Genomic DNA, 105,100 nt, shown 5'->3' on the forward strand with positions numbered 1-105,100 from the left:
GTAAACACTAAATGAAGTCCTATGAAGAAAATTCAAAGTTATGGATATTTTTAAGAAGCTTTACACTTATCAGAAGATACTCAAGATAAGATATTTTGTTGATTATGTACTTCCAGCTTATACTATTTATAATTATAATATGAATTTTCTTATCTTATATACATTTGAATCATAATCAGTACATAGATAGTTACAGCTAAAGATAGGTTTTGGTCTTGTGGAACCCTAATTATGGACATGTATAGAACTATAATGATCTTGCATTTGTAAATCTCTTAGTTACACCTAAAGAAAGGTTTTGGTACCTGTGGAACCCTAATTGTGGACATGTTTTTAAACTGTAATGATATTGCATCTATAAATCCCTTTTAAGGAAGTAGCATTTTAACTATAATGTAGATAAATACATCATTTTTTTACACATATACCTTTAAACTGGAATGATTACATTTGATCTATTTTAAATTTGTTGTGTATATCAGATAGATATAAAAGACCACACAATTTGGTTATTGAACATTTCATTTCACTCTTGATAGTATATATTTACATTATTTTTGTAATTTATAAGTTTACACAATTAGATATATAGAATATTATTCTTTATAAGGATTAAAAGACATGCAATTTTATATTGAATATTTATTTTTATTCCACTCAGTAAGTATAAATTAACTATACAATTAGATTTATTATAATATTCTACACTTCCTTTTGCAAATATAAGTTTACTTACACATATACCTTCTAAACTGGAATGGTTACATTTGATCTATTTTAATTTGTTGAGTATATCAGATCCAAAGTAAAGTGAAGGGTTACACAATTAGATATATTGAATTCCTTATTCTTATAAATATAAGAACCAAAAGATCACACAATTAGGTTATTGAATATTTTATTCCATTCTTGATTGTATATATCTACATCCTTCCTTTTGCAATTTATAAGAGCAAAAGATTATCCAATTTTATATTAAATATTATTATTCCACTCAATTCCCTTTGAAGCTGAAATGGTTACATTAAATTGAACATAGACTATGATTACTGTATTGTATGGGTTGAATCATTAATAAAAAAATAACACTATATCTACTGTTCTGGCAAATTTTTTTAATTTAATCATATTTATTTACAGATTCTATGCACATAAAATCTCAATAGTGATAGTAATCATTAAAACTTACACTAAAGAATTAAAACTTAAAATCAGCCATCACACCTTTATAGTATTATAAGTATACTGTAGTTATCGGGTATAGGCTTCTTTTTTTTTACCCCACTCCTTTTTTTAAGCAACTTTTTTTGAAATGTTGCGCTTACAAATGTACGTGCTGCTTGCCAACAAACGTGTGAAGGGCTCCTTATTTTTCTTCTCGTAATTAACCGGTATGACAAAATACCAGAGTTTTACAAAAATCTTCAAATAAAAATTTGAACATTTTTTTCGCCCAAAATTTTGAGGAAAAAATTTTTGAAGATCAATTTTTTGCGAAGATTTTTTCGCTAAAAAAAATTTTGAGCTTGCTCAAAGAAGATTTTTGAGCAAAATAAAAAATATTTTTTGTAAAAAAATCTTCTATAATTTTGAGAAAATATTTTAGAATTTTATAATAAAATAAAATCTTTTGTAAGGAAATCTTTATTAAAACATTTTTGAAATTTTGATCTTAAATTTTTTTGGTAAATTCTTTAATAAAATTTTTGATATATATTTTTTTTTTTATTTTATGTTAATGAAAATATTTTTTTTGAATAGGTTGTAAATGTGAGAATCGGTCATAATACCGACTGCATTTTTTTTGATATTTGGAATAAGTAATAATGATTATTTTAAATATTTTATGTCATAATTTTAATGTTTTATATTTAATGTAAACTATAAAAGTGACAATTGTAATAATACTCATCTCAGAACCTTTAAAAATAATTATAATTAAAAAAGGCTAGTTGAGCATGTTTTGAGATGGTTTCAGTGATTGTAAAGCAAATAAAGGTGACAATTGTCATAATACTTATTTCACATATTTAATTGAAAATAGAGAAAAATGATTATTTGAAACATGAATTAATATTTAATGTGTAAACTATAAAAGTGACAATTGTCATAATATTCATATCAGAACCTATAAAAATAATTTTAGGTATAAAATAGGCAAGAAAAAATTTTTTGAGCATGTTTCGAGATGGTTTTAATGATTTTAAAAATTGTCACAATCGTTATTTTTGAACTTTTTAAAGCAAGTAGATAAAAATTTATTAAATATAAAATTAAATGAGGATGTACCATAGAAAAGTGACAATTGTCATAATCGTTATTTTTGAACTTTTTTGAAGCAACAGAGTAAAATAATAAATTGTAAACATGTTAAATTTAAATGTGGATGTACCATAGAAAAGTGACAATTGTCAATCGTTATTTTTAATCTTTTTTGAATTTTTTGAAGCAAAAGGGTAAAATTATATATTGTAAACATGTTAAATTAAAATTTCAGTGAATATGTACCATAGAAAAGTGACAATTGTCATAATCGTTATTTTTAATCTTTTTTGATTTTTTTTTGAAGAAATTATATATTGTAAACTTATTAAATTAAAATTTCACTGAAGATCTACCATAGAAAAGTGAAAATTGTCTTAATCATCATTTTTAATCCCTTTTAAATTTTTTTGAACTTACAGGATAAAATAATAAATTGTAAACTTGTTAAATTTAAATGTGGATGTACCATAGATAAGTGACAATTGTCATAATCGTTATTTTTAATCTTTTTTGAATTTTTTTGAAGCAAATGGGTAAAATAATAAATTATAAACATGTTAAATTAAAATTTAAATGAGGATGTACTATAGAAATGTGACAATTGTCATAAACGTTTATTTTAATCTTTTTTGAATTTTTTTTAAGCAAAAGGGTAAAATTATATATTGTAAACATGTTAAATTAAAATTTCAGTGGAGATCTACCATAGAAAAGTGACAATTGTCATAATCGTTATTTTTAATCTTTTTTGATTTATTTTGAAGCAAAAATATAAAATTATATATTGTAAACATGTTAAATTAAAATTTAAATGAGGATGTACCATAGAAAAATGACAATTGTCATAATCGTTATGATCATTTTAGAATTTATTTGCTGAAACGAGCAGGTTTTTAGCTGAAGCCCGTCCATGGGCGGCCTAGCTTAATAATTTTAAAAAGTGCGAGCGAATCGGTTACAAAATTTTAACAATTAGCGGGCTAATAAATTTTAACTTTAGTTTATTATTTAAAATCTATTAGGTAAACATTAAAAAGAATCTATAAATATAATTCCCAGGAAATAAAATTCCCATTTTTTAAGATATTAAAAATTAGTTAAATAGTCACTATCTCCGGTCTCTTAGATCTTTCTACATCTACATGTTGGTATATATTAACATTATATTGTTTATTATATTATATATAATCTTTTAGATTTTTCTCATAAGAAGAACCATCTTATTCTCAAAATATTTCAAATTCAGTTTTATTTGGTATAACAAATAATTCTTTACCCAATCAAATAAATTCTTCTACAATAACAATTAAGAAAAAGTTCTATAATCTCATATCAGATATGACAACATTTGTCATTGGGTGGATGCCTGCTAAACATGGCAAAGATGAAAGTTATGCATAAATGCATACCCCAGAACAAAATGTTATATATATTTATGAAAATTAGAAAAATTTTTGAATTCAATTTTATAAAAAAAAAATTATATAATACTTTTTTTCAATCTGGTGCCGCCTCGCTGGCGCCAGCAAATTTCATTTTTTTGAGATATTTTATTTTCTTTAATTCATAAGGCAAAACATTAAATAAAAATAAATAAAGGAGGGAGAGAGAGACAATGGGAAAAACGAACATTTAACATGATTTTTTATAAATATAAATAAAAAAAACATTAAATAAATGTATCCCACCCAAATTTATAAATGGGGGTTTTATTTGTTGGCCTCAATAAAACAATTATTTTATTCATTTTTTTATTTTATATAACATTATTAATTCCTGATTTTTTATTTCAAAATATAATAAACAAGTGAAAATAAAAATAAAAAACAAGAAAGTTAAAATTAAAAATTACAAATTTTTTTTTATATATAATGCAAAATAAAAAAAATCTCAAAGATATTCTAAGGAGCATTTTTTAATCGATTCTTATACTTGATGATATTTTAATTATAAAGCTTAATCGTACATTGTTAAATAATGTGATATTTTAAATCATTATTTACATAACCTATTTCATAAAGTTATTGTTTACATTGAAATTTTAATAAAATAAAAATTCATATATATGACTGATTTAGATGATAACAATATAAATAGATTTTTTGTATGAATAGTATAATCAGAGGGGGGCGTATTTTACTAGATATATCCAAATAGTATAAGATCTAAAATTGATTTAAAAGATTAAAGAAAAAATATTTTTAAATTTGTTGTTCCCAAAAATATGATGTTTATATTGATGCATCTTTCTAGTTCAAATCCATTCCGGTTGGCTCAAAAAATTTAACATATATGATACTATTATCATCTGCCCAGAGGTTTAAGTGTTTCCCAACAACATCATATTAACCTAATTTAAAAATAATGGATATGAGTAATATGATAATTTCAAAATATATATATTAAAATAATTTCAAAAGGGAGTTGAGAATTAGATATGTCACTTATCTATGGTACATATTCACTGAAATTTTAATTTAACATGTTTACAATTTATTATTTTACCCTGTAAGTTCAAAAAAATTAAATAAAAAATAAAAACTGATAATTGTCACTTTTCTATGGTAGATCTCCACTGAAATTTTAATTTAACATGTTTACAATATATAATTTTACCCTTTTGCTTAAAAAAAATTCAAAAAAGATTAAAATAAACGTTTATGACAATTGTCACATTTCTATGGTACATCCTCATTTAAATTTTAATTTAACATGTTTATAATTTATTATTTTACCCTTTTGCTTCAAAAAAATTCAAAAAAGATTAAAAATGGCCATTATGACAATTGTCACTTATCTATGGTACATCCACATTTAAATTTAACAAGTTTACAATATAATATTATACTCTGTAAGTTCAAAAAAATTTAAAAGGGGATTAAAAATGACGATTAAGACAATTTTCACTTTTCTATGGTAGATCTTCAGTGAAATTTTAATTTAATAAGTTTACAATATATAATTTCTTCAAAAAAAATCAGAAAAGATTAAAAATAACGATTATGACAATTGTCACTTTTCTATGTTACATATTCACTGAAATTTTAATTTAACAGGTTTACAATATATATTTTTACCTATTCGCTTTAAAAAAAGTTCAAAGATAACAATTATGATAATTGTCACATTTCTATGGTACATCTTCACTGAAATTTTAATTTAACATGTTTACAATATATAATTTTACCCTTTTGCTTCAAAAAAATTCAAAAAAGATTAAAAATAACGATTATGACAATTGTCACTTTTCTATGGTACATCCACATTTAAATTTCAATTTAACATGTTTACAATTTATTATTTTATCCTTTTGCTTCAAAAAAATTCAAAAAAGATTAAAAATAACGATTATGACAATTGTCACTTATCTATGGTACATCCACATTTAAATTTAACAAGTTTACAATTTATTATTTTATCCTGTAAGTTCAAAAAAATTTAAAAGGGATTAAAAATGATGATTAAGACAATTTTCACTTTTCTATGGTAGATCTTCAGTGAAATTTTAATTTAATAAGTTTACAATATATAATTCTTCAAAAAAAATCAAAAAAGATTAAAAATAACGATTATGACAATTGTCACTTTTCTATGGTACATATTCACTGAAATTTTAATTTAACAGGTTTACAATATATATTTTTACCTATTTGCTTTAAAAAAATTTAAAAAAGTTCAAAAATAACAATTATGATAATTGTCACTTTTCTATGGTAGATCTCCACTGAAATTTTAATTTAACATGTTTACAATATATAATTTTACCCTTTTGCTTAAAAAAAATTCAAAAAAGATTAAAATAAACGTTTATGACAATTGTCACATTTCTATGGTACATCCTCATTTAAATTTTAATTTAACATGTTTATAATTTATTATTTTACCCTTTTGCTTCAAAAAAATTCAAAAAAGATTAAAAATAACGATTATGACAATTGTCACTTATCTATGGTACATCCACATTTTAAATTTAACAAGTTTACAATTTATTATTTTATCCTGTAAGTTCAAAAAAATTTAAAAGGGATTAAAAATGATGATTAAGACAATTTTCACTTTTCTATGGTAGATCTTCAGTGAAATTTTAATTTAATAAGTTTACAATATATAATTTCTTCTAAAAAAATCAAAAAAGATTAAAAATAACGATTATGACAATTGTCACTTTTCTATGGTACATATTCACTTAAATTTTAATTTAACATGTTTACAATATATAATTTTACCCTTTTGCTTCAAAAAAATTCAAAAAAGATTAAAAATAACGATTATGACAATTGTCACTTTTCTATGGTACATCCACATTTAAATTTCAATTCAACATGTGTTACAATTTATTATTTTACTCTGTTGCTTCAAAAAATTCAAAAAGTTCAAAAATAACGATTATGACAATTGTCACTTTTCTATGGTACATCCTCATTTAATTTTATATTTAATAAATTTTTATCTACTTGCTTTAAAAAAGTTCAAAAATAACGATTGTGATAATTTTTACAATCATTTAATCATTTTTCTCTATTTTCAATTAAAACATATGTGAAATAAGTATTATGACAATTGTCACCTTTATATGCTTTTTACAATCACTGAAACCATCTCAAAACATGCTCAACTAGCCTTTTTTAATTATAATTATTTTTAAAGGTTCTGAGATGAGTATTATGACAATTGTCACTTTTATAGTTTACATTAAATATAAAACATTAAAATTATGACATAAAATTTTTAAAATAATCATTATTACTTATTCCAAATATTAAAAAAAATGCATTCGGTATTATGACCGATTCTCACATTTACAACCTATTCAAAAAAAATATTTTCATTAACATAAAATAAAAAAAATATATATATCAAAAATTTTATTTTTAAAGAATTTACCAAAAAAATTTAAGATCAAAATTTCAAAAATGTTTTAATAAAGATTTCCTTACAAAAGATTTTATTTATAATTCTAAAATATTTTCTCAAAATTATAGAAGATTTTTTTACAAAAAATACTTTTAATTTTGCTCAAAAATCTTCTTTGAGCAAGCTCAAAATTTTTTTTAGCGAAAAAATCTTCGCATTTTTTGATCTTCAAAAGAGCAACGATCTGTGAAGATTTTTGAATTTTGAGCAAATGTTAAACCCTGCTAAATACTTCGTTGATAAACTGCGTTGCTAAGCAATAAATCATAAACAATCATAATTTGATTATATAATATCTTTTAAAAAAAATTTTTGAAAAACTTTTTTTTTTATTTTACATAAATCAATTTTTAATTAAGTAAAAAATTGATATTAAATATCAAATAATTTAAAATTCTATTTTTACATAATATTATTGGAAAAAAAATATATTTACTAGCTTATTACAACTAAAATTTTATTTTTCAATTACAAAATTTAACAAATTTATATCTATAAGAGGGCGTTAAATGCATAAATGTGAAAATAAATTATAAGGAGCCGAGAATAAATATTGGATAGCGTTTTTTTGTATTTGGGTGTAAATACATGTGAAAAACTTAAAAAATTTAAAAAATATAGGTTTCTTTGACATTTAATTAATGAGTAGGTTTAGAATCAAAAAATAAGAGAAATTTTGTAAGGAACATATTGCTGGCGTTATTGATCAAAATCTCTTCATTTTTGGCTTATACGTGTATATTTAGGTGTTAAACATTATCCCTAAAAATATTTTGAAAATATTATGATTTGATCGAATGCCGAGCTAAAAACCGACCACTTACTAAATATTCGATGACCAAATTTGGTATTAATATTATTTGGAAATGGATCATTTTTGGTTTATTTATCTATATATACGTGTAAATCATTATCCCAAAAATATTTTATATTGTGATTTGACCGATAACCGATTTGAAACCGAAATACTGCGTTGCTGGCGCTTTCCATGTCTTCATTTTTGGTTTATAGGTGAACAATATGGTGTTATAAATTATCCTAAATAATTTTTTGAAAATATTAAGATTTAATCGAATGGCGAGCTCAAAACGGACCACTTACTTAATATTCGATCTACAAATTTGGTAGTAATATTATTTGGAAAATGTTCATTTTTGGTTAATTTATCTATAAATACGTGCAAATCCTTATCCCAAAAAATATTTTAAAAATATCGTGATTTGACCGATAACCGATTTGAAACCGAAATACTGCGTTGCTGGCGCTCTCTATGGAAAATTCTTCTTTTTTGGTTTATAGGTGAACAATATGGTGTTATAAATTATCCTAAATAATTTTTTGAAAATATTAAGATTTGACCGAATGGCGAGCTCAAAACCGACCACTTACTCAAATATTCGATCTACCAAATTTGGTAATAATATTATTTGGAAAATGTTCATTTTTGGTTAATTTATCTATAAATACGTGCAAATCTTTATCCCAAAAAATATTTTAAAAATATCGTGATTTGACCGATAACCGATTTGAAACCGAAATACTGCTTTGCTGGTGCTCTCCATGGAAAAATTTTCTTTTTTGGTTTATAAGTGAACAATAAGGTGATAAGCATTATCCTAAATAATTTTTTGAAAATATTAAGATTTGACCGAATGGCGAGCTCAAAACCGACCAAACTAGCGCTCCAAAATTATTATATATACTGTATCTCCCAATATTTAACAAATTTTAAGCTTTTCATCCCGGCGTTATAAAAAATATATGATTAATTTCAAAAAAAAATCTTGGTTATTTACAGAGTTGGGCAGTACCGCGAATACTTGTATCTAAGATACAAGATCTCTTTGTATCTTGTACTCAGTATCTTTTTGACATTTTTAATAAGATATTAGTATCTGTATCTAAGATCTTTTATTCTGAAGAATCTTGTATCTTTTTCATTTTCATTTCCTTGACAAAAGATAGAGATACAGATTCTTTTTAATATTCATGCTTAAAATTTTACACATCACAGTTTACATTTTATTTTCCTCGAGAATCTTGTCCGAAACCGGCTTGGCCCGAACGGGCTTCGGCAGGGCCTATTTTTTTTTAAAAAATAAATCTGGTTTGGGCTGGGTCGGGCTTAATATTTTTTAAGAAAATTCGGGTCGGGTTGGGTCGGGCCTTAGAATTATAATGATGTCTAAATTTATCAATTTTATGTTAAATTTTTTATGTAAAATAAAAGTATTTGATTTTATTTAAAGAAACTAGACGCCATATAACATATATCATTTATTTTGAGTGTTTATAAAATATTTCTATATTTAAATAAATTCAGGCAGGGCCGGGCCGGTAAATTTTTTAAAATAATTTGGAATTCGGGTCTGGCCGGACAAAATTTTAAGGAAAATTTCGGGCCGGGCCTGAAAAATTAGGTCCGATGCAGATCACTAACTCATATTAAGGTAGATAGATAAAAAATAACAACACTAAAAGCTAAGATTATGTTTATATATATAAATGTTACTCGATAGAATATCATTACCATTAATGTAATATTTTTTAATTTGTAGGATGATTAACACTCATGGTAGTGAAGAAGAAAGTAGTGAATGGAATTAAGTTCCCGTAAATCAAATCCCAATCTTAAAATTTTATATTGATATTTTTTAAAAATAAAAGTTAAAAAAGATAATAAAGATGCTAATTGTAAAAACCTTACTATATAAAAAATGATAAAGGTTTAAACCAAATTTTGTTAACATATTAAAGTATATTATTCTTAGGCGTAACCAGGGGGGTGGGACAAGGGGAAATCCCCCCCCCTTCAAAAATTTATCACTTTTTGTTAATATCATTTTAAGCTAATAAAAAATATCCCCCTTAAGTCCTCCCCCCACTCCCTGACCCCCCAAAATGTATGCATATATCTTAAACAATAATTTGAAAGAAAGAATGTAAAAGTTGATATTTTTTTATAAAACTATTCATCATAATTTATACATTTTTGGTAAAAAGCATTTATATATAAAAAAAGTGAACCAAAAATGTTTTTTAAGAAATGGTATATAAGCCAAAGATAAGTCTTAAGACAAAAGTGAAATGTATTATAATTATTAATAATTAGTGCTGTAAACGTTACTACAAAAAAGAAACGCGTTATAGTTACTCGTTACATCTAAAAAAAGGAACGCGTCACCGTTACTCGTTACCTTTTCAAAAAAGGAACGCGCGTTACCGACTTTTCAAAAAAGTAAATGGCTCGTTACTTAAAAAAATTAAATATAATATTTATTTTTTTCCGACAATATATAATAAAATAAAATTATACAAAAAGAATGTATAAGATCGTTTTATAAAAAAAATATTCATATATTTAATTATATTATAAATAATACAAAAATAATATATTATAAGATAACAACTTTATGTAACAATTTTTTATTAATTTATAGCAACAATTGATTTCAAAATTTTGATCAGACAAACAAGAGCGCTTAGTGCTCATAGCTGGTTAAATAATGATGTTATATATAGTATTTTAATAATAAATAAAATCTATAATGAAATTCTCTGTAAAATTTTGTTATTGGATAAATCCTGGCTACGCCACTCTTTCATATTTATTTATTATATAAACAAACATATTTGTATATTCTTTGTTACATTTTCCAACATATTTTTATAAATCCCATAAGTGTTATTTCCATTTCCTACACTTTTTCTTTCTATTTCATTATAATTATTTACCTTATTTTTATTAATATTTTCCTTCAATTGATCCAACTGATTTTGATGCAACTCCTCCAAATGTTTTTATTTCCCTATCAAACATTCATCCTGCTGTACAATCTCTTGCATAATGACCAATATTACGACATTTAAACACGTCTTCCACATTTCTTTTTTCATAAATATTATTCCCTTCATTTTTTCTATATTCCACCGCTGGAAATGCTTTGCAATTTTCCTGTTGATTTTTATAACACTTATCCTGATTATGCCCTAACTTTCCATAATTTTCACACGCCGCTGCACTTTTTTGTTTTTCATTTAATAACTTGTATACCGGAACGTAACATTCCTCAGCATTATGTCCCTTTTTTCCACATTTTTTACAAACTACTAAAAACATTCTTTGATTCCCCTTCATTAAATTCTCTGCTTTTATGACCATATTTTCCACAATTATAACATGTTCTATTTTGACCCGTTCCACTATTATACATTTGATTTGCCTCATTCAATTTTTTAATTTCCCATTTCATCTCTTCAACTCTTTTAAGTAATTCTTTTTTTTCTTTTTCTTTACTTTCCCTTTCCAAATTTTCTTTCTCAATTTTCTTTTTTTTTATATTTTCAATCTCTATTTCTTTTATTACTATATCCTTTATCATATTTATTATCTCAATTTCATTATTTTCACTACCTATATTTATATTTTCCGTATCAATTTCATTTCTTTCTTTTTCAGAATCTCTAATAATCTCTGTTTTATTAACATTAATTCCAAATTTTCTTTTTTTTATAATCTCCAAAATATATTTTTCTTTTTAGTAACGTTTTACGTTGCCTTTACTCAAAAAAGAAACGCGTTACCTTCACTCGTTACCTCTAGAAGAAGGTAACGAATGCCATTGCTTTTTTGACGTTGCTTCACAACAGTATTAATAAAAGATCCATCAAATTACTAAATAATATAATATATCAAATATTATTTTTTATAAAGTGAATAATTTTAATTTATTTATCTTAATAAAAGTAAAATATAATTATAAAACTATTGTTAAAATTAAATAAAAAAATTAAAGCACAATACAAACAGTGGAATATTATATGTCGTAGATTTACAGTATATCTAATTTTATCAATTATCATATGAAAATCAAGTAATTTTTACCAATTTAGAGAATTATAAATTTTACAGAAAACTACAAAATATTGATAAGGACATCAGAAAATATCTTTTAAGCACATTGTGGGATGAATAATATAAAGATTAATTTTTAATATCATATTTTATTTCTGTAAAATATTGATAAGGAAATCCGAAAATATCTTTTAAAGACATTGTGGGATGAATAATATGAATATTAATTTTTAATATCATATTTTATTTAAAATAAATAGATGGCGTTAAATAATTTAATGCAATGCAAATAGTTGCTATATTTATTATCAAGAGCATTGATTAGTAAAATTTGTTAAAATATTAACTATAATATATTCTCTAACTGTCAAATATGTCTGTAAAAGTTGAAATTTACCAAGTATTTTGTAACTAATTCTATATAATAGAGGAATATCAACCCTATGTTATAAATAATTTTCTTATACTTATTTGGAAAAAATTATTACAATGCTTTTATAATAATGTCAGTTGTTAACGCTCTTTTTTAAAAATAGCTAGCTTCCGCTCCTACCTTCTTAAAAGGAGCTAGCTCCCGCTCCCGCAAATACATTTTTAAAAGGAGCTAGATCCCGCTCTAAGTAATGGGGTGCCAATCCATAACCGCTCCTTTGATTTTCATTTTTTTAGAAGGTAAACAAAATCATATTTTTTTTATCCAAAAGCTTTATTTATATTAAATGATCTATCAAAATATTTATAATCTTTTATTAGCTTTTAAAAGTAATAAATTTTCTAAATTAGAATCTAACATCCACGCCTCTTCCCTAAGACCTGTTTTGCAATACTAAATAGGCACTCCACAGGAGCACTAGAGGGAAGCGGGGTATTGTATTTTATAAAGATATTTAATTCAGAGAATTTATCAAAATAATAATTTTGGTATCATTATTTAAAAAATATTTGTTTAATATATTATCCTGATGATCAATTTCATGGAATCCAAAAAAATCTTCCAAATCAATTTGTATTTAAAAGAAAGATTTTTTACTTTTAGATGCTTTTTTAGATTTGAAGCTGCTCACTTTTGAACACAAAAGACATTTTGCCCTTAAATTTGTTTGATCATTTGGATCAACATCTTTTAGGAGTTTAAAATATTTTTTGTATGATGGAAATGGAAATTCGATTTCTTCATCTATGATCTTAATCCATAATATCTAAAACTATTTTTTATTATATATCTATAAAATGAATATTAATATGACTTACAAGATTTTCCAAAAAATTTTCAATATAAAAAGGAAAACTTGATGTTTAATATTTAAAATGATTAGATGAAAAACCAATATAAAACTCGACTAAACATTTAATAATGGATAAATTTAAATTAAATAAAATTTCATTTTTATTGAATTTTAATTAATAAATATCATTAATATATAATTTAATATATACATTAAATTTAAAGGAGCGGTGGAGCGGCGCTCCTCCACTTAAGCCCTAAAAGGACCTAGCTCTCGTTCCCGCTCCTCAATTTTTTGAAAAAATGTAGAGCCGCTCCAGGAGTACCACTACTGTAGCGCCGCTCCTTAACAACCCTGATTAACGTATATACAAGTATTTATTATATTTTGTATAAACTAATATAAATAAATTTCATATTTGTTCCAGGCTTATTTTTTTATTAAAATTAATCTCCTATTTTGTAAAAATATTTTATGACTATATATGGGTAACCGGCCGAAGGCAGGACAATAGCGGGCCAAAGGTCTTCCCAAAATGGGATCTGGGTGGCGAAGCCTCCAGTACTAATTCCCCCTCCTTAGGAAATACTGGCCACGCCTATGATATTATTTATGTGTGGTTAAAAGTAGCATGCCTTATCTTAAAAATTCAATTTTACAATATTGTCTACCTTTATTAAAAGCTGCTCAAGATGAGAAAGAAAGAATTTTCCTGTGATATGAATATAATGAGGCTTTATTAGCATCAATATCAAAACTTATGGATTTAGTCAGATGATAAAAAAACTACTTTCAAAATATATTAATAAAAGAAGCTCTAAATAAAGTACTAGGTATATAAACAAGCTCAAACTATAACACCAATAGATTTAACATCTAATAAAAAATGATGATTATTTTTCTTTTGGTGAAACAAATGTTGCTGAGTTCAATAATATAAATAACATTGAACTGGTGGTTTAAATTATATTAAAGGAAGTTCGAAATATATTATAAATGCTTAATTATTATTCTTCCATTTAGGAAATATTTTATAAGTATAATAAATGAAATACCTATATCAGCTCCAAATGAAAGGTTATTTAGTTTTGGCACAATATTAAGTACGCCGAAACGGCAAGAAAGACTAATGATAAATTATTTGAAAAATTTGATTATTTAATAAAATAATGAATCTATTTTAAATACTCTTTTGCAAATTAATATTTCAACTCCCATTAAAAATACTAGTCTCCCTTCCCTATCTATGCTATGAATGGGCTATTACTAATATTAAAATGCCTGATTATTATAATTAACTCATCATTAAATATTTTATTAATTATTATTAATAATCATTCTTATTATATGCGTGTGTTATGTTCTTTAAAAATAAAGAATAAAAACTATATTTATAAACTATTCTAATTTAAATTTAAAAGTATCTTGTATTAAGATACTCTAATTAGTCAAAAGATACAAGTATCTTTTATCTTGTATCTTTTTGATATTTTGAAAAAAGATATTAGAACCTGTATCTAAGATTCATTTTTTCACAAGAATCTGTATCTAGATTCTTTTTCGGGAGGACCTGCCCAACTCTGGTTATTTGTAATGTCAACAAGTAAGATATTATAAGTAGCGTAGCCAATGATGCACATATACATGCACACTTTATAATATATGACAAAATCCGTGTAAATTTCTTGTAACGTAACAGATTTATATTTATAAAAATTTCGGCAGCACTTTCATGTATTAGGTAATAACACATATTTTTTGTAACAATTTTAAATTTGATAAAATTTGGGCAGCACTTCCGAGCAACTGATTTATATAATAAAAATTTGGGTGTTGTCTAATAGGTCTATATATGCAAAAATTTGGGCAGCACTTCCTTGTAATTGGTCTTTGACAAAAATTTGGGTAGTACTTCTATGTAACTGGTCTTATTTAGTCAACACTTTCGTCTAACCGATTTTTTAATTAAAACTTCCGATCCCCGGGTAAGCCAATGCTTCAACTTAACTAATATATCAAAGTAAACGTCCGCCACAGGGTAATTAATTCTTCAAATTAAACTTTCGCCACACGGGGTATTCCAATTTAACACACGGGTATAACCTAACTAATTTCTTAAAGTATACGTCCGATACAAGGGTAATTAATTCTTTAAATTAAACTTCCGCCACACAGGTAAACAAATAGCTTATACAAACGGTCTTGGCCACCACTATAAAGTTTAACCAAGAATCGGTAGTTACTAACTAGAGAAAAATGAAAATCTGTTACTTTCTTTTATTTTGGGGTTCACTTTATTTTTTTAACGAAATAAATATAATGTTTTTTTTATACTTGATTTTCTTTCATTTTTTTTTTCTTGAAAAATATCAAACACAAAACAAAATTTTTTTTTTAAAAAAAACTCACTTTTATTTATTGAATTCTCCAATATTTATTATAAAAAATAATGATAATTAGTTACGCATAAAAAAATTATAATAAACAATTATTTTTCTATAATTTTAAAAATAAATAAATTAATAATTAAAATTGCAACAATGTAAAATTAATAAAACAAATTAAATTAACATCTAAAATTACGACTAAATATAATTGACAAAACTGGTTATGAAAAGGAATATGGAAAACAGCATAAAATAGATTTAGATATAGCTTTAGAAAAATTCTTATTTAATCATCGAAACACTCCAAACGCTACAATCAATATGATACCGAGCAAATTAATATTTTGGGAACAATTAGAACCAGATGGAACTTAATTATACCACTAGAAGATAAAGATAATCAATTAAATCGGGAAATATCATCAAATATAAATATCTCGATTGTTAATAAAATTTGGTATAAAGCTTTCAAGGAAAATATATGGGACATAGGAATCGTGACATATAAAGATGGGAATAATCATACAAAATAAACACTGTTAACAACATTATAAGAAGACATTTCGATCAGCTAAAAAAAGAGATAGACGAATATCATTTCAAATAAAAATATTGCAAAAGATGTGAAAGAGATAAATTAAGAAATTCTACACCGAGTGCACAAGTTTTCATAAGGGGGAGAAGGGATGAACAAATGCAAAATCAACAATAAGTTCAAATCAAAATTATTATCTAAGATCTAGAATTTTTTAATTATAAATGAATGTAAAAAAAAATAAATAATAACATATAAAACGCGAAAATATAGAACTCACATAATTCATATAAAATATACATGTAAGAATTTTTTTGGAAATTGGCGAAATATTGAAAATCTGATGAACGATATCAATCGACGAATGATGGAAAATTGGAACGATAACAACCAAGCTTAACAAACTACTAAAAGGCAACAATCCAACCAACAAACAGAACGATTTGTGATGGACAAAAGGGGATGAGGAAAAAAAGATGGGAAATTTTTTTTTATTTATACAACTGAACATTCAAAAGATAAAATTTTTTGTACATTGGTTATTTTTTATACATCTAAACATTCAAAGATTAAATTATATTTAATTTTTTTTATATTTTAGTTTTACATACTTATTTTGTTTTAAAAAGTATTATTATTTAAGATTCTTAAAACTAAAAAAAAAAATTTTAATAAAATAAAACAAAATTATATTTTTTTTTTGCATAAACAATTTCTTTAACATTATGTTTTATTATGCATATAATTTTGTATATATAGTCACTATTAGATGTGTCTTTCTAATTGATATTAACACATATATATAATATGTAATATAATTTACTTAAAATCTTTACAAAATTTTAATTAAAACTTCTTGTGTGGCCCATTAGTTCCAATTTTACTTGAATATAATATTTTACTTCAAATCTGCACAGCATTGTAATAAAATTTCATGCTACCCATAAGAATTGAATTTACTTGAATACTGTTCAGTTGAATTAGAAGAGAATGATTTGAAGAAAAAATGTGCATACTTTATTTGCATAGGTTGGAAAACTAAAAATCACCTATATAATTTAATTTACTTGAATACTATTGAGTTAAATTTAGAGTTGAATGATTTGAAGATATACTGTGCATACAAAACATATGATAATACATTTGTTTTTATTATATAATTTAATTTATTTGAATACTATTGAGTTAAATTTAGAATTGAATGTTTTGAAGAAATAATGTACATACAAAATTTATGATAAAACATTCATTTTTATCTTTTTACTGTTTTTTTGATATTTTTAAATAACTTATTTACTTTTTTTTAAAAATTATTATTTGATATTAATGGTTAAAATAAATAAATGCATACCGATGACATGCTTTACAGATAAGCGAGGACATAAAATTATTTTTTAATATTACTATAACCCCCATTGTTTCTGACTTAATCGGGGCTTTTGGACAGAGAGCAAATAATTTTTTCAAGGCACTCGGTCAAAAAAATGCGCTTAATTTCCATCTTTTCATTAATTTTAGCTTGTTATTCTTATCATCTAATCATTCGCTTGAACATCATCTTCACACTAGCTTGTTCATCTCGTTATTTATTATCATTTTTATCAATGTTTGTAATTATATATATTATGATCAATATATCTCAAATAAAATAATGATAATGGAATAAATAATTTATCAGAATCATTCATAAGAATAAGAATCATAATTTGGAATGTAGAATAATAGAATATTTGGATTTGTTTCATTTTATATAATAATAATTTTTTTTTATTTATTATTTAATTATTTTTATTTTTAAATTTTACTCCTTTATTTTTCAATTTAAACACTTTTTTTATATAAATTTTGATATATTTTGTTATATAAAGCAGATTTTTTTTAGTTCAAAAAAAATGTAAAAAATTTAAAATATATATTGTATAAAATTTAATAATTTATTTAAATAAATGATTTTTATATAAACCAATCTTCTAAAATACTTTATGGTGGCAGCTAAGTGAACAAGTTCAAGTTCAAGATTTGAAAATTCAAAGTTAAGTTCAAAATTCAAAGTCAAGTTCTAAAGCGAGAATATGACCTACGACATAGAAAATGATTGTTATAAATAAATAAAATTTTGTAAAAAAAAATATATGTATAAAATTTTGAAAGAGAAATGGGATGATCAATACAAACAGCAAATCAACAAGCAATGTTCAACTAACGACGTTTCAACAATGATGTTCAACCAACGATGTTTCATGATGTTCGATAATCGATTCAACAAACGATAATCAGATGGTCAAACAAACAATCTAAAGATATACGAACAAATGACTAATGGAGCAATTGAGAAACAAATGACTGATGTGACGATAAGATTCACATGCAAGAAAAACCTGAGTGGAGATAATTTTTTAAAGGGTGGAATGTTAATATGACCGATTAATACTAACCTTTAAATTGTTTTTATTTATGTTGATATAAATTGATTTTTTTTATAAATTGATAGATTGATTTTTTTTATATAAATTTTGATATATTTTGTTATATAAAGCAGATTTTTTTTAGTTCAAAAAAAATGTAAAAAATTTAAAATATATATTGTATAAAATTTAATAATTTATTTAAATAAATGATTTTTATATAAACCAATCTTCTAAAATACTTTATGGTGGCAGCTCCGTTACATATTCGAGGAAATCGTAAATAAATAAATAAATATGAAACAGATTCCCAATAATAATGTTAATATAAATATTGAATTTCCAATATACGCAAGCAATGGTAATCTTTTTTTGAGTAGATTCGAAGATATCTTCAAGGACACTCAGATCTCGGACATCGAAAAAGCAGGTTCCTTTACAAGAAGACTACCAGATGAGGTATATATCAAGCTTAAATCGATATAATCACCTACAGACTTCATCAATCCATCAATATTGATTGAAAAATTCAGGTTATTACACCTGAGGAAATCTACAAGTTCCAACTTATTATTATTTAATGCAGCTGTACAAGGTAAAAACGAAAGTTACATCGATTGGGTAAGTAGATTATGCATTTTAAAAAAATGAATGTTTGCTAAGTGATAGTAGAGTTATTGAAAAAGTAAAAATTTCGTCTATCAGCAAAAATATTAGGCAGAAAATTAAGTTAAAAGAAAACATTACATTAGAAGAAGTTCTTACTTTAAGAGATGATTTTGAAGAGTTAGAATTGAAAAAAAATATAATTGCTAAAGTTGAAAATATTTCTTTAAACGAAAAAACAGAAGATGATACAACCGTGAAACATGTAGAAAGGCAAAGAGGCAGGAAAACAGAAGAAAATAAACAATTGGTGAGATATGGAGACCATGATGAACGACAAAATTTACAATCTAATTACGATAACAGACAACGATGGACAGCAAGAGGTCATGACTTTCAAAGAAATATTTATCAAGGAAATAGTTATAACCTCAGATATCAAGGAAATAATTACAACCCTAGATATCAGAATTATAACGCGAATTATTATAACAACGTCAGAGCAAACTATCCAGGATCGTACAATAATTCTTCGAAATTTCATAATAGAGCTAGTTATAATAAAAATGACTATAATAATAATAGATTTAATAATGATTATAATTACAGATATAACAGACATTATAACGATTCAAGATGTATTCAAAGATATAACGATAATCATAATATTGGAAATCGAGGAACAAATCAAATGTGCAATTGTAAATATCATAACAACGACAATAATCAATCACGATATACAAATAAAGTACACACTGTAAATATAGAAGAGATAAAAGAAGACGATAATGATAAACTAGAAAGAAAAGAATATAATTTATACAATTTAGACATAAACAATATGGATACCGATTATAATTACACAGCTAACGATGCTTATAAGGTCACGGTATATTTTACTTTAGTATATTGGTTTATATAGAAATCGTTTATTTAAATAAATTATTAAATTTTATACAATATTTATTTTAATCTTTTGAACTATAAAAATCTACTTTATATAACAAAATATATTAAAATTTATATATAAAAAAAATCAATCTATCAATTTATATCAACATAAAAAAAAACAATTTAAAGGTTAGTATTAATCGGTCATATTAACATTCCACCCTTTGAAAAATGATCTCCACTCAGGTTTTTCTTGCATGTGAATCTTATCGTCACTTCAGTCATTTGTTTCTCAATTGCTCCATTAGTCATTTGTTTGTATATCTTTAGATTGTTTGTTTGACCATCTGATTATCGTTTGTTGAATCGATTATCGAACATCATGAAACATCGTTGGTTGAACATTATTGTTGAAACGTTGTTAGTTGAACATTGCTTGTTGTTTAGCCTCAGTCATATCTTTTCATTAATTTTTGCTTGTTATCCTTATCATCTAATCATTCGCTTGAACATCATCTTCACACTAGCTTGTTCATCTCGTTATTTATTATCATTTTTATCAATGTTTGTAAATATATATTATGATCAATATATCTCAAATAAAATAATTTTGGAATAATTGAAATGATAATGGAATAAATAATTTACAGAATCATTCATAAGAATAAGAATCATAATAGAATATTTGGAATTGTTTCATTTTATATAATAATAACTTTTTTTATTTATTATTTAATTATTTTTATTTTTAAATTTTACTCCTTTATTTTTCAATTTAAACACTATCATAATTTCTCTTTAACTTGTTCTTTATAAAAAAATTTCTCTTTCTCCTTACATTTTCAACATATTATCTCCATATCGTACTTCTAATCTCTCTTTCAACATCGCGACATTTAATCACCCTTGTTTTAATTTTCTTTTCCAAAGTTTTTTTAAATTTTTTATTAATTATAAAAAATTTTATTTTATTATTTTCTTCAATTTTTATTTCATTATTGTTTTTAATAACTATTATTTCTCCAATTGTTATCAAATGATTTATTTCTTCTAATTTATAAGAATTAATTTCTTTTTTAACATTTGGTATTAAGTTACATAATTCAATTTTATTCAAGTTTTTTTATTATGATATTTATAATTATAATTTTCATACTTTTTATTGTAATATGTACCTTCATAATTTTAACTATCTACTTTTCTATTTTCCTCGATTATATTTATTATTACATTGCTCGATTAATTCTTGTATGGTATTATCATAATCATCCTCGACAATATTCACGAATTTATCTAGTATATTCCCAAAAACTGTTATCCAAGTCCTTCCTAACAATGCATTCTTATCAATCTGGACTACATAAGCAGTTAAGATTTGACTTTTGTCCTCGAATTTTGCCTTGACTTTGGTAGTTCCTAATACATTTATTGTGTTTCCATCATATCCAGTTAATTTAATATCTGATTTATTTAAGATTTTTACTCCAATCTTTTTCGCGATATGAATCGGTAGAATACTAAACTTCGATCCGGTATCAATCTGCATCAAAATAGGCATGTCGTTCAAATATACCGTGACCTTATAAGCATCGTTAGCTGTGTAATTATTATCGGTATCCATATTGTTTATGTCTAAATTGTATAAATTATATTCTTTTCTTTCTAGTTTATCATTATCGTCTTCTTTTATCTTTTCTATATTTACAGTGTTTACTTTATTTGTATATCGTGATTGATTATTGTCGTTGTTATGATATTTACAATTGCACATTTGATTTGTTCCTCGATTTCCAATATTATGATTATCGTTATATCTTTGAATACATCTTGAATCGTTATAATGTCTGTTATATCTGTAATTATAATCATTATTAAATCTATTATTATTATAGTCATTTTTATTATAACTAGCTCTATTATGAAATTTCGAAGAATTATTGTACGATCCTGGATAGTTTGCTCTGACGTTGTTATAATAATTCGCGTTATAATTCTGATATCTAGGGTTGTAATTATTTCCTTGATATCTGGGGTTATAACTATTTCCTTGATAAATATTTCTTTGAAAGTCATGACCTCTTGCTGTCCATCGTTGTCTGTTATCGTAATTAGATTGTAAATTTTGTCGTTCATCATGGTCTCCATATCTCACCAATTGTTTATTTTCTTCTGTTTTCCTGCCTCTTTGCCTTTCTACATGTTTCACGGTTGTATCATCTTCTGTTTTTTCGTTTAAAGAAATATTTTCAACTTTAGCAATTATATTTTTTTTCAATTCTAACTCTTCAAAATCATCTCTTAAAGTAAGAACTTCTTCTAATGTAATGTTTTCTTTTAACGTAATTTTCTGCCTAATATTTTTGCTGATTGACGAAATTTTTACTTTTTCAATAACTCTACTATCACTTAGCAAACATTCATTTTTTAAAATACATAATCTACTTACCCAATCGATGTAACTTTCGTTTTTACCTTGTACAGCTGCATTAAATAATAATAAGATGGAACTTGTAGATTTCCTCGAGTGTAATAACCTGAATTTTTCAATCAATATCGATGGATTGATGAAGTCGGTAGGTGAACATATCGATTTAAGCTTGATATATACCTCATCTGGTAGTCTTCTTGTAAAGGAACCTGCTTTTTCGATGTCCGAGATCGTCCTTGAAGATATCTTCGAATCTACTCAAAAAAAGATCGCCATTGCCTGCGTATATTGGAAATTAAATATTTATATTAACATTATTATTGGGAATCTGTTTCATATTTATTTACGATTTCCTCGAATATGTAGCGGAGCTGCCACCATAAAGTACTTTAGAAGATTGGTTTATATAGAAATTGTTTATTTAAATAAATTATTAAATTTAAACAATATATATTTTAAAATTTTACATTCTCTTTTGAACTAAAAAAATCTATTTTATATAACAAAATATATCAAAATTTATATATAAAAAAAATCAATTTATAAAAAAAAATCAATTTATATCAACATAAAAAAAACAATTTAAAGGTTAGTATTAAACGGTCATATTATCAGAGTGATCATCAGGTAGGTTGTTATCTTTGCTACGAATTTCAATGCAAATTTATAGGCCGTGACTGCTACTAACGCCGTGATATTTAGTAAAAATACTAAATATCACACCCTCGTTTATTAAATATGTGTTTAATTTAATTCTTCCATTTTTTATAATAATTTTTATTTACTTGAGAAAAACTACCAATGTAATATTTTATATTAATAATCTAAATATTTTTATGTAACAATGAAGAGGATAAACTAAGCCATATTTTCAAATATTTTTATCATTCATAAAATAATTTCAGCTGAATTCTATTAAAAATAATAGCCCAGTGTAATTCTGATATTTCAAATAAAACTATGATATAAATTTAGGAAGCTTGGAAGGATTAGGAAATAACTAATATAAAGTAATTATACCAAGAAGACCTACTTATTAACATAAGTTTATAAAATTAGAGTTAAGTATGCACAACGCAATCTCTATAGCAAACAATCCAAATTGAAAAACTAAAAAAAATATGAATATGGGTTTATAAATGCAATAAATACATTTTGATTATGCTTATTAATTGTAAAAAATAATTTGAACCCAAGTTTTTTTTAAAACACCCTAATATTTAATTAAAGAATATTAATTTATGAAATTTTAATTGCCATATATTAATCTCAAAGACTCTAGTTTTTTTAATAAATAAAAATTACAATTTTTTACATTATCTGGTTACTGATTTTAAGCCTCTACTTCTAAGGCATTAATTTGCATTTTTTGTTCAAATTAGATATTTACATTTAATAAATATGACCAATAGTCAAAACTGATAATTAACCTTCTAAAATTTAATAATATATTATTCTAACTATTTTTCTTTACTTTTCATAAAATAATTTAAAATGATAAATACAAAAAAAAACTTAATCTTTATAGCATGGAGGGGGGTATGTATGAGGCTAATTGTATAAAAATTGTTATTACTTATTTTTTGTATGGATCTTTTATCTTATATTTGTAAGTAAAGTATATATCTCAAAATAATTTAATTTTGTTTGATTATTCAGCACTTATAATGGTTATTTGGAACTTGGGAGGGATTACATAGACCCCACATAATCTTGCCCATTATGTGGGTTTTTTTTATACCTAATTTGAAGAGTTAAACAATAAAAAAATTTTAAAACTGTTATTGAAATGGATTGATAATAATTTATTTACATGTTAAAAATAGGCTTCAACAAATATACCTTTATGCACAAATACAATTAGTTGACTAGATAATACTTTTTATTAAAATATAAAAAATTATAAATAAATTGATAATTATTTACATGATAAAAATAAACTATAATGATAATTTAAATTTCTTATATAGATACAACCAATAAATTTATTTATATCGGGAATAATAAATAATGGATAAAATAAAAGCCATTTATGATTTAAAAAAACAAAGATATTAGTTTGAAGCAATGTTGCAGCACAGGAAATCTCAATATCTGTTGCCCATGTACCATTGTAACCCATTTTGTTCTTCACAATGTAATCCATTGTGCTATCCCCTATGAACCCGCTAAAGAAGTTGATGTGCTTTTTTTGAAGCATAAAAGAAATCAGAATAGTCCTGATCATTTCATGATAATGCTCAGCATTGCTGATTTCCTTGCTAAGACATCTATAATAATATTTAGAATAGATTCTATAAGTGTTATTAAAAAAAATACCTGAAAAAGCAATTTCCATCACTTATAATTGGATCAATATCATCAGGATCCGCCAAGCTTAATAAATAATGATTTTGAGTACTTTGTGACACAATCAAATTCAGGCCTAATTTATCAGAATGATATTTTTCCCATTCTGTTCTTGTTGGCTGGAAAACAAATGGAATTTTGACAGGTTGATAATTATGAACAAGTTTATTCACTAAAATAAATTTAAAATGTATAGTAGTGTATATTACAACTAACCAAATGCAAAGGACTCTAAAAATTTAAACATCTCTATACCTCACATTGATGTCAACAGACTTTAATAGATTAAAAAATAGTTCATTGCATAACTTAATATAGAATTAAAGTTTCTCATAATGAAGTAAGATATTTGTAAAATATATTATAAAATCTATTAACTAAGCCAGAAATTAGCTTATAAAATTGATAACATTTGGACTGAATTCAACTGACAAAGTATATAGAATAGCATAAAATATCTTTATATCATGTTTAATTATTAGATTTATAAAAAGTTTACCTTTATACTTTCTAATTCTGTGCCTTCCATAGCAGAAAATTTATGTAAGTAGAGAAGTGGAATCAAAATATATTTTGCTCTAACCAGAATACCTATTATTTATATTATAATTTATATAAAATAAATCTGTATATTCTATAAAACAAAACAATAATGCTGAATGCTGGGTTCAGAGAATATTTAATTAATATATAAAAAATAAATTGTTTATTTACCTTTATTTCTTATTCTGTACTTTCCATATCAGTAAATTTATAGTAGAGAAGTATCAAAAATAGCTTAGAAAATAAAATCCATTTTTTTTATAAAATGGAGGATTTTAATTATCGCGGTAACATGGTGTTAAACAAATTTAATAAACGAGGGTGTGATATTTAGTTTTTTCACTAAATATCACGGGCGTTAGTAGCAGTCATTATCGAAATTTATAGGTCTCATAGTATATCAATCCACGATGCCATAACCTAGATGCACCTCCTCATGCTCATTTTTAGTTACATTATATTATTTTATTACCTTTTTTTTAAATATATATTTAATTTATATATAGCGTATATCTTTTATTTTGAATTTTAAATCGAAATAAAAAATTATCACTAAAATAAATATTTACAAATTTCGAAATTTTTTTTAACATCTAGCAATCAATATCATAATCGGTCATATTTATGTGAAGCACATTATCACTATTATGTGAAATGAATAATTCCAAAATCTCAAAATATAAATACAGTATGCGTATGCCCCCTGAAGTAAGTATATTTTAATTTCATATCTAAATTGATAAGATATAGTTAGAAGAGGGGAATATTGAATACAAGGTAAATAGTTATTTAAAGAATGATATTTAAAATTTACTTTAGCTAAAACTCATTAATCCAACCAATGCCAGATTAGAAAATTTAATTACACAAATGAAATGGAGGTTAAGAGAAGGAAATGGAGAGGCTATATATGAATTGGGTGTGGAAGATCAAGGATATTTTGCAGGTTCCCTTAAATTTTTAAAATAAATTGAAATATTTTAAAATAAGGTCTGAGTAAAAAAGATTTAGAATTATCAAAGATTACTCTAAAAAGGATGGCTCAAAAGTTAGGAGCAACTATGCAAATTCTTAGGGAAAAGGAGGTCATTTCATATAATTCTATCAATGATTTGGATCAAATAGATGACCAAAAGTTTATATGTGAAGTATTAGTCAGAAAAATATCAGAAGATCATACAGTACTATTAAAAAATTACTCTTAACTATCAAATTTAATAAATGCAAATTTTTATGTTTATGCAACACGCTTATTAACAGGGTTGGGTACACTTAGTTACGTATAATGTTTAAATTAACATTAAAAAAGTTTAATTATGTTACTATTATTTGAATCATGTAATGGTTACAAAAGCTCATTAAATAATTAACATTAGATAGGGTTACCAGATTCTGATTAGTTTTTGATGTAGTTTAAATAAGGCATTAAAATAAATTTAAAAAATTGTAATTGAAGTATCATTTATTCTTATTGCATTATTAACATCAGAGACATGTATAGGTGCCATTATGACCTGACCCAGATTTTTTTTAAATATATTTATTTTTAGGGATGTACTGATACCACTTTTTGGAGGACAACCTGATCTGATTTTAAATGGATATCGGCCAATAACCAATCCAATATCATATCTAATTTTGTATTCTGTAAAGATACCAATGGTTTTAATTTTTAATATACTTTTCATTAGTATAACATCTATAATCAAGCTATACCATAACATATGTCATTTAAATATATTATAATGATCAGTTATAGTTAATATTCAATTTAATTGCAATTCAAAAAGTATATAAAATATTTTTATTGATAAATTACCAATCTATATAATAAGTAATAACATTAATCTATTTACATAATAAGTAATAAATAAATATAATATGAAATTTGAAATAAATATTTAAAATTAATATATCAAAGATTTCTTTTTAGAAATATTGTTTCCAATTTATCAGATGTCAGCCTGCAACAATGGCAACTGTCAATATCACAAGCTTTATTAAAAACAGATTCTGAAGAGATTATCGCACACTTTTATAAACAGAATGCGTAAAAAATAACAATATGGCAGAATGTTTATTAATTAATTATTATTATTTAAAAAAATAAACATAAAAATAGATTTCGATTTTATGGGTAAATTTTTTAAAAAATTTTATAACATTTTATTTTTGTTAAAACCGCCATTTTTTATCGGATCGGAAAATTTTATAATATTGGCCGATAACCGATATTTTAAAGTGGATTAAATATCGGCTTCGATTCGATAAAAAATATTTATACATCCCTATTGATTAAAAAAAATTTTTTAAAAGATATATGGCCCTACCTCTGTGTTTTTTATAAAAATTTCAGGCCCAACCCTGGTATTTTTTTAAAAAAATTTATAGGCTCTGCTAGGGTATATTTGGAAAAAGTAAATAATGGCCTGACCCACATACCTGGGCTTACGGCCAGGCCTGTAGTCTCTGATTAAAAATAAATAATTAAAATTGGATTAAATTCATATACGACTCTCCAACCTCCCAATCCAGATATTCAGAAATCTTTAACCCAACAAATCAAAGACGCAACTATACATCCCCCCACCCTCACAACCATAATATTTCCTCATGAACCCAAAAAACTTTCCAGCCTCCAATTAAAGGCAAAGTAAATTTCTAATAAAATAAACAACCTAAACATCAAATCCGCTCTTCGCTTACTAGCATTTGATGATTCATTTGCAACTAGTAACGAGAAATTTTCAACAAACTCCCTTCGCCCAATATTTTTCCTACTGGTTTTACCCCCCACCGAGGTGCGCAAATCTATTCTATCCTTCCATCACCACTCTTCTCACGGTTATGATGGGCTTTGTCCCATCTTCAAGGATCTTACATCCCCCTCATAGACAGCCAGATCCCAATTTTACAAAATTTAACAACATTCTGTAATAAAATAGCACATGGACTTGTTTCCGAATCCATCAGACCACTCTTATTCGGTACTAAACTTATCGCATTCGAAAAGCCCAATAAAGACATCCGCTCAATAGCAATCGGGCCCGTATTCCGCCGTCTTGTCGCTAAACTAATATCTTCCAAAATTAAGGACAACACAGCCTTAATTTTAGCACCTCACCTAGGTATCGGTATCCAAGATGGTTGCGAAATAGCTACACACGCTACTCGTATCCATCTCCAAACCAACCCAAGTAACGAAATCCTCGTTAAAATGCTTTTAACTCCATTCGCCGCTCTCACTTTCTCCTACAAATGTACCACTCACTTCCCACCTTTTCTCAATTCTTCAATTCCTGTTATTCCATGCCATCTCACCTCTAATTCAACAACTATTTTATCATCAGAAGGGATCCAACAAGGCGATCCTTTGGGTTCGATTTTCTGCATTATAATTAACGAAATGGTCAAAAACATTTTTTCCAACTGCACACTGGGTACATTGACGACGGAATACTCTGCATTCTCTCTAACGAGGTTGCTAAGTCACTCGCCATCATCAAAATACATTCCCATGCTATCGGACTCTCACTCAACTAAGAAAAAACCGAGATTTGCCCATTTCATTGCTCCATCCCATTCACCCACATCTTCCACACAACCGAACTCTCATCCCTCACTCATCTCGGCTCTCCAGTCAGTGGTCTGGAATCCATAAATGACTTCTTCACTAAGCATCATCCAGCTTACTTCATTTCAAAAACATCTCGTTTCTCCCTCCTCATCAAGCTTTTTTTCTCCTCAAAAACTTTTACTACATTCCTAAAATTCTTTATGCCCTTCGATCCACCTCAATTTTCAAATTCCCCGACTCTTTAAAATCATTCGAAATCTCCGTCAAATCTCTTGCTGAAGAGATCCTTAATCTCCGCTTTACCCAAAATTCATGGTTACAAGCATCACTTCCATACAAACTAGGGGATATCGGCTTACGCTCACCTCTAACTCTTTCCATTAGTGGTTCATAGCCTCCCGTCTTTCATCGGACTCACACATTAGCCATCTTTCTAACTTCTCTGACCCCTTGTTTGCTGAAGCCCAGACCATTTGGGACAATTCCGTTGTCCCAAATACTCCACGACCCTCCTCATGTTCACAGAGAGATTGGGATATTCCATTCAACAAAGGCTCTGTATCTTACCTAAATTCGAGCCTTCACGATGACGATCTCACAGTTTTCACCATTTGAACCAAGGATCCGGTTACGATGGAAACCATACCCTCTAACAACCTTGACTTGTTGCTCTCCGCTGACGAGCTAAGATTTGCTATTGGACTACGGCTCTATTGCGAAATTGTTCTACCGTACCAATGTAAACATTGCGAAATTGTTCTACCGTACCAATGTAAACATTGCGAAACCAGTGTCGATAGCAAGGGTAGACATTGTCTCCATTGCCGCTTTTGTCGAGGCCGTTTTTCACGGCACACCAAATGCAACGACATTATACTACGCGCCATCAAATTAGTAGGCATTCCATCTAGACTTGAACCAACCGGAATTTTCAGAAAAGACGGAAACGTCCTGATGGAATGTCTTTGATTCCCTTATCAAGGGTCAGCTCCTGGTTTGGGATTTCACTTGCATTGGCCCATATGCACCATCTAACCACAACGTCGATGTCCTCGCTCTCGCATAATCTCGAAAAATCATCAAGTACCGTTCCTTAGACTCTTCTTTCTTATTCATACCTATCGCCTGCTCCATTCTCACTACCTTCGGTAGCAAAGCTCAACGTTTTTTTAATGAATTAGGCGAACGGATTCGCGAAAAAACTGATCAGTCTAAGTAATCCTTCTAACGTCAAAAGCTTGCTACCGCCATTATTCGCTCTAACTATCAAAGTTTTATATCTTCCATTGAACCTTCCATATTCCAAGCTTCCTTTTTTTATCCCCTAAACTCTATTTCTACATTTTTCACCTTTATTAATTTTACCTTTAAAAAAATTAATTATTTGCTATTACGTTTTGACAACATATTATATCAATAAATATAAAAAAACCAAATCATTTTTTTTATTCCATATTTTTCACATGCAGATATTTTTCATATTACATTTGGCCTTTTCCCTAAAATTTTATATAAATGTTGGTATAAAATGAGTTAAAATTGTATTTTGCATATAATTGCTTTTGTAGATTCCACGGATAATCTATTCCTCTCATATATCTATTAACTATTGAATAAAGAAAAGATTAATGATAGCATTGGGCTTGTATTGCAAAAATGAAGCATGCATAATTAACAGTTCACTGTGTTGTTCAAGGATTGGAATATCAGAGAATATTTTCCCCATATTTGGTGTAGAGGAATTTTTTTGTATTCATTACACCTCATTTTAAGGTTGAAAAATTCGTCAAACATTTCCTTAAAAGTGAATTTATGAAGGACAAGATTAGATTCCTAGGACATGACTTAGCCACTGAGTTAAAACATCTAAATGCTGATAAAATCAAAGCAATAACCAACATGCCCAAAAAATCAAAAGAGTGCCACATTTTTGGGCATGACTAACACAAATTTTTAACAACTTTGCCAAACTAACTGATTCATTTTATAAAATTGTGAGCAAGACACAAATGGGTGTGGGACAAAGGACATAAAAAAGTTTTGACGAATTGAAACTGCTCATCAGCTAACCTCCTATGTTAAGCTTTTTCAACCCTGACCTACCTATTAGCATTATGGCAGACACATCCAAAACGAAGATTAGAGCTGTGCTGTTTCACATAGAAGGAGGTGGTAAGGAAAGACCCATAAAGCCAAATTCATTATAAAACATAGAGCAAGAAGCTTTAATAATGATCTTTGCCATCAAAAGATTCCACGAATACCTCATAAGATCATAATAGTAATGGATCACATCACTGATATACATATTTAATAAGGATTAAAGGGTAACACCTCAATGTAGATGAGATTCCAAAAATGGAATATTGCCATGAGAGCTCCCCATTATAAGATAGTTCACAGAGTGGGCAAACTCAACATGGTCCTGATTATGTCTAGACTTCCGTTACTGTATGACAACGAATCTATGCACTAGGCCTATTCAAAAATAATTCGAATATTCGATTCGAATCTAATCGAATAATTACGAATACGAATAATAAATTATTTGTTTTATCCGAATACGAATAATCATTTATTTTATTCGAATAAAACGAATTATTCGTAATATTTAATAAATTGTTTAATAAATCTAACATTTATCATTTCTATATGTTGACCTCCCAATCTGACAGGTAATGTGTTTGTGTTTATAAAAATTCTAGCACAAATTTAAAAATTTCTAGTGAAAATTTAAATTTTTATTTGCCACATTTTTTGAATCTCATAATAAATTATATTAAAAATTACATAAACCAGTGGTATATAAAAATATATTACATCTCTACAATAATTATTGTTAGCTAGCCTAATTATGTTAGAGGAGAATGCTTCTGATGAAATTATGCTTGATGTTGAAGATGAGAAAATTTCCTCACAAAAGAAAGCAATCATATGGGATCAATATCAAATCCATAAAGACGGTGAAAAGGCTGCTTGCAATCATTGCAAGAGTATTATAAAATGTAAAGGCAAAACAACATCCCCTCTTATTAATCATTATAATAGGTTTCATTCACATCTTAGTAAAAAATAATAATAAAATTGACATTTTTTTAAAGTCTACACAAAATTCTTCAGAAAAAAATTAATTTTAAGGATAATTTATTAAAATTATTGATAAATAATAATATACCTTTTAAAATTATTAATTCAAATGATTTTAAAAATTTTATAAGTGATCTTGATTGTTCTGTAAAATCAATATGCTCCAATACTCTTAAATTGCACATGTATAATATATTTGCAGAAAAAGAACAGTTAATAAAGGAAAAATATATAAAAATAAAAGTCAGATTAATTTTTATCTCATTTGGACTAGCAACACAGGTTCCTTTTTTAGGGCTAACAGCCCATTTTATTGATGATAATTTTAAAATAAATAACATAATTTTGGATGTCAGTCGAATAAATGAAACACATTCAGATGAAAATATATTTAAAGCCTTTGTTAAAATAATTAAAAATTATAATTTAGAGAAATATAACTTTAGATAATGCAACTAATAATAAAACATTTATTGATACATTTTCTATAAAATATCCATTAATAAAAATAGGGCACATCCGATGCTTTTCCCATGTAATTAATTTAATATCCAAAAAAAATTTTAAAATTTTAGATCCTTCAATTCTAAAACTAAGAAACATTATTAGAATGATTCGTATGTGGTGGAAGGCAAATGCATATCGGATCCCCATACTCTCGAAAATGGTAAGGGATTATCTTTCTATACAAGGAACTTCAACTTTTTGTGAAAGGCTTTTCTCAGTTGGAACTAATTTATTGTCAAAAAACCGCATGTCAAATAAGGAAGAAAATAAAAGAAAAACTCTTTGCCTTAAAAATTGGCTTAAATTATAAATTAAATTAATAATATACATTTTAATTTTGTTTATAACTTGATTATATATTATTTATTATCAGATTATTGATTACATATTATTATAATTTTTTCTGTTTAAAATCAAATTTGTAATAAAAAAATTTGTCAATATATTTGAGTATGATTTATTTTATTAAAAAAATTAATTCGAATCTAATACAAATAGTAGATTTTATTATTCGTACGAATTCAAGTAAATTATTCGATTCGAATTCGTTTTTGAATAGGCCTACTATGCACAATATGGAAGATGGAGAAATGAAAGATAACTTGTGGCATGCCTATAAAATTTGAGGTATAGTATTAGAGTCAAAATGACAAAGAAATAATGGAGGCCATAAATGACATTAAAAAAGGTTAACTCATCAGAAATTAAACATACAGATTTATGGAAAACACATTTGCATATAAAAATTGTCTTTATAATGAGACCATACCTTTTAATATGAGGAAATCAGTTACATTCGCGACATTTAGGAGCACAGGAAACAAAATTGTAGGCCAGAAATTATATGTGGTAGCCTGGCATAAATGCAGACATAGACAATGAAATAAAAAATTACGACTCATGGAATATTTGGGCTGATAATCCAAAAAACATATAACATGTATGGGTTGCTACAAAGAAACCCTTCTTCAAAAAAATTGGCTGGTAATAGTCGAGCTTACAGCAAGTTTCCTAATATAAAATCGATGAAATCTATTACATCTGAAACAACCATTATAGAATTAATTCGAACAATAAGTTTGTCCGGGATACCCGAGCAAATTATGACTGAAAATGGTACAAACTTTACCAGCAAGTTATTTGAAAAGTTTTATAGTAATTTTGGCATAAAATACTTATTCACGTCAGCATACGCCCAACAATATAGAGAAAAAATGTGGATATTGCCTTGGAAAGTTTTTATTCAACTATCGAAACACGCTCAACAGGCATTCCGCCAATCAAACTCTTATTCCCACAACGACGAGAATTAGATGAGACCCACTGAAGCAACAAGATGCGAATGACAACATACTGGAAAAATTATATCGCTCCACAGAACTTTAAATGTTGGCAATAAAGTCTGGCATAAAACGTTGGAAGAAAACAGACGCAGTGTTGTTACCTAGAGAGAAAGGTATTTTTTTTATACAAAGTAGAGACGATAATGGCATTATAATAAGGCATCTTAATCTGATCAAGAGTAGATCATCAAATAATAATTTAGCAACTGAAGATAGTAATCAAACTCCGACTACGACCGAAGAATGTTGGGAAGAAAGTTAATCGCCGTAGCTTTTTTTAGAAGGGGGAGAGTTGATAACCACAAATTTCAAATACAACGCTGCACAATCCAAGACCTATTAGAGTCAAGACGTTGCCCAGACATTTTCAGAAGTGATGTATATATGTGATGCAGGATACTGGCATCACCTAGAGATGTACATGACATTTTCAATAAACATTTCTTTTTACGACCAAGGAGAACGTTATGAGGGGTTTCTCAGAGAGGAGATTGTTAAAATATTGATATATTTTGTTAAAATTAGTTCGTATATATGTATCTTAAAGATATACTTTCGTTTTATTATTTTAAAATTGTAACGCATTTATTAATACTTTAATATTTTGATATATATAGAGAACTACAGAAATACCATTTGCACGGCCCGGCCCTGTTTAAAAAATTTCTTTGGCCTGGCCCGTGTAGGGCTTAGGACCGGGTCTGCAGGTATATATAGTTTTAAAAAAATTGTTTAAAAATGAGGATTAAAAATATAAAAATAAAATTGATTTCAAAAAGGCATAGTTAAAAAATAAAATTTCTTATTGATGATTTAAAAAAATAAAATAAATTATCTCTAAGTAGAGTATCATGACATTTTTTATCATGGTACCAATATTTTCAGCATATACAATAAAGTTAAAGGGATGTATACCCGTCGCTCATCCATTTCATCTCAAAAAGGAGGTAGCTTCCGCTCCCGAGTTGTAGAAAATAGCGGCTCTCAGTATCTATGAAAAAATGTAACAGTGCTTTTTATTTAACACTGACATTTGAAATAAATATTAAAAATTAATATATCGATGATTTCTTTATAAAAATACCAATATTTCTAATTTATCAGAGGTTAGCCTGCAGCAATGGGGACTGTAAATATCACCATCTTCACTAAAAACAGATTCTGGATCGCACACTTTTATAAACAGCATGCGCAAAAAAATAACAATATGTCAAAATGTTTATTAATTATTATTATTAAAAAAATAAACATAAAATGGATTTCATTATTTATAAAAAATATGGGTTTTTGATATAACTTTTTTTAAAAATTTTTATAACATTTTATTTTGATATTTCACCCATTTTAAAATATCTTTCAGCCAATATTATAAAATTTTCCAATCTGATAAAAAAATGGCACTCGATAAAAAATATCGGTGCATCCCTATTAAAAACTATGATTAATTTAGACTTTCGTAGGTTGATAACGTGATTTTATGTTCTTCTGATAATGCTCCTTGAAGCATATAACATTTTTCCTTTGTAAATTGAGGAAAATTATCTCCTAATTGATTTATTATTCAATTCAGGCTTGTTTTTTTTTACATTTTGCAATTCTTTAGCTAACTGTATATAAGTGAATAAAATTGTCAGCAGTTATGTTATATCTACAATTTTTGTTAAGTTATAAGTTTCATAACAATTGTTGGAAGACTTTTACAAGCATCACGAAAATTATCTTTTCCTAAATACAGAATTCGATTGCAGATATATTTATTTTCGCTTGGACGAGAAGAAAATTTTTATTACATCAGGCTTATTTTCCATATAAATAAATTTACATCCTTTATATGGAAATAGTATTTTGTGATGAGCAAATATGATTTCATGCATTGTTCAATAAATTAATTCCATATTTTAAAAATAAGATAAAATTTATCAAAATTCTTTGCGCCTCTTTTGGTTTTATATCAAATAGTTATTTTATTTTTGTTAAAACGATTTTTGAACATTTTATAAATAATTAATTTCCCGTTATTTGCCTCTGCAATTTCCCCGAGACTTTAATTCCCAAGAATTTTACATCACTAGGAAGAACCATCATTTTAATTTTATCTAGATCATCCGACGGAAATATAAATAGTTGAAAATAAATAAATGTCACAATAGAAAACAAAATTAATTAAATAGAAACAAGTTAATAATTTAATGTATAATTTAATTTATTAAACAAAGATTATCATTTAAGATAGATAAACAACTCGTTTTTCAAATATTTGCTAACAAAAACAAGTGCTCAGCGGAGGAAGGCAAATTTGTATTGCAACAAATAAATATTTCTTTTATTATCTGATATCTATGCAGTAATTGATTTCAAATTATAAATTTTAAAGATACAGGATTACTTCAATTTCAATGCCAATACTAAAATTGTTATCTTATGCTCAAATAATAACTTTTTCAATGGAAAGAAAATAGAAAATGAAATTACGATCCCACAATGTGAAATTTTAAAATGAAGAAAACCTATTCCCTCTTTTTATTGTAATTTTTCCCATTTTAAACGTTTATTACATTTTTTTTATATCGTAAAAAAATACTTTATTCTTTAACGAAAAATAATGTTTAACCCTTTGTTACATTTCCAAAATAGGAGAATTATAATTACATTATGTGATATAACACTACTTGGTAACGCTATTTTTAACTTTTTGCCCAACCCTGCCTATTGCAATATATGAAAATAGAATATTTATATTTTCTAAATAGTTTACAGACCTTAGGGTTGCAGTACTAGGTAATCATTTTAGTGGAAAAACCACACTTCTTGGTGTTTTGACAAGAGGTGAGCTAGATGATGGAATGGGCAAAGCAAGATTAGGGTTATTTAGACATGCACATGAAATTGAGACTGGTCGTACTTCATGCATTAGTATAGATATCTTAGGGTTTGATAATTCCGGAAATGTAAAAATCGAAATGATTATATTAATGCTTTATACCATTTTTTTTCATATTATAGTTGATAAATTATGTGGGCCCACGCACAGTTGAAGAAATATATGAAACATCTACAAAACTAATTACCTTTCTTGACTTAGCAGGATTCCACAAATATCAGAAAACGACCATTTTTGGTTTAACAAATTATTCACCTGATTACGTTATGCTATTGATAGATTCAACTAAAGGACTAGGTTTCTAAATGTTTTAAATGTTTATCTTATGCTTTTCAGTTGGAACATCTAAGGAACATTTAGGATTAGCACTGGCCTTAAATTTGCCAATTTTCATTTTGATAACAAAAATCGATATTAAAGAGCAAGCTAACAGCGATGAATGTATTTATAACATGCCAGTTAATTTATTCGATTTATTAAATGCTTTAGACAACAATTTAAAAAATCTGACTGGAAGTACAAATAATTTAGTTGCAGTATTACAAGCTTTAAAAAGTGTTAATAAATTACCTTTTATGGTAAAAGATTTCAATCATGCTCGTATGGCAGCTAAAAATATGTCTCAAGGAAACGTTGTACCAGTACTTGAAATATCATGCATTACAGGGTGCAATCTAGCTCTTTTGAAAATATTTTTACAGTTATTACCACCATATATTTCAACGCAATCCAAGAATTGTTTATATCCATTTGATCCTAAGTCAATTTGCAAAAATAATATATATAGTATTGAACTTTTGGGGATACAAGGCGGAAAAAGTAAAAAAAAATATATGTAATAGTGCTTAGAGACCTAAAATCGATTTTTTTGGCCCAAGCCCACACATCTGGTAGGAATTTTTTGTAGATCAAGGCCCTGTTTCCTGTACAAAATTTAAAAAGCTTATGGAGGATATCTCAAACTTAAAATATTAATTTTATTCTCTATTTTAATGTTAGTTAAATTTAAATATTTGCAATAAACTTAATAATTTAAATCTATTTTATTTATCACAAAATATGATATCAAAATTAGTAAATATTACATACCTCCTGATTTTTTAAACCTTTTAGATTTATTTCGTTTATAATTGTGTAATTAATCATGCAAAAAGGAAGAATAAGAGAGAAACAATTAATATTTTATAAGCCATGGACTGGGCCTATATTTTATTGATCTACGCAGGAATAACTTTTTCAAGTTGAGTGTTAATTTTTTTGTGATGTACTATATGGTTAATTCCATATCAATTTATTAGACGATTCCAACCCTCTTGAATTTTAATGAAACTTGAAATATGCAGTGTACCATTTAAGAGTAATAATTTCCCCATAATTTAGATATTAATTTAACCAATGAGCAGAGGTAGTGTTACTCATTTTGAGCAGATTTTTAAAAACGGTCAATTCATTATTTTCGCCAGGAATATATTGCCTAAGCCTCGAGATTTCGCTAATAGATGTCTAGACTTTTGTGACATCTATAAGCAAAATTTTCAGGCGTGCGCAGCATTTTTTTATATAAAATACTGAGTTAGCCGTTTTTAATCAGATCAAATCGAGCCTTTTCACAACACTAAGCAAAGATATGAAAATAGTCCTAAATAGAAGATTTAATCCGGTATATGTCTGCCGTTAACCAAAACATAAAACCCTGCATCGGGTCTATTTTTTCAGTCCAACCCGATTCGAGAAAGATATTTGTCGGGCTGATCCGAGTTCATTTCAAATTTATTATTGGACTTTTAAAAGGAGTACGATGTTTTAACTAAATCAAAAAAAATATAGGCGTTAAAGGATAATGAACAATTTTATGGTTATTTCTGAAAACAATATTCATTAAAATAATAAATTTTTGTCAAGGTTCGATTTGATTCGAAATAAATTTTAATCAAGGAAGAAAATATCTGTCCGATTTGATCCGATCCGAATTAAGAAATTTATTTGTTTTAAATTTTTAAAGGCATTACATCACAAAATATATATTGATTATCTAGAATTGGAAAGCAAAAAAAGAAAAGTAGATCAAAACGAGATTAACGACAAATTGAAGTCTGAAAGATTAGTTGATGATTTATTTATGAAAATAGACGGTGACATAAATTCTATAAAAATTTGTCATAATGAGGAATTAGCTGAATTTTTAGTAATATATATTTTCTAGTGTTGTTAAAGTAACTAGTTATATTTTTCCAAAACAAATATAGTTATATTTGGAATGTCACACCAAAATAACGAGTTACCTTTTAAAATATGTAAATATTTGTATATATATATATATATATCTCTTTCATTATCTTTATATGTATGATGATTTTCCAAATTTATCATATATGAGGCATTTAAGCCCTCCTATGCAACGTTTGTCTAGTCTAAAAACTTTATTTTTATTGAAAAGCAAGCACACATTTTAGACACCAATTTCTTTGAAAAATAAATTTATAATTTGTTATTTATATATTTTTTCCCTGTAAGTAAATATGCTATGATATTTATTTCAGTGCTGATAAATATTACATTGTGGTATATAATGCAATTGTTATTTTTCATTCTTTCGGTCTCGTGCAAATATAAAACCACCTTTCGATCTTTATATCTTCTAAATGAGTTGATAATATGAAATGAAACCATCACGAAAATATATTAAAATAATTTCTTTTCCATATCTGTGTGGAGGAAGTATTTTACTTATATTTTTTGTTCATATTTAAAAATACTTTTATTTAAAAAATTTAATTGTAAAATATATTTATTCATTTTTTTATTTTTTAAAACTAACCAACCACTACCACTTTTCAACAATATTTATTTTTTAAATAATTCATTTATTTTACCAACTCATTTCACAATAATTTTAGATTGTTTTTATATATGTAAGGGTAAATTAATAAAAATATTTTTGATTTTATGGATATAAATGTGGATTTATAAGAATGGAGAAAGCCATTAGATAATATTAGAATTTTTTTTTATGTTTAAAATTTTGATATTTATATAAATGAATAAAATTGGCCATTTGATATTATTTTAGATCCAAGGAAAGGGGAAAAGTATTAGTTCATCATATAGTTGGCTTAATATTTGAAATTTAGGATTATGATTGATAGGGAAGAAGTGTATCTGAGATGAAGTTAAAGGGAAATAATAGTGAATATATTTTGGATGTAATAAAAAGAAAAAAAAACATTGGATTGACTTACTCCTTGTAACATTCCATCCAATCAACTACAATGATTCTGCGCGATCAACTACAATGATGCTGGATTACTTTTACAAGCTTAAGATAGAATGATCACGAAATGATGCAATGTATTAATCAAGCTATGACCGAGTCGGTCAAAATTAAATGGTAATCAACAGCTTAATGAAAATTATGTATGGTTAAGAAAAAAATGGAACTCCTGGAACATAAGAAAGAAAATTTAATGAAAATAAATATTAATAATTTTAATATTTCTTTTTACTTTGATTACATATATATGCTTAAATTGTATTTCTTTACTCAGTTTGATTTCTCAAGAAAGGTGGGCGTGTTGTATCTGTTAATATGTAATTGACAGATATAGACTTTTCAATATACTTTTTCAATAAAAAAATGATTATTGTTTTTAGATCATTTGATTTTTTTGTTTATGAAAAAGATTATAAAATGTTATGAAGAGAATACTATTATGATTGCGTTTGTTTTGACAATAAAGAAAATATACAATTGGGAATTAAAGATTATTATATAATGTTTGGATTATATATAAGTAATTCCATGACAAATCGACCAGCGATTCGACAGACCATCTCAAAAATGAATGAAACTTGGCATGTTAGTTATTTATGTTGTAATGTTAATAAAATCAAAATTTTAGAATGCTAGCTCAACCAGATCCAAAGATATACGCCTTCAAAGTCGAAAATCGCGAAGTGCATGATTTCATTAAATCTTGTTATTTTAAAAAATACTTAAGATAGAGTTACAAATTATATATCGTTTTATAGCCCTTAAAATTTTACGTTGGAAAATATAAAAAAAATTAAAATTTTTTAAGTGTTTTTTTATTTCCGGTAAAAATAAAAATTTAACATTGTTAGGAAGGGATTTTTTTTGGGTGTTAATATTCACTAAAAATGTTTATTACCTTTATATTAAACGATTTAATAAAAAATCTCGATAGCCATTTTTGTTTTTTGAATTTTATTTGAATTTTTATTAAAAAATGTAATATAGATGGCGTTATATTAAAATATTTTTATGATATATAATTTTTAATAAAATATGAATAGTATAGTGATTTAAATTAAAAAATCAATTGAGTATAACCAAGAATGATGTCCTGGGGCGATATGTAAGCAGGCAGCCCATACAGATATTATTTTATTGACGCTATATTGTAAAATAGACATATTTTAAAATTTTATATTCAAACTATTATAATTTCGCGCTTATTAATAGAAATTTATAAGGTAATAATTTGTAGATATATTCTTTCATTGTTGTGGATCTACTATCGTTATTATTTGAAATTCCTATCATCGATACCAATCAATCATCATATATTTCAAAACTTAAACATTTTTTACAACCAAATAAATTTATGATAATTTTTGATTTTTCTGAAAATTATGCATTTATAATCTAAGACACTGTTTAATAATGTTATTGCAGTAATGATAAAATTCTTGACTAATCAATTCAGCAAAAAGCCAAACAAATATATATTACTGCTCTGATGCATTAGCTGCACAATATAAAAACAGATATCATGAATCAGATTTTGGTGTAGCAGCTGAATGGCATTTTTCAGCTACATCCCATGGAAAAGGAATATGTGACGGCCTTGGCGGAACATCAAAAAGATAAGCAGCACGTTCAAGCCTTCATCGCATCAATTCTGGACACATTTTAACGCCAGTTGATTTATATCAATTGCAAAACAACATGCCATCAGTAAATTTTACATATATAACCAACAAACAATACAATTTACAAGATATTAAACTACTAGAAAGAATCAATTTGGTTCGTTCCATTCCAGGAACTTGGGAAATACATGCTGTATTTCTTTTGAGTTTAAGTAAACTTAAATCAGAAATATATTCATATGCAGAGGACTTTTAAATTAATAATATAGCCGATAATTTGTCTTTTGTTTGTCTTTTTGCCGATATTAAAGGATTCGTAACATTGTTTATGACGATTTTTGGTGGTTAGCCATAGTGTTAAAAAAGAATGAAATTACTGAGGAGATATTTATTTCCTTTTTACATTCCCATGGACCATCACCATCCTTCTTTTACCCCACAATTGCGGAAAAGATTTGATTACCCATTAATCAAATAATAACAGTAGATCCTATTACAGTGACAGGACATACCTACAAATTATCGTCTCAAGAAATTCTATTAATAAGCACAAAATGGGATAAGATTAAAACAAGAGGTATTTATTTTTATATTGTTTGTGTATAAAATTTTAAAATATGTTTACTTTACAATATAGCGTCCTAATAAAATCATATCTGTATGGGCTGCCTGCTTACATATCGCCCCGGGACATCATTCTTGGTTATACTCAATTGATTTTTTAATTTTAATCACAATACTATTCATATTTTTATTAAAAATTATAAATTATAAAAAAAATTAATATAACGCCATCTATGTTGCATTTTTTTATTTATATAAATAATAAAAATTTAAATAAAATTAAAAAAACAAAAATGGCTGTCGAGATTTTTTATTAAATCGTTTAATATAAAGGTAATAAACATTTTTAGTAAATATTAACACCCAAAACAAATCCCTTCCTAACAATGTTAATTTTTTATTTTTACCGGAAATGAGAAAACATTTGAAATTTTTTTTTATATTTTCCAACGTAAAATTTTAAGGGCTATAAAAAGATATATAATTTGTAACTCTATTTTAAGTAATTTTTAAAATAACAAGATTTAACGAAATCACGCACTTCGCGATTTTCGACTTTGAAGGCGTATATCTTTGGATCTGGTTGAGCTAGCACTCTAAAATTTTGATTTTATTAACATTTACAACATAAATAACTAACATGCCATGTTTCATTCATTTTTGAAATGGTCGGCCGAAAATCTCGTTTTTTTGGTCGATTTGACGCGGAATCACCGATATATAATAGTTATAATATATGGATTGGATGATAATCTAGACATCTAAAGAATCTTCTTTATACAACCCATTCATTGATTCCAAAGATGATTATGATTTATTAAATTGAAAGAGATAACTATGACAATTCGGAACAAGATGCGTAATCAATCTTTTACAACTCATAAAAACAATCTTGTCCAAAAAATACTATTTACAACCTGCATTAGAATTCGGCAAGATCTCGGGCCCAATATCATATTTGAAAACTGACCCATTATATCAATCAAATATATATAAAGAATTATTAATATGCCCTCCCCCCTTAAAAAAATTAAATATTATACAGAAATAATTTTTTTTTTATATATCTTCATATACTATTTGGAATAAAAACTATGGCGAAATACAAATATATTGGAATTTTAAACAAGAATTCTATGACAATTTCATTTTATTCATAAGAACGTAAAACCCTTTATTTGGCGTTAGGGCCACATCCATATAAATGACAATATCTTAGAACCATCAAGAAATTATGCAAAATTAGGCTATTAAATGTTAATATTCAGACAGGAACCTCCCGAAGGTGTATCTTCTTTATCATAAATAAGAACAAGATGACCGTGCAAATCATGCAACTTACCATTATGTTTAAACAAATAAGAAACTGTTTCGAAAATTTCCTTAAAGTATCAATTATGAATTTGAAACCACTAGATATATTTTAGATTAAAGAATTTTTTTATGTTTATACAAGAAAATTAATAGGGTTAAATTTCTATAATTTTTAAATTTTAAATAGCAAAATTATTATAATTAAAAAAAATTATAATCTATAAAGTAACTAGCTTTTAATTTTTTTTATGACCAGTGACTTTTTAATTATAACTAGTTACCTCTTTAAGGATGTAACTAGTCACTTTTAGCAACACTATTTTAAAAGTCCTATAAATATTAGGAGCTATTTTATTAAACATTTCTTGAATTTTTTTTAAATATCGTAATAAAGATAGATGAAGTATTTAGCGTAGACGGTGTTAAGGGAATAGTCGTTAGTGGTATTATGAGTAAAGGAATAGTACAAGAAGGTAAACTGTTTCTCGTAGGGCCTTTTAAATCCACCAACTCAAATGCATATCCTAGCAACAATAATGCTTTTAAAGAAGTTTTACTTGTTAGTATAAGGAGATGTCGAATGATCAAAAAAACGATAAAAGCCGGTGATTGTGGCACTTTGGCACTACAATTCATTAAGTATAATGAAAGTTATGAAAAAAGAGTGGATACAAAACCTAATCAGAATGCCCCGGTTACTAAGAATAATCTCGTTGACAATAACAGCATCATTGAAAAAGGCTTAAACGATTTCCAAATCTATGATTCGACATCTCATGATATTAATATAAAGAAGGTGATTGAATATTTTTTAAAAATTATATTTTTCGTTATTAACTTTTTTTAAATTATTCTAATATAATTTATAATATGAAGGGCATGGTTTTAGTTCATCCGGATATCAAGCCAATAGCCAGCTTCGAATTTGAAGCTCAAATTTGTATTTTATATCACGCTACCGCGATCACAATCGGTTTCCAGATATCCATATACGTTCGTAATATAAGGCAGACTGCAATTATTATATCTTTAGATAAAGTTATTAAAATCCAAAATAAAAATAAAATATTTATATTTTTTTAGGCTGAATTTTAACTTAATCGATTATACTAATAAAACTATTAATTCTTACAATTATAATCGTAATTTTTTTGGTAAAATATCTTAATTTTTTTTAAAAACACATAAAAAATAATATATTAAAAAGAACATTAAAAAATTTCATAACATTTAAAAAAAACTAAATAACTTTGCTTCTTTATGATAAGGTTTTAACTTTCTATTAATATTACATGAGCACTATTTAGAAAAATCAGTACGTTAGTTAAGTGTAAAAATCTATATTAAACAAACATCATATTTAAATGGCTAGTTTTATTTAATATAAAAGGGGGGGGGGGGCTAATAATATATTTTTGACTCTTAATTATGTTGATTTAGGACCATAAAATGTACAATACGAGAATTAAAACATAATATTAAAATATCTATATTTTCTCGCTCAAGGATTATCTCAAAACGGGACAGTCCGGTATTGCCGTATTTCGTTTTATTAGACATCCTGAATATCTGAAAATTGGGTCAAAACTAATTTTCAGGGAAGCATCTACTAGAGGTATTGGGCTTATAACGCGGATAATAACTCCCGGCGTATGATATTAAAGAAATAACTATAATATTAGTAAAATATGCTTCGTCATCATTTTGCAATTCTAGTCAAAATTTTTATTTTATTTTTTTTAATTGTAAATTATATTATTTAATATATTGTGATCGAAAATAGTTTTTTAAAATTTTTTTAATTGTAAATTATATTATTTAATATATTGTGATCGAAAATAGTTTTTTTAAAATAATATATAGATATGGATAACATAATATTTTGCTCTTATGGTATATTCTATACTGCGTGAAAATAAATATAGTAGTAGTTGTAATATTCTCTGCTATATAAAAACTTTAAATAATTATAAAAACAAAAAAAATTAATGGAAAATTTATTATTTAAATTATATGTAACCATCATAATGTTGCCTAAAAGGTTTGGAAATATATTTAAGAAACATAGCTTTGAAAAGGAAGGGTAAGCAAATATTACCTTCTTCATCAACGTTTAATGTCGGTTCTATTCATATACCCGATTATCAAAATCCACCATTTTATTAAAAATTATGATAATCATTGAATTTAATAATAGAATATGATATGCCTTCCCCCCCCCCTCCAAAAAATAAATAAATAAAGTATTAAGATACAAGATTTAATCTAAAATATAATATCTGTAATCAAGAAGTGATCGTTTTCGTATAATGTTATTTTTCCTTCAACTTTCCTATCTTTTTAATGCTATGTAGACTATACACCTATAATGTTAAATTTTCGAATTCGCATTAGGGCGAAATATGCAAACAGAAAAAAATATTATTTTTTTTGCATCAACCAGATTCGAACCCGGGCCTTCCCGACCCAATGGTCAGCCCTCTAAAATTTGTAAGATTTTTATATATAAATCTATAATTTTTTAAAGTTATCAATATTTATTTTTAGTCAACAGTTATTATTTTATTGGCTCTATTCTCTCATATTATTGGTTTAATTTTATTTCATTTTTATTGGATAAAGAACTTATGTAAAATATTATTGATGGGAATTTGCGTAATAAATAAAACAAACAATTATGTTTAAAATCATTTATATTTTTAATAAATCACCCATTTTGTTTACATTAAATTTTAAAATTGACAAATTTGATGCTACTAGAGGGTAGGGCTGGGAACCAATATTAAAAACCCAATATAAACAAAATATTGTATTGGTATTGGTATTGGGTCTAAAATATTGGTATTGGTTTAAACAATATTTTCTATTTCTTGTATTGGTATTGGTTTATATTGGTATTGGTTTAAATTCAAATTACTAATTAAAAGAATAGAAATAGTGATTATAAAACTCTTAATTTCTAGTTTTAAATAAACATGGAAAAAAAAATGAAGCATTACCATAAAAACAGGGCTAAGAACCAACTCCCAAAATTTTACTAAGTCCAAATTCTTTTTTCAAACTAATATATTTTTGAAATCAACAAACCAATCAAATAATAAACGTATATTTTGAAACTTTTTATTTAGCACAAAGAATATAGCAAAATGAATACACTAAAAATGTAACATAATTTTCTATTTATATAAAATATAGTGCAAAAGATTGTAATATAAAGAAAAAATTTTATGTATTTAAGAAGAATCCTTCATGCGCATCCAACTTTTTAAGCACAGGCAAGCTTGGATAGTATGCTCATCTAGTGAACAACGTTGATCTGTTATAATATACCTTCCTTCTGAAAAAGCCCTTTCAGAGCTAGATGAAGAAGCTGGAATTGCAAGATAATCTCTGGCAATTTTTGATAATATTGGATATCTATTTTTATTTAATTTCCACCAGTCTAATGGATTTGTATCATTACAAATTGTGGCTTCATCCACATATTTGCTTATTTCTAAGTTATTATTGTTGTGACTAGGTTTAACCTGATATATTTTGTCAAAAAAGGATAATTTTTTGTTATTTTGTGTTTCATTTGTAGGTTCAGCTGAATTGTAATTATTTGTTTTATAAATATTATATTCCAATAAGAGTTTCTACACTATTATGCTTTAATAAGTGACTTGATAGTTTAAACCTTGGGTCAATCATTGTTGAAATAATATATAGGTGTTTATTAAAATTATAGTATTTATTAAGTTTTGTCAAGGCAGCTAATGAAGCTGTCTTTAAAATAGCATTAGGATTATTATTATAACTCAACGTGCTCAAAAATACTGGAATATAAAGGAATGATTGTTGAAACTGATGGAGTATTAGCACATGAGGCCCTCTCTGTAGCAAAATTAAATGGTTCTAAAAATTCTCGGTATATTTCAATATTATTCCAAGCTAAGGCACTAATATAATATTCTTCATTAGTATTTTGTTAATGATTGGTATATATTGTGAGATAAGGTTTGAGAAATATAGCCCTTTCGAGCATTTGGTACGTTGAATTCCAACGTGTTGGTATATCCAAAATAGGGTGAGGAAATTTTAAATTTGGATTTTTTTCAAGATATATTTTTTCAAGTTTATTAAATTTAGATATAGAAAGTTTAAAAATTTTTTAAAAATTTCTTATTTTTTTTAAAGTTGGATTTAGAGGTTCCAATGCAGCCATGATAGACAAATGGATAATATGGCAAAAACATTTGCACACATTATCAAAATTGTCTTTTAGTTTTAAAATTTTTAAAAATGCTAAATTATTACTAGCATTATCTAATGTAATACAAAAAAATCAATTTCAAATTTTACTTTTAATACAGAATTAAAAATATTATAAATATTAATAGCATTATGTGCTGATTTAAAAAGGAATAAAATCTAAAAATGATTAATTAATTTAAAATCAGTATCAATATAATGAATGGTTATGCCCATAAAGGGTATTTTATTTGGAGAGGACCAAATGTCCATTGTTAAAGAAAATTTAGAAGTAATTTTAGAAAGTACAGATTTTAAATTGATAAAAGAACTATGATAATGTTTCATAATTTCTTTTTTAAGTGTTTTTCTAGAAATTAATGTTAATGAGGGGTTGCAAAAGCTTATTAAATTTTTAAATGACTCATTTTCAACCATTGAAAAGGCTAAATTATTTTGAATAAAAAAGTCCATAATTAAATTATTTAAATTAGCTTTATTATTTACATTATTAATTAAAAATGATTTTATGGTGTTAATTTTTTTACTGCATTATTTATTTGTTCACATTTCTTATATAAAGTTGGGTGGATGGATTAAGATGTGTCCATAATCCTGAGGTTCCAAAATTGGGAATAGATAATTTTTTTTTACATTTATTACAAATAGCCTTTTTTTTGTTATCACAACTAGTATAAAATTCCCAGATTTTTGCTGTATTTCGTCTTTTATTAGATATCGTTGATTCTTCTTGTTCATTATCGATATTATTATTAGTATCAACATCATTATCTATATTTATTAACTCGATTTGGTTTTCATTCATTATAATATCCTAAATGAATAAATAGATAAAATTGATAGATATCATATAGAAAACTTACTTCCATAATAAAAATAAACTATATTTATAAATAACACCAATATTGATATCACAGGAATATTTGGAAGAAATAACAGATGTAATATGTTTATGAATGAAAGTAAAAAATACCACGATATAATTATCCACGATATAATTATCCACGATATAATTATCCACGATATAATTATCCACGATATAATTATCCACGATAAAACCAAATAATTTTATGTATTTATCTATTTTAAATTTTTAATATTGGTATTGGTATTGGTATTGGTTAAAATTGTATTTAAACAATATTTCAAAACCAATATATTTAGGTAATTGGTATTGGTATTGGTTGTAAAAACAATACCAATATATAATTATATATTGGTTTATATTGGTATTGGTATTGTAAACCAATATTATATTGGTATTGGTCCCACCCCTACTAGAGGGTAGCTGTGGGATCGGTAGTTTTAATGAAATCGGTTCAGAGTTTTTCTTTTTTTTATAACTTTGGTTAAGAAGTTCTTCCTTTTTTTTTAAATTGGGTTTTTTCTTAATTTATTACTTATACCTTAAATATTACGTTATATTAAATTTCTTTAAAAACCAAATTTCTATTTTCAAAAACAAAATTGGTTAAATATTTTTTTTTACAAAAGCCGAAAAATTTTCAATATATTAAAAAAAAACTAATATTAATAATTATTTTTTTATAATGCTATATATATACTTCCAATTATGACAATATAAATTATTATTATTTATTATTTTCCACAAATGCTGATTTAAAAATAAACAACTATTTTTAAAAAAAAAATAAACCAAAAAAAATGACTATTTTATTTAACAAAAATACATTAAAAATCTAAATTACATTCGCTGCCTACAGCAGCTCCACCCTTCAAAAGTAATTCTCTTCCTCCCTTTCCGCCTCCGACAGAATATAATCCAAGAAATCTCCAAATGTTCCTGGCCACTCTGCGCCGTTTGCAGCGTCATCCAGCATTCCAAGCTCCTCGGAACCCATTGTCCAGTCATCATCCAATACATTCCATCCCTCGTGTCCTCTTAGGCGCTCCTCCGGTAGTAACCCTCCCTCTGCCAATTCCCTTAATGCCTCTGTCTCATTTACTTCCTCTTGTTCTCACTCCAATGGACCCTCAGGCTCGCTCCTTTTGGATCAATTTCCGCCACTCCTCCCGCACCTATGCTGCATTCCACCGTCGCTTGAGATCCGGGTTCCCCCAATTCCGCCGCATTCCAATCCTCGCTCCGAACGCCAGGATTCGGGTACTCCCATCATCATTCGCTCCATCATTCCAATATCTATCTGCCCTCGCCTTGGATACGACCGACGAACGGAGAAATTGTGTTTTCGAAGATTTTGAAGTAGATTTCATAGTAACGCCTCGGCAGACGACGTTGCCTGGATTCTCACCGAGGAGAGCGTTAGGACCACATTGGCTGGGAGAATTAAGAAATGTGCGGAGAATTGAATTAGATGATCCTAGAGGGGCTTGCAGAGATGGGCGCCAGTGCTACGGATGTGGGGAGTGGGGGCATATTCGTCGGTCGTGTCCAAGGCGGGGGCAGACATATATTGGAATAATGATGGGAGTAACAGAATCCTGGCGTTCGGAGCGAGGAGGGAAGGATTTGAATGCGGCGGAATTGGGGGAACCCGGATCTCAAGCGACGGTGGAATGCAGCTAGGTGCGGGAGGAGTGGCGGAAATTGATCAAGAAAGGAACGAGCCTGATGATCCATTGGAGCGAGAACAAGAGGAAATAAGTGAGACAGAGGCATTAAGGGAATTGGCAAAGGGAGGGTTACTACCGGAGGAGCGCCTAAGAGGACAGGAGGGATGGAATGTATTGGATGAAGACTGGACAATGGATTCCGAGGAGCTCGGAACGCTGGATGACGCGGCAAACGGCGCAGAGTGGCCAGGAACATTTGGAGATTTGGATTATATTTTGTCGGAGGGAGAAAGGGAGGAAGAGAATTACTTTTGAAGGGTGGAGCTGCTGTAGACAGTGACTATAATATGGATTTTTAATGTATTTTTGTTATATAAAATAGTCATCCTTCTTGGTTTGTTATTTTTTTTTAAAATATAGTTTATTTTTAAATCAGCATTTGTGAAAAATAATAATAATTTATATTGTCATAATTGGAAGTATATAGCATTATAAAAAAATAATAATTATTATTAGTATTCGTTTTGTTTTTTTTAATATATTGAAAATTTTTCGGCTTTTGTAAAAAAAAAATATTTAAACAATTTTGTTTTTGTTTTCGAAAATAGAAATAAAGAAATTTAATATTGCGTAATATTTAAGGTATAAGAAAAAACCGATTTAAAAAAAAGGAAGAACTTCTTAACCAAAGTTATAAAAAAAAGGAGAATAAAAACTCACCGATTTCATTAAAACTACCGATCCCACATCTACCTACTAGTAGCGCCAAATTTGTCAGATATATATATAATTCCAATTATAACAATATAAATTATTATTATTTTCCACAAATGCTTATTTAAAAATAAACTATATTTAAAAAATAAAATAACTAACAAAAAAAAATGACTATTTTATATAACAAAAATACATTCACTGCCCACAGCAAAAATAATGGCCGTTTACCTTAAAAATACAGATCAACTAAGCTACTGCACATAAGAAAGTAAGAATATATTTTACTAACTATGATTTTTAAATTTAAATTTAGCAAATGGATCAACTAAAAAAATACAATTATAGAAGAATCGATATCATCAACATAGAAAATAATAAAAAAATATTGACATAATAAAGTAAAAGTTAAGAAACAATAAAAAAATGATTATTGTTACCTTAATTTTTTTTAGCTCAAATAAAAAAAGAATGATGCTACTAAACCTTACCTGTCATTATTGCAGGAAAAAAAGAACAAGTTAATAAGATAAATTGTTATATTATTTTTTTAGCAACAAATAAAAAAGAAGAAGATATTACCAAACCTTACATAAGTCAAACAATGTCTTAATTTAATATTTAGAATAATTAACCTTATGAAAAAAATATTTATCTTTACATAATATTGACTAATAAATCATTTATTATTTGGAGGGATGGTGGTTTGTTTAAATTTCTGTAAATGTATACTGTTCATATTCTTCACATAATATTAGTTAAAATTTAATTAGGCTGTTGTAGATATTTTATTTTTAATATTCTATAGGTGTTTCTCATTCAATTTTTGACTTCTAATCACCGTCCATAACCATCATTTCAATTCATCGACCATATTAGTCTACGGGATAGTAACAGCTTGTAGTAAAAATCTCGCCTTTAAAACCGCGTCTTTTCTTTCTAGAGCCTTCAGTCTCATTTTACCTCAAATAAATACTCTTATTCCACATTTAACGATATGATATTCCGCTTATATCAATATGATAATCCGCATTTACCTAAACACTTTTCTGGAATTTTGTTCAGCGGTCTATTTCTTTAATTTATCCTTTTAATATTTTCAAAAAGGTTAAAACAAATCCCTCCTATAAATGGAGATCAACTTTACAGTCCACTCCATCCTAGTTCATTTGTTATTTTTATTTCGCTATATTTATTCTTTCAAATATTTCACCATATTGATTCTTTCAAATATTTCACCATATTGATTCTTTCAAATATTTCACCATATTGATTCTTTCATATATTTCTTACATAATATATCACAACTATTAGTTTTTCCTTAAATTGTATTAATCCCAATGACATATAATAATACCTAGACTGACAATTCATTCCTAAAAGCAGGGATTCGAACCGAACCCGAACCCGGAGAAGTGAACCCGGGTTTTTAGAAAAAAACTCTGAACCCGAACCGAACCTGAACCCCATTTATAAAATTTCCAAAACCCCGAACCGAACCCAAGAATTTTATTTGAACCCGGGTTCAATCGGGTTCAGTGTATTATTTAAAATCATATATTAATATATGTAAATACAAATATTATATTTTCAAATTTCCAATTAAATGAAGTCTTAATAAATTTTAAACAACTTAATTCATTTATACCATTTTTAAATTTATTCTCGATTCCTATTGGAGTGTTAAAAAATTTTAAACAATTGAATTAATTTACGCCCATTTATTTTTAAATTTTTATCTTATTATTCTTAAAGATTATTAATTAGAAGAAAATGGTTAACAAATCAAAGTAAAAATTATTATATTGTTAATTTAAAAAATTCTAAACATCTAACTTAAAAATTGTTAAATGTAGGGCAGTTTTTGTGAACTTATTAAAATGATTTTAAAATTTATATATGGTAATCATTTATTTTTGGTTCAGTTTAATTTTTACAAGATGTTAATGAAGTGCATATTATAAATGAAATTAAATTTATAAATATCTCTTTTTTAATTCTGAAATCATTGCTATTTAAAAAAATTGTTCTCTTTTTATAGATTTAAGATTAAAGATAAAGTCATATTTGATAAGCATTTTACCCTTAATACAATATAAAAAAAATCAATATGTTCATATTGCAAAGTAAAAATGTCTGGTAATCACTTGTCAAATTTAGAAAGACACCTGGAAAGAAATCACAACAATGAATATTTAAATTATTTAAATGAAAAAACCAAATATCAGGAATTGTTATTGGCAAAAAAACCTAAAATTAATATAGAAACCTTTTTTCCAAAAAAGCATATAAGTATAAATATATCATCTAATGATTTGATGAGTTCTATACTAGAACTTGTTACTGTAAATGGCCGGCCTTTATCAATTATTGAAGATTCGGGATTTCAAAGAATTATAAATCCACTCCTTGCTGGGCTCAATTTAGTTATAAACAAAGATAATTTATCCAGAACTATTAATAAAACAGCCCAATCAATTAGAGACAAAATATCGAGAGAGGTAGAAGGAAAATTAATAAGTTTAAAAGTTGATGCAGTTCAACGACTAGATAGGTCAATTCTTGGTGTAAATATTCAATTTATATCAAAGTCCATTATAAATTTGAGGACTCTTGGAATTGTAGAGCTGAAAGAGAGATGTACAGAAGAATATATAAAAGAGAATATATTTAAAACTTTACTAAAATTTAAAATTAATATTCAACAAATATACACAATTACTTCTGATAATGGTTGTAATTTTTTAAGAGCTATAAAGCTCCTGCAATCTGAAACTGATTATGATATAAGGAGTGAATCAGCAGATGAGGAAAATATGGATGTAAATGTATATAAATATGATATTGGTGATATACAAAATACTTTTTTATCAACTATTATATCCTATCCGATTTATAGTGTACGGTGTGCAGCTCACACACTTCAGCTGGCACTTCATGATGCTATAAAATTATCACCTATTGTGGAAACCATTGCAAAAGCTAGGAGCCTAAATTTAAAATTAAGACATCCCACTTACCAAAAGTTATTAAAAAATATGAAACTCCCTAAGCCTGTGTTAGATTGCCACAGATGGCATTCAACCCATGATATGTTAGAAAGGCTGATTTTACTAAAACCCAATATCGAAGATTTTTTTACAGAGCAATCTGATTATTTATTGACTGAAGATTGGAAAGAGATAATAACGATTGTTGAAATTTTAAAACCGCTAAAAATCGCAACCAAACAATTCCAATCTGAACAGTTAACACTGACAGATTTTTATGCAGCATGGTTAAGATGCTGCATCGAACTGGAAAAAATATCCAAACCATTTTGCTCAATTACTATATTCTTGTCTTAAGAACAGAGAAGAAAGGTTTATAAAGAACGAAATTCTCTTAGCTGCCATATACCTGGACCCAAGATACAAGGTTAATTAAAAGCTTAGTAAATTAATTATTTTAGATTTATATTAAAATTGTTATTTTATGAAATATTTAAATATAAACAATATAAATCCTTAAATATTACAGGTATTACTTAGTGATGATGATAAGATTTGTGCGAAAAAACATCTTGTCAATTTATGGAGACGAATTAAAAGCTTAACAACGCCGATTTTATCTGATGATATTAGTTCCGATGAAGTTATTGAACAAGAAGATGATTTAGAGAAATTGATACAACTTAAAGAAAGGCAGGAGAAAATATTTAAAAGAGGGCCAACGATTGCTGAGAAAAGTATTGGAACAATAATTACTGGATTTAGCGATTATAAAAGATTAGATAAGAAGGAAAATATTTTGCATTTTTGGGAGTCTGCTAAGCTGGAACACCCTGAATTATATATTTTATCTAAAATCTTATTTGCTGTTCCTGCAACCCAAGTTAATTTTTCATATTTTCACATATAAATACATTTAACATAGGTTAGCGTTGAAAGATCTTTTTCACATTTGAAATTCATTCTTTCACCACATAGATCGAGGATGAGTGAACAACTCTTGGAAGATATTATGCTAATACGTCTAAATAAAATTTTTAAAATTGATACATGACTATATGCTTTGTATTTTTAACTATATTTGCCTATAAATAAAATAAAAAATTTATTTTTTATATCAAATTTATGTCTAATTTTTTATTATGATTTAAATATATAATTTTTTTTATCAACTCAAAAATTCTTGAACCCGAACCGAACCCGAACCAAACCCGGGTTCAAAAATATTTCCCTAAACCGAACCCGAACCGAACCCACCTTTTTTTTTATACCCCGAACCGAACCCGAACCGAACCCTGGCAAAAATTTTGTCGGGTTCGCATCCCTGCCTAAAAGTATATATCAATGCAAATCAGTTGGAGACGCCATTAACGCCATGTTGATTACATTCATGGTAAAATTTGTAATATAAAAAATATGTAAAACTAAGGCAATGACTTCAAAACAATTATTCAAAAGCCATTCTTATATTTCGAAATATTCTGGATATTTATGAATTTTTTATTATAAATCTTACATATTTTGATAAAAATTATATATTATCTAATAAAGTTGCTTTTAGTTATTTGTTTTTATGATACTTTGCTACCCTCTTTAATATTATGAACTTTATAAGATAATAAAACTAAATCATCAAGAATTTTGATTCATCATGATTAAATTACTAAAGACCATCTAGCTTTAACATCCAAACTTAAATTTTTATAGATAAAATGTTCTCTCAATAAAATAAAATTTTGTTGTCTTCTATCTTATAGTAGTACTATTATTTTGCATACATAAAATAAATGCTTATCTTCAGATATATTCTTAATAATATAACTATTTGTTTATTTTGTGCATATTAGGTGGGATGATAAAATACGCCCCCCCCCCCCGAAAACTACGCGCCCTCTGTCAAAGAAGCTTAATTTAAATTATAATATAGAATCGTATTTAGCTTCATAAGATGAGTTTAAAAATGTTTTTATTGAAAAAAATGATAACATAGTAAAACTTTTAAAAAATTATTTTTTTACATGACTAAAATATACGCCCCCTATTAAAGAAGCTTAATTTATAAAAAATAACCACAGAATCATATAGAGCTTATTAAATGGTTAAAAATGTTAATATTATATTTAATTTTTTTTTTAACTTAGTGGTCTTTTAAAAAAACACTTCTTTTTTTTACTAAACAACGCGCCCCCTTTCAAACAAGCTTGAGTCATAAAAAAATAAAAGCATAATCGTATTAAGCTCATTAAAAGGAATCAAAAAATGCTAATATTAAGATTATAACTTAGTTAGATTTTGAAAAAACACTTTTTTTCAATTTTTTTTGACTAAACTACGCGCCCCCTAAGCACCCACGGTAAATATACATTATTTTTTTAAAGAATGAATACAGAATCATGTTTAGCTTTTCAAGGAGATTCATAAAATAGTATTATTCATTTTTTTTTATAATTTTAATTTTCGAAAATTTTTTTTTTGACTAAACTACGCGCCCCCGGTGAATATGCATTATTTTTTAAAAAATAAAAGTATAATCATATTAAGTTCATTGAAAGGAGTTAGAAAATGTTAATATTAAGTTTATAACTTATTGGGATTTTGAAAAAACACCTTTTTTCAATTTTTTTTCACTACTCGGTAAATATACATTATTTTTAAAAAAATGAATACAGAATCATGTTTAGCTTTTCAAGGAGATTCAGAAAATGTTACTATTCATAAAACATTTTTACTTTTATTACGATATCCTATTCCTCTGTATAATCTTATCTCTTGGTATTTATTTTCCCAATTAGTTTTATATTATTTATTATTTTTATTATGTTTTTATCATTACTTGTTTGTAATATCTATGTTTATTATTAATAATAAATATCAATATTAAAAATACAGTCACAATATAAATCTAATAATATTTTATAAGATATAATAAATATTCCTAACAAAATATAATATCAACATTTAAAAATATATGGATATAATATAAGTCTAATAATATTACAATTAAATAAATTAATCTTATTTCAGTCCTCACAATACACAAATTTATTTATTGGCCATTAAATAAAATTGTTTTGTAGATTTTCTATTCAATTAAATGTGCGAATAACGTTCAATTATTAATGTTATAAGAATTTGATAATTGGTGAATAGGGCTGATTAAGCATAATTTCACAAAAATATTTGTTTTTTTCTTTAGAAGAAATAAATGATGCAATCCTTTTGAAAATAATTTTTTTTTATTAACAATGATTCTTTAAAAACACGGAATGCACTTTCAAAAAGTTGGTATAATATTAATATACTTTTAGAAGGAATTATTAACCCCTGATTGTTTTTTGTTTTTATCAAATTATAAGCATGTGATTTTGATTATTTATCATAGCTGCAGATATAACATATTACTTTTTTTCCAGTCTATATAGGTGAGTGAACCATGTATTTATTAAAATATTTACTTATACTAAGAATTTAAATATTTGGTAGTAAGACAAATTATCATTGTGGTAATCAACATGGTGTAATGGCGTCTCCAGCTGATTTTAATTGATACATGCTTAAAAATTCATTTTAATGAATGAATTGTCAGTCTAGATAATATATGTCATTGATTAATCCTTTAAAATATCAACCTCCTTTGGAAATGTTTCCATTGCAAAATTAACGGATTTCTCAATTTACTAGTCAGTTTATTCTTTTTTTACATATTTCTAATCTCCTGAAAATTTTTCATAACTACCGCGTTTTCCATGATTTTACCCTCCCCTCATATCATTGTTTTATAATTAATTTTTTATATTCTAGCATTCTTCCGGCTTTAATTCTGTTGGACATTTGTTTTTAACTAAATCCTCTTCCAAATCATTATGTGTAATATTATCTTTTATAACATAAATTTTTTTATTATTATTAAGTTTATAATCAAGATAATCTCCTGCTTATTTGAAATCTCATACCCTATAGATATGATAATATAATATAAATTTCAAATTTGATATTCTTTTTCCCGTAATTTATACTTGTATTTTCAAATTTATGATTTTGCTATTGCTTTTATCATTCACCCTTCCATATGACACAACAAAATTATCTCGATTTTATTTACAAGCCACCCAACCATAGGATTCAACAGAATTATTTTCATTATTATTTTTACAATTCACTCTTCTAATTCTATTCTTATTTCTATACCGGGATTTTATTTGAAAAATAATAATTATGTCTTTTCGCTATCATAAAGCCAATACTGATCTTAGCAACATGTCCAACCGTTCTATATTAAAAGCACCTCATTAAATCATTACAATTTTCCATAACATTTGCCAACGCTTGTTTTTCCGCTATTAACACTTTTACTTGAAAGTTAATTGGTTCATTTATTTTTAGTCATTATTAATTCGCATTTTTAATTATAATGGTATACCCTTCATAAATTTTTAAAGACTAACTTAAATTATTTTAGCTCTACTACCAACTATCAAAATATTGTGAATATCAATTAAAAACCCTCTCAATTACAATGAATGAATCATTATTTGGCATGAATGTGAGTTTGCTGAGAATATCTAGGATAACAGAAAATTTTATTTGGAAAATAATGTCTATAATTGTTTGCAAAATATAGATCTGGTCGATAATCAGCAATATTATTGTATTATAATAGGTCTATAATAAAAGTATTAATTTTTACAGCAATATATTTGCCCTATTTCATCTAAAAATTTAATAGATAACACCTAATAACCTCTTCCCTCCTTAAAAAATGAATGCATTCTGTTACTAGTCCCTTCCCCGTTTATGTAGATGATGTTATCATCCAATGAATTTTCCAAAATTAAATTGAATATTATATGATCGATGATCGCCTAATTTTTTTGTTCATTCTATAGATTTATTGTCGATTTACCGATTTTATATAATAATTTATGCATTTTTTTCCATTTTTATTATAGTTCCATTTTCATTCTATCGGATTTTATTTTTATCATAATTTCTATACTTTTCATTTTTGCTTTTCCATATTCCATTTTTACTTTGACTTTTTCTCATCGCCACTTTAGCATATGGAGTAATAGATAAAATATATTGACTTCCTTTTATTAGGCGATATTTATAATTAGATTAATGTTTCACAAAAGTTATAAAAAATTAATTAAAATAGAACATTCTATTCTATTTAATAAATTGTATCTGTACTGTAACAACTTATAGATTGGCGATTCATAAATTAAATATATTTAAAAATACAAATTTTTATGGTTTACGCATATATTAAATGACATTAATATGTATTAATATAATGATAGATTAAACAATTAGTTGAAGTGAAAACCACAAAATTGTGATACACTCTATGAATGTACACTTCTAATTAATAAGTCACATCACCATTATTTATTACTTTAAAAAATTATACTAATTCGAATAATTCGTTTTATTCAAATTTAAATAATTATTTTCTATTCAATTAGGATTATTCGATGCAAAATAATACTAAATTCGTTTTTAAATAGGCCTATGCCCGTCGTAATGTATTAAATACCTACGTTTTACTGATTTAACCTAAACCTTAATTATGGTTCGGTTTGATCATATGTGAGAATATGTTATTAAACAGAGTGAGATGTTTGTATCTTTTAAAGAAACCTGAATACTTATTAAATATTAAAAATAATATTAACCTATCATCTGCTTCCGTTTTATATGGATCTAATAAAATAGAATTATTTATAAATGATCAAAGAGTGTTGGCTGAACCAGGCATGACTATTTTACAAGTTAAACAACATTGTCAGTTTTATAAATATGAAAATATTTATTTCAGAGTTAAATAAATTTTGAAAATTTTTTTTGCCCAATATTTTGAGAAAAATATTTTTGAAAATCACAAAATTGAAGATTATTTTTAAAGGTGAAGATATATTTTTAAAATATTTGTGACTTCATTATATGATTTTGAATCCCTAAAAATCCAAAAGATTTACTTATAAAAGATTTTATCTAAAAACGATGGGCCAAGATAAAGAGTCAATTTTTTTAATTTTATCAAAGATTTTTTTAATTTCAAGATATTTTCAAACTGATTATTTTTTAGCATAATATTTTATTTATAAATAGGCATGTTCTCTTATTGATATTGAAATCCCTAGATATTGTTTTCATGAGAGATTAAGTATAGCAGGAAACTGTAGGATGTGCTTAGTTGAGGTTGAAAAATCAATCAAACCAGTTGCCTCCTGTGCTATGCCAGTGATGAAAGGCATGCGAGTTAAAACAGATAAAAGATCTACAATAACCCAAAAAGCTCGTGAGGGTGTTACAGAATTTTTATTAGTCAACCATCCTTTAGATTGCCCTATTTGTGATCAAGCAGGTGAATGTGATTTGCAAGATCAGGTTATATAGTCTTTTATTTTAATATATTTTTATTTTTCAGAAAGCTTTTTAATGTTATATGAAATTTATATTAAATCTCATCAATGATCCATTTAAACAAAGCTTACCAATAAAATGTATTGAACATTGTGATTGGATTAATATATATATATTTGGTTAATAATTGTTAAATACATAATAATAAATGGCTGTTATTTGTTCCTCCAGTGGTTTATTTGATATTAATATTTAAAAATGTTTTTTTGTCCATTATAATAATAATATGGCAGTATCTTAAGCAGTGGGTAGCCAGGTTATCTGGGGGGGGGGGGGGGTTACAATTTTTTTTTGGAGCTTTGTTCCTGATTTTAAATTTGCTCATAGGCCTACAAAAAAACGAATCGAATAATTGCGCTATTCGTATTCGTACGAATAATAAATTCAATATTCGTAAAAATTTTTATAAAGCTTATAAAAATTATAAACAGATATAATGTTTTAAGATGACATTTTTAAGGATTCTCTCAACAACAATTTACAGAAAATAAACGAAATAAAACCAAATGATTTCATATAACGTTATTCAAACAAATTGGCAAAAAACGTCCAATTTATAGATTAGAATTGCTTATAAAAAATATTTAAATTATTTCTTCAATCTAATATACAAATTTTATTAAAATATTCTGAAAATATACAATAATTTCATTTTATAAACATCAAAATATAATACACAAAAAATATAATTATAGTATATCTGAATTTGTTAATAACCAATTTTTTAAACATAACATCTTTCTTATAGTATCCTCTTTCAGAGACATCATATTCTTAAGTTCCTGGCAGATAAATAACTAAATTTTGACTAGTTCTTATTCTTTGATTAGGAAAATTCTTTTCCCATTTAGTAACCTTATTTTTTATCAAATTTTAAAGTAAATCATCTAATTCAGATAGTGTATCATAATCACTATCATAAAATCTTCATCACTATTAATTACATTACCATAATCACTAACAATAATATTTTGAAGTTTTAATTGCAGTGGCTTAGCCAGGAATCTTAACACCAAAAATGATTAAATAAAGAGAAAGTATCAAAATAAAATAATTATATTTTTGTTTACTTTGGGTTTGGGGCTTTTCCTTTTCTTCCATTAAAATTTGACAGCAATTAATATAAGTTATGGATTTGATAAAGATAATAGGAAATAAAATCGTTTTAGGCCTATTTGCCCATTTAGTTGGGTCCCATATGGAAAATTTATTAGGTATTTTAGATTTATGTAATATCTTTATTCATCTCTGTTTAAGTTGACTGAACAATTGAAAGCATTTCTAAATTCTAGGCATAGATTTCGTGCTTACACAGTAGTGTATCCTTTGTAAAGGAAAAAATGAATTAGCAGCAGAATTTTAGCCATTACAATTATTTGTTATGAAAATTTTGTCAATGTCAATGCTTAATTGTACATTATTTTAACCCATAAATTTACATCATGCCAGAATGGAAAATATAAAGGAACTAAATATCTATTTAGTGCTAATATTTAATGTCTGGGATTTTTTCAATCATGCATATTGATTTTAAAAATACATAGTGTAATTTACTTTAATCAATTATATTACGTTAAAATTGTTTTAAACAATAAAAAAAGAGCCTTTTATTGTAATAAAATGTTCATATATAGGTTTCATCTATCGTTTTTAATACATTATTTGATATTTTTGAAAAAAAGAAGCTTTTTTATCTCTTAATTGTCAATTTAGGTTGCCATATAAAAACTATTCGATCGTAATATATTTTTGTAAAAAAAAAATTTTTTTGGGGGGAGGGGGGCTTCACTTCCAAGTTCCCTTTTGGCTTCTAGCCGGGTTTTAAAAGGTAAACAATTCCTAGCCTAAAAAAATACTGATTTATTTTTGAGATATTATATTAATAAAAATAAAGGGGGATTTTTAGTATTAAAATTTTTTTAAATGAAGATTGTATTTATCATTTTAAAATTTATACAAATTATCTAATATGTTATGGTCGCTAATTATATAAAATCCAGTCTTTTTATTGTTATCAGACAAAACATAACAAATTTAAAAACGGGATAGAATAGAAAGAAGTAATTGATTTTTTAAATTTTTCTTTTTTTAGCAAAATACTTTATTTTTTTTATATAAAAATTTGAAAAAATTTTTAGAATATGGCAAATTTTATGGAAGTTTTTGGTATATTTCGGTAATTTTAAAAATGCTATAGAATTGTTGTAGTATAGTTGAGTGTGGTAGATTTCGACCTTAAAATGTTGTTATCTACTAGTCAATGTGGTAGACCTGGCAACCCTGGTTATATATATAAAATTAATATTTAAATCTTTAAAATCAATAATTAATTATCGATAAAAAGTAAAAATGGTCGAATTTTTTATCTTATCCCTATTTAAAATAATACTATTGCCAACAAGCTAAAATTTTGTTTTTAATCTAATACTTATATGACATGCCTACCAATTTTTATTAAAATTGGAAGGGATTGGTAGAAAATAAATTATTTTCTTGCTCATTTCAGAACGGAGAATATATATAATGTGTTACTTATTAATTCTTCACTTAATTTTGCCAATTACAAAAAAGTAATCTATTTATAAGCTAAATAATTATCATATCACTAGCTTGAAGTCAGCCAAACATCTGGAAACATTAACTCTGAAACTTATATTAATAATCACTCATTTTCGGAAAAATATAAAGTTGCCAAGATTGGCAATACGCTAGAAAGAAAATTATAAAATCACCAAATATCTGGGTGTGTCATTATATAATGATTGATTAGTATTTAGTACTTAGTAATTCATCGTTTTTTTCAGTCAATAAACTTTTTGAACAAACTTATCGTTTTCATAGTATATTGCAACTAAGTAACTTCTAAAAGAGTTATAAAACTAAATAAATCATTTTGGGAAAAGTTATTAAATAAAATATATTTGTTTAGGTTTAGGAATAAAAGTTATTAAATGTGAGCTACGATAATATTTTGAATGAATATATCCAAATTCATAATTATTTATAAGAAATGTATTTATTAAGGATTGTTTCTTATTTTCACATTAAATTTTAAACAAAAGAATTGAAGAGTTTTTTTATATTTGGTTTATCTATTTTAAGTTTAACTGAACCAGCCAGATCTAAATAAAAAAGATCTGGGCTGAGTTACTGGGTCCCTCTAGTTTTAATATTTTTTTATATTTATTTCTTAGACAATGGCTTTTGGTAGTGACAGAAGCAGGTTTGTTGATATGATGTATTCCGGGAAAAGAGCTGTTGAAGATAAAAATATTGGTCCTTTAATTAAAACAATAATGACACGCTGCATTCATTGCACTAAATGCATAAGGTTTCCAAAATAATTTAATTTATCGTGACTAATTTAATATTAAATTTTTCTATTATATATTAATCCTGGAACGCACTATTAATTTAATTGTTACTTTTATGAATTTGAGAATATTTTAAAATGTCAAACATCATAAAATTTATTTAACTTCTTCAAATTTTTATAATTAGTACATTATTATATATATTTTTTATAATTAAAACTAGATTTGCATCCGAAATAGCTGGCGTAGATGATTTGGGAACCACTGGTCGAGGATCTGATATGCAAGTTGGCACATTCGTTGAAAAAATGTTCTACTCCGAGTTATCAGGAAATGTTATTGATCTGTGCCCTGTTGGAGCACTCACATCTAAACCATATACTTTTACAGGTAATTTTATTTACTACTTGTAAATTAATTGATAAGAACTAATTTTGGTTTTTAAATACTAATTTTATTAAGATTACATTTCTAATTAATAACCTCCATGTTTAACTAAAAACTAACCAAAACATCAGCGTAACCAAGGGGAAATGGAACGGTAAATTTCCCATTTTTCGTAAATATCATTTTACGCTAATAAAAAATATTTTTAGCACTCTTTTCGCTTAGAGGTCGATCTAATCCGGCCCGTGTTAAAAGGTTTTTTTGGTCTGGCCTCCAATTATTTTGTTATTTTATTTATTATTATTTTGACGTTTTAATAATTTTATTAAACTATATATAAAATAACATATGTAGAAATGAAATATTAAAACCATGTTAAAAATATTAAAAAAATAACATATTGTCGGTCTGGAAGAATGCTTCACTTGCAAAATTGGTAAAGGGAAACACTATTTTAAAGTTATAATTAAAAAATTGAGAGTAAATTTAAAATTTTGTGAGAATTTTATTTGATAAAATAAAATGAAAGTTGAGCAAAATAAACACTTTAATGTTGTTAATAGATTTATGGCGGGGGTCCGCGAGAAAATTTTCAGTGCAAAAGATCGTAGGTATTCGATTCGATGGGCTGGCCACAATCGATGCAAATGGAGGGTATAACTGCATTACCGCAGAGGCGAAGAGCTATGGATATGCATAGTTGTTCGCCAGTCATGAGGAGAGCTAAGTGAAAAAGTTAATATCCGATCCACTCTCTCAGCGGGCCTTTCAAATTAAAACGCCATAACGATGGTATATCCCTTATTCCCTGGACTAACGGTTTCCCGCTGACCAGGGACTACACTTGTATCGATTTTGCAACGAAGTCTAACCTTTCATTTTTTTGCCATCGAAAAGGCAGAAATCCTTAAAAAAACAAATATTCTGACCTCACAAACACACTGTTCCTACCAATCGTTACCAATACCTTAGGCATGTTTGAAAATGAGGCCTTTAATTTTATTGAAACGATAGGAAAAAAAGGAGACAGATTACAGGCGACCCCAACGAAGGATTCCACCTTCATCAGCAGATTTTGAGAGAAATCAGCCGTGCCAGTCCAATTTTCTATTCACTTCGTTAGCCTTTTTTAAGTTCTTTTAAATTGTTTTTTATTTAAAATTTATATATGGTGAATTCCATATCAAATCAACCAAAAAAAGTTAATTTTCAACCCGACTCCCTCAGAATTTTTTTTAAATTTTGTATATTGTAATATATGCTATAGCTAAGAAAAAAATGGAATTTTACTTCATTACATCACTTACTATCTAAGATATATAGGTTTAAAAAGCGGAAAAATGGTACATTTTTGACAAAATGCACTTCATTAACTTTCATATATCTTAAGAATAAATTAAGTTAGAGCAATAATTTAATTTTATAAATAGCTTAATAATGGGTTTTTAATATGACATATTAATAAATGTGTTAGACACACGATTATTATCCAAAACCGGAAGTACAAAACCGGAAATGGCCATAGAAAAGAAAGGTATTTTTTTCCTGTAGATGTATACAATACTGCTTTATATTTATACTAAATCCTAAACTGGGATGAACGTTAGTCTAGGAATTATGATCCTTTTTATGGCGAAAATTGATCAAATTTAACATAAATACTATCATATTTAAATTTAATTAATACTTAAGTAATAATTTTAACTAAAATTTATGTCTAAATGAAAGGCTCTCACTTTATTATTTAAAAAAAATAAGAGAGGAGCGGGGGGGGGGGAGTAATGTGTTTTATTTAACACTATTTTAAAGCTCATTAAAATTTAATTTATATGTTGGCGAATTCTTAGTTATTACTAACTTAAGAAAATTATGCATTTATAGTGCAGAGTCATGCACAAGGATTCATTGGACTAATAATCAAGCCACTTGATTTATTACTTTTAAGACCACTTAATTAAACAAGTAAATTTTGCTGTTATACACAACACATGTGCATTTTGTTTATTTCAAACAAAATCGATCTTTCCTTTTAGATGAGATTTAACAGAGTTGCCAAAATTCATTATTTTTCTGATGGGGGAGTTACCCAATATAAAAATTGGAAAAACTTAACTTACTTCTACAATCATAAAAATGATTTTGGGATAAAGGCAGATGGCAATTATATGCAACCATTGATAAGAGTTCCTGCGACAGTTTCGGGAGCGTTATTATTAGCAGTTCGAGTAAGCTTGTAAATTTCATATAATCATATATTAACGACAAAGGATTTGTATAACTATTCAAGAAATAATATCAGAAAGATAAATTATACATTTGTGAGCAATATCTATATAAAAAATCATCTTGAAAGCAGGTTTTTGACAGCAAATTCTGGAACACAAAATTTTTATCATCCCACATTAGAATTGTTTCAAGTATCATTTTTATTATTAACTTTTTATGCAGAAATATGGCATTATTTCAGATACAAAAGATTACCAGATAGAACAACACTTAGCCGGAGTGGATTAGATGTGTATTTATCAATGAAAGCATCCACATGTCAGAAAATTAATATAGGTCCAAAATTTTGTGCTATAGCTTTTAATATGGACCGACAAATATAGACGGCGAAATTATATTACCTTTACATTTCACGTCTAATAATATTATAAATTTCAAAAACATACAGCTGAAACTATTATTTCCGAAATAGAAAAAGTTGAAAATGAATTTGATTTAGGGTCCGAGAAAATTTAAATGGTTACGGATGCAGGACCAATGCTAGTCTAGGATAATATGATCATCATTTATGTTTGGGGCATATATTACATAATCTAGTGACAGTCGATGGAATAAAAATAATAAAATAGAAAATCACAAAAAAGTTAAATAAATTATAGTTGCCTTAAGAAAACAGCGGATTTTGAAAAAAACAATATCGAAAATGGGATATGTTTGAATCGATATCATTTACATAGGATATTTTAGATTTGTATGATAATGATTCTTTTTATGAAGTTCGTTTTGGGTTTGGTGATGATAGTGCAAATCAAAAATCATATGAGAAAAATAATGAAACCTTAAAATTAAATGTGCATACACGTTGGCATAGTTATTTAAAAATGCTGGAAAGTGTGAGTGGCAATATCAAAAATCCTATAAATATTCTATTTAATAGAATGGAGAAACCAAATCTCAAATTATTTAACTCCGATTGGGATGGTGCATGAACTTTTAAATTTTCTTAAAACCTTCAAAAAACTGTTGAATTTTTATCCGCTCAATAAGGATTTACTATAAATTTATCCTTATTATTTCGTAGTGAAATTAAAAATCATTTAATAATAAAAGAATATGATAATCCTTCCATAACATCCCTTAAATAAAATATGCTTACTAAATTTGATCATAGATTTCTAATAACGTATCTTCAGGTAGTATTTTGAAATACATAAATTAGTTTTTTTTAAATATTATTTCTCTTTGTTTTATTTTTTTAATTAGGTTTGAGCACTATAAATATAGTAAATGAATATTTAAAGGAAAATAATATTACTTCGGTGCAATTTTTATGTCAACGCGCTACCTCTCTGTTTCCTTACACAGACGAATTAACCTAATGTGAAACGACATAAGTAGCTTCAGGATTCGATTATCTTACCTCATTGGCTACCAAACATTCATTTATTTATAATCTGGAACAACAAGACTATTTAACTAGTTTTAAAAAAGAATTATTTTCGGCATAATTTAGATATAAAAGATGTCTTAGATTTTTGGAAGATAAGAGCATTGGATCTTCCTAAACTTCCATTATTAGCTATAAAGGTCTCGTGCGTTGCAACTACGAGTATACCCCAAGCGTGTATTTGCCATAGTTGGGCTCACTCTGAACTCTAAAGGATCATCATTATGTCTTATAAATCTAAATAAAATAATATTTATACATGATAATTATAACCTAATAAAATCGTTAAATTATAGTTATAAACATAATAAAGCATAAATTTTATTTTAAGTCTTTCCAATGAATTTATAATTTTGATTAAAAAATTTAAGTTATAAAAATATTTGACGCCGTCACGCCGCTGCCATTTTGGCGGCCTCTGATTCGTCGCCGCCAGCCAATCGTTTTAAGAAAAGTTGATGAATAGGGCAAACACATATTGAATGTGTACCACTGCCAATTCTCGAGACGAAGATCACAAATTTAGAGAATCCAATTTAATATTTGAATGAATACCTTTAAATTTAAGATATAGCTCTCGTAAATTAATTAAATAATCTTTTTTGGATTTGAATCTTTTCACAATTTTTTATTATAGGAACAAAATCCCTTTTCCCAGGCATCGATCTACTTTATTCATCATTGCTATAAAAAGTTTTGACAATAGCAACGGTGGCGGCATTTATTGTCTTACCGGATTTAGGATTTGGTGTTGAAAAAAAACCCTTTAAACCTTTTAATTTTAACGCCATATGATATGAAATATTAAATTCTTTTACAATTTTTATTACTGTCCAATTTGATGGTAATAATGTTAATAATCTATGTTTATTTGTAATCGACAACTGTGGGAAATTGATTTTTAAGATCTAGAATTTCACCGAATTTTTCATTATTTGATGAAAATAATAGTATAATTTTAGTCGTTAAGCCATTTTTTACCTAGATATTTCTTTTCACATAAGCGTTTTTAATGTAAGATTCCCCTATTGATTGTAGGAATATATTAATGTTAATAGCCTCTTGATTTATTATATAAGGGGGGTAATATATACATTGTCATTTGAAGTATAAGGAATATTTTCTAATTTTTGTCGGTATGAAGAGCATATTAACATATCTAAATTGATTGGTAATTTTTTTTGCGTCTTCCAGGATAGAATCCTCCTTAGATTCATGCTATAATAATCATGTCTTTGTAGATTAAATGGGTTGCAACTATTTCAACGTTTGGTATGTCCATCTGTGATCTAGAATAAAATTTTAATTGTCTGCACCTAGAATATATGTTTTTGCACTCTGCAAATTTCGAATGTTATTGGTAGACTGACGATGAAATAATAAGCTGCAGACGGGCTGAATTATTTAAAATTTAATAAAATATTATTTTTTAGTGCAGCTTCCTTAAGAATAATATTTTTCAACCATTAGAATAAAATAAATGTTTAAAACGATCTCTCTTTCTGCATAATATTTTTAACTTGCCGTTTTCCATTAATTAGATCTCTACTTTCTACTATAGCGAATGTCTTATTAGCTCGTTTTTCAATTTTTGGTAAAAATGTATATTTTGGAAGAGTCGATAGCGTCGCCAAGTTTTGACATCGTATATATATTTATAAAAGGTGCCTAAATAAAAAGCAAAATTTCGGAAACAAACTCCCTTTTTTGCTTAAAAACACAGTAAAGCAATATAAAAAAAAGACATATATATTCATAGAAATAATAAGCTGAATAAAAAATTATGCCAATATTTAATTGATAATTTTTTTTATAAAATATGGAAATGGTGCACAACAGATGATTTTAAAATATGATATCATAGATAGTGCATATAGAGTAAAAATTACGAAAATATCTCAAAATTAGAGTACTCCTATGTGGCCAAAATTAATAATTTAAGATTTAGTTTTTATTCAAATATTTAGTAGAAATTAATCAATTACTGTGTTACAAGGTTTGTTGATAACCTTGAGAAAAAAATCGGCATAATTATATGAAGGGCGGGCCTCCATATAATTCACGTTCGCTCACTTTGGGCAGGTCTATGACCAACGTGCTTAATATGATATGAAAGTCCACTCCAAACTCAAATATCTTAAAAATGTCAAGTGAAGCACTCCAATTCTAGATCGACGATATATTAAATATAAAAAAAGAAGTTAAAAATAGTCATCCTCTTCTGATGACCGCTACGAATTTTTAAATAATCTAAAATTGTAACATGAAATTTTTAAGCTGATTTTTTTTATTTGGGGACCTCGAGAGGATTGATGTTTTAGGACACTTTTGGCTGATTAGTTTTGTTAAGGATTCAAATATAGAATACGAGTTTATTAATGTTTCGAAATAAAAAAATTAAACAATTTTTCTCCATTTTTATTATATTTTTCTATTATATACAATACATATATGTTTGAAAAACAATCTCGATTAAAATTAAGTCATACTTAAGGCAAAGTAACAATGAATTTACACAATTAATAATTGAACGTATAATAACATAATTATATTATCCACTAGTATTTAAGATAAATATGGTGATATAAATAATAATAATGGCTTAGGTTTATCAACACCTCAACATATTCCCTTTTTTTAAAGACTTCATTTTATACCCAGGAAATCACGTCTCTTACCTACTTTGCTAGACCATCTAATCCCAGTATTCTTTGGAATTTCCTTTCCTTCTCGTTCCCTAGTATTTTCTTTTCTCCTTTCCTTTAATTGATATACGTGTCTCCTCTGTTCCATCTCTATGCGTACCATGTATGTTACGGGTCCTTTTTTTCAACTTCTGGAGCCTCCCCTCTATTCCACATTCGTATTATACCACTGTGCCCATACTAAATCATCTTTCTTGGCTTCCGTAACCCACTGTTTATCGAAACAGCTGGACGGCTCGGCCTAACTCATCCCAACTCACTCTTATTTTGCGTTTGAATATCATCTCATCTGGCATTTAATCCAAGTTTAGTGTCGTTTTGTCTTATCTATCTTTTCGCTTGGCCGTTAGAAGCCGGGTGATACTGCGACATAAATACTTGCTCTATTCCTCTCTACCAGAACACTTGTAATTCATTGGACCTGAATTGAGCCTCATTGTCCGAAATCAAGATTTCAGGATTTCCGATTACTACTTTTGCCGTTGTTTTTTCCATTCTTTGAAATAATAACCTGTATGGGCCCATGGTGTCCATATCTAGCTTATTCCAGGTTTTTTATTGGTTCCTAATTGTTTAGTGGAACTTTCTTTGGCGCTACTAATTCCGTGGAATTTTTTATAAACCTGCTATAATAATTAGTTAAACCGAGAAAAGGTCGGACCTCTCCTTTTGCATTTAAAAGTTTGCATTTTACATCTACTTCTATCTTATCTTTATTCATACTTATTCCTTTTTTTTACTTATCGCATGACCTAAAAGCATAGTGACTCTCTTTCAAACTTGCTCTTCTCCCAGTTTGCTTTTAATCCCTATTCATCTATTCTGTTTCTTACTCTTTTTAAACATTCGTTGTGCTCTAATTTTTCTTTCCCCATGATAATTATATCGTCTATATATATAATGACTCCTTCCATGCTCCCAAATACTTGATCCATGACCTTTTGAAATATAGCTATGGAACATTTTAGTCCAAACGGAATTCTTTTCACTCGATATAATCTTCGGATCTTAATTCAGAATTCGATACGAACATTCTTTCCGGATTTGTTTAATTTCATCACTATTTTTTACACACCTATTGATTTTTTTCTAATTTTAGAAATATATCTTAGACAAGTACATTTGATAGTTATCAAATGTACTTGTCTATTATACATTTTAAAATTAGAAAAAAAATTACGTGTTTAAAAAATAGCGGTAAAATTAAACAAATCCGGCCAGAAAGTTCGTATTTAATTCTGAACTAGGATGGTATAGCCGGAAATAATCTTCGGGTGATCAACATGATAACTCATTATAATCCTATTTTTTTATATTTCTAAGCCTTAGATCGCCCCGATTAAAATTTTTTTAACCCTAAGCTAAGTTCCCTGCAGGGCTTTTATTCAGGGGTTCCAACCGAACCCTGAAAAGAAAATCGGAATTTTGGGGAAAAAATTTTAAACCTAAACCAAACCTGAACCCGTTTATAAAATTTTCAAAACCCCCAACCGAACCCGGGAATTTTATTTGAATCCGGGTTCAAACGGGTTCAATGTATTGTTTAAATTAATATAAGATATTTGCATAATTGTAAATATAAATATTAATAATTTACTTGACATTTTATAATATTTTCAAATTTCCAATTAAGTGAAATGTTAATAAATTTTAAACAACTTAATTCATTTACTCCATTTTTAAATTTATTTTCAAAGATTCCTATTGGATTGTTAATAAATTTTAAACAATTAAATTTATTTACGCCATTTATTTTTAATTATTAACTTATTCTCAAGGATTATTAATTAGAGGAAAATAAGAGTGAACAAATTAAAGTAAAAATTATTATAATGGATATTGTTAATTTAAAGAAATACGTCTAAATAAAATTTTTTAAATCTATACATGACTATGCTTTGTATTTTTAACTATATTTTGCCTATAAATAAAATAAAAAATTTATTTTTTATACCAAATTTATGTATAGTTTTTTAATTATGAATTAAATATAGAATATTTATTTTTATCAATTTAAAAAATCTTAAACCCTAGCTGAAACCGAAACCAAACCCGGGTTCAAAAATATCCCTGAACCGAACCCACCTATTTTTTAATTTTAAACTTAACCCTAACCGAACCTGGGCAAAAATTTTGCCGGATTTGCATCCTGCTTTTATCTAATCTCAGAAAATGCCATTGAATTTTGCTGTTTCTATATTTTTGGTAAATAATTTTTATTTGAACTATTTGGAATAACATTATTCATCTGAAATCCCGAATCTGAACCCCGGGTTTTGTGCTCAGAGCAGGCCTGACACAAATTGGGTCTTAAATTTACGATCAAGCAAATTAACAACACTACGCCAGCTCATCTAGCAAAGCGACTCATTCATTAGCCTTATTATATCAATATATATTCTTGATTTTTTTGATCTGCCACAGATTTCATTCCATTATTGATAGCATAAATAACGATTGCACTGAGTAAAGATACAACACATAGATTTATGAATTTTTTAAAAATAATTTTCGCTAACTTTCATTTATATTAAATATGATATTTTAAAATCTTCTATCAAATTATAAAAAATTAGAATGATAATATTAATCAAATGACGATACATGGTTAAATTAAAGTTTTAAATTGTTTATTGTTATTAATCTTAGGTAATATGTTTTCATTTTTATATGGATATCTATTATATCATGTTTCAGCAAGACCATGGGAAACACGTAAGACAGAAAGCATAGACGTTATGGATGGTGTGGGAAGCAATATAGTTATTAGTACCAGGTCTGGCGATGTTATGCGAATATTGCCGAAAGTTAACGATGATATTAACGAGGAATGGATATCTGACAAGACTAGGTTTTAAAAAATATTTTGAATATTTAAAATAATCTTTAAATAAAAAATAAATTATTAAAAAACATTAGTTAACAATAACGGCTTAGGGAGATTCAGATCTTACTTCTTATCACTCCATAGTTCTATGCAGTTTTTAGGCTACTTTTTAAAAACAATTTTACAAATAAATTTGTTTTATTTTATATTTGTTTTATCACTTCAATACTTCGAAACTTTTTCTGCGAAATGTATCATCGCGAATCAATTACAGCGAATGCATTACCGCGAAAATATCATCACGTATGCATTACAGCTAATGTATACTGCAAATGCGTTAGTTTGAATTTATTGCCTTGAAAATAATATCGAGAATTTATTACAGCGAAATTGATACTGCGAATGATTTTAGCAAATCTTATAATTAATACATTATCGCGAATGCAATAGTGATTTATTTTGACAAGTGGTTAATTAAAATATAAAATATTCCTTTTATTACTACTACCAAATAAAATTATATTAAAATTAACATATCAAATATAAAATAAAATAAAACATTATTTTATAAAAACGGAGGTGGGACTACAAAAAATATAGGCGATAAGATAAGAACCCTTACATCAGAACCAAAAGAATACTATTTTTTAAAACAAAATCTACAAAAAACTATTTTAAAATATAAAATTAAAATTCCTTTATTACTTCTTAATTTTTTAATTAAAAATTTTTTATTTTTTTAATATTTTGTAAAGTATAATTTTGTTACCTTTTGGGAGTGCCGGGCACATAATATTATATTATTCTACTGGATCTTCTTTTTTTTATAGAAATTCTCTAAACTCTACTGCTATATTATAAATCATTTAGCAAGTTCAAACCATTTTCAAAAAACTAAATTAATGTTTTATGCTATTTATGAAATTTCATATTTTATTAAAAAATATAAGGAATTTAATATCGTTATCAATTTATAAAATTAAACAAATATCAATTATATCAAATTAAAAAAATATTTTATATGGAAAACACTAAAAAGAACTGAAAAAGGTACATATCACCCTAGAGGAGTGAATCCTTAAACAATTGATCACGTGTTAATTAAAAATACTAATATTTGACAAAAATATTTATAGCCCTCATTTGTTTTTATTTATTCAAAAATGGGCTAGACGTGTTTTCATTATGTTGATTTTTTTTCTTAATTATAAATATCTAGTTGATTTGATAGCTTGACAAGAATGACGCGGAATTAGAATTTTCTTCAATATTTCATGATAGATAAATAAAAAATTAAGCCTATCTTATTAGGTGTAAATCAGAAATTTATATTTATTTTGATAAATGTTGATTCAGAAATTTTTATAAAATGTGATAATGTAGTACCTTAAATTTGAATAAATATTTCTGGTACATATTTTGAATGTATTTTTTTCATTTACATCGGTTTCATAATATGTGGAAAAATTGTATTTATGTGCACAATAAAAAAAAATTTTCATCTCATTTTTATACATATAAGGAAATTTTTTGATTAATCCATTATCACATATAGGAGAAAATTTTCACCTGTTATTAGGATTTAAAAAGTCCGATTTAGGCCCATTTTAAAAAACGGATCAATTAAGATTTTAGCCAAATAAGCTTGGAAATTTTGCTTGTAGTACGCAAGAAGGTTTTAACCTCTATTATCGATGCTTGCAAATTATTTTGGCTAAAATCTTAATCGGGTGGTTTTTAGAAATCTGAGTCTTTTTAACATTACCAGTCATCTTGCCGCGCTATTTGCTCGTATTTTATAAAAAATATTGAAAAATTTTGGATTTAACTTTCATCTAAATAATGGTAAATTTCTGATTTACACATCATAAGATAGGCTAATTTTTGATTTATCTATCATCAAATAAAGGAGAAATTTGTGATTCACCAGTCATCAAATAAATAATGATTTCCCATCCTTTTTGATGGGTTAACTATTACCTTTTTTATCAACCTCCTTCCTTTTCACTTATGATTTATAAAAAAAATTTAATTTATTTTTTTGCATTAATTTAGAATTTTAACGTCAAATGTTACTTATATATATAATCCATTTTTTAATTTATATTTTTCTTGAAATATCGTATATTGAAGTTGGAGAAAATGATTGATAATAAAACATTTTTATTTACTTTTCATAATAAATTTTTTTGGAAATTTATTTTATACATAAATGATATTTATATAAGATTTTAGTCATATGGTCAATATTTAAGGTTAGAAATCTCTTAGATCAGTGTTGTCCCAGTCTAAAATTTCCCAAATATAAGGAAGTATAATGTATCAATATATCCCATTTTTGGTAAAAGACTTATTTTCGATGAAATAAATTTTATATCCTAAAAAAGGGATATTCTATCCTCCCAACTGAAAAATGAAATCAATTAATTTTTTGTAAAATAGTTTACATATTTAAATATTTTATCTTTCATAAAACAATACAATTATTTTCTTGCTGACAACCGTGATAATCAATTTAGTCTCCTTGGCCCATCATTGTCTTGATGTGCAGGACCCAATTCACATGTTTCACCTCTCTATTAGTTAGTAGCACTTTTAAATATAATGTAAATCTACAAATCAACGACAATAATAAACACCATAGTAAAATTATAAAAATTTTATCCAAAATATAAGGTTTTATAAAAGATAAAAATAAATGATTAAATCTAAGCATAAAAATATCTCATGATATTCCATTAAAAATGTTCATTCGCTTATTTTGATATAGAATGTCAGCTGTTAATTAATTTTAATATATTGGGTGATAGTATAATAGTTTTGCAAATACTTCTATGATTTTTATATAATTTTTCCTTAATTTGGAAATCTAAGATTTTATAGATAAAAAAATTAACAACGTTCAATTTTATAAATCATCGATAAAAAAGGTAAAATGAATGAATGTTTTTATTGTTTACTATTCAATATCATTTGACATTACAAAATAATATTGTATTTTGCAATATTCCACATTGCGCTAGTGGCGAATGTACTTATTTTATACTTTAACTTTATATGTAGATATTTTATTTAATCGTCTAGATCTTAGAATGATATTTATAATAATAATTTTATTAAATAAAGTTTAAGCCAACTTGCGGATTGAATATTATTAAAAATATTTATTTTATTTTTTTAAATATAATCACATAAAAATATTTAAACCATGTATTAATAGATTAAATGAAATATAATTATTAATTTATATTAATTACATTATTATTGAATATATCTAGTAATTTAATTTTTTATAACTTGTTGATTTGATAAGAAAATCAACATCAGCTCAATTGAGGTTAGAAAAAATATTTACCTACCATTTGCAGTCAGAGTTGGGCAGGTCCTTTTGAAAAAGAATCTAGATACAGATACAGATTCTTTGTGAAAAATACTTGTATTTTTTACTTAATTAGAGTATCTTAAATACGAGATACTTTTAAATTATAATTACCAATTAATTTAGAATAGCTTATAAAATACAGTTTTTACTATTTATTTGTGAAGAACATAATATACACATATAATAAGAATGAATATTTACAATATTTAGTAAAACTATAATGATGAGTTAATTATAATAATCAGGCATTTTAATATTAGTATTAGCCCATCCTTAGCACAGAATGAGAAGGGAGATTCGTATTTTTAATTGGAGTTGAAATATTAATTTGCAGCATATTTAAAATACATTCATTATAATCAAATTTTTCAAATAATTTATCATTAGACCTTTGCCGTTTCGGCGTACTTAATATTGTACCAAAACTAAATAACCTTAATTGGAGTTGATGAAGATATTGCAGTATTATATGTATAAATATAATATATTTCGACTTAATATAATTTAAAACCTCCAGCTCAATGCTATATGAATTATAACTCAGCACCATTTGTTTCACCAAAAGAAAAATAATAATCATTTTTTTATTAGATGTTAATCCTATTGATTTTGTATTGAGCTTGATTATATACTATGGTACTATATTTAGGGCTTCTTTTATTAATATATTTTGAAATTATTTTTTTTATTATCCGACTCAATACATAAGTTCTTAAAATATGGATGTGAAATTTATGTCAAAAAAGCCACATTATATTCAAATCATAGGAAAATATTTTCATAAAATCTTTTGCCCATACTATCTTGGGCAGCTTTTAATAAATGTAGACAGTATTGTAAACTTGAATTTTTAAGATAATCTATGCCCCTTTTAATTACACATAAATAATATACTTTAATATGTTTAAACCCTTTATCATTTATTTGTTTATACAGGTTTTACATCTAGCCTGTAAATTGTCTTTTTTGACTTTTATTTTAAAAATATTTCCATATAAAATTTTAAGATTGGGATATTATTCAGGGGAACTTATTTCTATAAATTAAATTTCCGTGAGTGTTAATCATCCTACAAATTAAAAATATTTACATAAAATTGGTAATGATATTCAATCGAGTTACATTTATATATAAAATATAATCTATACTTTCGTTTAGGTGTTGTTATTTTTTATCTTTCTACCTTAAGATGAGTAAATTTTCCAGGTAATTTTGGCTATCAATATATTAAAATATGGCGAAAAAAAATAAGGAAATTAATACAAGATTCTTGAAGAAAATAAAATATATACTGTGATATGTAAAATTTTAAACATGAATATTAAAAAGAATCTTTATCTTTTGTCAAGAAAATGAAAATGAAAAATGATTTTTTCAGAATTAAGGATCTTAGATACAGATATTATCTTATTAGAAATATCAAAAAGATACAGTGTACAAGATACAAAAAGATCTTGTATCTTAGATACAAGAATTCGCGGTACTGCCCAACTCTGTTTGCAGTTTAGTCTAAGCGAAGAAAACAAATCAGAGATATTAACATCATGTCTATTAATTGAAACTTTTATATGTATTTGTAAGAGTATTCAACGAACAAGATAGGAGAAGACTATATTAAATGCATATACGGTTAAGAAAGGTCATTTTTTTATATATTGATAATAAATTACTGAAAATGATTAAAATAATGATGTTTATATTTAGGCAACTAGTGCTTTGCAAATTTAATTTATTTAAGCCCGAGTCCGACCCAAAATTTTTATTTATTTTGAGGCTCGAGCCCAGCCAAATTTTTAATTTAGGGCTGATCTTGTTCTGTCCTGAATTTAAGGGAAAAATATAATTAAATGCATATATAAACAATTAAATAATATAAAATTTCTTTGCCATGATCCTAAAGAAAACATTCTATTTTATTGAATCTTTTTTATATATTTTGAGTCAAAAAAAATAAATAGCCAGAGCCCACGTTTCAAGAAAATGTTTTTAGACCCAAGTCCTTCTTTAAAACCATTTTCAGGTTCCAACTAAGTCTGTTTAAAGGCCGACATATATATATGTCTAATTTTCACCAAATTGCATTCCCTATATTTCAATTAAGGCAATTCATTTGCGATAATACATTCGCTCTAATATTTTCGCAATAATGCATTCGTGATAACGCTATATTACAAAATATTCGCGCTAATGCATTCGCTGTAATATATTCACCCAAATTCTTTCTATAATTCATTCTCGGAAATTCTTTTTCGAGGTAATGCATTTCTTGCCAAATTTTCGCAGTATTGACATGTTATTTTTAATATAATCCGGTTGCATAAAAAATGATTGTCAAATAGACCTGGGTCATCACTGAACCAAAATAAGATGGCTTGGTTACGGGTGAAAGTGCAAAAAAACGAATATAATAAATTTAAAAAAATCAAGCGCTAGGGTTGAGCGATCGTTTAGTAAGGCAAATCAAAACTAATAATTTATAATATAGGATTTGGATGGTTTATAAATTTTGTTTGTATAGTATTTATATATTATTTTCTAAATAATTTAAATGTTATTTATATGAAAAAAAATATTATCATATCTAAAATAAAAAATATTAGCTAATTATACTCTTTTTTTAAAAAAAATTATATTTTTCAGAGTAACGATGGTAACATTTATTTTATTTTTTTAAGATTTGCTTATGATGGACTTAAATATCAAAGATTGGTGAGCCCGATGATCAAAAAGAATGATATTTTTGAAAATTGCGAATGGGAAAAGGCCTTAAATTTATTAAGCGAAAAAATATGTCAAACCACAGGTTCCCTCTTTTAATGCTCAATATAGTAGTCTATCACTCTTAAATATTTATTTTTTTATAATAGCTTAAAATTCACATAAATAAACCTTCGCGCCAATAAAATTATCGATAGCCTGCGGAACATCGTTTTTTTAGCCATCATCATGGGCGGCATGAATTGGCGCACCTTTTTAAATTTAATATAATATATATTAATTAAATGATTCATTTGCAAATTGTTAGACAAATTTAAAGAAATAGAATTAATAATTAAAAATAAACAGAAATACTGATTTAGCAGTGCCCTACTTTTAAAAGTAGCACGCTATAGCTATTTACCAAAAAGGTAGTGGGCGACCACTACATTGCTTACTAAAAAATAGCTAGTTGAAAAGTAGCTTGGCTACTTTCAAAAATAAGACAACTATATATGAAAAAATATAATAAATTTTAAAAAATATAAATTAGACAACTATATATGAAAAAATATTTTAAAAAATAAATTTTATATAATTAATAAATTTTAAGGATAATTTTCAGTATAGAATATATTAAGTAATTTCTCATATTTTACTTTCGATTATATTTGTTAGGCTTTATTATAGATTTCATAGTTACTTTTGAATATATTTGATTTTCATAATAAAATATTTGTACCATCATTTTTGATTATCTAGCCTAGTATATTATATTTAATGCTGATAAAATTTATATATATTATAAGAAATTTTTTAGTTATAGAATATATAAAGTAATTTTTTCATATTTTTATTTTATTTTAGATTGTATTTAATTTTTATAATAAAATTATATTAATTTTTAAATTACTCAATTCTGATCTTAGATGTCTAGATTATATTCAGTTGGTTATAGTCATTTTTACAAACAAAAAGCTCAAAATTAAAAAGGCTATATTGCAGTTTGCAAATACTATAATTTAGATTACAATTTTCTTAATTCAACATAATGACAATATGTATGAAACTCAAATTTAAACCCAGCAAATAATATTGTTGATGGTGATGATAGGTCACTTCCTCTAATAACTTTAATTCAGCTAATAATAATAATGATATTAAAAATGAAATAATATCCAAAAAATCCATAAATTGCAAACGGAACAATATGATGAAACACATTGAAAGCATATCACGTGAGGAGCAAATTAAACCAGAAATTGAATTTGCAACAGCCATATTCACGTCAAACAATTCATTTTCTATAACTCAATGTGTATATTAGAAAAAATTATTTCAATTTTTAAAACCGGCATTCAAAATTCCTTCAAGATATTTATTTCATAAAAATCTGTTAAACAGTAAATATATTAAGATTAATGAATATATAAACCGAAAGATTGGATAAAAATAAACTCATTAGTGATGGGTGGACCAATTTAAGAAGGGAGTTCAATTTATTATAGCAATCCAAGCTCTGTGTTCTATCGGGGACTATTATGCATACAGATGAATTATATCCAACGATAGGAAATACCAAAATACAATAATAACAGATAATTTTTGCAAAGAATTAAAGTATCATAAAATATGTAAAATCTAATAACATTCTTTTATTGGCATTTAAGAAAAAATAACTCCTCAGAGATAAAAATTCCTTAAAGATATCTAGCCCAACTCGTTGAGCAAATATATTTGATGATAAATAGCCTTTTAAAAAAATAGAGATATTTTACAGAAAATGGCATTACATAAAGAATTTAGTCTTCCTTTGGAAATATTCTTACGAAATCTCGAAATTGGATTTTAAAAAAAATTGTTAAGGTCAAGGAAACTGGTGTTTTAAGGGTAAATCTGCATTTTAGGGGAAAAGCAAAAGAACTTCTGCAAATTACAAATTTTTGAACATGGAATCGCTTTCATCTCAAAAGAAGATAGCGAAGAAATTTTTAAAATTATGTCATATTTGTTTAGACAATATATTAATAGACTATATATATTTTCAATAAACCATGAAAAAAAATCAATATTGTTTGACCTGTAAAATATTTTTTAAGGAAATTCCCCGTTTTTTCCCCAAATTTCCCTGGAAATTTACTTATTTATAGTACCCCGGGACAAATATACCAAAATTATTCAGATATTTTTCTATCCACGAAATTATTGGCATGAACATTCTAAAAAAATGAAAATACTATTAAAATAAAAAAATAAATAATATTAAGGTGTTTCTTAAGATACAATTGTTAGTTTTATTAGAGGACAGATTCCCTGCATTTTAAACACCTACATTTATGTCAACTTTTATTTTTTAATTAATTTCTTATTTTCAAATTTTGGAGAAGTATCAAGATTATTATCGTCTTGCAGTGTAATTTCATTAATACTATCTACATCTGACTCTCGTAAATTTGCTTCTTCTCGTAAATATAATTTTAAGCTAATAAAAATTTTCCCTTAAACGCCCATCTCCCTCTCCTCTAAAAATGTATGCAATATATCACTATAAAGAAGAATTTGAAAAAATTAGTTAAAGTTAATAACATTTTAAAATAACGACTAAAACAAATTTTTAGAAAAAAAAAGCTTTTTTTAAAAAAAGATAAATAAAAACAAAGTTATTCTTATAAAATATAATATTAAAGGCCTACAATAAGTTATCATAAAGATCTCCTACAAAATTTATGGGGGTAACCCTACCTAATAGTGCCCACCCCATTAGCAAATCCTGGCTACGCCTATGGTTTGGATTTATAATACAAATCTTGGAAATATAAATTGCAATTTTAAAATTAAAATTAAATATAAAAATTATAATATATATTAATTATGAAATTATATATTAATTTTCATGTTTATAGTTATATTCATTATATTTTATAATGTAGTGCGCTAACTCTATATCTATTTTTATAGTTATATTATATTTTTTAAAAGTAGTGCGCTAACTCAATAGCTATTTGAGTTATAGCTAAAAAAGATAGCACGCTATATGACAACTCTGATATTTAGATCTTTGTTGAAATTAAGGCCAATCATAAATTTAAATCAATTTTTTAATTTTATAGTAAAAATAATTATATTCAAATAACCGCTAGGGATGACCTCCTTAAATTAAACCTCAACTAAGTCATAAAAAGCTTTTTCAATGGGTTGCTACTTAAAACAAATAATTTTGTTGGAATTATTTTTTTGTTTATATTGCCTTATGTAATAATATTAAAATTATTTATAGATTTATTAAATAACAATGCAACAATATTTATTTTAAAAATATTTGTTAATATTATATCGAAAACCTGACTTACTTTGCAATTACAATAGTGAGGTTGAGGATGCATTATTTTTTTATTATATTTAAATTTATTATTAATAAATATTATTAAAATAATATCTAAAAAAATGTAAATTTGTTTTTAACGAGCGTGCCCCGTCGATATCAAAATCGCAGGCGTGATATCCACAAATGTCAATTTCTGGGGTGGGGGGCTTAAAAAGAATGGTTACCGCCTACGCCCATTTAGCGCATGGGTCTAATTATAAATGATATAAATATAATATTAATTGAAATATAGGCTCCAAAATGATGGCTGTGGTTGGGAATATGGCTGACGCAGAATCCATGGCAGCTTTAAAAGAATTTTTTAATCGCCTAGGATCACACAATGTCTACACAGAGAGTTTATTTCCGCCAATATTTAAAAGTTATTTTTCTTTTATCACGCATTTTTGGGATAATTTTTTAAAGCTTTTATAAATATACTAGTATAGATGAGAATTTTCTTCTTACTTTTATGATAGTTGTTACCTGTTATTTGAAAATAATATCCAATTTTTATTCTTTTTACCCCTGCCCCCCCCCTTAAGGACAAGTTCTATCCATTAAAACTAATTATAAATACTATGGTTTGAGTAAAAATAAATTTAAAGCTTTACTTGATAATACCAATCTTATTTGTTAAATATTACTGATCACTACCTATAAAAAAAATCCCAGGCAAAGTAAAGCCATAATAATTTTGAAAAATTCTTCCAAGCCCAATGAAAGATCATAATAATTTTGGTAGTTGAGAACTGAAATAAAATATTTAAATAATCATTATGAATTTAAAAATACAATCAAAATCAGATTTTCATGGGCCTTAGTTTTTTGATCAGGCCGAGCCCAGACCTGCAAAAATTATGTTTTAGGCCTAGTTAATAATAAAAAAAATTCTCAAGCGTCCAAGCTCATAATAATTTTGAAATATTTTCCCCAAGCCCAGCCCAATATAATTTATAAAAATAGTTTCCAAGCCCAGCCCAACCCATAATAATTTTATAAAAAAATTTTCTCAAGCCTGGCCAACCCTTAGTATTTTTCAAAATTTTTTCCCAAACCTGAGGTAAATCTCTAAAAACCATATCTATTTTTTATTCTATTTTAACCCAGCTCATCCCTACTTTAGACCAAGGCCAACCTATTAAGACTAAGAGTGAATTCTATTTTTTTGAATGAAAATATATTTAATTTACCTGAGGGCCATATAAATATTCTGTGTTAAATATTACACCTATGCCTAATGTTAAAAAAATTCCCAAGCCAGGTACACGTACTTGGGAAAATTTTCTCAAACCCGCCAAAGACAATAATAATTTTGATAGTTGAGAACTGAAATGAAATATATAAAAAGTCATTAAAAATACAATCAGAATATGAATGCATGGGCCTTGGTTTTTGATCAGGCCTGGCCATGTCTTCAAAAGAAATTTTCAGGCCAATTTCTAGCCCATATTTAAAATTAAAAAATTTTTAGGAATCTAAGACTATATTAATTTTAAATTATGTTTCCCAAGCTACGTCCAAGTCCATGTTAATTGTGAAAAATATTTCCCAAGCCCAGGAAAACCCAGAATAATTTATTTTTTCCTTGGATCCAGAAAAATAGGTCTGATGTAAGGGGTTTATAAGAATTAAATCTGTCTAATATGTACATATTTCTTTTGCCATTTTATATTATTGGGAAAATTTTTCAAAATTATCATCAAATGAAGGAAAAATATCTGATCATTCTACTGGTTACTCCTGGTATTTATATGAAATTCATGAATAGATATTAAAGTACCATGCTGAAAATATGTTGATCCTAATTTAAATTTTAAACAAACCACCACCCTTCCAAATGATTTATTATACAAAATTTAAATTTAAGACTCTTATTTTCTGGAAGTTCAATATAATATTCGGAGGAATAATAAGAATCAGGTTTATTTTATCAAAGAATCCCATTATATATTATAATAAATTCATGAACCAAGTTTATTTTATTAAAGAATCAAATTTATTTTTCACTAAAAATACAAAAAAATTCGTTGTTTATAATTTAATTTAAATTATCACTGAAGGTAACAAAATAACCTTTCGAAATAAATTTAATTTGTATATGACATTAACAATTAGAATTTGTATAGTTCAATTTCATTAACAGAAAAACGAAAAACAATTTAGAATTTATATGTCATTACCAAAACAAACAAAAAACAGATAGTTTAAAGGAGAATAAAAAAACAATTACAACTACTTAACAAAGACTTTGTTATTAAATTACAATAGAAAAAATAAAAAGATATTCTAAGTTAACAAATAATAGGAGGTTAACTTTAATCATAGTCAAATTGTATATAAGTAAAACAAAAAGGTTATACATTTAATCAAAAATGTTATAATAAGTTATGAAAAACATACATTCTACAAATAAATTATGAAGTTATGAGAACAAAACTATGGAATGCATGTAGAAAGGCCAAATCAGAAAAGATAAGAGAGATGCAAATATTTACTTATGCATAAAAATTACCTAATTAAAAGATATATAGTTAAATATCAATGTGGAATGAATCCTTCTGGTTTTAAAAAACTCTCATCTAGCAAAAATAAATTTTTAGATTATAAATTACAAATACAAATGAATAAAAATTTAGTTTAAAATTTTTTTTAATTGTGCACATAAATTAAAATTACTAAATATATACTTCATTAACATATTTTATAAAAATAATGGGAAATTTTAGAATAACCCCAAATAAATATAAATTTTTAAATAACACCTCATAAGATAGGAAAATTTCTGATTCATCCCTCATCAAATAAAGATCCCCAATATACTGGTAAATTTTAAATTATACATAAATTCAAGAATTAAAATAGTATTTAAAATCTCTTATTCCTCTTGAATTGGTACTTGATGCATAATATTCAGGAATAGGTATAATATTAGGTGTATATTCAATGCATTTAATTATCTTTTGCAGGAATCTAAAATTATAATTAAATTAATTTAACTTCCATTGCCTATGAGTTATTTAAAATCCTCAAAAAAACTTTTTTAATATATATGTATTTATGTAAAATTGTATAGTGTATTATTAATATATATCTATAATATATTAGTTAGTTCTAGTATTATTTACACAAATTTTTTATAGTATCAATTTGTAATATACTAAATATCTGTTTAGAATTAAAATAAAATAAAATATGTAGTATTGTTGTTAAACGGCTCGTTTTGAGCTGATTTTAAAAATAACTAACTCACTTATTTATCCAGAAAAATATTATGCAAGCCTGAAAATTTTGCTCATAGAAGGAGCAAAGGTCTAGACATATAGTATCGAGATTTCGAGGCTTAGTCAATATTTTTCTAGCGAAAATATTGAGTTAGCCGTTTTTAAAAATCGGTTCAGAACGAGTCGTTTAACGACATTAGCTAATATGCTTGCTTATTAAATTATAATACTCGCCTATAAATATGATAAAATACCAAATAGATTTTTTTTTGTATATACCAGGTCGAATTTAATTTTTTTAAATTCCGAGCCGGGCCTAAAAATTTTTTTTAAACCAGCCGGGCAGGGCCCCAAAAATTTTTTTTAAATATTCGGGCCAGGCTTAAAATTTTTAAACCCGGGCCGGGCTGTAAAAAATTTTTGAAAAAAAAATCCGGGCCGGGCAGAAAATTTTTATCCGGGCCAGGCCGTGCAAATGGTACCTCTGCAGGTCTCTGATATATATATGATGATGTATAAGATGGTAATGGAAGATGAATGAATGTTTGATATGATATGATTCTAAGGTGATTTTTATTGGACGTATATTTTTTAAAAGAATATTAAAAATTTTAAAATATAAGAATACCTATTTAATAGTTTGAATTTTAAAGTAGCTACAAACTTTGAATCGTATCTTCTATTTGATTAATTTTGCCAGATTAAGAAAAAAAAAACTTATTTTGCCAGATTAAGAAAAAAAAATCTTTCCTTGGATTCGAACCTAAGTCCATCAGATTTGTAAGCGACGTTCTTGCCGATTGGGCCACATACACTTTATATATTATAAATTGTGAAAGTGTGACAAACTTTTTTATATATTATAGATAAAAATCATGTGAATAAATCTATTTAAGATAATCGAGCCTCTTACATAATGAATAACGGGATAGCATCGATCGAAGATGCGGACTTGATAATGATAATCGGATGTAATCCCCGTCTTGAAGCTCCATTGGTTAACGCTAGAATCAGGAAGGCTTGGCTACACAACGAAGCTGACGTGGCTTATTTAGGCGATCCAGTTTATATAATTTTTTTAAATCTATCTTTTATTGATATCAATATAATGCTAGTTATAGAATAATGGATCCTAAATGTATTTGAGTAACAATTTTAAAATAATTATTTAGTGTAAGGCGTATGTCAATTATATTATTGCTTTATAATTTATAAATTTATTTAAAACGATTCAGGTTAACTTATCTTATGATTACATTCATTTGGGGAAAAGTTTGAAAGATTTTATCAACCTAACATCAAATAAAGCAAATATTTCTTTTCGACAAAAAATTGCAAAATCAAAAAAGCCTATGTTAATATTAGGCTATACAATGTTAAAGGTTTGGTTTTTTGCATTTTGAATTTTAACTTTATAAATTTTTTAATAGAAGACCGAAGGAGAAAATATTCTTAAACTTGGCCTTAAGTTTAGTCACGAACTTCAAAATAATATTAAAAAAGATGCTACAGTAAATTATAATTGGAAAGTTTTCAACGTTCTTCATACTACTGCTAATTTGGTAATGTTGTCGAATCTTATTAATTTGAAATAATTCATAACCATGATTAATTTCATAAAATAAATGCATGTTTTATTAAACCTGTGCGCCGATAAAACTATAAGTTAAAGATTAAATTGGGTCCGATGTCAATTCAAATTTTAGCCACTTTCATTTGGTGGATTATTTATATAAATTTTTCCAAATTGCTTAAAATTGAATTATTTTTTTTAATGAAGATCTAATAATATTAATTTAAGAAAAAATATACAGAAATACCGATAAATTTTTAAATTCATATTGAAAACAAATTTGAAATCTTTTCCTTCTAAAAATTAAGGGTATATCTCGTGGTCGCGGGTAGCAGATATTGCGAATAACATGACCTTTTTGTTACAATTCATTCGAAATCAAATTATAAATTTCTGATGAATGTTTATTAACTAAATTTGTTAGTTTTTTATCTCATCTTGGCTTTCATTATCAATATTTACTAATTTAAATTTAAAAAATTGATGTATATAATAAAATTTAACAGTGTACATTTTTCTTTCATAAATACCTTGCAAATGGATTTCAGAATATGTGACAATAATATTAATATTTGTTTGTCATGATTTATGAAATAATTTTATTATCTCATAAGGAATTTCCAAATGAAGTATTATTTTAATACTAATCATAACAATTAGAGATATGCATCGTCTTTTTGGCCCGAGTACATTTTCAGCCCGGCAAGTTTTTTAAGATCTAGGTGTGGCCTATAACCCGAATTTTTACAAATCATGGTCAATTTCTCACGTATTTTATCCTCTATTTTAATGGTATAAATTATTTATTTATTCAGCATCAACCTTGATAATTTATGGATGATTATCTATTTATTATAATTATGATATTCGAAGGGAGCATAACCAGGAATTTTTTACGGGGGTGGATGATAATTTTTTTGGAACATTAAAAATTTATTAGAACCAATCTTCAGCGTTTAAGCCCCTTTCTCTTTGTACTCATCCTACTAAACCGAGGACATAGAGATTAGCACCATGGTCAATGTTATATGCAGACATCGATTCGAGGAACCGATATGATGGCAATCCATTGGGCTGGTTGTGCAATTAGGTTGGAGAAATATGCCTTCCGCCTTAAATTTTTAAAGACAGTATATCTAGGAACAACCGTTTCAGGTCGGTGTCAAGAAACTATGCATTTTCCACCATACCCAAAAGTTGATCTTTTTAGCTTGGGTCTACAATACATCAAGATGGAGGTAGTTATGACGAGGTCTACTATAGGATATAGAAGGCTTGGATAAAATGGAGAAGCAAATCGGGGGTACTTTGTGACAGGAAGATGCTACTGTAGCAGGCCTGTCAAACTATATTTAGACTGGTCCTGTTACATGTATGTGAGGGCATTTCTAGCTCCCGAGAAGAAGGTATTGAACGAATCTGATAATTTAAAAGTTAATCAAAGTATCGTTCATATATTTTATTTAAAATTTAACCTTCTTTGCAATTGCACCAATATTTTAATAATTTATTCTGTATTGGAGATTAAATCTCGGTATATATTAAGTAAAGCTAGTTCATTCAATCGATTTTAACATGTCGTATTTTTGAGATAGGTTTTTATTCTCCGCAATGAAGAAAAGGTCCTATCATTTGTGCTTGTAATAATTGTATTGTTGCCAAAATAGTAATTTAATATATTTAGAGAAAACCCCAAAATTTAATTTAAAGTTTGCAATGCCATTGCTTTTATTGGAGGATTATCTACTAAAATATCTTTCATACTAATATTTTAATTAAATTATTTGGCCTTCAAATACATTTATATCTTCTGAATAAAATTTTGCTATTTATTTAATTTTTTTCAAAATCAATATTTAATATATACTCAGAAAAATTAATAGAGTATTTGTAAATTGGATATTTGATGAATAACAAATCGTTCATTGATTTAAGTCAAAAAATATCCAAAAGTGGGAAAAACGGTTATTTTATAGTATACCTCAACGATTTGTTTTTCTAGGTGCGAGTTGATTCTTGCGAATTCAAAATCATATAATTTCGCTTTTGTTTCAACAATCACATAATTCTTGGGTTATTATCTCTTTTTCTAAGTTATAATATAATAATATTCGTGATTCTCATAGCCTCACCTAATCCATTTCATTTTTTTGAAAATATTGGATAAAATTTTGTGTAATTAAATAATTTATTAATACATTCCAATGCGAAAAACATCAGCTATTGAATCTAAAAATTTATCCGCTTTAGTTGAAATTCCGATATTTTTTTAAGGGTACTAAAAATAGACCCTTTTAGATCCAAAAATATTGTAACATCTTGATGTTGAAGGCTCCATCTTGTCTGACATACCTATTTGCAGCTTCCTTCTTTGTCGCGCAAAAAGTCTTATAAATACTTTTATTTAGCAAATTCCGTCTCTTTGGATATTTGAACATGTTATACAACCTTTTATTTATTTTCAACTCCTCCCCCGCTCGATACACGCCGGATATTCAATCGAAAAAGAAAGAATATGAAGAAAATTTAATACTAATATTTTCTCAGCCCACGCCTCTATGAGTCATTTCTTGACAAATAAACTAAAAAGGCGATACTTTTGACCATTATAACTGAAAATGAATGAAACTACATATGATCTAACTTAAATAATTTTAATATTTTTAAAGCTTTAGCTCAAATGGATCCTAAATATGGGGTCTCAAAGTCCAATACAGTTGCGCTCTCGTTTTTAATCTCAAATTACTAAATAAATATTTGGTTCAATTTATCATTTTATAACTCTCTTTTTAAGAAATAATAAAAATATTTTTACAATGTCGACGTATTTCCGGTAAATGATTTATTTTGAGCTAGCCCCACTTTGGGACGATGAAACTCACTAGATATATTAAATAAGAATTAGAATAGAGGAAATAAGAATTTAAATGTTATTTGGTTTTTATAATTTTTGCATTAAACAAATATGGCGTTTTCTTTTTAAATATTATTTTATATTAAATAAGGTTAAATATAACAGAATGCATGCAGAGATATTTATTTTATCCTCGATGTCGCCCTGATTTAAAAAAAGTCTTTATTATTAAGCCCGGTTAGACCCAGATTTTAAAAATTAATATTTTTGGTCCTATCCTCTCAAGGAATATTATTGATGTTTAAATTGAAAAAGGCTGAAAAAGAAGGTTTTTTAAAAATTTATAATAAGCGCTCTACTTTTATCATCATCCAAAATATAGACAATTGTAGCTGTAACTTGTATCAAGTCTACACATAATAGATAGACAAAAAATAAATGTACATATAATGATTATTTATAATATAAAATGCCTATTTTTTTATAAAAAAATTACATTAAAATTATTTCTTAATGCGCCCCTCTGCTTTTGGTTTTTTTATTCTTAAAATACATATCTGGTGAGGTTTATCGTCTAGCTAGTTCAAAAAATCCTTTTTATTTTACCGGAAATACATCGGCACTGTAAATATTTTTATATTTTCATTAAGAGGATAATTAAAGCTACAAAATGATATATAATCTATATATTTGAACCAAATATTTATAGAGTCATTTAAAAGCAGAAATTACGCCTGCGTTCTGAGAACTCATAACTTCATATCCTTTAGTTCTAGAGCATTAAAATTTTGATTTATATAAATTTTACATTTTTAACTAACATAAGTTTCATTAATTTTTAAAAAAGGTCATACAAATCGTTAGTCAATTTGACGAATCACCCATATTCTATTGTTGATGTTAGGGCGGGCCTCGCAGGATTCTAACAATATTAAAAATTATTTATGGAATATTTATTAAATACAGATATACTAACACAAAATCCATTTTAGAATAAAATAATTAAAAAATAAAAGTTTAAATATATAATCTTATTTAATTTTTTGGCCTGACTGTATCAATCGACGGCGTTCGGCATGCTCAAAAATAAACTGATCGGCGTACAGGATTACGTTAAGTTTTTTTATTCAGTGATTATAATAACCTTAAATTTGTAAAGGTAGGAGCTTTAGACTTAGGCATAGAAACGAGAGATTGTGTTAAGGCCTTCAATGAATTCGTACCCGAATTAATTTACTTAGTCGGAACCGATGACAATACTCATTTATTACGAAGTATACAGCAATATAAAGAGACCGGTGGCCAAACATTCGTCGTTTATCAAGGACATCACGGAGATCGGGCCGCTTCGCTGGCCGACATTATATTACCTGGTAAATTTTTAAAAAAATAAAATACACAAAAATATTTGAATTATTTTTAAAAATGATAAACTTTCAATTAAAAAATAAATCCTATTTTTGGAAAAAATATTTTAATTTCAATTATAAAAATGAGGCATTTTTTTTCTTTTTCTTAGCACAATTAATAGATTTAGTTATTTCTTCTTATTCCTTAAATCTATATTTATTCAAATAGGCCTAAAGAAAATTTATAATTTTTTCACTATCATTAAAGGGGCAGCTTATACCGAAAAATACGGTACGTATGTTAATACTGAAGGTCGTTCTCAATACACTCAGCAAGCGGTTAGTGTCCCAGGAAAAGCCAGGGAAGATTGGAAAATCATTAGGGCTCTGTCACAATTTGTTAACGAGATGAAAACTGTTACTACGCTAAGAAGTTTGGATCCACTTGTTTTACCTAATCTTAACGTTTTAACCTACTTAAAAGATAACTTTAAAGATATTAGCCATGATGAGAGCCTTGCCAACACTAATTTCAGGTTATATATTAATACTTATATTAGAATTATCACAATTGAACAAAGATTTATCTGGAAGGACTACGTTCATCATTTGAAGGCTTATATATGTATAAATTAGATTTATATGAAAATTTATCAAACCTTATATTTAAATTTTAAAATACATCAGAAAATATTAGAATAAAGATAGATAGAAGGAAATAAGAAAAAAAGCAATATTCATTATTTATCTTGTTTATACAAAATAATCTATTATATATTTTCTTAAAAATTAGTTCTGACTTTAAGCCAAAATATACACTTCCTTACGATGATCTTTTAAAGGCCAGACATTTAATGAATAAAATTGCCCATTCACAGCATCTCACAAATTACGGGGTTTTAAATGCAAAATTTTACGATGACAATTATAACAGACTTATGAGTCACGTTGCTATGCTGAATATTGAGGATATTGTTAAAAATGTAAAATAAACAATATTTCTATTTATTAAGTATTTTATTGCCAACTGTTATTTTGCTTTTTATAAGGAATATTGCAAATATTAGAATCGGTACCAGAATGGCGCCGGATCTTAATTATGGTTATTAATATAATCGGACTATTTTTTTATATTTCGCACTTGTTTAATTGCTTTGTTTAAAATTTTAATATGAAATTAATGCACTAGCACAAAAAGGCCGAATCTTATTTTTAAATTTGTTTTCGATAAATTTTTAACGTTATACAGGGTTTCTCATTCTAAAACGAAAAATGTCCGATCGATAAAGGAAAAGATTCAATCTATAAGGAAAAGATTCGATCGATAAGAGAAAGGTATTAAGGGTCAATCGAAGAAGGAAAGGATGTAAAAAGGGAAAAGTCCCATATGAAAAAAAAATTTCTATGAAAATATAATTCGTTATTTATCTTATTTTTTTGGATATAAAATTTAGTATTTTCATTATTTTTCTTGAATGATCTTATTGTTTCTTCATTTTGATCAATCTTTTCTTTTATTGTCCTGGATCTATTTCTCAATATATTTTTTCCCTGTCATTTTGTCATTATCTATTTCCCTATTTTCATCTTTGAATTTTTTAACAATTTCTCTATTTATTTTCATTTTTTTAAAATATCTCTTTATTTCTCTCTATTTTTTAAACTAAATTTAGAGGGTACGTCCAAACTCTACTTATTTTAACCTCACTTGGTCCATAGGACACAAACGTTAAATTGTGTAAACCTTTATCATTATTTTTTAATTTGGACTTATGTATCCTTATTCTATTTTTACTATTTTTCTTTGATCTTCCTATTTATTTTATCACTATTTTTGTATGCTCTATAATCTAATATTATTATTTTTATCCTGCAATGTTTCATTTTATTTTTTATTATATCTATTTAAAAAAAATATTTTTTTAACTTTACATAATTTCTCATATCCTATTTTTTCTCCAGTAGCGCCCTTCTTTGCTACTTTTTTAAGTTAGTAGCGTACTACCGCTATTGCCATTTTTTTAATTAGTAGCGCGCTTAAGCTACGCTACTGGAAAACCTGAATCTCTCTAACAAACAATTAAGAGTAGCCTCAGGATAAAGACTCGGAAGTGACCTAGTTCAATCTCATCAATACTTGAACCACATCTAGTAAATTCCAAGGGAAGACATGGCCTTAATTGCATTGAAATCCAGCGGCATCATAGCCATTCTTCGATAAATAAATTATTAAGCCTCGTTTTAAAGAAGTTCTCATATTTATTCGAGAACCGTGCAATCTTTCAACAGATGATGGCCTAAGGCCTGACCAATATCCTCTGGACCATGGGCAAATCTCTTATTTGGGATTATACATGTATTTCATTCTTACTCGCTAATATAAATAAATAGCAACTTGTTTACTCTAGCAGAGGCCAAAAAAATAAACAAATATAAAAATCTCTGCAATTTTAGATTCTTGCAAATTGTAACTTTCACCTACGAGCAGTTTATGATGCCTATCACTTTCTTTTCTTTTTTTTAAATATAGCACAGATTAAAATTAGAAACACTTGAACCTAAGGAATTATTCCTTAGGCAGAACATAAAATTAATTTTTTTAAATTTAACTATTACTTTTTTTTGGAATACAATTATGTTTTCTTAAAATTATTTTTATATTATTTTGGTTTGTTAATATTTTTATATATCATGCAATGTTATTTAGTTTTATACAACATATTCTTTAATATTAGAAACAAATAAATTTTTAATTTTCAAAAAAATGGATAGGAGGTAAAAATCATATAATTAATATATATTAGAAAAGCGGCCCAGCTTGCCAGAGTTGTTAAAGTAGCGAGCTACTTTTTTTGGTAGCTATAGCTATTAACGCGCTACTTTTTAAAAAATTATTTATTTTTTTTAGCATGTTACTTTTTTTGCTTTTTAAAAATATAACTATAAACATGAAAATTTAAATATAATATCATAATTAATTATAATTTTTATGATTTATTATTTAATTTTGAAATTGAAATATATTTTCAATTTTGTATTATAAACCTAAATCACGTGTAAATTATTTAAAATGTCATCGCAAATGGATAACCAAATCGTTGAAAGTGAGTCAGACGATGATAATGAAATGGAAGATACCCGGGAAGAAAATGTTCTGAATAACAATAATACAAATTTCCCATTTCCAAAATTTGAAAAATATTTTAAAATTAATATAACCAAAACTGGCTACAAGTTTATTTGTTTAAAATGTAATATATATTCTCAGATAATCCAGTAGCTTTAATCTCAAAAAACACCAAAAGAAAATTATCATTTTTAAATTCTAATATACAGTTCAGCCAATGTCCTTGGTTGATAATCCATCATTTAACATAATGATTAAATCTCTATCCCCTGGTACAACAATTTTATATCGTCAGACACAAATGAATAAGATAGCAGATAACTTTAAAGTGATGAAAAATTAATTCTTAGTCATCAGAGATGATCATGCCATAATCTAAATTTGATAGCAACTGTGGATGCTGAAGGAGCCTTAAAAAATGAAGATTTTAAAAGGGTATCAAGATCCACTTTTTATAAATGTTAAACTCTATGGAATATGCAGAACAAATCTTTTAAAGGCTCAGACATATTTTAAAATATTAGGCAGATATTTATTAACTCCTAACCCCACTAGATGGAACACTGTATACCATACAATCAAATTAAGTATTTTTTTGGATGAAAGAAAATTAGAAATGAATTTTCTCTGTGGTCATATTGGAATTCAATATATTAACGATGAAGAACTCTTATAAAAGAGTGTATAGAAGTAATTCTAATTCATAATTATTCAATTTCATATTTAAATTTTTTTAGATTATGTAATATGTAACTCTTTCCCTTGAAATTTTGGAAGGGGATAATATGGAGATGGGGTATTATGTTCCTACTTAAAATATCCTAATTACAAGGATTGAATAATCTAATCTTATGCCAGCCCCTAGTAGACTCTATGTTAAAGGCATTGAGAGAAGGTAAATAAAATTTATATTGTTTTGATTTTAACTGAATAATTTATTCTAACTTAAAGTTAAAAGCTAAAAATTTATAAAATTTTATGATTAAGATATATTTTAAATATACTATTTTTGTAACTTTTAGATTCCCCAACCTATACAATGATGATAATGTATTAGCTGCAATGATTTATCCCAATTTTTAAATTATGATTAGGCCTACAAAAAAACGAAACGAATAATACTATTATTCGTATTTGATTCGAAATTTAGATTCGAATATTAGTGTTATTCATATTATTATTCGATTCGTCGAATATTTGATTCGATTCGGAAATTATTCTAAAGCTTATAAAAAATAGATTATATTTTGCAAAAATAATTATAAACAGATGTGGATGTTTTGAAATGACACTTTAACTAAAAAAAACTAAACTAATTGTCATTAGCATATCAAAATTTACAGAAAATAAGCGAAATAAAACCCAATAATTTTATAAACGTTATCCAAACAAATTGGCCAAAATCACCTGATTTTTAGAATTAGAATTGCTTATAAAAATATCTAAATTCTTTGCTATACATTATTTCTCCAATCTAATATTCCAAATTTTATTAAAATTTTCTTTTATAATCAAAATATAATACATAAAAAATACAATTATGCTAGATCTGAATTTGATAATAACCAGTTTTTTAAGCATAAAGTCTTTCTTATGGTTTCTTCCTTCAAAAACATTCTATTTCTCGTTATCATATTTGCCCCACTGAAAATAACCGCTCACATGAAGCTGAAGATCCTTGAATGGACAATATATCAATTGCCATTTTCGACAACACGGGAAAACGATCCCCATGCAATCTCCACCATTCTAGGGGGCTCTTATTAGAAGTTATTCTTTATTCATTAAGATAAGTTTCAACCTCGCATATTGGTAAGATGATATTTTGTTAAAGATTCTATCCATATTTGACTGTATTATTGCGTTGTCTGATGTTGTATTTATATTGTATTTCACTTTGTATTCATTGTATACATCCTTAAATATTTGTAATAGATTTATTGTATCTATTTTATATGATGTTGGTAATTGTTAAAAAAATTCTAATTTTAGTCTTGGATCTAATATCGTTGATATTATTGTTTCGATATTTGTTAAGTTGTAATAGTTCTATTTTCTCAATCGCATTGAGGGTGTTTATAAAAGTGTGGTCAAATGAGTTTAAATGTTCGATTAACGAAACATAAAATGGGATCACATGATTAAGGTGGGATATGTGTCACCACAGATACCTTCAGTAAAATCAAAAAAAGTCTTTAATTTTTCTTGTATATTTATCAAAGACATCCAATCATCCTGGTAAAAAATTAAAATTAGTAAATAAACCAATTAAAATATTTCACTCAGTTGTCTTTCTTCTATATCAGATATATCATCATATATCTGAGTCACAACTTCATCAATGGCCCTTCTCATTTTGATAGCTCTTTCGACCATTATATAGGAGCTATTCCATCTGATGGATGTGTCTAATTTTAATTTAAGATATTTCATCGGGGGAAGTAAGGAAGCGCATACATTTTTCATAATATTTGTTTTTATAAAAGAATTACGTATAGCTTTAATGAGTGTTCTTAATTTTGTTAATTGACTGTCTACTTTCTTAAGTATTTCTTGACGATTTACGAATATTAACGAAAAAATAAAATATTTACAAAAAATTATGAATATTAACGAATATTTATAAATAATTTCGAATAATACGAATATTTACAAATAATACGAATAATTTCGAATATTTAGGAATAATTTTGAATAACACGAATAATTTCAAATCGAATAACAAAAATTACTATTCGACGAATACTTTTTCTAAATATTCATTTGTGATATTCGTATTCGTAAAATACGAATCGAATTTCGAATAACAAATAATTCGTTTTAGGCGTAATTATGATGATGCTAAAGATCAACGTAATAAGCACATGGTAAAATTGAATAGTCTAATACTAAACAAAGATGGCCTAGTTACAACTACAAAAATGACTTCCACTGATAATTTTTTTGAATAAATAATATAATAGAAAATCCCCTCGACGCGTTTTTTAAATCTAAAAATACTCAAATGAGTATTTTTGATAATCTTTCTTATATTAATAATAGGTATATAAAATTAAATATCTTTAGTGTTGAGAGATTATTAGATTATTTAGTAAGGCGAAACTTATACTTTCTGATCGTCGCTCTAGACTTGGGGATGATAATATTGAAATGATTTTATTATTAAAATGCAACTGAATAAATAAAAAATGAATATTACCATAAATACTTATTTTTATTTCATAAATTTTTTTATAATCATAACTAATGTTGATTTTTTTATATTATTACTATACAATTACATTGTAAGCATAAAATTGTTTCTAAATTTTTTTTATAGAAAGTATCTTAAGGAGTAATTGCGCGCTACCTTTTTTGATGGGTAGCGATAGTGGTAGCGCGCTACTTTTTTTGACAGATAGCGTTAGCGGTAGCGCTTGCAATAGTGGTCATTATTATATTGGAAAAATATGACAATATTTGGCCATAAGCTTTAAATAAATATTGAATTGAAAGAACACAAAATATATTGAACAAAATAATATAAAAATTTTGTAGTTTAATATATTTTATTAATAATATAATTTTTATTTTTTATATTTCATTATTTTTATGCAAAAGTTAAATTTAGTTAAAACCATATATAGATAGGAAATTATGTAAATCTAAATATTAAATATAAAAGACTGATTATATGTTCACATACAATTTCATCAGTATTTACAGAAAATATTTTAATAAAATTATTAGAGGGATATAATTATATAAACAAAAAATTCAATTTGAAATCCTAAAGGGGAACTACAAATGTTTCTTCGAAACACTCCCATTTCCCTCCTAGTTCATCAAATATAGTTATTTACAATAAATTTTTAATATAATCTTGTATAAAATTTCCACATTTTATAATTTATTTTATTATATATTTTATTTTATATATTTTTTTTTATATACTTGATATAATTATTTTTTTTTATTTAAAAATCATTTTAATAAATTATTTATATCGATATCTATTTTAATTTTAACGATTGTACTTGAAAATTAAAAAAATTGATATAGATTTAATTTATAAATTTTAATTATTTTATTTTATTTTTTTTGTAATTTTAATTTTATAAAACATATAAATGTATTTTATATTTAATTATAAAATTTTTTATTTTATTTTTTTTCCAATTATATGTACATATCATATTTCTTCAAAATTTGCTTTTAAAATATAGTGGGTATAAACTGTTATAGAATAAACATGTAATTTATTTTGATAATTATAAGATATTCATTATCATTAAATAAATTCTTTTTTTTTATCTTTAAGCTCTCTAAATCATCAGATTATACTTTAACGCCAGCTATGTATACGCTTAAAGATTTTTATATGACGGACGCTATATCCCGTGCTTCTGTTACTATGGCCAAGTGTGTTAAAGCAGCTTCCGAAGCAGAAGGCACTCGATATTTTACTCAACAAGAAACACATGCTCTTTCAATTTAATTTTCCTTATTAATTTTATTAGTCATATTTATTTAATTAAAATAATCAATTAATATTTTCTGTAACATAGTATTCTTATATTTTAATAAAATTTTGCAACGCACATATTATAATATTTGCTGGGTATGTTTTAAAATAAATCTTAAATTTTGACGAATAAGAATCAATGCATTATAAAATGTTTAACAATATGTAACTTTTGACGGGTGTTATAATAATCGAATGGACAGTATTGGTGTAAATTCGGATAAGCCTCACAAGGCAAATCTAAAAGTCTACTCTTAAAATTACCTATAAATATTCTGAGGTGCGAACTGAATAATTGACTTATGAATACCACGAGTCACTTCATCTAATACTCTTAGTCGAGGGCCTCTTGTGCAATATAAACTGAATAGGCTAATACTGAGGCATAAGCCGAGAATTGGCTTACGCTCTGAGACACAAATCTAATTAATAATATATAAAATTCTATACTTAATATAAAAAACCAAGAATTAGTTACAGTAAACGAAATCTCAGAAGTGTTTTTATAATTTACATATTTTTGTAAATTTAGGGATATATAATTCACACTGCCTTGGAAAATCCCATTATTTGCTCCTATATATTTCAATATAATCGACATTTTATATCAAAGTCATTGTATAAAGAACTTTCTGATGTGCATGGATTTTCACTATAATTACCTTATTTATGAATCAATATAATATTATCTACCAATGAAAGAGTTAATACATTAGGAGACATGGGGAAAATAGTTTAAAAAAATTAACTATGATCTGATTTGATACTTTGTTAAATAAAAATTTTATGATACTTGTATCAATTATTAGTGATGACAAAAATCATTATTTCTTGAGAATCTTACTTATAAACAAAGACACATTCCGCTCATTTATAAATCTTAATTTTTGTATGGTTTGGTTAGTAAAATAATAAAAGTCAATTGCTGCTCTAGAAATGAAGTTCACGTTTCATCACCGCAGTTTTAAGAGTATGACTAAATACTGCATTGCTAAAAAGCAATTAATCATAATCAAGCAAAATTTTATTATATAATCTTTTTTTAAAAATAATTTCCAGAAACATTTTTTAAATCAATTTTTTATTAAATAAAAAATTGAGATTAAATATCAAATAATTTATGATTCTATTTTTATTTAATATTAATGGAAAAAATATATTTACTAGCTTATTACAAGTCAAATTTATTTTAAAATTTAACATATATATTCATAAGAGGGCATTTAATGCATAAATATGAAAATATCATCTTAGAAAACCAGAATGATTATTGGTTAGCGCATTTTTCATATTTGGGTTAAATACATGTGGAAAACCTAAAATTAAAAAAAAAGATAGGTTTCTTTGACATTTTATTTATAAGTAGATTTAGAATCGAAAAATAATAGAAAACTTGTAAGGCATATATTGCTGGCGTTATTGATCAAAATCTCTTCATTTTTGGTTTATTTTTTGAAGTATTAAAGATTAGATATGCCAATTGGTCTTTTCTAACAATATTCACCTCTATCCGTGCTTTATTTCTTATTATTTTGACTAATTAACAAATGAACGATACACAGCGTCTACATGACATGATATTCACTTAATGCAAACCTCAAAAACCTATACCTATCCCCCTAAAAAAAATTTGCCGTCTTTTAATTATAATGGTACTCCCATTTTAAAAAGAATAACTTAAATTATTAATGCTCTATCACCAACTATAAAAATATTGTAAATGTGAAGGAGTTAATTTTTAGAACTTGAAAAACTCCCGCATATTTGCAGTGAATGCATTTAGTATATTGATTTTCATGAATTTAAATTTACTGATAGAAATTATCCAGAAATAGTTTTTTTGGAAAATAATATCTATGATTGTGCAATATATAGGTTTGGTCGATGTTTAGCAATATTGTATTATATTAGGTCTATAATAAAAGTATTAATTTTTAGAACAATACATTTTGCCATATTTAAAAGATGACCCCCCCCCCCACCAATAAATTTATCCTATCCTCCCCCGGGCTCATGTAGATGCTTACGATACATAGTAATCTATATTCTTTAAATTAGATTCTATATCTATTCCTAAAAATCCTAACGTTTATAAGCTTGCCACATTTGTCAACAGAACAATATTAGTCTCGATTCTTTATATGATATGAATGATATACTAATTATTTTGTATAATATATAATTTTTTATTTCTTATTTTTTTCTGTTTTATTTTTCCTAATAAAAATTTATATTCTCGAACAATATCTTGCACTATTCGTGATTCACTTCTGATTATTTTGCATAACTGACGAAATGACTATGCAGTTCGTTTATTTTTAAAAATAATATTTTATATCTATTCTTATAGATCATATATTTTTGAAGTTACCAATTTGTTTCTCAGAATAATATCTCCTACTATTCATGATTTACTTCTGATTGTTTTCCATAATTGATCAAAAGACGATATATATTAATATATTTTATCCAAAATAAATTTTATATCCTTAAAGAAATTCTACCCTTTTTTTAAGTTTGACAAGATGTAGTATGCTATTTTTATTTAAGTTAGATTTTATATCTATTCTCATGGACTGTACTTTTTTGAAGTTTGCCAATTGGTCTCCTCGAATAATACCCCCTACTAGTGTTGTTAAACGGCTCATTTTGAGCCGATTTTTTAAAACGGCTAACTCAATATTTTAGCCAGAAAAATACTCCCTAAGTCTCGAGATTTCGATAATATATGCCTAGACCTTTGTTCCTTCTATGACAAAATCTTGAGGCTTGCGTAATATTTTTCTGGACGAAATATTGAGTTATCCGTTTTTAAAAATCCGATCAAAACGAGCCAATTAACAACACTACCCCCTACTATCCATGATTCAATTCTGATTATTTTGCATGAGCAAAATACAGAATACGCTGTTTTTATAAAAAATAATATCATATTTCTTCGCCTACTTTTTTGAAATTGATAATTTGTTTTCTCGAACAATATACATAGACATGTGCGCTGACAGCATTTTCGGCGGGGGCGTTTCTATCCGCTGGCGGTACCAAATCGATTTAGACCCCGCCACAAAAATCGGCAGCGACGCGGCCGCGTCAAATATTTTTCTAACTAAAATTTTTTAATCAAAATTATAAATATATTTTATTATGTTAATAACTATAATTTATTTTATTAAGTTATAATTATCATGTATAAATATTATTTTATTTAGATTTATAGGACATAATAATGATCTTTTAGAGTTCAGAGTGATCCCAGCTATGGAAAATACACGCTCGCTGGGTGTGCTCATACCTGGAACGCACAGGACCTTTCTAGCTAATATTGAAAGTTTAGGAAGATCCAATGCTCTTATCTTCCAAAAATCCTAGACAGCTTTTATCTCTAAATTATAAGGCGAAAATAATGAATAACACTCTTTTTCTAAACTAGTTAAATAGTCTTGTTGTTTCAGGTTATTGTTATGAATAGTTTATTCGTAGCCAATGACTTAGGATAATCGAGTTTTGAAGCAACTTCCGTCGTTTCACATTCGTTTAATTCATGCGTGTAAGGCCTTAGAGAGGTAGCATGTTGACATAAAAATCACCGGAATAAAATTTTTTTCCTTTAAATATTCATTTACAATGTTTATAGATTGAAAACGAGGATCCAAAAGTGCTCCTAACACCTAAGTAAAAAAATTAAAACAGAGAAATAATATATAAAAAATAATTTATGTATTTTAAAATACTACTGAAGATCAGTTATTGGAAATCTATGATAAAATTAGTAAGCATATTTTGTTTAAGGGATGCTATGGGAATCATATTCTTTTACAATTAAAGGATTTTTAATTTCACTACGAAATAATAAGGATAAATTTATAGTAACTCCTTTTTGGACGGATAAAAATTCAACAGTTTTTTTGAAGGTTTTAAGAAAATTTAAAAGTTCATGCACCAAGTCCCAATCGAAGTTAAATAATTTGAGATCCGGTTTCTCCACTCTATTTAATAGAATATTTATAGGATTTTTGTTATTGCCAGTCACACTTTCCAGCATTATTAAAATACTATGCCAACGTGTAGGCTATGTAGCCAGGGGTGGGGGGGGCAAGGGTACATCCCCCCTTCAGAAATTTATCCCTTTTTGTGAATATCATTTTAAGCTAATAAAAAATATCCCCCTTAGTCCTCCTTCCACTCCCTGATCCCCAAAAATGTATGACATCTTAAACAATAATTTGAAAGAAAGGATGTAAATATTGTTTATACATTTTTGGAAAAAAACATTTATATATAAAATATGTGAACCAAAAGTTTTTTAACGAAATGGAATATAAGCCAAAGATAAGTCTAAGACAAAAAATAATTATAATAACAGAGCCATTAAATTATTAAATAATATAATATATCAAATATAATTTTTATAAAGTGAGTAATTTTAATTTATTTTTCCTAATAAAAGTAAAATATAATTACAAAACTATTGATTAAATTAAATCATAAATTAAATAAAATTAAAGCACAATACAAAAAGTGGAATATTATATGTCGTAGATTTACAGTATATTTAATTTTATCATATGACAATCTACCAATATAAATAATTATATTATGTCTGTTAAAGTGGAATTTTACCTAGTATTTTGTAACCAATTCTATATAATAGAGGAATATCAACAATATGTCTATTTAATTTTTATAAATAAATTCCTTTTATTTGTTTGGAATAAATTATTACCATGCTTTTATATTAATGTATATAAAATTAATTTATTATATTTTATATAAACTAATAAAAATATATTTTATATTTGTTCCAGGCTTATTTTTTTTATTAAAATTAACCTCCTATCTTGTAAAAATATTTTATGACTATATATAGACTAAGGTAACTTGGCCGAAGACTGGACAAAAGCGGGTTGAACCGTCCAAAATGCCCCCCTTAGGAAGATCCTGGCTATGCCTAGTGTAGGCACATTTAATTTTAAGGTTTTATGTTTATTCTCATGATTTTTGATTTGCATTATCATATCAAACCCCAAACGATCTTCATAAAAAAGATCATTATCATCTAAATCGAATATATCCGATGTTTATGATATCGATTCAAAACATTTTATATTTTCGATATCGTTTATATTTTCAAAATCCGCTGTTTTGAATCTTAAGGCAACTATAACTTCTCTCACTTTTTTAATGAGATTTTTTATTTTATTAACTTTTATTATTCCATCGACTGCCACTAGATTATGTAATCCATGCCCCAAACATAAATGATGGTCATATTCTCCTAGACGAACACTTTTCTTTAAATTGGGTCCTGCATCCATAACCATTTAAATTTTCTTGGACCCTAAATCAAATTCATTTTCAACTTTTTCTATCTCAGAAATAATAGTTTCAGCGGTAAGTTTTTGAGTGACATGATGTGTCGCCAATGTATAAAATACAATATTAAAATTATTATCTATTTCGTGAAATGTAAAGGTAATATAATTTCGCCGTCTATATTTGTCGGTCCATATCAAAAGCTATAGCACAAAATTTAAGACCTATGTTAATTTGTTGGCATATGTATGCTTTCATTGATAAATACACATCATCTAATCCACTCTGGCTAAGTGTTGATCTATTTGGTAAATC

At 26.2% G+C, this 105,100-nt stretch overlaps 3 protein-coding genes and 1 long non-coding RNA gene across 7 annotated transcripts; 3 read left to right on the top strand and 1 right to left on the bottom strand.

Annotated features, from left to right (window-relative positions):
* Positions 1–24,458: 24,458 nt before the first annotated feature.
* Positions 24,459–25,968, bottom strand: LOC135930483 (uncharacterized). The gene is made up of 4 exons (XR_010572784.1): positions 25,576–25,968; positions 25,361–25,452; positions 24,832–25,033; positions 24,459–24,782 (listed from the first exon to the last, which is right to left on the bottom strand). It is a non-coding gene; the product is annotated as an uncharacterized LOC135930483 (long non-coding RNA).
* LOC135930481 (GTP-binding protein 2-like) lies at positions 25,707–45,473 on the top strand. 3 transcript variants are annotated; one of them, XM_065467282.1, is made up of 13 exons: positions 25,707–25,853; positions 26,002–26,112; positions 26,155–26,181; positions 26,224–26,350; positions 26,395–26,585; positions 36,669–36,866; positions 36,922–37,096; positions 37,136–37,240; positions 37,289–37,618; positions 38,836–38,984; positions 43,965–44,366; positions 44,447–44,608; positions 45,077–45,473. In XM_065467282.1, exons 2-13 carry the CDS (start codon positions 26,059–26,061, stop codon positions 45,224–45,226), a joined length of 2,070 nt encoding a protein of 689 aa, XP_065323354.1. In that variant the 5' UTR covers positions 25,707–25,853; positions 26,002–26,058; the 3' UTR covers positions 45,227–45,473. The 3 variants fall into 3 exon arrangements, with proteins under 3 accessions (XP_065323354.1, XP_065323355.1, XP_065323356.1); XM_065467283.1 differs by having other exon boundaries at positions 44,447–44,543; XM_065467284.1 differs by lacking the exon at positions 36,669–36,866.
* A 7,918-nt stretch (positions 45,474–53,391) lies between these two features.
* Positions 53,392–55,143, top strand: LOC135930212 (uncharacterized). The gene is made up of 4 exons (XM_065466993.1): positions 53,392–53,593; positions 54,357–54,490; positions 54,593–54,946; positions 54,989–55,143. Exons 1-4 carry the CDS (start codon positions 53,392–53,394, stop codon positions 55,115–55,117), a joined length of 819 nt encoding a protein of 272 aa, XP_065323065.1. The 3' UTR covers positions 55,118–55,143.
* A 4,502-nt stretch (positions 55,144–59,645) lies between these two features.
* On the top strand, positions 59,646–99,548 carry LOC135929262 (NADH-ubiquinone oxidoreductase 75 kDa subunit, mitochondrial-like). 2 transcript variants are annotated; one of them, XM_065465765.1, is made up of 15 exons: positions 59,646–59,837; positions 60,178–60,456; positions 63,687–63,823; positions 64,030–64,196; positions 73,269–73,422; positions 79,456–79,583; positions 83,095–83,223; positions 86,962–87,128; positions 87,301–87,447; positions 87,496–87,627; positions 91,652–91,865; positions 92,110–92,274; positions 92,326–92,377; positions 92,635–92,824; positions 99,269–99,548. In XM_065465765.1, exons 1-15 carry the CDS (start codon positions 59,664–59,666, stop codon positions 99,443–99,445), a joined length of 2,412 nt encoding a protein of 803 aa, XP_065321837.1. In that variant the 5' UTR covers positions 59,646–59,663; the 3' UTR covers positions 99,446–99,548. The 2 variants fall into 2 exon arrangements, with proteins under 2 accessions (XP_065321837.1, XP_065321836.1); XM_065465764.1 differs by having other exon boundaries at positions 92,110–92,377.
* The last annotated feature ends 5,552 nt before the right edge of the window (positions 99,549–105,100 follow it).

Source organism: Gordionus sp. m RMFG-2023, chromosome 5 (genome assembly GCF_954871325.1).
Source record: "Gordionus sp. m RMFG-2023 chromosome 5, tfGorSpeb1-WG-v2, whole genome shotgun sequence".
Taxonomy (NCBI): domain Eukaryota; kingdom Metazoa; phylum Nematomorpha; class Gordioida; order Chordodea; family Parachordodidae; genus Gordionus; species Gordionus sp. m RMFG-2023.

Coding starts and splice junctions, on each gene's coding strand:
- LOC135930481 (XM_065467282.1), top strand. CDS start 26,059: ATGAATAATTCCAAAATCTCAAAATATAAATACAGTATGCGTATGCCC. Junction 36,867..36,921: donor GGTTTGATAATTCCGGAAAT/GTAAAAATCGAA, acceptor TTCATATTATAG/TTGATAAATTATGTGGGCCC. Junction 37,619..38,835: donor GGGGATACAAGGCGGAAAAA/GTAAAAAAAAAT, acceptor TTGATTATCTAG/AATTGGAAAGCAAAAAAAGA.
- LOC135930212 (XM_065466993.1), top strand. CDS start 53,392: ATGAGTTCTATACTAGAACTTGTTACTGTAAATGGCCGGCCTTTATCA. Junction 53,594..54,356: donor GGTAGAAGGAAAATTAATAA/GTTTAAAAGTTG, acceptor AGCATGGTTAAG/ATGCTGCATCGAACTGGAAA. Junction 54,947..54,988: donor TTGCTGTTCCTGCAACCCAA/GTTAATTTTTCA, acceptor CATTTAACATAG/GTTAGCGTTGAAAGATCTTT.
- LOC135929262 (XM_065465764.1), top strand. CDS start 59,664: ATGTTATTAAACAGAGTGAGATGTTTGTATCTTTTAAAGAAACCTGAA. Junction 73,423..79,455: donor TGGATATCTGACAAGACTAG/GTTTTAAAAAAT, acceptor TATTTTTTTAAG/ATTTGCTTATGATGGACTTA. Junction 83,224..86,961: donor ATTTCCGCCAATATTTAAAA/GTTATTTTTCTT, acceptor AATCTATTTAAG/ATAATCGAGCCTCTTACATA.